The sequence below is a fragment of the Lupinus angustifolius genome, chromosome LG14, assembly GCF_001865875.1.
Source record: "Lupinus angustifolius cultivar Tanjil chromosome LG14, LupAngTanjil_v1.0, whole genome shotgun sequence".
NCBI classification, from domain to species: domain Eukaryota; kingdom Viridiplantae; phylum Streptophyta; class Magnoliopsida; order Fabales; family Fabaceae; genus Lupinus; species Lupinus angustifolius.
This window is the reverse complement of record NC_032022.1, coordinates 7658274-7802452: the sequence shown is the minus strand read 5'-3', so window position 1 is coordinate 7802452 and position 144179 is coordinate 7658274. Positions and strand designations below refer to the sequence as shown.

Genomic DNA, 144179 nt, shown 5'->3' with positions numbered 1-144179 from the left:
AACTATTATAATTCAAGGAATAACTTCAGTAATAAAAAATAATATTCAGAATATTGTTCGTGACAATATTCCAGAACAAAATCTGAAATACTTAGAGAGCAAATTCAACAAACTCAAGAAGTGAAAGTGACATTAAGAAGATCCACTGGATATGGGATAAATGCAATCCTTGATAATTATATTGGATTTCTTCAAGAGCATGAGAAATACATTGGTTAAATAGAGGTTGATCCTCCACTTAACTTCTGTCAAACTATGAAAAGATCTAACTCTCGGAAGTGAATTGATATCATGAAAGATGAGATAAAGTCTATACTTGATAATGATATTTGGGATCTTGTGGAATTATCTGAATGTGCAAAACATGTTAGTTACAAATGAATATTTAAAACCAATAAAATATAAAGCTCATCTAGTTGTTAAAGATTACACTTAGAAATAAGGTATTGACAATAAAGAAACTTCTCTCCTATATTTTTGAAATATTCTTTTAGAATAGTATCGGAACTAGTAGCTTATTTTAATTTAGAGTTGTATTATATGGACATTAAGAATGTGTTTCTAAATGTTGATATTGAAGAAACGATCTATATGTGCAATCAAAACTTTTTGTATAAAATGAATCAAAGTCTATGATATGTTTATTAAATAAATTCATTTATGGCCTTAAACAAGTTTTTTCTTAATGATATCAAAGTTCCACCAAGTTATTACCTCGTATATTTTTTAGAAAAATAAAGTTGATGATTATATATATATCACCAGTTTAGTTGAAGAAAATGTATATTATTGGTTATATATATATATACACGTATATCGTATTCTTAGTGATATGTGATTACTATTGGGTACCCTAACTCCTATCGAGATAGCGAACGCTCCAAATCTTGATATATTATTATGTTTGTTGGAAATGTTATCTCTTGAAAGTCTATTAAACATACACTCAAAGCTCCTTCAACCATGGCCACAGAAATCATGACTTATTTTGAGACATCAAACAATGAGATATGGTTGCATAATTTTGCCATTCGCTTACGTGTGGCCTATAATATTAAAATACCATTGAAAATTTATTGTGGTAATAAGAATGTAGTTCTTTACTCCAATAACAATAAGAGTTCTACAAACTCAAAATTTATTAACATCAAGTTTCTAGTTGTTAAAGAAAGTTTTCAAAATAAATTTTTTTCCATAAAACATATGTGGACAAGTTTTATACTATCTAATCTGTTACTAAGGGTTTGGTACTAAGGTATTTTATGAGTATATTGTATGTATCAGTGGTGTTCCTTAGGATACTTTAGTTCAATGAGAGTCTATATATATTATGGTCTACTTTGGATATCTTATAATAGTTTTATGCATAATAAAGTTGATAATTTATTGTTATATTTTGAACTTATGTAGTTTTTGTATGTAATTATTATGTAACAATTAAATATTCTCGATTGATCTTATTAAAGATTAAAGTAGGACTACTTAGAAATAGACATGTTTGATTTCATATTGTATGAAATTTTTATGTCATACATCCATATTTGATATATATCATTAAGTATGTTAATATGATTATCATCGTAGTCGAGTCATGTTTGATTGTTATGAAGGTCGTGGTGGTTCCATAGTTTATATATAAGATTGACCAGGTTGTATTAAGGAAAAATATAAATATAAATAGCATACAAATGCCCACTTAAAGAATATGGACATAATTGTTTCACGAAAAAATATGTGTCCCAAATGGAAGATTGTTAGAAATTTATAATTTTTATTTAATGTTTGGACAACATATGTTTAGTACACTTATATAGACTATTTAATTAAGGGATTTTACAATAAATGGTCTAATATTTGGTCTAATATTGAACAATTTGTATCACTTAGACTTAATGAGTGGATAGACAAGTTGGTTCAAACAAGATAATGAGAATCATATATGTTAATGTATAAGGAATGGTTATCAGTGACGATTCTAGGATCTAGAGGAAGAGTGTGCAACATAGGTTAAAATTAAAATAATAAATATTATCAATTAAAAAATGAAAATATAGATATCAAAATTACAAAATTTAAATATATTTATTCAAATAAAATATGTATTTCATAACTAATCTCTATGTGATTTCATATTTTGTAACTGTTGAAAATATTTACTTCGTTGTCAATGTTGTTGAACACTTCTCACCAATTATAAGTCACGAGATAGTTATTCATTCATGCATCTTCCATTCGATTACACAATCTATTTTACAATTTTCATAGTTAAAAAACTCATTTTAAAATTGTATTATTAACTTCAAAAGAAGATAAATTAATGGGAAACAATGTGTCTTCCTCCTCCAACCAACTTATCTTAAGATTATTTATTCATTTCAAATAAGTAAATTCCATAGTATTATGCATATCAATGTTGTAAGTCTCAAGTTCATTATCAAACATCATAAAATCAGTCGACAAAAACTCGTGTAGATAAAACTTTACAGATTTAATCAGTTTTGTCATATCAAAACTAGAGAATAAGTCAGCTAGACTCTAACAAGACATACACAGAAGCAGCTGAGTATTTATCTTGGATATTCGATTATGAAGTTCCTCGAGTTGCATATCTGTAATATTATAAAATAATTCAATACAATAATGATTATTAATTTTTCACGAAGCATGTCATGTCATTTACAGAAGAATAAATTTTGGGCTTGTAGAATTATAAGTAAGGGTGTAATATATATACATTGCCTAAATATGTATATATAGTCACTAGATAATCTACCATTTATTTGGATTACTTTTATTTTAACAGTGAATAATGATTAAATATAGATAATGGATGATGCAATAACAACGTATAAACTCTTACGCTCTCAATATATATTTTTTTTCTCTATAAATAATATAGATTTTTTTTCAAAAAGTTCCAGGCTGTGCATGCACACCCTCAGCCCCACATAGTATCGTCACTGATGGTTATGGTTTCTAATACACTAAATTACTAATAGTTTTCTTTCTCCCCATTAGAGAGAAAATAAAAGTTCCCTTGAGAAATTCCATAATTTGTTTGAGGAAAATCATCTTATCACCAATAATGAGAAGGGTACCAAAAAAAATATCTAAGAATATAGATAGAAGTATGTGTTTTTATTCGTGTTTATTATGTGAGATCACTAAATTCATGATACTTAGATAATTTATAATTCAGCAATCAGTAATGAAATATAACAGAAAATTCCTCATAGATATTTAACCTCCCGAGCCTCATCAAATTCGTGTAAGTTGTTTTCTTATTTATAAACTGATTTTGTTATATAAAATAAACTCCCATTGAAAAATTAAGTTAATCATTTCTTATGTATTACATCTATTATTTTTCATTTATAAAAACTATCCATTAAGTTTCATTATAAATTTACTATCATGTATTAAGATAATAAAATCATATACCAACATGAAAATATGATTTAAGCAAATTTATTTAAGTAAAATTCCAATTTAGTTCTAAAACAATCACTCAACCCAATTTAGTATAATAAAGTCTCATATTAAACATAACAGGTCGACCAATATAATTTTATTATATATTTATATTAATTGTTTTATAAACAAAATTATGTAACTACATTAGCACCTAAGCATTTAGTTGTTTACTACTTGGGCATTTGGTTGTTGAGACTTGGGATAAATTATTTCATAACCAGTATCCGGAATCACCCATCTAAGTACGTAAGAATTTAAACTGAAATTGTAAGTGGGAGTGGCTAACCCTAAATGCCTAAATCCTATTCGAAAATAAACTCATGTTGTTGAACTACTTCACACTCCCTGTCGTCCACTCAAAACTGGGCAAAAGTATGTATTTCAGATTGTGTGGTTGTTAGGTGTGAAAATTATTTTATTTCATAAGAATGATTAAACACTTTTTGACTCTAAAGTAAAATTAATGTCATTCATAAATTGCATCTAGGAATAGATTATAAGAGACTTTGACTAACTAATTTAATCCTAAAAACTAGGAATAGATGTCGTCAAATCATAGCTGAAATCAAGCTATTCTAATGGTCTTTGATAGCTTGAATAACTACCAGATTATGTGGAGGATTTGTTGGAGAATCACTGCATTGATCGTGGTTATCTATTATGCCCCCTTAAGATGGTGTCACCATCAGCGACAACGAGCTTGACATGTAGAGGAACAAATCGTGATATGGACAATGACTTAGTGAGTATATCAGCAAGTTGATCCTTTGTTAAAATGTGAGAGACTCGGATTTTGCCGAGTTGCACCAGCTGGCGAACAAAGTGGTAACCTAGTGCAATATGTTTCATACATGAATGAAACACTGGATTTGAACTCAAATAAGTAGCACCAATGTTGTCACAAAAAAAAGTAGGTGTTGGAGGTGAAACACCAAGTTCCCCAAGTAAGTGCAGCTACCACATGATCTCTACTGAAATATTGGCAATAGATCTGTATTCAGCTTCAGTAGAGGATCGAGCTACTGTCCTTTGTCTCTTTAACAACCAAGACACTAGATTCCCGCCAAAATAAATAACAAATGCAGACGTGAAAGTCTTGTCATCCAAATTGCCACCCCAATCTGCATCACTAAAGGCATGTAAATGCATATGAGTTGGTTTTTTTAGCTGTAAGCCAAAGTTGAACATAAGCTTTAGATATCTAAGGATACGTTTCAATTGCCGAAAATGCACTTGAGTGGGTTGATGCATGAATTGGGACAACTTGTTAATGGCAAACGAGAGATCAAGATGGGTAAGAGTCAAATACTACAATGCTTCTATGATGCCACGAAACATTTTTGCATCAGCCGGGGCTGATCCATCAAGCAGCTTGAGAGGAGTGGTTGTGCATAACGGGGTGCTATTGGGCTTGGCTCTAGACATATTGTATCTGTACAAAATATCACGAATGTAACCATGTTGAGTGGGGAACAAATCGCCTTTAACCTGTATAAGTTCAATTCCCAAAATATAGTGAGGAAATCCTTGATATTTGAGAGAAAATGAGGTGGATAGTTTTGCCATGAATTGTTCCATGAATTGAGACTTGTTGCCTGTTAATAAGAGATCATCAACATACACCAGAAGAAACGTGTGGACACCATTTTCGTTGTAGATGAATATGGAGGTGTCACTAAGACTTGTGGTAAAACCATAGGTTAGAACAAACGCCTTGAGTGAATCATGCCATGCACGAGGTGCCTATCTCAAGCCATAGATAGCTTTCTATAACTTGCACACATGGGTAGGGAAGCACCTTGTAAAAATGCATTATTAACATCCAGTTGATGCATAAACCAAGCATGACTTAAAGCAATAGTAAGAACAACTTTGATTGTTTGTGGTTTGACCATGGGGGAGAATGTTTATTTGAAATCAAATCCAGGTGTTTGAGTGAATCCTTTGGCAACCAACCATGCCTTATATCTGTCAATGCTACCATCCAAATGTCTCTTGATCCAAAAAAGCCATTTACAACCAACTACATTTTTGGCTTCTCCTGTAGCAGTCCATTAACCAGCAAAACCATAACACAAACCAGATAATCATTGGACCTAACCATTCTACCAACCAAGAACCACTTGATTCAGGTACTCATTATACTTTATCATGTATAAGCAAACCAAAGTATTGGATTCTTGACACTAGAGCCACTGATCATGTTTGTTATTCTTTACTAGAGTTTCAATCCTTTAAGAAAATAAGTCTTGTACCTATCAAATTACCAGATGGAACTCAAGTCTTAGCCCATTTCTCAGGCACTGTTGTGTTTTCTTCTTCTCTTTATCTCACTGATGTGTTATATATCCCAAGCTTCAATTTCAATCTTATATCAGTTTCAAAACTCACTTCCTCTCTAGCCTACAAAATGATATTTTCAAATGTTACTTTTCACATTCAGGACCTACAATCATTGAAGATGATTGGTGCAACTAAGCTCAAAGCAGGCTTATATGCAATGGTTTCCTATAGTCAGAGTTGAATAAACCACATAGTGTCAATGTTTTCTCAAGGTATAATGATTATAATCTTTGGCATTCTAGATTAGGACATTTACCTCATGCCAAAATGCTTGTTATACGGTCTCAATTTCCTGCCATTCAATGTAATAAAACAAATACTCCTTCTAAAGTTTGCCATTTAGAAAAACAAAAAAGATTACCCTATCCTAATAGCAATTCCATCTCTGTTTGTAGTTTTGATTTAGTTCATATGGATATATGGGGACCAACTTCTATTCCATCTACTCTAGGTCACAAATATTTTCTCACAATTGTTGATAACAAGTCTAGATACACCTAGATTTTTCTTATCAGATCAAAGTCTGAAGCAAGTCATAATATCAAAACCTTTGTCTCAAATATTGATGCTCAATTTGGATCCTCAATTAAATTTATTAGGAGTGATAATGGGAAGTAGTTTCTTCTCTATGAGTATTATGCTTCTAAAGGAATTCAACATCAAACTTCTTGTGTTGAATCTCCTCAACAAAATGGAATTGTTGAAAGAAAACATCAACATCTTCTTGCTGTAATAAGAGCCCTTATGTTCCAATCCAATTTGCCTACATATTTCTGGAATTATGCTTTAGCTCATGCCATCCAGTTAATCAATAGACAACCAACACATTACTTGTCCAATAAATCCCCTTTTGAAGCCTTGTATAATTCTATGCCAGATATCTCAAACTTGAAAGTATTTTATGTATCTACTTTGGTTTCACATAGAAAGAAATTGGATCCTAAGTCAAGGAGATGTGTCTTTCTTGGTTTCAAAAGTGGAACAAAAGATTTTGTGGTTCTTGATTGGAAATCTAATGAGATATTTGTGTATAGGAACGTAATATTCTGTGAACATGTATTCCCCTTTGCCAATTCCATATCTCCTACAAACACTATGTCTGAAGTTCCTATTCTGCCCATCATTGACCATGATCTTTTTCTTTATTCCATTAATGACAATAATAACACTCATAATCCTAGCTTTGCCCAAGACAGACACACATCTCAAACTGAGCCACACCCTACCTCATTAGAATCCTCATCTATAGCATATAATCCTCCTACATTTGTTAGACATTCTCTTATACATCAAAGCCACCAAGTTATTTGGAAGACTATCATTGTAATTTAGCTTCTAGTATGCCTACATCATGTTCCTCTTTTGTCAAGTATCCTATCTCTAATCAACTTTCTTATGAGTCATTATCCCCACCTTCAAAACACTTTTCTTTAGCCATTTACACATCTCAAACACCTATACACTATAAGGATGTTGTGGTTCAATATATTGCCATTAAAACTGAGTTATCTGCTTTAGAGAGGAACAATACTTGGATTTTGACTGATATCCCAACCAACAAAAAAGCAATTGGATGTAAATGGGTATTCAAGATCAAACATAAGCTAATGGTTCAATTGAAAGATATAAAGCAAGGCTTATGGCAAAAGGTTACACTCAAACTAAAGGAGTGGATTATATGGATACCTTTAGTCTAGTGGTGAAAATGACTACAATCAGATTCTTACTCTCCTTGGCTTCCACATATAATTGGTTCTTACATCAATTGGATGTTAATGCAACTTTTCTACATGGCGATTTGAATGAAGAGGTTTATATGAAGGTTCCCCCTGGCTTAAAAACTCCTCCAAATGTTGTATGCAAACTACAAAAATCCTTGTATGGTCTCAAACAGGTAAGCAGGCAATGGCATGATAAGGTAACGAAAGTATTGTTAGCTTTAGGATACATTAAATCCAATTCTGATCACTCACTCTTTACTAAGTCAAAGGGTTCTGGTTTAACAGCTATATTAGTTTATGTAGATGATCTTGTTCTAGCAAGGAATGATCTTGTTGAAATTGAAAACACCAAACATCTACTTGATGAAAATTTTAGTAACAAGGATCTAGGCAATCTGAATTTTTTTCTCGGAATGGAGATTGCTCGATCAAATGAAGGAATAACACTTTATCAGAGAAAATATGTCCTATATTTACTTCTACACAATGAAATGCTAGGATCTAAACTCTTATCTACTCCCATGGAATACAATTGTAAATTGCATAGCACCTCTGGTACTCCATTATCATATGCAACCCCTTATAGAAGGCTGCATGGCAAATTGCTATACCTTCTTCATACCAGACCTGACATAAGTTTTGCCATTGGGCACCTTATCCAGTTTCTTGCATCACCCACTGATCAACATCAATGTGTTGCACATAGAGTTCTTAGAGTTCTTAGATATCTTAAACAATCACCAGGGCAAGGCATTTTCTTCCCTAGCCAGAATAGTGCAAAATTAAAGGGATTTTCATATTCAAATTGGGGATCATGTTTAGGTACAAGACGATCAATAATAGGTTGGTGTTTTTTTAGGTTCTTCTCTCATATCTTGGAAAAGCAAAAGACAATCAACAGTCTCTAGATCATCCATTGAAGCAGAATACAAGGCATTGGCCATGACCCCTTGTGATGCACAATGGTTGCAATTTTTTATCCAAGACTTTGGTATCAAACATTCTGAGCCTATTAGCCTATATTGTGATAATAAATCAGCTCTTCATATTGCTGCAAACCTAGTGTTCCATGAAAGAACAAAATATATTGAAATTGATTGTCATGTAGTTAGAGAAAGGGTACAAAATGGAATGATTCACTTGTTGCCTATCTCTACCTATTCTCAAGTTGAAGATATCTTTACCAAGCCTTTAGCCCCTCTTCCATTTCACAAGTAAATTTCCAATGAAGGTTTATTAAGCATGCTCATAACATGCACACCAGAAAATAATTCATTTATTTGTGTTAAAATATGCATACACTATAATAAGTAGACAAAAATATTTGTAAAAATACCTCCAGAGACTGCGATGGGTTTCGAAAAAGTTCACCGTCAAAAGTATGAAGGTCCTACACGCGTATCCATACTGAGACCAATCTTTGTTGTATCAACACTTCATACGTAGAGCAAAAATTCAACTCAAATAAAACCAAAATGAAAGGATTGAAATAAAGCAATATGATTATTTGTATATTGCATATGTTACTTTCTACCATGAAGGTTACGTGAGTTTTGGTTTATATAAAACCAAAACATTCTTCAATTCATTTAGTGTCAATTAACAAACCATTAATTTAGCATAAATTTTGGTTTTTCGTTTTCAATATTGACTATCAGTTTTAAGCCTTTGAAATATTACAATTAAGTCTCACTTAATTATATTAAAGATGACTGAATAATATTATTCGTATTTTTGGTACTAGCAAAAAATATAATAATATTCCACTAAAAGTAAATATATAAAATTAAACTATTTAATTTAGATGTTTTCTCGTCCAACAAAAATCAGAACACTTAGTAGTGTATGACCTCGTAGGTTCATTACTAAACCGGTAGTAAATTAACTCATTAATTTACTAATCAAGGTTAGCATCTAGCAACACTCCTTAACAACGAGATAGAAATGAAGTAATATCTTTTACTTAACCATTAGAAGATTAATATAATATTTCATTTCATCTTTACAACTCAATGTTAACTCTAGAATATGGTATAATTGTCAAATTCTAATTAGTTAACTCATAGTGAATGACTTAAGAAACTCGTTTCTTCATTCATTCAATTCCCCTTAGTCAATGTCTTTATTTCTATAAAGCTCAAACTCATTATCATTAGTTGATGGATTCTTTCTTGATTAATCATTAATTCTACAAGGATTTAATTATACTCATAATCATTCAACTAATATCACAAGACATTAGGTGTCCGATATCAAAATATAATAAATAACTTGTTAATTACTATGGTAATCTCAAGTCTAAGAAAAATATATATTTCTTTATAAGAAAATCATATTGACAATTCAAAGGGAATATACTAACCATTAGGAATTCTCATTTGAGTCAATTCAATGGTCATATCTCTATATGCATCATTTATATGTGTAATTTAATAAATGAAATCTCTTAATCTTTATCTAATAAAGACCATTACACGTATATTGATCTATCTGGATTAATAGTGTCTTAAGCTCAATAATCATATGATCAATAACAATTGAGATTAAAATTATAAAATATTTATTTCTCATTATTATAATCTCTATTATAATAATAAGTCTCTAATTTTAATCAAGGACCTTTCATATTAGTTATTTTGACAAACAATAAATATGATATTAAGATAATAATACATTTAACTTTATTATTATAAACATGACAAATTGGTTCTTGGGCATACATTATATCCCAACAATCTCTCACTTGCACTAGAGCCAATCAGTCGTGTACCTCATTCCCATCTCCCACTTGTGCTTATCAAACTCTTTTATGTCAAGTGTTTTTGTGAATGGATCTGCAACATTCTTTTTGCCATCAACCTTTTGTAGCTTAACATCATCACATCCAATGATTTCTCTAATTAGCTGATATTTTCGCAAGACATGCTTATTCTTTTGGTGCGATCTAGGCTCATGTCCTTGAGCAATAGCTCCATTGTTGTCACACAATAACGTAATTGGTTCATCCATCGAAGGAACTACACCGAGTTCAATTAGGAAGTTCTTTATCCAAACAACTTCTTTAGCAACTTCACTTGTTGCTATATACTCTGCTTCAGTAGTTGAATCAGCTATTGTCATATGTTTGAAACTTTTCCAAATTATTGCGCCTCCATTCAAGGTGAAGACATAACCAGAAACTGATTTGACATCATCTTTATCTGATTGAAAACTTGCATCAGCATAACCCTTTAACTTGAGTTCGGACTCTCCATATACAAGGAATTGGTCTTTAGTTCTTCTTAAGTACTTAAGAATGGTCTTAACCACTTCCCAATGTTCATCACCTGGATGTGCTTGATATCCACTAGTTACACCCAATGCATATGTGATATCAGGTCGTGTACAAGTCATGGTGTACATGATAGCTCCCACTGCACTAGCATATGGTACTCTATTTATGTGTTCTCTTTCCTCGGCAATCTTAGAACAATCCTGCCTACTGAGAGTAACTCCAGACCCTATAGGTAAATGGCCTATTTTGGAGTTGTACATGTTATACCTTTTCAAGATTGTATCAATATACAAGGATTGGGAGAGTCCAAGCGTTCTTCTAGATCTATCTCCATAGATCTTTATTCCTAGAATAAAAGCTGCTTCTCCTAGATCCTTCATGGAGAACTGATTTTATAACCAAGTGTTTGTAGATTGCAATACCGAAATATCATTTCCTATGAGTAATATGTCATCAACATATAGCAATAGGAAGATGATCATGCTCCCACTGACCTTTTTGTAAATACAAGGTTCATCTTCCCATCTTACAAAACCAAACATTTTGATTGTGTTGTTAAAGTGAATATTCCAACTTCTAGAAGCTTGCTTTAATCCATAAATGGATCATTGTAGCTTAAAAACTTTATTATGATCATACATAGGTATGAATCCTTCGGGTTGTGTCATATACACATCCTATTTGAACTCTCCATTAAGAAAAGTTGTTTTCACATTCATCTTCCATATTTCATAATCATGGTATGTTGCTATAGCAAGTAGATCTGGTGCATGATATGATCTCATAGATCTTCTAAGAGACACTTGTGCATTTGAATCCCCTTATTCTGGATTCATTGGTTGTTCCATTTGTTCCTGAACTGGTTCAGTAACCTGTTCCTGAACTGCAACCTGGTATTGAACCGCAACATTTGACGGTAGCAACCTTTATGTTGGACCTAAAACATCTAAGCAAGGTTGCTCAAGTTCCATATCATGTTCTTGAGCATTAAATGTTTCATTGGTTTGTTGATCTTCATCAAGCATTATTTCATTACACTGAATTCCTTTTGCAAGAAGTTCTTCCTCTTGCCACAAACACTTTATGGTCAGAAGGGTGGTAGAAATAATATCTCATTGTTTCCTTAGGATACCCAATAAATCTACACTTGTCAGACATTGCTTCAAGTTTATTGGTTTGAAATCTCTTAACATAGGTTGGACATCCCCAAACTTTAATGTGCTTAAGGCTTGGTTTGCGCCCTTTCCATATATCATATGGCGTTGTAGAGACAGATTTTGTGGGAACTTTATTTAACAAATAATTTATCGCTTCCAAAGCATATCCCCATAAGCTTATTGGAAGATCAGTGAACTCCATCATGGATCTAACCATATCTAATAAGTTTTGATTCCTTCTTTCAGATACACCATTATATTGTGGCATACTTGGAGGTGTCCATTGTAAGAGAATTCCATTCTCTTTCAAATAATCAAGAAAATCAGCATTAAGATATTCTCGTTCTCTATCAGACCTTAGCATCTTGATACTTTTACCAGTTTTCTTTTCCACTTCACTTTGAAACCTTTTGAACATTTCAAACGATTCAGATTTATGTTTCATGAGATATAAAAAATCATATCGCGAAACATCATCAGTGAATGTAATAAAATAAGAATATCCTCATTTATCTTGAATTCTCAAGGGCCTATAAACATCAGTATGAATTAGTCCCAACAATTCAAAGGCTCTTTCTCCATTTCCAATAAATGGAGATTTGGTCATTTTGCCTTTGAGTCAAGATTCACAAGTCATGTATGATTCATAATCATAATTGTCAAGGTAACCTTCCTTGTTCAGCTTGTTAATTCTTTTCTTACTAATATGAACCGAGTCTACAATGTCAAGGATATGTTTTGTTTACTTGATTATCTCTTTTTCTTTTAAGACTAGAAATATGCATAATTGAATTAAAACGCACTTGAGGTATGACATAAATGATGTGTTGGATATCCTCATTCGCATAAAAGATATCATTATTATAAATTGAACAAACATCTTTATTAAAAACAAAGCGATAACCATGAATATCCAACATCGAAATTCAAATAATTTTCGAAACAAAATTAGGAACATAGTAGCAATTTTCTAAGACTAGTACATTAGTCAGCATTATTAATGAGACTATTCATATAGCCTTGGTTGCAACCCTTGCACCATTCCCCACTTGGAGATTGATTTCTCCCTTCTTCAACCATCTAGTTATTTGTTAGTCCCTGCAACGAATTGCAGATGTTAAAACTACTACTAGTATCTAATACCCATATTGAAGAATCTGTAACAGTTAAGGAAATTATGAAAACATTTTTCATTAATGTCTCACTTTGTTTCTTTTCTTTTAAAGAATCAAGATATTTGCGGCAATTCCTCTTCCAGTGTCCCTTCTCCTTAAAGAAGAAACATTCAACATTGCTTTGGTCAACACCACCTTTCTTGTCCCTAGGTTTGGTCACACCACCTTTAGGCACGAAATGCTTCTTTCTGGACTTGTTATTCCATTTTCCTTTTTTCTTGTTGGACTTTCCAACTACCAAGACAGATCCTTGGTTTTTTCTAGAGTCAATCTAATTCTGATAGTCAATTAACATATTCAGCATCTCATGCAAGTCACAATCCATCTTATTCGTGTTAAAATTAACAATGAATGGTGAGAACGAATCAGAAAGTGACTGTAGAATCAAATCTTGGTATAACTGCTTCCCAAGTTTGCAGCCCTACTTCTCAAGTTGTTCCATAAGATTAATCATCTTTAGAACATGAGTTCCTACCTGAGCATTCACATTCAACGTGGATCTAAATAGAGTCTTAGACAACTGGTATCTAGCTGTCCTACTTTGTGCACCATACATCTTCTTAAGATGTGCAATGATATCAGTTGGGTCCATGTCCTCATGCTGCCTCTAGAGTTCAGGACTCATTGATGCTAAGATGAGGCATTTTGTACTCATCAAGTCCTCTAAGAAATTCTTATAAGCAAAAACTGCCTCAACATCATCTTTATTGATTGGTTCAGACATAGCAGGCTTATCGATCGTATCGATAAGTTTCTCGTGCATGAGAACGATTCTCAAAGTTTGGTATCAGTCATGAAAGTTGTTTCCAACCAACTTTCCATCAGCAAGTATTGAACATAATGATAAATAAGACATGTAGAGATATCTACATACATTTAAACAAATATGTGAGAACATATTAATGTAAAGAGATATATCACAAATAAAATACTCCAACTTACTATAATAGCAATTTAAGAAATAAAAATTTCTTCTAGTGGAAATATAAAATAAATGCTTTTAAAATTGTGAACAAATATTTGGTTGTCAAGTCATTTCTAATGCACATTTTAAGACAAATGTATCACATACAATTTTATTCAAAATAATAAATAACAAATAGCTACATGTTTGTCAGGTCATTTCTATAAGTATAATTGAATTAATCTTTACGCTCTCTAGGTAGTCTAGGCGATTAGTGATAAAATTAATTTTAATAATTGATTGATATCACATACTATGTTAATCATCTTAATTACAAGTCATCTGGTAGTCAGATCGTCTCATGAAATTAAATAATTAACACACTCTTAAAAAATGTATCTTATACAAAATAAATTTAAATACATTAAAATATTTTTTCCATCACATGAAACTTATGATTAATATATATACAAATATATATATTCTGGAATTTGTAACTGTGATATATAAATCTAATTTATATATTAGTATACTAATTAATCATTATTAATTAATAACTATTAAATCATATATTGTAAACTAATATATTCTTGTAAATATTTATTCATATGTCTCTGACTCATATAACCAACTCACCCATGTTTATTTTTTATTAGTGTGACAATCAACACGTTAACAAAAACCAATTCACTCACTGTGAATTAAAACCCAATCATTGAGTGAAAAAACGCAAACAACGAAAGCCAATATATTCAGTATGTCACAATATTCTAATTATATCATTAAACACATTCATATATAACTATTATATATTAACAAAAACACATATTGATTTCTACACTCTTGTAGATGCAATATTTAAAATATTAATAACATAACTCAATAAATATATTTGCTAGATACAAACTTTTATATAGGATTGTTTAGTTTTTCATAAAACTCTACACAATCCAACACATTCAAGTCATGTGATGAATGTAAAAGTCAATGACTATGTGATCAAATCAACAAAATAATCAGTGTGTGAATAAAAATTAAGAACATTCAACACATTGAATAAAAAAGTCACAGTCCACCAATTTGCATTTTACACTCAATAAAGTTTAAGGGATTGAATAATTTTAAGAATTGTTCATATCTCAGTCTCAATAATTAATGCAATCACCATGTCATGAAATAAAAAAAATATTCACAACCCAAAACGTTCAAGTCATCATTGTCTCAATAATTTAATGAGTTTTAAAAAAACCAATTAACATTGCAGCATAAATTAAAACACAGTAATATTAAGCGTGTTCAAAACATGCACAGTGGAAAATAATTCATATATTTGTATTCAAAATATGCATACACTATAATAAGTAGACAAAAATATTTGAAAAAATACCTCGCGAGATTGCGATAGCTTTAGAAAAAGTTCTCCTTCAAAAGTATGAAAGTCATACACGCGTATTCACACGAGATCAATCCTTGTTGTATCAACACTTCATACGTGGAGCAAAAATTCAATTCAAATAAAACCAAATTGAAAGGATTGAAAGAAAACAATATGATTCTTTGTATATTGCCTATGTTAGTTTCTACAATGAAGGTTACGTGACTTTTGGTTTATATAAAACCAAAACATCCTTCAGTCCATTTAGTGCCAACTAACAACTTATTTATTTATCATGAATTTTGGTTTATCTATACTATTAATAAAGCTAAAACAAGTAATAACCACCATGCATGGTATAATTTCTAAATTCCATTTTTAATCTTTTTAACTTCTCTCCTTAATAAATGGAAACCTCCACATTTTGCTTTCATTTTTTCATCAATATATTATTACTTATCTAAACATTCTTTTTTATCTTCTCTCTTTCTCAACCCAAAAATAAAACAGTAGCACATGAAAAAATATATCCAAAAACTCAATAATGATTATTAAATGCACGAGAAATTTACATTTTCTATTGAATTTATATATTTCATTTTTTATACTTATACACTTATATAAAAAAAATAAGAATGCGGGTCGACATGCTAGTAAATATAAAACAAAAACCTCATTCAATCCATTTAGATTCAATTAACAACACATTAATTTAGCATAAATTTTGGTTTTTGGTTTTCAAAATTGACTATCAGTTTTAAACCTTTGAAATATTATAATTAAGTCTCACATAATTATATTAAAGATAACTGAATAATATTTTTGTATTTTTTGTGCTAGCAAAAAATACAATAATATTTCACTTAAAAGTAAATATACAAAATTAAACTATTCAATTTAAATATTTTCTCGCCCAACAAAAATCAGAACACTTGTTAGTATGTGACCTCGTAGGTTCATTAGTAAACTGGTAGTAAATTAACTCATTAATTTACTAATCAAGGTTGACATCTAGAAACACTCCTTAACGACCAGATAGTAATGAACTAATATCTTTTACTTTAGAACCATTAGAAGATTAATATAATATGTTCTTCCATCTTTACAACTCTCTATTAACTCTAGAATATGGTATAATTGTCAAATTCTAATAAGTTAACTCGTAGTGAATGACTGAAGAAACTCATTTCTTCATTCATTCAATTACCCTTGGTCAAAGTCTTTATTTCTATAGAGCTCAAACTCATTACCATGAGTAATGGATTCTTTCTTGATTAATCATTAATTCTACAAGGATTTAATTATACTCATAACAATTCAACTAATATCATAAGACATTAGGTGTCCGATATCAAAATATAATAAATAACTTGTTAGTTACTATGGTAATCTCAAGTCTAAGGAAAATATATATTTCTTCATAAGAAAATCCTATTGACAATTCAAAGATAATATATTAACCATTAAGAATTCTCCTTTGAGTCAGTTCAATGGTCATATCTCTATATGCACCATTTATATGTGTAATTTAACAAATGAAATCTATTAATCTTTATCTAATAAAGATCATTACACATATATTGATCTATCTGGATCAATAGTGTCTGAAGCTCAATAATCCTATGATCAAGAACAATTTAGATTAAAATTATAAAATATTTATTTCTCATTATTATAATCTCTATCCAAACTTGGTTTTTGGGCATAAATTATATCCTAATATAAGGACTATAGATGAATTTAGCCACAAAACTGATCTAGAAACAGAGGAAGTTGGATAACTTATAATTATTGTGGGAGCAGTATTTTGTTCTAGTGTTGACAATTTTAGTTTTAGACTTTTGGCTCCAATTGCAGTTGGAATTTAGACCGAGAAGTTTATTAAGCAGTTATAGTATTACAAGTCTATATAAGTTAAAAGTTCATTGTACTTTCATCAATCAATTAATTCATTCAATATACATTCAAGTTGCATTCTTTTCAGTCTTTATTTGAGTTTATGTTATGCTATCGTGAAACAATTTCTAACAATATCCTCTAATTATAAGAAACTACTACCTTCACATGAAAGTAATGTAGTAGAGAATGCAATTTGTGGGTGGAACCGCCATTATATTGAGAAGCAGCTAAACAGAATTTGCAACAAAGTTAACCCTCACAAAACTATACATTTTGTTTTTATCGAAAATTATTAGTATGTTAGTTGTTAGTGGATAAGATTTCACCATCAATCTCCTACACTCTACTATCTATCCACCTTATAACTCCCATTTTTGTTGATAGTAGGACTCGAACTCACAACCTCCTGAACTCCATTCCTTAAGACCACTCTCTCTTCACCATCAGACCACCTTATGACTCTCCAAAACTATACATTATACATAATCAACATACATACAGGCATATCATTGCATCATAATTCTGAATTCTTCAAAGCTAAGCACTCCATCCCCATTCAAATCAAATTGATTGATCATCACTTTGCATTCATCAATGGACTTGGATTCCCCCATTCTTCTAAGCATCTTCTTCAAGCTCTTGGGTGTTATAAATCCACAATTTTCAGTGTCATACATTTCAAAAGCATCTCTCAAATCCTTCAACTTCTCTTCCTCTCCACCTGATTCCATCAACACAATCAAATCCTCCAAACTCAGAAACCCATCACCATCTGAATCCAAAGCCTCAATTGCCATTTCTGCTTCTTTCAGCAAAAGCTCCCCTCCCATCATACTTAGCTTGTGCCTAAGCTCAGAAGGTGAAACCTTGCCATCCCCATCTTCATCAAAATATCTAAGTACACGCTCAAATTGTGTGTCACTCCTCATCTTCCTAGACATATAATAGCACAAATCTCAAAGAAAAAATGATGCCACAATACACAAGCACTTGCTTTGAACTAAAAGGTAGAATTTTCAATAACTAACTTGTAATATGGGAATTGTAATATATGGGGTGGTAAGGTATTTAGGTTATTGAATTGTATGAGACATTTGATAACGTGATAGTGGTATTTTATAGACAGAAGATGAGATGGTAATTGGCGCGTTGAGGTTGTTTCCTTGTTGTGTTGAAGATGTACTATGTTTAATATGAAATTGCCGGGAATGTTCCGAAGAGATAAGAACCACGTACCATGATTGTGTCACACTGACCCAATATAATACTCATTTCCATATCATAAAAATATATATACTAACAATATTAATTCTATATATAGTTATTATATCATATATTATTAATTTTAATTATTATTGATTTTTTGAAAAATATAATATAAATGAATTATAATTAATATATTGAATACATATAAATTTTTACCTAGAATAATATGCACCTTTTTTAGTTATTGCTTCATTATCATTATTAATTTCCATAATAACATTCATTATTATTATTTATATTCTTGTTTTCAAGGAAAGAACAGGTACTGTCAAGAGAAAAATTGAAAATGATATATAATAAGAAAATAATACCACTTTAATCTGGTGTTATGATAATTGGACTAGACTGGATGGTCAAATCGGTTTTACTATTAACCGGACTTGAAAATCGTTATGTTTTGTAATCTTAACCGAATGAAAGGTTGGACCATTTTGAATAAAAGAAATTTCAGTCTCACCATGTTAAATTTGGTTGAACAAGAAAACCTTGGGAAGTTAATCGGACAGTTCACTTAAATTTAAAAAAATAATAGAACACTAGTCTAATATTTTGGTTTACTTCAGTCCAAAAGAAGATGGAAATATGTTATTTCAATATGATTATTAATTATAGTATTTTGTATATAACTATATATTCATAGATAAAAATGATAAATTATATATGAAATCACTCATTCCGACTGGATGGTTTAACCGTTTAAACATAATACAAGATATTTTCTGATTTAATATCTGGCTCGCGTTTCCCAAAAAGATTATTATAATAAAAAATAAACCTTATTGATTCCATTGATTTATATGCAGAATATTTATGAAATAACAAGGATATGGAAAGGAATCTTAACAAAATTGACATTTGTTTTGCTGAATACGGATGGAAAATCTGTTATCTTAAAACATATCTCAAAGTCTGTCCCAAATTAATTATAATATACCACATCAGATAAAAAATTAAACTTTCATAATTTTTTGTATTTTTGTGATTGGTTTGAATAGGCTTGGGGACATATATGGGAATAATAAATTCTCATTCCAAAACGACCAATACCGGTCAACTGCTAGCGAATTGTTTGTTGCATTCCTAGCGGTGTGGGGATAGAGTTTGGACCGTGACCTAATAATTATGTTATGGATAGGAGAAAACACTTTTGTATAGACACATCATCACGGATAAAGATTTCTTGGTCCAAACTCTAAAACATGTTATCAACTAAATCATTATCGATCAAAATATATCATGTTAGTTAAAAAATTAAATATTTATTATTTTTTCTATTTTTATATTATTGTCATTGGGTTGGGATAGACTTTAAAATATGTTTTGAGAGAATATCTTTATCCTATTCAATACATCATATTTAGAGGTAAATGTTTTTGTGTTATTAGATTAAATTTGAATAAGAATTAAACTTTAATATATTGTTAAAATTTTATTAATTGTCTCTACATAGGTACGTCTTCAAACAATTATTTTTTGTATAAAATATCAAATATTGATAAACTTTGTAGTGCTAGATGAGAATTGTGATACATGAGAAAAACAATTTTAATGTCTATAATTTTAAGTTATTTTTAGATAAAAAGTTAAAATTAAAAAAATTATCTTTCTCCTCTTATTCTAGTGTAGGAGAGAAGTTGTACTCAAATTGACAATAGTATATAATGAAAAATGTATATATAAAGAAAATAAGAAAAAAAAAAGTAACAGTGAGATATACATAAATTTGAATGATTTCAAAATTTTGATGCTCAAATTCAAATAAAAGAAGTTTAATATTTATACTCCAAAAAGAGACTTTTATATAGTATAACATCTGATTATGTATGAATCATAAAGGAATCATTATGCTATTATGCTATAAACACTTACTATACACTATGTCATAATAGCAAAGCAACAATGCTTAAAATTGTCATTTAATAGTGTTTTTGTGACACTTTCTGTGGAACGTATTAGTACATAAGGTTATATTCAATAGCGTTTTTGTAATGTCGTAGAAAGTAGATATTTAACAGCGGTCACTGAAGCAAGCACTGGTAAATGTCTATTTTATAAATAGGACAATGTATCTCTCACACATTCAATCAAATACATGACAAACATGTCCAACTCCACCATATTTATAATAGATTTGTTAAATCACCAACGACTCCAGCTTCATTCAACCTTAACAGATTCCAATTTTATATAATAACATACGAGTAATGAGATCTTATGCATATTGTTCATTCTTTCTCCTCCAATGTGCATGTCCTTACAAAGTGTTCTTGTATTCCTCAATGATCAATGTAAGCTGTAAGTACAAATAAAAAAATGACATCTCTAAATAAATTGCAAAAGTTATGAAAAAATACAAAATTAGTAACAATTGAAAAAGAAAATTTATCATTATACTCAAACCATGTCTTCTAAACTAGTGAAATATAGCCAAAAACCTAGAACACCGTAGCTGTATAACTTCACAACAAATAAAGATCACACTATTAGTGAAGAGAGAAATAAATGAGCTAAAATAAGATAACGATTTCTCTTATGTTTGAAGAGAAAAAACCAGAAATCAATAACTTGCTTGAAGAGAGAAACTAAAAACAAGAGGAAAAAAAACTGTAACTTGTGGAGAAGAAGAAAAATAAGAGAAATAATAAACTGAGTTATATATGTATTATTGTGTGAGGTTTTGTTTTTAAATTTGAAAAGATTTTCGCTCACTAAAACAAGCGTTTATTGAAGAAGTGTTGTTAAATATATGAAGACCTTTAACAACACTTTCTTCAATAAGTGTTGTTAAAGATAATACATTTAACCGCGCTTATTGAAAAAATGTTGTTAAATATATGAAGTATGACATTTAACAACTCTTTCTTCAATAAACGATGTTAACGATAACACATATAACAACGTTTTTTTCAACAAACATTTTTAAACATAACACATTTAACGATGCTTATTGAAGAAGTGTTGTTAAATATATGAAATATGACATTTAATAATGTTTTCTTCAATAAGCGCTGCTAAAGATAATACATTTAACAAAGCTTTCTTCGTAAATATATGAAGTATGACTTTAACAGCGTTTGCTTCAATAAGCGTTCTTAATTCTCTTCTGTCTTACATTTTATAGCGTTCAACACACAAGTATTGTTAAAGGAACGTTGTTAAATGAACGTTGTTAAATGAACGTTGTTAAATGAGCGATGTTAAATACAATTCTCACGTAGTGGTTAAAGGATTTTGTTGTGTATTGATGTATTTTGAAGAAGTAGAATGTTTTCTTGGTTGAAGAACTAAAGCAATGACCATACTCTTATATCAGTTGGCCTTGCTTGGAAGGAAAGCAACAGAAAAACTGAATGCAACTACTTCTTAACAAACTAATTGAAGCACTTTTAACATGTGCTTAAAAACAGAGATACTCTGCCACTAAAGCCAATCCTAAGGAAGAAATAATGTGCTATCAACCAAGGCTTGATCACGAACCAACCAAAGCTAGGAAGCTTGCCCAAGCATCTGCAATCTGCAATGCAAACAAACAAAGAAAGAATTGCCTCATGTTTTAAACCATGGGCCAAGTGTTAGTAGACAAAAGCAAGGCAATATTTAATACCCCCCCCCCCCTTCAAGCTGGAAGATGTATATTAATCACTCCCAGCTTGCTTAAGTTGTTTTTGAAGAGAGTAGGTTCCAATGGTTTGGTCATAATGTCTGCTACTTGAGCAGAAGTGGAGATTGGTAATAAATGAAGGAGTTTGTTGTTTAGTCTTTCTCTAATAACATGGCAATCAATCTCAACATGTTTAGTACATTCATGAAAAACAGCATTGGCAGCAATGTACCTTGCCGAATTGTTATCACAATATAATAAAGCAGGGTGTTTGTAAAGAACTTGAAAATCATTGAGGAGATATATTAGCCACTGAATTTCACAAGATGCAATGGCAAGGGCACGGTACTCTGCCTCAGAAGATGATCTAGAAACAGTATTCTGTTTCTTGGATTTCCAGGAAACAAGTGAGTCTCCTAGGAACATGGAATAACCAGAAATGGATTTCCTAGTGTCAGGACATGTGGCCCAATCAGAGTCAGAAAACCCTTTGATTTGGATGGTGGATGTAGGAGAATATAGGAGGCCCTGTCCAGGTGTTCCCTTTATGTATCTAAGAACACGAGTCATGGCTTTATGGTGTAAGACAGTGGGGACAACCATGAATTGCATAAGTTGTTGCACAACAAAAGTAATATCAAGACGGGTGTTAGTCAAGTAAAGAAGCCTACCTACAAGTTGTCTGTAGGATACAGGGTCATGATAAAGCTCACTGTCATTTTGGTGCAAATGATTGGTTTTAACCATGGGTGTTGGAGTAGGTTTAGAAGTGAGAAAGCCAGTGTCATGTAATAAATCCAAGGCATATTACCGTTGGCATAATGTGATGCCAAGCTTAGAACGAGCCACTTCAAGGCCTAGGAAATATTTCAAGTGTCCTAAGTCCTTGATTTTGAATTGTGAGTCAAGATGATCTTTGACAGATTGGATTTCACTTGTGTCATTTCCAGCCAATATTAGATCATCAACGTAGATCAACAGGGAAGTGAAGTAATTGGCATTGTTTTTGGTAAAGAGAGAGTGGTCATGTTGGGATTGTTTGTATCCCAAAGAAAGAATAGAGGACGATAACTTGGCAAACCATTGCCTACTAGCCTGCTTCAAGCCATAAAGGAATTTATGTAATTGACAAACTTGATTTGGCTTGGGGCTATGCACACCATGGGGTAAGGTCATATACACAACCTCATCAAGGTCCCCATGAAGGAAGGCGTTATTGACATCAAGCTGGTGTAAAGTCCAGCCTTGTGTTGTAGCCAAAGCCAACAGTAATCTAATGGTGGTGAGCTTGATGACAGGAGCAAAAGTCTCATTGTAGTCCAATCCTTCGGTTTGATTGTACCCTTTGGCAACAAGGCGTGCTTTATGTCTCTCAATGCTGCCATCAACATTGTATTTGAGTTTGTAGACCCACTTGCATCCAATGGCTCTTTTATTGGGTGGAAGGGTAACAAGGGTCCAAGTATTATTGAGCTGTAAAGCAGCAAGCTCATTGTTCATGGCCTTAACCCAATCAGTGGATTTTGTGGCTTGATTATAGGTTTTTGGCTCAATATGGGAAGTGATGGACAAAGTGAAATTTAACTGTTTGGTGGATATGGTGTTATAGGATAGGACATGTTCAAGAGGGTGTTTAATGTTCTGATGTTGTGAAGTGGGGACAGAGTTCAAGTAGTTACAATGGTAGTCTTGGAGGTACCTAGGTGGGTGTATGGACCCGAGGGACCTTCTGGTGGGAGCTTCAACAGTATGAGGAATATGTGAGGTTGGAGGAGTAGGAGTATGGTTGAAAGAGTCAATGCAAGGTATACTGGTTTGGCTGATAATGGTGTCATCATGAAAGGGAAGGTTGGGGGAAGGTGATGGTGTTGTAGGCAAGGATAGGATACCTTCAATCTTGGCAGACTCATGATCAGAATTGGATATGACTTGGTAAGGAAAGATATGCTCATGGAAGATGACATTGCGAGACAAGAAGATATTCCTGATGTGCAAGTTGTATAAAAGGTACCCTTTAGTCCTAATGGCATGACCAAGGAGGAGGCATCTGGTTGCTCTAGGATCAAGCTTGGTTCTATTATTGGTTAGGGTGGAAGCGTAAGCAAGGCATCCAAACACACGTAAGTAACTAAGATCAGGTTGCTTGTTGAACAAGACTTCATATGGTGACTTAGAATTAAGAACAGGGGTGGGCAACCTGTTGATCAGATGAATAGAGTGGAGGACAGCATAACCCCAAAAAGCTTTAGGCATGTTAGATTGGAAGAGGAGGGAATGAGTGATGTTTAGGATGTGCCTGTGTTTTCTTTCAACAACAGAGTTCTGTTGTGGTGTTTCAACGCAGGATTTTTTATGAATGACCCCAAGTTGATCATAGAAATTGGGTTGAATAAATTCCAAGCCATTGTCGGTCCTAATGACCTTGATCTTCTTATTGTGTTGGGTGTTGGCTAGCTGGAAAAAGTTATGCACCAAGTTTCTTGCCTCAGATTTATTTGTCATAAGATAAACCCATGTATACCTACTAAAATCATCCACAATGGTCAAGAAGTACCTATGACCATGGAGAGTAGGGATGCTAAGAGGACCCCAAATGTCCATGTGTATGAGGTCGAAAGGCTTAAGGCTGAAGGAGGAGCTCCTTGGGTATGGCAGCCTAGATTGTTTGGCAGTATGACAAGTATCACAAACAAGCTTATAATCAAATTTAACAAAAGGAAATTGCTTATTTATGTTCTGTAAAACAGATAAGGAAGGATGGCCCAATCTAAGGTGCCAAACATCAAAAACAAGAACATTATGTTTGTTTACAGATCCAACAACATGTAAGAGTTTATCAACAACTTTATGATTTCTACTTAGAATGTATAAACTGTTATAGGCTTCAGCATGCCCAATCATCTTCGAGGAAGTCGTATCCTGAATCAAACAAAAATCCTTATCAAAGACAAGCTTGCATCTTAAGGAACAAGCCAGCTTATTAATAGAAATTAGATTGTATTTGAAACTAGGCAGGTATAAACAATTATGTAGAGTAAGTGTGTGTGTGTAAAGAATGGTTCCTGAATGGTTGGCAACCATGGTAATATTGTTTGGAAACCTCACATGTATGGGTTTGATGGAGCAAATTTTTGTAAAGTTTGATGCATTGTTTGTAACATGATCAGTAGCACCACTATCTAAAATCCATGTTTCATTGTTGAGAATTGTACCTGATACTTCAGAGTGTTCCTTGTTGAGGTAATCTTGACTCACTTGATTGATTATGCTCATGCCTAATTATCTGTAGAGGTTGTTCTGTTTGTGTGTTGCATGATTCTCTATGTATTATTTCTTGTCCCTTGTCTTGATCAGTGTGAACAATGTTGACAGATCCATCTTCTTGTTTGGCCTTAAACTTGAAATTAGGGGGAAATCCATGCTTGAAATAGCATGTCTCTGCAGTGTGTCTCTCTTTGCCACAAAAGGTGCACACTTTGTTATTATTCCCTGGTCCTGAGGTTCTTGAGTAATTTGTTGTCCATGTATTTGTTTGATGCTTCTTTCTGTTATTGAAATCAGTGCTTCCTCTGCTTGAGCTCTTGTTAGGTTGATTCCTCCAAGGTTGGGTAGAGTTGATAGAATTGACTACCCTTTTGTTGTCAAATTCTTGTCCCTCATGTTGCCTCTCTTGTTGCAAGACTAATGAAAAGACCTTATTCATGGATGGCAGTGGTTCCATAAAGAGGATCTGAGCTCTTACTGTGTCAAATTGTTCACCAAGGCCTTTGAGGAAGCATATAATGTGCTCATATTCTCTGTAGGTCCTCATGATCCTAGGCATGTTGCAGCTGCACCTCACAGGGCAAGTACATACTGGTAGAGGTCTTAGGGACTCTAGTTCATCCCAAACAGTCTTCATGTATATGTGAAAGGTGGAGATGTCTCTATCACCTTGCTTCATTGAGTGAATCTCTTGAAGGAGATCAGATGTCCTAAAATGATCCCCCTTTGAGAATCGTTCCTTGAGGTCTTCCCAAAGTTCTTGTGCATTCTCTATATACACAATACTCTAAGCGACTTGCTGTGTTAATGATCTTGTGATCCAAGAGATCACCATGTTGTTACATCTCTCCCAAGAATCATATATTGGATCAGATGGGTGTGGAATTTGTATTGCTCCATTGACAAACTTGAATTTATTCTTTGAGCTGAGTGCCCTTTTCATGGATCTTGACAAAGATTCATAATTTCTTCCATCAAGAGGGGTTGATACCAAGGTAAATCCTAGATTCTCTCCAGGGTGTAAGTAGTATGGGCTTTGTGTTGCATCATAATTCTGATGTGTTTGTTGCGTTTGATCTGACTCAGTATCCATGGCCTTGATCTATGTTGGACAAGAAGATATGAGAAAGTTGTGAAGGAGATGTGAAGGAATGGCCTTAGCAGCAGAGCTCTCACTTGGAGAGCTCTGATACCATAAAAGATTCCATTGTGTATTGATGTATTTTAAAGAAGTAGAATGTTTTCTTGGTTGAAGAACTAAAGCAATGACCATACTCTTATATCAGTTGGCCTTGCTTGGAAGGAAAGCAACAGAAAAACTGAATCCAACTACTTCTTAACTTACTAATTGAAGCACTTTTAACATGTGCTTAAAAACAGAGATACTCTGCCACTAAAGCCAATCCTAAGGAAGAAATAATGTGCTATCAACCAAGGCTTGATCACGAACCAACCAAAGCTAGGAAGCTTGCCCAAGCATCTGCAATCTGCAATGCAAACAAACAAAGAGAGAATTGCCTCATGTTTTAAACCATGGGCCAAGTGTTAGTAGACAAAAGCAGGACAATATTTAATAGTGATATCATTAACCATTCATTTTTTACTTATATTTAAATAAAAATAATAAATATCAAAAGTGGATAATATATACTTATAATATCAAAAACTGTTAGCTTATCAGTATATTTCATCATATAGATAAACTTTGAATTTAAGTGTGTAGGTTGTGGTACTAGGTTTTGCATTATTAATTTAATAAATTTCGCATCTTAAAAACTTTTATAGTAATGCATGTTTCCTAATGCCATGATGTGACTTATAAGTTAATCAACTAATTTATTTGACAAAAATAAACTAGTTTATTGTGTTCGAAAAAGAGGTTTATTTATATACAAATTTATAAGTTTATATTTGATAAGTTATGACATTGTATTGATTTATGACTTATAAATGAGTGATTATTTCACTTTACTTCTATCAAGTACATTATCAACCAATTTTATTAGACAGTTCTCTTTCCCTAGTGCTTATCAACATTTGCTATATAAACTTCTAGCTACTTTTGAGTTATAAGCTTTCAACTATTTTATAAGTTAATTGTGTAGCTATGAAAACAGACCTCAGAGCGTAAATTTTACAATTTTTGCTATCTCATTTTTAATCTATCCTCTTAAAATTTCTCCAAGTAAATTTTGTCTATCAACCAAAATAATGTACAAGTCAAGTAGTCAACCCATATACAAATGTTTGAAGATGCATCACACTCCTAAGAAAGTAATCTCGACAGTGAAACAACAATTTGAGAAATAAGCAAAACAAATTCCCTATAAGTTAACACCATGGCCATGTTGGAACCTTAATAACATCTAAAAGCCCTACAACATGAAAAGGAAGTGACTTCAAGACAACCTGGTTCCTAGTTAAGCAAAGCAACTACACAAAAGTATGCCAATCTAATACGCCAAACCTGTAACAAATAGATGTAAATTAAGTGGGGTGAATTAGTTGTTAGGTGTTATGTTCAATTTTCCTGCTTACAAGATCAGAATGTGTTGTAGCGCAAATATTGCAGAAAAATTACCAAGTAAACTTGTAACAAAAAATGAAAGAGTGGAGAGAAGAGAGAAAGTACACAGATATTTATATTGGTTCACCTTCTTATCCACCGAAGGTTACATCCAATACTTTTGTAACGTAAGACATTTCTTTACTAAATATTATGAGTTATAATTACAATTTCTCTCCATGAGACTCCTTGTACATCATACACCCACTAATACCTCACACTCTTGGAAAACAATCTTTCCAAGTACTCTCTTCCCCTTCTCACCACACCCTTGTGATAAAAAGTTTTACAACAAAGTTGAAGAAAATTTCTAGGGTAAGGATTGCCTTACAAGATAAAAAAATTTAGAACTTGCAAAACTCTTGCTCTCAATACACTTAGTATAAAATGCTCTTAGAAGTGTTTAAGTTTGGAAAAACTATAGAACATACACTTAAAGCAACTTCAAAAAAATCTAAAAGTTTGGAACAAAAGTTGCATGAAAAGTGCAGAAATTAAAATTGTATATGAAAGTTGTGTGTAAATTTGCGTGTTGAAATGGGTATTCCAAGACCTTTAAATATACTTCCAATCAGCCAATATACCCTTACATGAAGTTGGGACACGATTGGAATGAAACCCTTCAGTTTGGATGAAAGTTGTTCAATTTGGTTTAAAGTTGTTCAGTTTGGATTTGGAAATATGGTTTAACAACTCTATGTAATTGGTTAGAGCTTCGTGTAATTGATTACCCAAATTTTATGTTTAGTAATAATTGGTTACTACTTTTCTGTAATCGCTTACACTATGTCACTTTTGCTGGGTAACTATTTAATCAGTCAGGTAACCTGTTACGCAGTCTCATGAACTTGTTACTCATTGTCATATAGTTCAAGTAACCTGTTATCTAGGTCAAGTAACATGTTACTCAAGTCAAGTAACCCGTTACTTAACATTTTGAAAATTGTTTTAAATTGTCGAAGAGTTTTCCAATTTCTTTCAAAAATAGTTTTAACATATTTTTAGTATTATTTACTAAACATACTTTGAGTTAAAGGATATAAGTACCTATTGAAGACTTAGATTTTATTTTCCTTGATGCTTGATAGTCTTTATCTTCAAAGTCTTCGTCCTTTTTCATATTTTTATGATCTTGGTGTCTTCATCAAAACCGTGTCAAAATTAGGAGCAAGATCTTTTTCACAATCTCCACTTTTTTTATGATGACAAACCAACATCTTTCTGAAATTGTAGTTTTTGAGATCAACATACTTCAAATGATTTTGGCATGGTTGACTTGTATGCTCCCCCTATCTTGTATTTTCCCCCTATCTTGTATTTTCCCCCTATCTTGTATTTCCCTCTATCTTGTATTCTCCCCTTTGTTTTTAAGTATGTTCTTGAAATGATTTAGAGAGAAAACACAAACTCCAACTTTTCTCCCTCTTTTGATTTCGTCAAAAAGAAGAAAAAGTCAAGGTTCCAACACAATATATACACACACATATATATATATATATATATATATATATAAACATATATCAAAAGGATAAAAAGATAAGATCATGACTTATTTCTAAGCCAGTGTCAAAATAATCAATTATGAACTCAATATTTGTAAATGCCATAAGATGATAGAATTCGTTAAGTACCATAACATTGTAAATGTTAAAGCATAGTAAGATCATACATAACATAGTGTAAATGAAAGTTAAGCAAATTATAAAGCAAAAAAACAACTTCCGACAAGTTCAATAGCAACATCATCAAAAGAGACAAACAAAGAAAATCCTAGACACAACTTTCAACACACTCATCGTCCAAATCCATATAGTTCAATAGATTTGACAATCGTTAATGTTCCACTTGGACTTTTTGATTCACAGTATCAAGGGCATCCATCCTTGTGGTGATGTAACCTCGAAGTGAGAATAGCTCATTCATGATCATTTGATTGGAAGGCATATAAGAATATGAAGATGACTCAACATGGAATGAAGAGTGTTGTTGTGTAGGATGGTGAACAGATGGATTTTTCGAAGGTACAATATGATGATCATTTCGATGCTTGTAAATCATATCGGTGGGGTCTCGAAATAATCTCATCTTGTGGATCACATCCACATTAATTTTACTATAACGAGCATCAAATGGGATCTTGGACTCCTCAATCATAGAAACACCAAAATGCTCAAGTATGGCAGTTATGATGATAGCATAAAGTAATGGTCGATGATCATCTCTAAAAGTTCACAATTGTCTCATTACAATGAAAGTTCAATTCATTGGAACATTATGTTTAATAGCATACATCATTTGTAGTTTCATATCGTTAAGTTGTGAATGATTTGAAAATTTTAGAACTATAATATAACTAAGAAAGTAATTAAACAAACAATCTTCTAGATTTAGATTATCAGCAGAGAGAATATCTCTACTTTTTATAGTTTCGCCTATGGTTCTTTGCTTATGTATTTCAATTTCCCTCTTATAATATCTACATATAGATTAATAGAAATCGTTTTTGTTATACCTTTTTAAGTCACATTGAAAGCCTAATTCTACTATTATTCATAGGAAATGTATGTTACCACAAATGGAACTCAAGGTTCTAAAGTTTACGGTAATTTTCTTCCCTTTAGCATAGGAGAAGATTTTATTCTTCTTAAATGTCAAGTTGTAGTAAAATACTCTCACAAGTTCAGGTTAGTAGGCACAATACATTTCATAGAAATCAGAAAGTTGTTGCCTAAGAAGGATGAAGAAAATGAAATCAACAGACTCGAGGGAGTGTAACTTACCAAACTTGGGAGCGAAGATGGGTCTCTATAGAAAATGCTCCATGAACACTTTGCATTTTCCTTGTTAGCAATAAGTCGTGCCAAATCCATTGGATTAGCCTCAGAGGAAGTTGGTTGCCTTTCTTGAGTCACATTGGTACGTTGCTTCTTGGTTCTTAATAAAAAAAACCATGAAAATGAAGTTTGAAAATTCTAGGTTTTGAGGCTTTTCAAGATTTTGGAGATTTTGGATTTTGAGCACTAAATACGAAATGAGGGTTGCAATGTTTTTAGGATTGAAAATATGATAGTAATAGACTCAAAAATCACTCAAAAGTTTGAAGAGGTTTGAAAAATGAGGAAGATGAAGTTTGAAAAATGAGGAAGATGAAGTTTGAAAAATGAGGAAATTTCCTTAAATACAACACAATGTAATCGGTTATTCATAAAAGAGTAATCAGTTACATCAAGTAAAATTTCTGAGTTTTCATAAATTTAATATAGAGTAGTAGATTACTCTCTAGTGTAGTCTCTATTTTTTTAAACCCCCACGCTATCTAATTCCTAGTAATCGATTAATTAAATGCAATAATCGATTATATACCCCATATGATATTTAAGCAAATTTAAATAAGTATGAGCACAAGTAGGCATAAGATAATTATATTGAAGCAAACATATAATCATATAAACATGTTTATGATAAGTAAGCTTCACCAAGTATGCCTAATTCTCGTCTAATCTTATAAAATGGTTCTTTACCATTAGACAGTTCTCTTTCCCTAGTGCTTATCAACATTTGCTATATAAACTTCTAGCTACTTTTGAGTTATAAGCTTTCAACTATTTTATAAGTTAATTGTGTAGCTATGAAAACAGACCTCAGAGCGTAAATTTTACAATTTTTGCTATCTCATTTTTAATCTATCCTCTTAAAATTTCTCCAAGTAAATTTTGTCTATCAACCAAAATAATGTACAAGTCAAGTAGTCAACCCATATACAAATGTTTGAAGATGCATCACACTCCTAAGAAAGTAATCTCGACAGTGAAACAACAATTTGAGAAATAAGCAAAACAAATTCCCTATAAGTTAACACCATGGCCATGTTGGAACCTTAATAACATCTAAAAGCCCTACAACATGAAAAGGAAGTGACTTCAAGACAACCTGGTTCCTAGTTAAGCAAAGCAACTACACAAAAGTATGCCAATCTAATACGCCAAACCTGTAACAAATAGATGTAAATTAAGTGGGGTGAATTAGTTGTTAGGTGTTATGTTCAATTTTCCTGCTTACAAGATCAGAATGTGTTGTAGCGCAAATATTGCAGAAAAATTACCAAGTAAACTTGTAACAAAAAATGAAAGAGTGGAGAGAAGAGAGAAAGTACACAGATATTTATATTGGTTCACCTTCTTATCCACCGAAGGTTACATCCAATACTTTTGTAACGTAAGACATTTCTTTACTAAATATTATGAGTTATAATTACAATTTCTCTCCATGAGACTCCTTGTACATCATACACCCACTAATACCTCACACTCTTGGAAAACAATCTTTCCAAGTACTCTCTTCCCCTTCTCACCACACCCTTGTGATAAAAAGTTTTACAACAAAGTTGAAGAAAATTTCTAGGGTAAGGATTGCCTTACAAGATAAAAAAATTTAGAACTTGCAAAACTCTTGCTCTCAATACACTTAGTATAAAATGCTCTTAGAAGTGTTTAAGTTTGGAAAAACTATAGAACATACACTTAAAGCAACTTCAAAAAAATCTAAAAGTTTGGAACAAAAGTTGCATGAAAAGTGCAGAAATTAAAATTGTATATGAAAGTTGTGTGTAAATTTGCGTGTTGAAATGGGTATTCCAAGACCTTTAAATATACTTCCAATCAGCCAATATACCCTTACATGAAGTTGGGACACGATTGGAATGAAACCCTTCAGTTTGGATGAAAGTTGTTCAATTTGGTTTAAAGTTGTTCAGTTTGGATTTGGAAATATGGTTTAACAACTCTATGTAATTGGTTAGAGCTTCGTGTAATTGATTACCCAAATTTTATGTTTAGTAATAATTGGTTACTACTTTTCTGTAATCGCTTACACTATGTCACTTTTGCTGGGTAACTATTTAATCAGTCAGGTAACCTGTTACGCAGTCTCATGAACTTGTTACTCATTGTCATATAGTTCAAGTAACCTGTTATCTAGGTCAAGTAACATGTTACTCAAGTCAAGTAACCCGTTACTTAACATTTTGAAAATTGTTTTAAATTGTCGAAGAGTTTTCCAATTTCTTTCAAAAATAGTTTTAACATATTTTTAGTATTATTTACTAAACATACTTTGAGTTAAAGGATATAAGTACCTATTGAAGACTTAGATTTTATTTTCCTTGATGCTTGATAGTCTTTATCTTCAAAGTCTTCGTCCTTTTTCATATTTTTATGATCTTGGTGTCTTCATCAAAACCGTGTCAAAATTAGGAGCAAGATCTTTTTCACAATCTCCACTTTTTTTATGATGACAAACCAACATCTTTCTGAAATTGTAGTTTTTGAGATCAACATACTTCAAATGATTTTGGCATGGTTGACTTGTATGCTCCCCCTATCTTGTATTTTCCCCCTATCTTGTATTTTCCCCCTATCTTGTATTTCCCTCTATCTTGTATTCTCCCCTTTGTTTTTAAGTATGTTCTTGAAATGATTTAGAGAGAAAACACAAACTCCAACTTTTCTCCCTCTTTTGATTTCGTCAAAAAGAAGAAAAAGTCAAGGTTCCAACACAATATATACACACACATATATATATATATATATATATATATATAAACATATATCAAAAGGATAAAAAGATAAGATCATGACTTATTTCTAAGCCAGTGTCAAAATAATCAATTATGAACTCAATATTTGTAAATGCCATAAGATGATAGAATTCGTTAAGTACCATAACATTGTAAATGTTAAAGCATAGTAAGATCATACATAACATAGTGTAAATGAAAGTTAAGCAAATTATAAAGCAAAAAAACAACTTCCGACAAGTTCAATAGCAACATCATCAAAAGAGACAAACAAAGAAAATCCTAGACACAACTTTCAACACACTCATCGTCCAAATCCATATAGTTCAATAGATTTGACAATCGTTAATGTTCCACTTGGACTTTTTGATTCACAGTATCAAGGGCATCCATCCTTGTGGTGATGTAACCTCGAAGTGAGAATAGCTCATTCATGATCATTTGATTGGAAGGCATATAAGAATATGAAGATGACTCAACATGGAATGAAGAGTGTTGTTGTGTAGGATGGTGAACAGATGGATTTTTCGAAGGTACAATATGATGATCATTTCGATGCTTGTAAATCATATCGGTGGGGTCTCGAAATAATCTCATCTTGTGGATCACATCCACATTAATTTTACTATAACGAGCATCAAATGGGATCTTGGACTCCTCAATCATAGAAACACCAAAATGCTCAAGTATGGCAGTTATGATGATAGCATAAAGTAATGGTCGATGATCATCTCTAAAAGTTCACAATTGTCTCATTACAATGAAAGTTCAATTCATTGGAACATTATGTTTAATAGCATACATCATTTGTAGTTTCATATCGTTAAGTTGTGAATGATTTGAAAATTTTAGAACTATAATATAACTAAGAAAGTAATTAAACAAACAATCTTCTAGATTTAGATTATCAGCAGAGAGAATATCTCTACTTTTTATAGTTTCGCCTATGGTTCTTTGCTTATGTATTTCAATTTCCCTCTTATAATATCTACATATAGATTAATAGAAATCGTTTTTGTTATACCTTTTTAAGTCACATTGAAAGCCTAATTCTACTATTATTCATAGGAAATGTATGTTACCACAAATGGAACTCAAGGTTCTAAAGTTTACGGTAATTTTCTTCCCTTTAGCATAGGAGAAGATTTTATTCTTCTTAAATGTCAAGTTGTAGTAAAATACTCTCACAAGTTCAGGTTAGTAGGCACAATACATTTCATAGAAATCAGAAAGTTGTTGCCTAAGAAGGATGAAGAAAATGAAATCAACAGACTCGAGGGAGTGTAACTTACCAAACTTGGGAGCGAAGATGGGTCTCTATAGAAAATGCTCCATGAACACTTTGCATTTTCCTTGTTAGCAATAAGTCGTGCCAAATCCATTGGATTAGCCTCAGAGGAAGTTGGTTGCCTTTCTTGAGTCACATTGGTACGTTGCTTCTTGGTTCTTAATAAAAAAAACCATGAAAATGAAGTTTGAAAATTCTAGGTTTTGAGGCTTTTCAAGATTTTGGAGATTTTGGATTTTGAGCACTAAATACGAAATGAGGGTTGCAATGTTTTTAGGATTGAAAATATGATAGTAATAGACTCAAAAATCACTCAAAAGTTTGAAGAGGTTTGAAAAATGAGGAAGATGAAGTTTGAAAAATGAGGAAATTTCCTTAAATACAACACAATGTAATCGGTTATTCATAAAAGAGTAATCAGTTACATCAAGTAAAATTTCTGAGTTTTCATAAATTTAATATAGAGTAGTAGATTACTCTCTAGTGTAGTCTCTATTTTTTTAAACCCCCACGCTATCTAATTCCTAGTAATCGATTAATTAAATGCAATAATCGATTATATACCCCATATGATATTTAAGCAAATTTAAATAAGTATGAGCACAAGTAGGCATAAGATAATTATATTGAAGCAAACATATAATCATATAAACATGTTTATGATAAGTAAGCTTCACCAAGTATGCCTAATTCTCGTCTAATCTTATAAAATGGTTCTTTACCCAAAGGTTTAGTGAAGATGTCTGCTAATTGGTCATGTGTATCAACAAATTCTAAGAATACATCTTTATTTTAAACTTGGTCTCTAAAGAAGTAACACCTTATATCAATATGTTTGGTTCCGGAATGCATCACTAGACTCTTTGTGCGGTTTATTGCCCTAGTATTATCACATTTAGGGGAATGCATCTTAAGTCCAAGCCATAATCTCATAATTGTTTCTTAACCCACAACACTTGAGAACAACAACTACCTACTATTATGTATTATGCCATCAAGTCACATAGACATCCTTTTGAATACCATTTCCACATTAGGTGTGCCTTTTAGATATTTCATTATTCTTTTAATGAGTGTAAGATGTGACTTTTTGGGTCTTGACTGATAACGTCCACAAATACAAACACTAAACATGATGTCAGGTATATTTACAATAAGATAAAGTAGGGAACCGATCATACCTCGATGTTCTGATATATCAATACATTTTACTGCTTCGTCAGTAACCACGTATGTTCCAGAATCCATAGGAGCGAAAATTAGTTTGCAGTCATCCATTTCAAAGCGTTTCAATAAATCTCTACAGTATTTAGATTGACTCACAAAAATATCATTCTTGAGTTGTTTGATTTGAAGTCCAAGGAACTAATTCAACTTTCCCATCATGGACATCTTAAACTCCCCTTGTAACATTTTACCAAAATCACTACACAAAAGATCATTAGTAGAACCAAAAATAATATGATCAACATAAATTTGAACAAGTAGAATATGATCATCTATTTTCTTAATAAATAATGTAGTGTCAATCTTTCCTTTAGTATAAGCTTTATCAAGTAAAAAACTTGTTAGACAGTCATACATGGCCTTAGATTTAAAGACAATAAAAACCTTACCATACCAAGGATTTTTCTTTCCATGTCCTCTACATATGTAACAAGGCCTTTGCTTCATGAAATTTATCATATAAATCTTTGAATCATCTCGTGATATGTGCCTTGAACAACTGTTGTCATGATGTCATATTTTTGCTTATGGTTTTCAAGCACTCATGCAAAACAAATTAAAAGGAATTTCTAGGTACCCAATGTGAGTAGGGTCATACGGGGTTAAAACATTTTTTAACCCATTTAAGTTGACCATTGGTTATGACATATTTTCTAATAAAATAGGTGTTAGAAGTATGTCCTATTGAATTATAATAAAAACAAGTAGGTTTATGCATTTTCCATTTAGGAACATAGAAATATTTCTTGTCATAAAATTTTCTATCAAGATCATGCTTACAAGAAATACTTGAATTTTTAAAAATGGTTTTTTTACTCTACTTATTTGTCTTTAAAAAGAGTAGCCTAATCTGTTATGAATATTTGCATGCATTTGATTACTTAACAAGTTTTCTAATTTGTGTGTACTCTTTTTAAAATTTACTATTTCTTGACTTAAAACATTTATCTTCAATTCAAGAGACGAACTTTTTTGACATTTCATGCAATCGTCATTTATTTGGATTTTAAGCTATCCAAATTCTTTTGTAAAATTTTGTTATGACTTTCAAGAAGTTCTATTCTATTTTTTTTATGCATGTTCTAGAAAGTTTAACATATTTTCATGCAATTCACAAAAAGTATTGTGTAATTCATCATATGAAAATGCATCGTTGGGTTCAAAGTTATTGACCTCACAATTGTTGTTGGATTTGTGTGAAACCATCAAGAAAATATGTGATTGATCCTTAATTTCGAGTTTAGCATTTAAACCAGCATCAACTTTTCTGTGCTTCTTGTCCTTCTTTCTTCTGAAAACATTTTTCTTTTGTAAGGTTGGACAATCATCTTGAACATGATCTGGTTTTCTACATTTAGAGCATGTGGAGTCTTGCTTTGATGTTGATGCATCACAATTTGATGTTGATATTTCACAATTTGTTGTGAACCTTTGTACTTCTTCAGTACCATGTATCCTTCTAGAGTGTCTCATATTTCTTTGGAAGATTTGCAACTTGACACTTTAAATAATTCTTTTTCTTCTAGAGTCGATGTAAGAATGTTTTTGGCTTTAACGTTGTATTGGACTCTATTTGCCTTGAAGCTTGATCTTCTTTATCTTCAAAGTCATCTTCATTTTTCTTCTTTTGTGATCTTCGTGTGTTAATCAAAAACTGTGTCAAGGTCATGAGCAATATCTTCACAAAACCTCTTTTGCTTCTTTATGTGAAAACATATTGTTGAACATCTTGTATAGGCGATTCATGTGTTCTTTGCTATGATGCTTTTGAATCCACATCACGTGTTGTAACACCTCAACCTTCACATGAACCCCTCTGGATCCATAAGTATGTCACCCTTTCAACTTAAATATATCTGCAATATTTTATTTCTTCTCAAGGGAGTCTTTCATTACTCGAGATCTCATAGCAAGATTTAATTGAGTAGGAATCTTATTTAATAGGTTAGAAAACACCAAGACCTTCCTTTGGTGGAATTGGAACTTTCCAAAGAGATAAATATAGAACTTCAAGATAAATTTTGATGGAGAACATACACTTGATTTACCAGAAGAATTTAATGAAATAGGCAATACAGGATAGTCAATGCATTATGAACTACTCCTTATGAAATAGCCTCTCACATGAAAGATTCTAAGAATTTGAATCACAACCACTCAATTCCGGAATGTTCTTTCCTTTATCCGAACAGAAAATAAGAGGAAGCAACAATGTTTCAAACTTTAACTACCCAACTAAACTGCCTAACATAAAAAAAGGAACCATAACTACTCCCTACCTTATTAACAACTACAATGCCAAACCAATCAACTGGATTCCGAACAACACTATCACAAGCCATGATTAAGGATGGAAATATGTCAGACTGCATTTCACTGGCTTATCATCTGGCCTATAACAGGCTAGGTCATGTCATACTTTTTGTGAACAGGTCAGGCTTAGGCTTTTTGAAAAGCCTATTTAATTTAAAATGCCAGGCTTTAAGCCATCCAGAAGACCTACTAAACCTAACATGCTGACCTATTTAGTTATATTCTATAATAATGTTCATATTATTCAATTTTAATATAAGTAATGCTATTATATATAAAATTTTAATATAAAAATGTATATAAAAATATAATTTAATTGTTAGGGTTATAAGAGTCCTAGTTAAAAGTATGCTACCATATTAGTCTATTTAAATATATACATGATTGCCTATTTCAAGATTATATAGTATAATATGTCTTTAAATAGACTAACATGTTATACCAGACTTTTAAACCTGTCAGGCCTAGACTTTGAAAACAAAATTAAACAAACTAACAGACCAAACCCAAGCTCTTATATGCTATATAGTCTCGGTCTGTTTAAGGCAAAGCGTTACCTAGCATGGTTTGTTTCCATCCTTAGCCATGATGAGGAATACAATCAAGAGAATAATAAGACAAAGTTTGTTAAAGCCAATGGACACATGGCAATCAGGCACTGAAAAGCAACCAAATTCTTTGCTACGTGATTTTGTGTAAAGGTAGTGAAAGCAAGAGAATATAAGGAAAAATGAGAGAAAATTGGGTATGAATGATATATAATTCCCTTATCCTTCTATTATCATTTTTTCACCTCCCTTTCTATTATAAATATTATTCTCTCACCCTTTTTCTTCTACTCTAACATTTTTTGTACCAAACATAATTTTCTTCCTACAAAATTATCATATCGTACTCATGGATCTAGTAGTATGTACTAGTTTCCTTATTACTAAATAAAAGTTGTTTCTCATACTTTCTATTATTTTTCTTTACTCCTCTCTGATTATTGTCTGCCAATTGTATTAAGTAATGTTACATTGGTGTTTTCATTCAACTATAACAATGGCTCATAATACTCGTATGAAAGAGATGAGTACAAATATTAGAGATCTAAAACAAATTCTACTTCTCTTGGAAAAAAGAGATCAAGACAACAATACTCGTTTTTAGAAGATGGAAGCTGCAATGGAGGAGCTCAAGGAGATTATCAAGCATCACAACACATGAACCTCTAATCATCAGTCCAACTCTCCAAAAGGGACTAAACCACCACTTCAAGAAAGGAATGTAAAAGTTGAATATTCGAGATTTGATGGTACTAAAGTGTTAAAATGACTATTTAAGGCTGGGCAATGTTTTGGTTTCTATGATATACATGATGACATTAACCCCTCTATGGTTGTTGAGGACATTATTCTTGACTTAATGGTTGAAGTTTAAGGCTATAATTTGTAGGTCCCTTTGTATTTATTACTTGTGCTAGATTCTAGTTTGATTATGGGAGTAGCTTAGTTAGCAACACTTGGACCTCAAGTTACTGACTATATAGTTCATTAGCTTTCAAATTCTTGTTCGATGCCAAATTTATTACTGTAAAAGGAGATAAATTAAAACTACCATATGCAACACAATTTCTTCACATCAAAAGAATGTAGCACATAATGCAATTGTGTATTGTTTTCAGTGAAATTACAAGACACGATATTAGCCAATATGACTTTTCTACAATATCACAGATCGGGAGAGTTTAATACATTCGATTGATCAAACTATTCAATCTCTAGAACCGACTTCACAAATCTCAAGGATATGACTCCAAAAATAAATATAAACCATGTAAAGAGAACATCCCTACAAATTCTCTCTTCTAATCCCGTAACATGGCTTGGTTTTCACTAACACCAACATTTTTACAAGAACTAGAAGAAGCCTTATACGCATATGGGAAATGGGCACAGCCATTAAAAATGTGAGGCAAGTGAGCAAATTATAGAGCCTTTTACACACAAGGACCAAATACTTTACTAGAAAGGAAGGTCAGTCTTTCTCTCAAAGCCAAAACCCATCCAATAAATATTGAAAGAGTATCAAAGTTTTCCTATTGATGGAAACTCAAGAATTTTCAGAACAACTTCTTCAGATAAATCTGAGTTCTATCAGCCTAATATGAAACATGATATTTAACAATTTAACAAGCAAAACACTTGATCTCACATCCTAGTGAGATTTTACAACCATTGCCTATTCCTAAACAAATTTGAGAAGATATTGCAATGGACATGATAGCATGCTTTCCTCCATCAAAAGCATACACAATGATTGTTGTGGTGATAGACTAACTCTTTAAGTATGCTCACTTCCACCCATTAAAAACTGATTATTGAAGCATGCATGTTGCTGAAATCTTCATGGCTTCTATAGTTGAGTTACATGGTATGTCAAAATCTATTATGACTCATAGAGATAAAGTTTTCACAAGTTTTGGCAACAATTGTTCAAGCTGCAAGGCACAACACTGACCATTGAGGTCATGTTGTTATGAAAGAATCTTAGTTGAATGATTCTGTATTATTGAATCAAGTATGTATGGATAATGAATAGTAAAGTCTAATCCCAACATTAGTGTGATTAAATCAAGTTTTAGATAGTAGTATAATCAAACAAATAAACCAACCTAATTGAAATAAATTAGAATAACAATATTTTGTTGAAAGACTAGTGTCAAGCAAGTCCGTGTGGATTCGAAGATCATTTTATACTTGTTTAAGACACTGATTTGATATTTTATTGACCAATTTTTCTGTTAGCAGTAGTACACAATAAGAGAATTTGGAAATTGAATCTTTCTTGAGACCTGGCATTGAAGAAACTTCTAAGGGTCCCCCTTCATCTTTCTTGAGACCAGATCATCACATAATTCTTCGAATGAAGAGTTTTGAAATTCTCCCGCATGATCACTTCTTATAGCAGCGATTTTTAGTGATTTTTCATTCTGAACTCTTTTAGCATAAATGTTAAAAGCTTTGAATGTCTTATTCTTATGAACTAAGAATATAGTCCAAGTATATCTCGAAAAGTTGTCTACTATAACAAGAGCATAGTAGTTACCACCATAACTTTTTGTCCTTGAGGGGCCAAATAAGTACATGTGTAGTAACTGCAATGGTCTATCGGAAGAAACCATATGCTTACGTTTAAAGGAAGTTTTTGTTTGTTTACCCATTTAACAAGCACTACATAGTTTGTCTTTAACAAAATTCATTTTTGGTAAACCAACAACTAAATCTTTCTTAATGAGTTTATTCAAATGGTCCATATGTATATGAGCAATTCTCCTATGCCAAAGCCATGCATCATGATTATCATTAGCAACTAAACATGTTATTGGTAAAGAGAAGTCTATGTCAATCATATATATATTATTTATCCTCTTATCAATGAGTTTTGAGAATTCTTACTTTCGATGATGCACTTATCTGGGTAGAATGCCACATGGAAGCCTTTGTCACATAATTGACTTATGCTTAGATGATTGTGCTTGAGTCCTTCAACATATAATATACCTTCTACGGTTGTTGAGGGTGGTTTTCCAATTCTACCAACTCCAAGTAATTTTTCCTTTCTATTATCACCATACGTGACATAACCTTTGTCCCTTGGAGTGAGGACAAAGAACTTGTTTCTATCCTGTCATATGTTTTGAGCAGCCACTATCCAAGTACCATAAGTTGCATGCGGCTCTCAAATTATCCTGCAAAACAATTTAAGTTTTATTAGGTACCCAATATTCTTTGGGTCCTACATAGTTAGTACCTTTCTCAACCCATCTAAAATGACCTAGAGGTATACTATATTTTCTAATTTTACAAGTATTTGGTGTATGTCCATGGTTTTGACAATATGTACATATGGGTTGATGTTTATCTATCCTAGATTTACTATTTCTATTTTTAAACTTATGGATACTTTATTTTTCAAAGTTTATCTTAGTTGAGACACTTTGTTTCTTAGAAACATGGCTTTTTGAAGAATATAGTTGAGTATTATTTACCTCTTCATGATTAGAATGATGAGATGCCATCAAGGAAAGATGTGTTTATTCTTCATTTTCTTGTTCAGATGCGAAACTGGTATCATTGTCTTCCCAAGCAATGTAGGCTCTCTGTCCAGTCCTCATTTCATTATTCCCTTTGAAGGAGTTCCTTTTCAAGTTTGCACAGTCCATCATCATATGGTCAGATTTGCCACATATGAAGCATGTGAAATTTTTATTTGAAGTGGAGGCGTCATTGTTCTTGGTGAATTTTCTCATTTGTCCAATTTTACCACTCTTGTTCATTTTAAGGAACTTGCTGAACTTCTTTACAAGAAGACTCATGTCTTTCAATTCTTCCTTCTCAGATTCATCTTCTGATGATTCATATTTGTCTACTTTCGCCTTAAGAGATATATTCTTCTTTTTTCTTTTCTTTCTCTTCATGTTGGTCAAGTTGGTTGAGCTTTAATTCATGTTCCTATAATTTTCCAAACAAAGCAGCCAAAGACATTTTCGATAAACTTTTCTTTTCAAAAATGGTTGTTACCTTAGGTTGCCATGTTCTGGTGAGTGATCTTAGAACCTTCAAGTTCAAGTCGCTGTTTGATAGTACCTTGCCCAGTGCAATAAGGTAATTTTTAAGATGAGTAAACCTCTTTTGAAGATCCAGAATTTTCTCTCTAGGTTTCATACGAAACATTTTGTATTCTTGGGAAAGAGTGTTGAGTCTTGATCTTTTTACCTCCTCTGTTCCTTCATGTGTTGTCTGTAGAGTATCCCACATTTCTTTGGCAGATTTGCAGATTGATACTCTAAAGAAGTCGTCTATGCCATGTGCTGATGTGAGGATGTTCTTTGCTTTAAGATCATATTGCACCTTCTTTTTATCTTCATCATTCCATGAAGATTTGGACTTTACTTCTCTTACGCTGTTGATTATAATGAAGGGTTCATATGGTCCTTCTTCAATTGCATTCCATATGTCCAAGTCTTGAGATTCTATGAATATCCTCATTCTGATTTTCTAAAAGTCATAGTACTCTTCAACAAAGCTTGGAGGGCGGTTGATGTTGGAACCTTCTCCTAGAAATGATCTTGAGACCATCTTCGATATAGGATTAGATTTGAAATATCTTACTCAAGAATAACTCTAGTGCCAATTGTAAGAATGAGATTGCAACTAAGAGGGGGGTGAATTAGTTGACTTAAAATTATGGTCATTTTTTCTTCAAAATCAAGAGTTAAAGTGTAGTGGAAAATATATGTAGAAATTAAAAAAATAAATAATCAAAGAGATAAGGGATAAGAGAATATACAAGGATTTTTATACTGGTTCACCTTCTTGTCCACTGAAGGCTACATCCAGTCTCTTGCAGCACAAGAGATTTCTTCTCTAAAGATTATGAGTTGCAATTATAATATCTCACCACGAGATCTTTATGTACCTTACACACTCTCTAATCCTTATTCACTTTTGGAAAAACATATTTACAAGTGATTCTAATCCCATTTCTTATCACACTCTTGTGAAAGAAATTATTCTGCAATAAAAATAAAGAATGTACAACAATGGTAGATTGCCTTTACAAGTATGAAAGTAATATAACTTCCAATCCAATCAACTATTTTGTATACTTAGTAATAATGTTCTTTATAAGTTGGTAAACTTTGATACACTTTACTTTAAGCAACTTCGGAAAAATCAGCTTTGAAAGTTTAAGAACTAATTGCCAAAAGTGCAGAAAAATAATTACAGAATGTGTGTAAGAGCTTTTGAAAATTTTATGAGTTGTGTGTTTGTGTTGTGAGATTCAATGTCTTTATGTAGACTTTTCAATCACCCATAGTGCCTCTATGAAATGGTAGGAATAGATTGGAGTGAAGACATTTCGTTTGGGATGAAAACCTTTCATTTTGAAATCTAAAATTTGATACAACAGCTCTCAGTAATCGATTACAACTAGTGGGTAATCGATTACCTAAACATTCTGTCCAATGGGCATTTAAATTCGATTTAGAGTAACCGGTTACAGGAAGTGGGTAATCGGTTATTCAACTTCATTAAAACTGGTAATTTGTTACTCAAAGATAGTAATGAATTACTCTGGTCAATTTTAATATGGATAACTCTTTTCTCACACACGTAACCTGTTACTTAGATGCAGTAACCTATTAGTTTTGAGTATATTGAAGTGTTTCAATTTTCTTTTAAAATAGTTTAAGCATTACTACTATTATATATTCAAGAGTGTAGGATAAAAGTACATATTTAGACTTAGACTAATTTGTCTTGAAGCTTTGTCTTCTTTGTCTTTATAAGTATTCTTCATTTTCTTCTTTTTGGTGATGTTAGTGTCTTTATCAAAAATCGTGTCAATGTTAGGAATAAAGATCTTCTTCACACAGTTGAATAAGAAACACATAGATAAAACATTACAATTTCAACCAACTTTGTCATATAAAAAATATATAATAAATTGGTTAGACTCAAACAAAACATACAAAGAAGCAATAAAATATTTGTATTGGAGAAACAATTATTAAGTTCCTTAAGATGCATATCCATAATATTTAAAATAATTTAACAAAATAATGATTATTTGTTTTTCATGAAACATGTCATTTACAAAAAAATTATGTTTTGTAATATACATATTTTTTCAAAAAGGCAGGGTATGCACTTGCACTCCCTAAAACATACATGGCACCGTCCATGGTTGATATTACATATGTTATGCCAATTTATAATTAATTTCACTGCACCACTATATGATGAACGTTGAATATATAAATACAAGCTATGTTAATGTCATGTAATGTTACACTATTTAATGAAGTAAGATTCTTCAACTCATATCCAATTTATGTTATTACACAACAAATGTTTTTACACAAATAATTAATAACGTTATGTATTTAAAATTTCATTGAATATAATAATGTCAATTTAAACTTTTACTTTAGCGGTTTTAGATCATCCATTATAATTGGTATCAAACTCAGTAGCATTAGGCCATTTATTGTCACTAAATTCTAACGTCAATTCAAAACAACTAGCATGTATATAGTTCCAATCTTGAATAATATATGAACATACGTTCCTCCAATCTTGCATTCCACCAGAAAACTCCTTGCTTGAAGACATGTTTTCTAGAACCTATAATCAAATAAATATATACTCATTATTTTTTCCAATAATTCTTTAAATATAGTTTCATATGTATTTAATAGATATTCTTAATTGCTATTATATAAGGTAATATAATATGATTCTTAATAATGGAGCATTCATGATGACTAGAGTAATTTTTTGCAGTCCTTTAATGAATCAGTTACTAATTTTATTCTATTCATTTACATTGCAGATTTGCTATATTATACTACAATGTAAAAGGGTAAGTACTTTTTGAGTTGATTTTTGTTCAACATATATATTATGATACAAATGTAAACATGTCACTAATATCTATATCTATATATATATATATATATATAATTTATTTCTATTTAATAACATTGAAACATATGTATATTAACTATGCGAAAGGAAAAACAATTATCTTGTGCATATGCATGAGTTACTTACTAGTTACCTCATAAAATTAACATACTTCTTTAATTATACAAGAAACTACCATGGCTATCAATTAACATCAGAGGTTTGGGGAAAGATTGAAGAAGAAGGTGATCAAAGATTTGGTTTGAAAATATAAACCAGACTTCATTTTTATTGAACAAACTAAGATTCAGAACATAGCCAGGAATGTGTGCTCTTCTCTGTGGGTGGTAATAATTTTGATTGGGCCTTTAAGCCAAGGATTTCTTCTTAGTTGAGGAAATCTTTTGTGGGACAAACTTTGTGTTGGTTAAGGATAAATGGGCATTGTATAATGAGTTTTCCACCATTATGAATGTTTATTGACCTTGTCACTTGGATGGTAAGCGAAAGTTTTGGAATGAAGCTAAGAACACAAAGCTAAGTTATCACGGTGATTTGTGGTGCATAATAGGTGATTTAAACTCAACAATTCAAATGGATGAAAGAAAAGGTATGGGGAGTTGTGATTATAGAAGGGATTGTGAGGAGTTTGTGCAATACATCCTTTACATGGAGCTTTTTGATATACCTTTCTCTAGTAAGAAGTTTACTTGGTATCTTTCCAATGGGAAGGCTATGAGTAGGATTGACAGATATCTAGTAAATGATGGTTGATTAGCCAAATGGGGTAGTTTGGTTCAGCTGGGACTTCCAAGGACTTTCTCATATCACTGTCAGATTCTTTTAAAGATTGACGCTTCAGACTGGGGACCGAAACCGTTCCGTACAAATAATTGCTGGCTCTCGAATCCGCAGTTTGGTCAGATTGTTGTTGATGAGTGGAGGAATCTAGTGATCAGTGGAAAGGGATCCTTGTGTTTAAGGAGAAATTAAAAAAAACTTAAAATGGTCTTAAAGTGTTGGAATAAAGAGCGGTTTGGTATGCTGGATAGACAAATTAATGATATGGTGTTGGATAGACAAATTAATGATATAGTGTTGGCTATCAATCTTATTGATGCTAAAGGTAGCATGAATAGCCTTACAAAAAGTGATGTCATGTCTAGACAAAAGGATAATTTTCTTTGGCAGAAAAACAGAGATAGATCTGCAAAGGCTACTCTAACTCTAAGTTCTTCCATTTATCTATAAATAAGAATTGGAGTGTCAAGGAAATCACAGGTCTTGAAATTGATGGGGAGTGGGTAGAAGATCTAGTCAAAATTAAAAACTACATTTTAGCCTACTTTAAGGATAAATTTGATGAGAATAACTAGAAAAGATCTTATTTTGATGGTATTAATTTTAATTGTCTGTCTGATGTGAATAATGCTTTCCCAACTACGAAATTTGAGAATTAAGAAATCAAGGATGTCTTTTGGAGTTGTGATGGTGATAAAAGTCTTGGACGTCATGGTTATAATTATACTTTCTTCAAAAAAATTCGGGACTGCCTTAAAGAAGATGTGTTTAATATGGTGAATAATTTCTATAGGTTTGAGATTCTTCCTAGAGGATATAATATGGTGGATAATTCGGGATTGCCTTAAGGAAGATGTGTTTAATATGGTGGATAATTTATTGTTCTTATTCTAAAGAAAAAATGTTTGCAGGGTCTCAACAAATTTTGTCCCATCTCACTCATTGGATGTATCCAAAAGATCATTTTCAAGGTGCTTGCTACTAGACTTAAAAAGGTGATCCACTTAGTAATTTATGATTGCAGATCATTTTCAAGGTGATTGCTACTAGACTTAAAAAGGTGATCCACTTAGTGATTTATGATTGTCAATATGCTTTTATCAAAGGTAGATTCATCATGGATGGTGTGGTGGTGGCAAATAAGGTGATTAACCAAGCTAGGAAGAAGAAGAGATGTGATAGCTTTATTCTTAAATTGGACTTTGAAAACGCATATGATTTAGTGAATTGGAAGTTCCTCCTTTATATGACGGAGAGATTGGGTATCTTCCACAAATAGAGGGTGTGGATCAAAATCTTACTTCAGGTAAACTCAGTGTCCATTTTGGTTAATGGCAGTCCTGCCAAAGTGTTCTCTATGGCTAGAGGGTTGAGGCAAGGTAGTCCTTTAGCACCTTTTCTTTTTCTTGTCATTGCTGAAGGTCATAGTGGCATTATGAGAGCGGTTGGGTCAAATAATATTTATTTAGGTTACAAGTTTGGTAAGGATGCGGTCCCTATTTCTCATCTTCATTATGCGAATGGTACCCTTTTGATTGAAGAGAACTCTGAACATAATATTATTGTGTTGAAAAATATTCTTAAATGCTTTGAATTGACTTCTAGGCTGAAAATTAATTTCCATAAAAGTTGTTTCATGGGTCTTAACTTGAGTTATGACTTTGTCATGAAGGTAGTGGATAAGTTGTATTGTGTTGTTAGCTCCATCCCATTCAATTTTTAGGGAATTCCAGTGGGTGCAAATCCCAAAAGGCTTTCTACTTCCTATCATTGATTCGTTCAAAAATAATCTCTCTCTTTGGAAGCTCAAGATCATCTCCTTTGGTGGTAGGATAACTCTTATTAAGTCGGTATTGTGTTCCTTTCCTATCTATTTCTTTTCTTTCTATAAAGCCCTGATTTCTTTTATAAATGTGATTGACAAAATTAAGAGATGATTCCTTTGGGGAAGGGGGAAGAGATAAAAGTGATTCACTAAGTGAGGTGGGAGAAAGTGTGCAGACCTAGAGAGGAAGGTGGTCTTGGGATTAAAACTTGGCCTTGTTAGGTAAGTGGATATGGAGAATGTTAAGTGAGGGTAATTCTCTATTGGTGAAAGTCTTAAAATAAAGGTATCAGGATGGGTTTTTAAGGTGTACAAGAGACATTGATTTAGATTTCTTTAGAAGGGGCTCTTCTTGGTGGAGAGAATTAGGGTCTCTTCGTTAGACTAAGGAAGGAATAGGTTGTGGTTGGGTTAATGTTAGTATTCACAGATCTTTAGATAGTGGCCTATATGGTCATTTATGGACTGACTTGTGGGTTGGGAGTGAAACTCTCAAAAATTCTTTTCCTAGACTGTTTCAGGTGGCTTTGGATAAAGAGGCCACTATTGTTTCCTTGGGTGTTTGGAGTAATGGCGTTTTGGTCGTGGAAATTGATATGGAGAAGGAACTTGTTCACTTGGGAAGAAGAGGAATGCGAAGAGCTTCTAAGCCACCTCCATGGCTCTACTCCTAAATAACATAGTGATGACTCATGGATTTGGATTCATGACACAACTAGATAGTACACAGTGAGTAATATTTATCAAACTCTAGAAAAGGTGGAAGGGAGCAATAAACTTGTTTTCTTCAAAAGACTTTGGGTGTGTATTGTTCCAACAAAGATGAGGTGCCTAGTATGGAAAATTGTCTTAGATGGGATACCAACTAAAGTGAATCTTGCTCATAGAGGTGGACTAAATGATCAAGACCACCTTCTTTATTCTCTTTGTGGTGAAGCGGAAGAATATACTAATCATTTGTTTTTTACATGTTTTGTATCATATCTTGTTTGGAAAAGGTTTTACTCTAGTTTTGGTTTCTCTTCTATTATTCCTAACGAAGTCAAGTCTCTTTTTTAATCCATGAAAACTTTATAAGGTTGAGGAACAATAAAAAAAAGTTGTGGGTGGCTCAATGGTTTGTCATAATTTGGACTATTTGGCACATAAGGAACAAAGTTATTTTTGATAACAAGAGATTCCATAATGATGAAGTGATGGACCTTATTTTCTTGCACTCATGGAGCCTTCTCAATTCTTGTTTTCCTTTCTTCTCTTTCTCATTTGTAGAATGGGTGAGTAACCCCTCAAGTTTACTTTCTCTTTATTAATTTTAGGGATTATGTGTATATGAGTACCACGTGTTCTCCTAATTTATTTATCTATTGATTAATAAATATTTCATTGCTGATCAAAAATATTATCAAAGTAACTTTAGACCAACCAGTCTTTCATATCTTGGATAGAAACTTATTCTAGATTCCCTAATGGACGTTTTTTTAGCGAGCGTCTGGTGGATCTAGAAGTGGAAAAATCATATTGTATTTGATAATGTGACTTGGGATATATCTTATGTTTCTCGGATTGTCCATATTGACTAGGATTGTGCACTATGGAGTCTATGATGATCGAAGAATCTATGTCGAGTGTTCATTGATGTCCTCTGAAAACTGGTATGGTTAAACTCAATGTGGATGGTAGCTGCAGTCTGTGTGATCCTCATGTCAGAGGACGCGGTGTTATTGCAATCACGATGGTCTTTGGTTAATCTGGTTTCAGTGATAATTTTGGAATTGGCTCCTCTATCCAAGCTAAACTCTTGGCGATTGAACATGGTCTTGAGTTAGCTTGAAAGTTGGGTTATCGCCATGTTATTTTGGAGAATGGACTACCTTGAAGTTATCCATATCATTACCGATAAGGTGCAAATTAGCTTGGATCTTATTGGTATTGTGCTTCAAAATATTTGTGGGTTGTTGAGGAGAAATTGGGACGTTCGATTTCAACATATCTACAAATAATAAAATATGATGGCATATTATATGTCTAAGCTAAGTTTGTGATATCTGAAGGACTTGAGAATTTGGGACTCTCCACCCCCTAAGGCTTTGCTTCGGAGTTAGAAGGGAAAGGGAAGGAGAGTGATCAAAGGGTTAGGAAGGGGGAGGAAGGGAAGGGAAAATGAAGGAAATTATCTCTCTTGTTTGGGAATATAAAATTTAGATAAAGGGTGATAAACTAATGATAATATGAGAATATTTTTTTATTTTTCCTTAAAAATGTAATTGACAATAATATATAATTATATATTATTACTAAACATATTTAGCTATTTTGATATTTATCTCAAAAAACCCTAAATTTGAGGAACTTTAAAAATAGACATATGGAGGGTTTGAGAAATCCTCTAAAACATTCCTCTCTCCTTCATCCAACTCTCAAACAAAGGGAAGACTTTCCAAAGTCATTCCTTCTCTTCTCTTCCCTTTGTTTGGGAGTATGGTTTTGGAGGACTTTCCAAAGTCATCCCTTCTCAAACCCTCCAGAACCCTTCATGTGTCTATTTTTAAAGTTCCTTCATTTGGGATTTTTTGAAAATAAAATGTCAAATTACCTAATTTTTTAGTAATATTATATAATAATATATTATTCTCAATTTCTCATTATTAATTACATTTTTAAAGGAAAAATAAAAAATATTCTTACATTATCATTAGTTTAATGTCCCCATCTAAATTTTATACTCCCAAATAAGGGAAGGGATTGTCTTCCATTTTCATTCCCTTCTTCCTCCTTTCTAACCCTTTAATCTCTCTCCCTCTCATTCCCTCATAACTCACAAACAAAGCCTAAAGTTCTAACAATTATACAGATCGACCTTTCCCATATGTTTTAGTTTTTCTTACTTAATTTCAGATGTCCAACAAAAAATAGAATGTAATTTAGGTGGAAGTGCAATTATTATTGAGAAGCAGCAAAACATAATTTACAAATCAGTCTTGCAAAGCATAAAAAGAGTTTAATTTACACGTGATTTAGAAAAGGAATCAATCAAATCCAAGTTATCCTCGCAAAATTAAACTATACCATACCCATAGTCAACATATATACAACCTTCACATCAATGCATCATAATTCTGAATTCTTCAAAGCTAAGCATACCATCCTCATTCAAATCAAACTGATTGATCATCACTTTGCATTCATCAATGGACTTGGATTCCCCCATTCTTTTAAGCATATTCTTCAAGCTCTTGGATGTTATAAATCCACACCTTCCTGTATCATACATCTCAAAAGCATCCCTCAAATTCTCCAACTTCTCTCCCTCTCCACCTGATTCCATCAACACAATCAAATCCTCCAAACTCAGAAACCCATCACCATCTGAGTCCAATGCCTCAATTGCCATTTCTGCTTCCTTCAGCAAAAGCTCCCCTCCCATCATACTCAGCCTGTGCCTAAGCTCAGAGGGTGAAACTTTGCCATCACCATCTTCATCAAAATATCCAAGTACACGCTCAAATTGTGTGTCACTCCTCATCTTGCTAGACTTACAATAGCACAAACCTTAAAAGAAACTAAGTAGAATTTATTTTGAACTATAAAGTGGAGACTGCAACAACAAACGTAATTTGTGTTATGCAAATGGAAATGGGACTTTATAATATATGTTGTGGTGTTTGGCGAATTGTATTGTATGAAACATTAGATTATGTGAGTGGTCATTATATATAGGAGATAATTTAAGTCAAGTGGGGTTGTTTATAGTTGTGTATAAGAATGGAAATATGAAGTTGCCGCGACTCTTCCTAAGAGATAAGAGCATGGAAGCCACATAATATACTTGGTTGAATGAGGACAAATGGTTCGGAGTTAATGGCTTCAAACACATCTCTACCACATGTTTATTTCAAATTAATGGTGGGTATGAAATAATTTCACCTTTCAAAAAGTGGAAAGTGGAAAGCAACCAATATCAGTAAAGAGATTGCAATTGTTTCCCTTTCCGGTGGGTAATAATTAGGGGTGTCAAAACGGGCCGCCCAGCCCGTTTAGCTCGCGCCCGCAAATGCCCGCAATAATTTAAGCGGGCGGGGCATGCCCGCAATTGGTTAACGGACAAAAAGTCATGCCCTGCCCGTTTTAAAACGGGCTAACGAGCCGCCCGCGGGCATTTTCCTGTTTACATTAAAAAAGCAACAATGGTAAATGCTAAGTTATCAAGTACATTATGCAATAAATTAATAGATTTTACATAACCACATTACACAATAATTCAAAGTCTCTATAATAATAATAATTCAAAACATGTTTCTCTAACCATATTAGATAATAATTTTCTCTAACAAGTCTGCAATAATAACTATAAAATAACCAAGCAATAATAAAGTCTTGGATTAAAATTTTAAAGTGTAGAATTTAATGCCCGCGGGCCGCCAGCGGAGCCCGTTTAAAATGCCCGCTAATAAAACGGGCAAACGGGCCGGGCAATACGGGCTAACAGGCAAAAATACCATGCCCTGCCCGCATTTTTTGCGGGCAATGCGGGCTGGCCCGCTGGCAATGCCCATATTGACACCCCTAACAATAATGTGTGAAGAAAGATTTACTCATAGTGCTCCAATGGCTCTAATATTTATACATTTTTAGTATAAAAATTTATACACACTTAAAACTTCAATTTAATAGTAGATGAGAATTAAAACTGAATGGTGAATGATATTAAATTAATCAAATCAATTTTCATAATAGATGTATTTGAGCAAACCTCTACATATATAAGTGTAATATATATGTATTACTAGTGTAAAATTTTATACATAATTATTATATCATTCACCATTAAATTAGGTTATTTTTTATTTTAAGAGAGTTCATAATGATTAAATATGAAAGATGGATGATATAATGATACTCTTTTAAACTCATTAATAGATACGTTTTTCTCTATATATTGTTATTGTTTGAAGCTATTTTATATATATATATATATATATATCGGTACTATTTGAAAGTATATTTATATATTAATTTAATCAAATATATATACATGTTAGTTCTCTGTTTATTAATCTATGTCTGAGTATATTTAATTTGAAATTATATTATAATATTAGAATTATTAATTAGGAAAGTGATCAAATCTAAAATGATGTCTTTTCAAATTGTATTAATGGATCATAAGCCTTAACTTTTTTCCTTGTCTCTTGCAATTTCCTTATTAAATTAATTAATGAGATATGTTGGTAAAGTAATTTTTATTGTTGAAATTGATTTGGTTAAAATCACATGGATGTTAGTATGATATTATTTATGTGTACTGTAATTTGTCCAAAGGAAGACTTGATTTTGTCAAATAATAAAATATTTGTGATGATAAATATGTAACAACTATAAAGATTTTCATGTGAATAATAATAAGTCCAAAGAAAGATTATTGGTGGACATAATTAATTGTTCTTATTTGATTATTGTTCATTTATGAATTAATTTCTATATCCAAATATTATAAATTGATGTAGTATATGGTATTTTGTTATAGGTCTATTATATGAGCATGTTTTGTTATATATACTATATGACTTGTTATATGTGAACATGTTTTGTTACATGACTTGCTTATTTATATGTGAAGATGTTATCAACTTTATTTTGTTCTTCTAGATTAAATATTTGTTCTAGTACTGCAAATGTTTCTACTTAAGTTATCAATATCCAATGGTACATGAGACAAATTTGTGAAGAAGATCTGGCTCCTGACCTTGACACAGTTTTGATGAAGACACCAATATCACATAAAAGAATAAAAGGAAGAATACTTATGAAGACAATTAAGACAAAGCTTCAAGAATTTAGAATCTAAGTTTTTAGGTACTTCTATCCTTATACTCTAAACTATACACTTAATGCTCAAAAGTATTTTCTTAAAAATTGATAAACACGAGTATAAATAAAAACAATTTTCAAAATACTGTGTAGCGGGTTACTAGATCTAAGTAACATGTTACTGTGACTAAGTAAGTAGGTTACTAGATCTAAGTAACATGTTATTGTGACTAAGTAAGCAGGTTACTAGATCTAAGAAACAGGTTACTCATTTGCATGTATTTGGCTATAAATGATTTGTTTTAATAATGGTAAAGATAAATTAGACAAGTTTGATGCAAAAGTTGATGAAGGACTCTGCCTAGGCTACTCTCTTACGAGTAAAGCTTATAGAATCTTCATAAAAGAACTCTAGCCATGGAAGAATTTGTTCATGTATCTTTTGATTAAACCAATCCTATTATAAAGGATGGGTTAAATCTTGATGAAGAGGACTTGCCAAGTTCCCCTTTAAAGGAACAACAACCAATATTGAGCACTTGAAAATGGATGATACTCTATCTTCTCAAGAAGAGTATTATCATTCTGATTTACCTAAAGAATTGAGAACTCATCGAGACCATCCTATTGACAATATCATTGGCGATATAAGTAAGGGTGTCACTACTCATTTAAAGCTAAATGATGATTGTTTAAACATGACTTTCGTTTATCAAATAGAACCTTCCAAGATTGATGATGCAATTGAAGTTTGCTATGCAAGAAGAGTTGAACCAGTTTGAGAGAAATGAAGTTTGGGAACTTGTTCCTAGACGAGAAAATTGGCATGTTATAGGAACTCGTTGGGTATTCCGTAATAAATTAGATGAAAATGGAATTATTGTTAGAAATAAAGTCAGACTGGTAGCACAACAATACAATCAGGAAGAAGGAATAGATTTTGATGAAACTTTTGATCATGTTGCTAGACTTGAAGTCATTTGGTTGCTACTTGCATATGCTTGCTCTTTAAATTTTCAGTTATATCAAATGGACGTAAAGAGTGTTTTTCTAAATGGTTATATACAAGAAGTTTTTGTAGAACAACCTCCAGGTTTTGAAACTACAAACATCATTCTCATGTGTATAAACTAAAGAAATTTTTTTACGGATTAAAGTAAGCTCCTCGTGCTTGGTAAGATCATCTAACAAACTTTCTTATTGAAAAAGGTTTTACCAAAGGAAAGGTCGATACTACACTTTTTATTAAGAAAATAAATTATCATACTCTTTTTGTTCAAATATATATAGATGATATTATTTTTTGTTCTACTAATGAGATTTTGTGTAGTGATTTTAGCAAAATGATGCAAGGAGAGTTTGAAATGTCTATGACGGGAATGCTAAATTACTTCCTTGGATTAGAAATAAAACAACTCAAGGAATGTATTTTTGTGAGTCAATCCAAATACTATAGAGATTTGTTGAAAAGATTTGAAATGGATGACTGCAAGCCAATTACTGCTCCTATGGGTTCTCGTACATACATTGATACAAATGAAGCTGGAAAATGCATTGATATATCAAAGTATCGAGGTATGATTGGATCCCTAATTTATTTAACTACCAAGCAGACCTGATATAATGTTAAGTGTTTTTTTTTTGTGTTCGATGTCAATCTAAACCAAAAGAGTCACATTTAGTTGTTGTCAAGAGAATCATTAAATATCTAAAAGGCACAACTGACATTAGAATATGGTATCCAAAAGGAAGTGTATGTGATTTGGTTGGATATTCATACTCAGATTTTCCTGGATGCAAAACTGAGATAAAAAGTACAAGTGGTACTTGTCATATATTAGGAAATGTACAGGTCTCGTGGTCATGCAAGAAACAAGCATGTGTTGTCCTAAGTACTGTTGAGGCAAAATACATAACAGCAGGTAGTTGTTGTGCCCAAGTGTTATGGCTTAAACAACAATTACGAGATTATGGCTTAGACTTAGGATGCACTCCCCTAAAATGTGAAAATAATGGTGCTATATATCTCCCAAAGAATCCAGTAATGTATTCTAGAACCAAACACATATACATATGACACCTTTTCCTTAGGGACCATGTCCAAAAGAAAGATGTATCTGTAGAATTTGTTGATACTCATGACCAACTAGCACATATATTCACTAAACCCTTGGTAAAAGAACTTTCTATAAAATTAGACGTGAATTAAGCATACTTGATGAAGCTTACTTATCTTAAATGCTTATTCATGGTTATATGTTTGCTTCATTATGCTTATAATATATCTACTTGTATTTAAAATTGCTTAAATCTTTTCAAAATTTTCAAATACATGGGTATGTCATCGATTACATATGTTTAGTAACCGATTACCATGCATCAGTATGCCTGAAAATCCAAAATTTTGTGTCCAGTAACCGATTACTCTAGAGAGTAACTGATTACAACATTGAGCAGGCTTCAGTAATCGATTACCCACCTGCGTAACCGATTACCTAAGATGTTTGTTTGAAATCTGGGAATTGTTTTATGTTAAGTAATTCATTACTCACTGTGAGTAACCAATTACTCTGGGCATTATTTAAGTTTCCCTCCTCATTTTTTCAAACACTTCTTCTTCCTCCTCAAACCCTCATTATCGTGTTTACCCTAGAGTTTCCCTAAAATCTTCATTTTTGATCCCATTTGTGTGATTTTTGAGTTGTTTCATATCATATTTTGAATTCTAAACATTTATTTTCCATAGATTTTGTGTTTAATGGCCCCAATCAAAAATCCCTAAATCTCTCAAATCTCGAAACCTAACTTTTCAAAAACTGCAATCAATGGCCTCATCGTCAAAAGCTCAGAAGTAAGATACTGATGTGCCTCAAAGAAAGTAAGAAGCTTCATCTTCTGAGGCTAACCCTTGGGATTTGGCACGTCTTCTTGCAAATGATGTTCAACACAAAACATTCTTAAAACATTTTCTTGGACGCTCCATCATTGCTCCTAAGTATGGTAATATCAGTAACTTTGAGTTTGAAGATTTTCATTTCCCTACTCTTCTTAGGCAACAAGATCTCTTTGATTTCTGTGAGGAATCAAAAGCCTACTATCCTGAACTTTTTAAAGTATTTTATTGTAACTTGAACTTTAGGAAAAATCGTCTAACATCCTATGTGAAAGGAAAAGAAAGTTTTTTGGATATTAAGACTTTCAGTTCAATTTGCTGTAACATACCTTCTCAAGATAGCATAAAAGATTTTGGTCTTGCATGCGATTAAGATAATTATGATAGAAAAGAGTTCTACTACTCTATGTAACAATTATAAATATTTTAATGTGAATAATAGTAAGTCGAAAGAAAGATTATTGGTTGACATAATTAATTATTCATATTTGATCATTGCATTGAGAGTTTCATTTATGAATTAATTTCTTTATCCAAAGATTATAAAGTGATGTAGTATTTGGTATCTTGTTATGGGTCTATTATATGAACATGTTTTGTTATATATACTACATGACTTGTTATATGTGAACATGTTTTGTTATATACACTACATGACTTGCTTGTTTATATGTGAACATGTTATTAATTTTATTTTGTTCTTCTAGATTCTAAGTCTTTAGGTACTTCTATCCTTATACTCTAAACTCTACACTTAGTAGTAATGATCAAAAGTATTTTTTTTAAAATTGATAAACATAAGTATAAATGAAAACAATTTTCAAAATATTGTGTAGCAGGTTACTAGATCTAAGTAACAGGTTACTATGACTAAGTAAGCAGGTTACTAGATCTAAGTAAAAGGTTACTGTGACTAAGTAAAAGGTTACTGTGACTAAGTAAGCAGGTTACTAGATCTAAGTAACAGATTACTGTGAATAAATAACAGGTTACATGAGTAAGAAACGAGTTATCCAACAAAAGTTGATCAGGGTAATCGATTACACCATGTGGGTAACCGATTACACAATAAGGTAAATAGTTACCCAGTTGGACAGAGCAATTGGGTAATCGATTACACCTTTTCAGTAATCGATTACTGCATGTAAAAATAAATTTCTCAATTGGACAAACTACTTGGGTAATCGATTACATCGATAAAGTAATCGATTACTGAGAGCTGTTACACAACTTTTAACCCAAACGAAATGGTTTCATTCCAAACAATTTCTACCTTTTCATAGAGGTATTCTGGTTCATTGGAAATTCTATATAAAGGCATTGAAACTAATTTCATATACAACATGAAAAACAAAGATATAACTTACTATACTTTTTCTGAAATACTTGTTCTACACTAGTGCAACTTGTTCATAACTTTCAGGACTTGTTTTTTAAACTTGTCTTAAGTGTTATTGCAAGTTATTCAAACCTTATGAGCATTAGTACTAAATTATACCAAGAGTTATTGGATTGCAAGAGTTTATAACTTCAAAATCTTGTAAAGGCAATCCATTGCCAAAGTTAAACATTTTCTTCATTCAAAGTATTGAATTACTTTCTTTCACAAGGTTGTGATAAGAAAGGGGATAGATTCACTTGGAAAGGGTGTTTTCCAAAAAGTGATATAGGTATTAGAGAGTGATAAAGTTACAAGGAAATCTCAGGGTGAGAAATTATAATCTCGGGGTGAATAAATCTCTTGTGCTGCAAGAGTACTAGACGTAGCCTTCGATGGACAAGAAGATGAACCAGTATAAAATACATGTGTACTCTCTTCTCCTTCATCTCTTTACATTTACTTGCTTATTTTTTTGCATAACTTTTTCTTTGATGTTAACTCTTGAAATTTGCAGAAAAATCTATCATAGTTTTTAACAACTAATTCACCCCCCTCTTAGTTGTCATCTCAATCTTAGGACAAACTTTAGATCAGTCACTTGATATGATAAAACTCATTTCTACTGTACATAATCGCAATGAGTTTAAAGTTGAGAAGTATGAATGCTCTATCCGAACATGCCTAATGATCATGAAACACTTCATTCCAAAAGTGTTTCAGGACTCTATTTTTAGGATCAAAGTACAAGGAAGTTCCTTGAAAAAATTGGACAATACTTTTCCAAAAATGAAAAGATGGAGACAGCTAACCTTTTGGCTAAACTCATCTCCATGAAGTATAATGATAAATGGAACATAGAGGATTATATCTTGAAGATGTCTAATATCTCATCAAAAATCAAGTCACTTAAGTTAGAGCATTGCGATGAGTGGCTCGTGCACTTAATTTTCATCTCGCTTCCTACACATTTTGGGCATCTCAAAATGAGTTATAACACTCAGAATGACAAATAGTCTTTTAATAAGCTTATATTTCACTGTGTAAGAGATAGAGTGCAAAGAGATAAGATTGGAAATGCTCACTTGACTATGAGCTCTAAAATTAAGAAAAGAAAGAATAATAAAGGTGTTGCATATGGCCTTCTTAGCAAAAGATACTATAGAGTGATGAGGAATTTATATGATACCTCTGTAAGAAGCAATGGCACATTAAGAAAGAGTGTCCTAAATATGCCATATGGCATATTAAAAATTGTAAATTTCTCACTCTAGTTTGTTCTAAAGTTAATTTAGCTTTTGTACCTAATGATACATTGTGTGTAGCCTCTGGTGCTACTACTCCAATAAGTAGCACTATGTACAGTTGCATGTGGAGGCGACATCAAAGTGATTATAAAAGATTAATCTTTGTAGGCGATGGCAAAAGAGTTGTAGCTTAGGCTACTGGAACTTTTAGAATACGTTTAAGATCTAGATTTTATTTGGATTTATTTGAAACCTTTATTGTGCTTTGTATAGATTATGTTTTTAGTTCCAATTTATAAATTGTTGGATTATAATATGTTTATTATGAGTACCTTAGCTAAAAACTGAATATAAACTAATCTGTTTTATTTGGGTAAGGTAAACAGCTTATTTTTTGATAGTAAATTACAGAAAATGGTATGAGGTTATTTGTTTATGTTATAATTTTTTTGGTTGTTTTTACATTATTTTTTAAATATACATTTTTTTAATATTTATCATCAGATATATTTTCACTATAAAAATTTTAATTTTTAATATTGCATAACAAAGGCTATTTATTTATAGCGTAAATTACATAAAATAATAAGAGGTTATTTTTCTTATGTGGTCATTATTTTGGTTATTTTTTACATTTTTTTTAAATATACATTTTTATATTTATCATTATATATGTACTTTACTCAAAGACATGCATTTGTTAAATATACATTTTTTATATCATCGTAATAGTTGTAACTTTTATTACTTCATTGCAAAGGCTAAAAAATTAAAATAGAAGATAATATAAAAATCAATAACAATATCTAAAAATAACATTACACATATTTAAAATATGTAGTATGGTGGAAGAGTAAATGAGAGGGGAGCTAACCTTGAAAATAAGGGTAAAATGAGAATTGATATTTTAATAGGAAAAATAAGTTAACTTGAAATAAACAATCCATGGTGGAGAAGCTTCCATTTTCTGCTTCTTTTCCTACAAAAATAAGTTGGGTTATTAATTTAGATAAGTTACCAAACCTACTTATGTTGCAACTTTAAGCTTACTTTTTAAAAAAAATCAAAAACTACTAACTTTCATCTATACCAAACATGCACTTATTGTACCGTCATTTAGGCGAAATTTAATTAATATTTTTAGGTTGAAAATTTTCGTTTTTCTTGTTAATTAGCAAATAATAAAGTTAGTTTCTACTAAATTATTAATTTATATAATAGTTACATGTTCATTGTTCTTAGTTCCAATAATAAAATACTACAAACAAATTAATATGCTACAAATCATAAGTTAAATGAGAATTCAATCAGCTTATCACATAAGATTTTAAATCATATATCGAAATAAAGAATTCAGAGACTTGTATCGGATAAAATTCTACACCCTTTGAATTTATAAGACTTTGAAGTTTGTGTTGAATTCATAAAGGGAAATCAAACAAGGAAAACGAAATTAGATGTTGAAAGAGCTAAAGATGTCTTAAAAGTAATACATGTTAGGTATCAGTGGCAGAATACACCAAGAAGGGGGTTGAATAGGTGTCGCAGTTCCCAAATACCGCTTTTCGCACCAAAGCCCTATTCTGAAAAATGTTCAATTAATCGATTAACTCACTGGCTTAATCAATTAAATCGCACAAAATAGATAGTGTTGAATGGCTTGATTGCACATCCACTCACTGATATTACAGAAATGATATAGCAGATATATTTGAACATAATTAATCACTATATAGTAGAATCACAATATTCAAATTATCAGCTAAAATAGGCAATTAAAACAACATGAAAAAGTAAAGAGATAAGAGTAAGAAGCAGCCTGCAACAAGGATTTTATACTGGTTCGTTTTTTAGTCCACTGCAAAACTACATCCAGTCCTCCCCTTTAGGAGATTTCTTCACTAAAATTGAAACCAATGTATATTACATACACACTTCCAATTACAAGACCTTAGATGCTACCTTCTTGAATTCCTAGAACCCCTACATTGGTTTGACTACTCTAATCGCCTAGGAAAACCTTTCTTACGATCTAGCCCCAGCCAAGAGTATGCTCTAAACTCAAGACCTCTAAGTCTTAGTGAAGACTCACAAAATCTCGTTGGTGGTAAGACACCAAGAGACGACTTTATTTATCACAAAAACAACATAAAATCATAGTATTATGAAGCACAATATGGCTCAATTATTACAACTAAAGACCAACTTTAAACCCTATACAAATCTAAAAAATGATCAACAATATGTATAAGATCAGAATCATGCAGAAACGTGTAATTTCTACCCTAAGAAATCTCTAAAAGAAATGAAAGAATCATGCAAGAAAAGATAGAATGATGAACACATTTAATCACGTGCAATTGGATGATATTTTAATCTCTAAGCATGATATTATCTCACATGTAATTCTCTCTGCCTATATGACATACAATGAGCACGAAAATATGCAACTTAGCAATTCTAAAAATGAAAGAATGAATGTATTAAGCATGGTGTAAAAACACAGTTTATATAGAAAAGTTGGTAGACGTCTAGTTAATCGATTAAGTGCTCTTTTAATCGATTAACGGGCTGTTGAGAATAACTGAATTCTGTTTTTCAGTTATTTGTTAAAACTGATTTCATGTTAATCGATTAGCGCCAATCAATTAACACCTTGCTTAATCGATTAACTAACATAGTTTTATCTAAGAGATTAAAAGGTAAACTACCTATATGTCATGCTTATCAACTATACATATTTTACCATTATGTGATGCTTAAGATGCACAAATAACATGTATGAAAAAAATAATAATCTAGATGACATGTCTCATGTAAATGATATGATAGTTTTTAGGACTTGTGAGCTTTGCATCTAGGTTTACCTAACCTAGACTCACTAACTAAGACACATATCTAACACTACTAATGAATACTCTATTTATGACTCTAGTCTATACATGAAGCTCTTGAGTCTTTGGCATGTTGATTTGTTGAGTTATCTTTAAGCTTTCACTAAATCCTTGTCTTCATCAAAAGATAGGCAAGCTAATAGTGCTATCTTGACACTTTGCACTTTCAATACATACATATATATATATATGATCCTTTCTCTATGACTTCTTGGAATGAACAATATTATTTTATTACGTTCATAGACGATTACTCAGTATAGTTACCTATATCTTATCATGAGAAATCTCAATATTTGGACCTTTTCAAGTCTTTTAAGGTTGAACTTGAACTGCAACTAGGAAAGAAAATTAAAGTTATTAAATATGATAGTGGTGGTGAATATTATGGTATGTATGACAGATGAAGAGAACAATGTTGAGGACAACCTAGCATCAATGGTATTAGGTAGAAATATGATTAGTCATTCCTCCTTACCATAGTCTCTTTGGGGAGAAGTCTTAAGGACCGTATTTTATATCCTTAATAGGGTGTCAATCAAAGCAGTTAACAAAATCCCCAATGAGCATTAGACTAGTAAAAGACCAAACAGTAAACACTTGCACATTGGGGCACGACTTTATCGACCATATGAAATAAACATGGATTAATAAAATTTAGTTGTAATTTTGTTGACTATGCAAAATCTTTCAGGGCTATAAATTTTATGATCTCACTTCAAGACTTTTCTTTGATATGGGAATGTGAGGTTTCTTGTGGAAGTTGAGTTTGGGAAGGAAGAGAATAAGAAATGTTGTCTTTGATGATGAACATGCTACTAACTTTGAACAATTTCTTGTACTTATAATCATCCAAGGAACAACTTCGGTAATAGAAAATAATATTGTTTCTGACCATATTCTAAAACAAGACAACAAAGATGTTATCCCTGAAGTACTATAAAGAAAGTTCAACAACCACAAGAAGTGGAAGTGTCACTAAAGATATATACTAGAGATAGGAGAAATACAATCCTTGTATTTGTTCAAGTACATGAGGAAAACATTGGTTTAATATAGGATGATCCACTCAAAGTTTATCAAGCTAGCTATGAAATATTTTAACTCTCAAAATGAATTGATATCATGAAAGATGAGATGAAGTCTATGCATGATAATGACATTTAGGATCTTGTCTAATTGTCGGAAGGTGTGAAACTTATTGGTTACAAATGGATATTCAAAATCAAGAAGGATTTGAAGGTTAATATTGATATATATAAAGCTTGTCTAGTTGCTAAAAGCTACTATTAGAAAGAATGTATTGACTATACAGAAACCTTCTTTCTAGTATCTTCGAAAGATTCTTTTTAGAACAATATTGACACTAGTAGCTTATTTCTATTTGGAGCACCATCATATGGATATCAAGATTATGTTTCTAAATGGTGACATTGAAGAAACAATCTATATGGTACAATCAAAAAGTTGTGTCAATTGACTCAAAGTCTATGGTATATAAATTAAAGATTTTTATTTATGGCCTTAAAGAAGATTATTGTCAATGGTATCACAAGTTCCATCAATTTATTACCTCGAATAGGTTTTATGTAAATGAGCTTAATGATTGTGTGTACCATAAGTTCAATATAAACAAATGATATCGGACTATTATATTAGACCAATAGATTTATAATGAAGAATTTTGAAATCAAAGATCTCGAGGAAGCTTCTTCTGTGTTAGGTACTCAGATACTAAGAGTCCACTCTCAAGGTGTGTTAAGGTTTCCACAGAAGATCTATAGTGATAGAGTCCTAAATAGATTTGGCATAAAAGATAGTAAGCAGTAGATATCCTCATAGCCAAGCGAGAGTAGTTTAGTCTCAAACAATGGTTCAAAAATGACCTTGAAAGATATGAGATACAAAATATTCGTTATGCATATGTATTAGGATGTCTAATTTATGCTCAATTTTTCATATTGCCTAACATAGTGTTTGTCGCAGAAGTTTTGGAAAGATATTTGAGCAATCCTGGAATGCATCACTTGAAGGCAGTCAAACGTGTGATGCATTACTTGAAGAGGACAAAGGAGTACATGCTCACTAATTGTAAGTTTGAAAATTTAGAGATCATTAGATACTCTGACTCCAATTTTGATGGATGTCAAGACCGCAAACGCTCCACATTTGGATATGCCTTTATGTTGGTTGAAGGTGTTATCTCTTGGAAGTCAACTGAACAGATACCCATAGCTCCTTCAATCATGATTGTGGAGTTCATGACTTATTTTGAGATATCAAACCATATGATATGGTTGTGGAATTTTGTCATTGGCTTACGTGTGTCAATGGCATTGAAAGACCATAAAAACTTCTTGTGACAACAAGTACACAGTTTTGTACTCCGATAACAATAGGAGTTCTATAATGTCAAGATTTTTAGTCTACTTCGGACATCTTGTATTTGTTTTAAGCATAATAAAATTGGCGGTTTATTGTTCTATTTTGAACTTATATATTTTCTATGTAACTATTGTATTAGAATTAAAGATCTTGGATTGATCTCACTAAAGGCTAAAGTAAGACTAGTTTGAGATAGACATGTTTGACTTCATATTGTATGAAATTTCCATGTTATCCATCCATAGTTGGTCTATATCATTAAGTATGTTAATATGGTGATCATCATGACAAATCATGCTTGATTATGATGTGAATCTGGTTGTTCCATAGTTGATATATAAGATTGGCTAGATTATATTACGGGAAAGTCTAAATATAAATAGCATATAGATGTTCACCTAAATAATATATGATATAATTATTTCAAGAAAAATATTAAGCCCGAGTTAGAGATTGTTAGAAATTTATAATTTCTATTTAATGTTTAGGAATTGTAAATTTAATACAACTATATTAATTATGTATTTAAAGGATTATAAAATAAGCGGTATAATGATAAACAACATGTATGACTTATAAAACTCATATGAGTTTAATAAGTGGATACCTAAGTTGATACATTAGGGATAATGAGAATCTTATATTTTAACTTATTAGAAATGATTATGGATTCTAACACATCAAATCACAAATAGTTTGTTTTTCTCCTCATCGGAGACAAAACAAAAGGTCCCTTAAGGAATTTCAGGATTTGGTTGAGGAAGATCATCATACTACCAATACTTTTATGATATACCAAAAGAAAATATCTATAAATGTGGATCCAAGTATGTGTTTGTAATCTTCTTTTATTTTGTGAGATCATGAAATTTGAGGTCCTTGAAGGATTGGTAATTCACCAATCAATAAAAAAATCTAACACAAAATTTCTCATAGATATTTCTGAAAGTATTAAATCTATTATTTTATTTATATAAAAAATACCCTTTATTTTTCAATATAAATTTACCATCGTTTATTAAGATACTAAAATTATATAGCAGCATTAAAATTTGATTTTAGCATATTTATGAGTAAAAATTCAATTTAGATTCGAAAAAATCATTCAACCGAATTTGGTATTATAAAGTTTTCTAATATTACATCCGTAGTGTTTCTCTCACATAAGCTTGTTTGGCTCAAAATTATGCCTATGTGTAATGGTAGAAATAGGTTAGGCCATATATTAGGGTCTAGTACATTGTCTATGATATATTAGGTATGACATTTTTAGTAAATACACTAGACAAAGATTTTCAAAAAATTATTTAACTTAAATAGATTAGGTCAAATTTCTTAAAAAGTTTATTAAACTTAACATGTTGACCTATTTAATTTTAATATATATTTATATTAATTGTTTTATATAACATATGTGAAGGGGGAAAGTTATGTAAGGCATTCAGTTGTTTGTTATTATTACTTGGACATTTGGTTATTGTAACAAGGGCTAAAGTACATAACGAATACTCGAAACCCATGTAAGTATGTAAGTTTGTAAATTAAGTGTGTAACCTGAAATTTTAAGTAGGAGTGGCCAACCCAAAAGACTTAAATCCATGTTGGCGCTAAACTAATGTTGGTGAATTGCCTCATTCAGAAATGGGCAAATGTAGGTATTTTCAGGCTATGTGGTACACCATCAGAGGAGTATTGGAAAAACTGAATCTTTTTACAACTTTTAGATCTCCAAAATCTTATAGACCTAGCATTATAGAAAGTTTCAAGGATCTCGCGTCATATTCTTTGGTCTTTTATACACCTTGCTTGCTTTGAAGCCTGCATTATGTGGTTGTGTGTCTAAAACTCTTAAAAATCATGTGAGTGATGAATACTCTATATTTAGTTCTCACTCCAACTAGTTAAACTAAACACTACAAATAATCAGGTTCTATAAGAACTTGTTTGGGAGTTGGATTTTGGAGAGAAATGGAAGGTTTGAGAGTCATGAAATACACTTGTAAGATGACTTACAAGCCTTCTCTTTCCATTTTTTCCCCTCCAAAATTCAACTCCCAAACTAGCCCTAAGGAAGTTTACATATTAAGTTATGAATGCTAATATTATTTAAAGGGTATCCCCTCACCTTTTTAGGTAAGGACTAATCCTTTTCAAGATTTATTATTGTCTCTCTCAATAAATATCACTACAGAAATCGAAATCGAAGCCAGTATTATGAATACATTATATAGATATTTTAAAGCATACCAATTTTGGAATGGGCTATAAGGTAGGTGTATTTATCTTTTCTGCTTTTGTATACACTAAATTAATATGTATGCTTAATTTGGCCTAAAATGAAGTTGTATAAATGAATTTACATAATATGCTAGGTGTTTAATTAGATGCACCCTTTAGAGGAAGTTGTACGAATGAATGAATAAATGAATGAGCCCAATAAGTTGTCTAATTATGTAATATATGCACCATAATTCCTAATATGCTATCTGCTTAGTCTTTGCATACTTTTGCGTGTATTAAAATTTGATTCCCATACCAATACAAATTTATCTGTTCTTATCATTATTATTGAAACTACAACAGAAAATTCAAATCAACAACATCATAATATATAAATGATTTCGTCGAAGTGGATTGTGAAAGAAGACTAAAATATCACCAGTTTCAAATGACTTCGATGAAATTGAATTTCTAGAAAGCGCAAATCTCAATACAAATACTACCCAGAGAAAATAAGTACTAATAAGAAAAGGTTAATAAGTTAATAATTAAGATAACAATTTCTTATAGTATTAAATCTATTATTTTCATTTATAAAAAATATCCATTATTTTTCAATATAAATTTACTATCATTTATTAAGATATTAAATCAGATAGTGTCACAAAAATTTGGTTTAAGCAGATTTATTTGAGTAAAAATCCATTTTACTTTCTAAAAAATCAATCAACCAAATTTCTATTATAAAATTTCCTAATATTATGTCCATAGGATGTTAGTGTTTCTCGTTTGACTCAAATTTAAACCAATTTATAAGGGTGGAAATAGTTAAGCTACTTATTAGGGCTTAATACTTAATCTATAAATGATTAACTCAGGCCTTTTTAGTAAACAATCAGACATAAACTTCTCAAAAAGTCTATTTAAGTTAAATAGATTAGGTTGAGACTTACTAAAATTTATCATATCCTATATAATTTTATTATATATTTATATTAATTATTTTATATAATATATAAAAAGGGGAAAAAAGTTATATAAATGATTAGCAGGCATTGAGATGTTTGTTATTGTTACCTGGGCATTTGGTTGTTGTAGCTTGGGCTAAAGTACATAATCAATACATGAAATCATTCATGCAAGTATTTAACTTTATAAACTAAGTTTGTAACCTGAAATTGTAAATGGGAGTGGCTAACCCTAAAGGCTTAAATCCTTGTTGGTGCTAAACTTGTATTATTGGACTGCTTTCCACTCCCTGTTGCCCACTCAAAAATGGGGAAAGGTAGGTATTTACAGACTATGTGATACACCATCAAAGGAGTACTGCAAAATTTTGAATCTTTCTACATCTTTTAGACCTCCAAAATCTTATAAGCCTAGCATTGTTGAAACTTTCAGGGATCTTACTTCATCTTTTTTGGGTCTTTTATGTACCTTGCTTTGAATCATGCGAGAGTGTGTCTCAAGCTCTTAAAATGCAAGTGAGTGGTGGCTATTCTGTACTTGGTTCTGACTCCAACTTCTTAAGTAAACACCACAAATAATTAGGTCTTTATAAGGTAGTTTACATGTTAGTTTATGAATACCAATATTATTAATACATTATGATATTTTAAATCAAACTAAGTCTCAAATGGGCTATAAGCTATATGTATTATCTTTTTATGCTTAACTTGGCCTAAAATGATGTTATATAAATGAATTTGCATTATATGTTAGGTTTTCAATTAGATGAACCTTTTAAAGGAAGTTGTATGAATGAATTAGCCTATTAAAAAGTTGTCTAGTTATGTACTATATGCACCATGAGATAAGACAGCTAAGAAATAAGAAAGTGATCATGAAAGGGGTGAGTGAAATAATAGATGGAGCCGTATAATGAGTTATATATACATATATACTAAATAATCATGTCTTTATAAGGTAGTTTACATGCTAATTACTAATACTAGTAGAGAAAAAGATGTATAAACTGATAGTGTAAGAGTTCTTTACATTGTTACTGTATCATCCGACATTTATTTTCAATCATCATTGACATTTTAGAAAAAAGTAATCCAAATGAATGGTAAATGATGCACTAATTTTGTATACATCTTTACACTCTAAGTATATAGATTTAATACTCGTACTAGTATTATTAATGCATTATATATATATATATTATATATATATATATATATATATATATATACTAAATACTTTACACGGTAATTACTAATACTGTAGTATTATTAATACATTATATGTATATGTATATCAGCAGTGGCGGATCTTGATCTAAATTTTAGGAGGGGCAATAATATTTAGTTACTATTTACAATTAAAACTAATTTAGTAATGAAATTTTTTAAAAACACACATAACTGAACTAGAGTAAAAAATTCAAATATTTCATTTTCATGTAAATCGTATGTTGTATTCAAGAAATTCATTTGTTATTTTACTACGTAATTTTATTTAAAGGTCTTCATTATTAAAAAATATATTTATATAGTAGCTGAATCTCAATAGTCAAGAGAAAACATATAACTTAATAAAACACTATATGACTAACAATGATTTAGAAATTTTCAAAATGACTAATGACTCCAAGAAAAAATGTTCAAATTGACATTTTAAACTAATTTTTTGTTGCTCATTAAAATTCATAAGATAAAAATTTTGGACAAAAAAATACATATATTATCAACATTAAATGACATATAAGCATCCTTAGAATAATATATTACGAATACATACATAATCTTTTTATCAAGTGTAAATCATTAGGCACTCAAATCAAGCATATTACTATAAGCAATATCATCATCTGTATGTTAAGAGCTTGATTTATCACGTATAATTTTTAGAATAACCATACAAGTTACACAAAATTTATTTATCAAGCTACAAATTAGAGAAATATTTAAATTTCAAAGAGTTTTTGTATAAAGACATCATTTAGGTATAGATATAGAGAATATATTTCTTATTCCAAAAACGGTGTCACTCTGTGTATCATCTTTTATAATTTAAAAGTTTGTAGGACACTTAAAGTGACACTTAGGGTGTCACTCTATGGTCAACCACAACAAATGACACTTAAAGTAACATACTTTGTAGGACAACAAATATATTTCATAAGATAAGAAGGTAAAAAAACATTTTAAAAAACTCAGGGGGCAGCTGCCCCCACCTGCCCCTTAAATCATCTGCCTGTGTATATGTATATGTATATGTATATTATAGCAAATCAATTCTAAAATGTGCTATAAGGTAGTTATAGTTATCTTTTCTGTTTTTATGTAAACCATATTTATGCTTCAAGCCTAAGAGGAAGTTGTACGAAGAATTCGCATTATATGTTCCTAGTGTGTAGGTAGTCATTTTGAATATTTAACTTTTAACTTACAAAAATATAAAAATGAATTGTGATATTATTAAAAAATACATTGGCAATTTGATATATCTAGTGGATGTAATTTCCTCTAACCTTCATTTATATTTTTTATTGTATGGAAAAATATTGTAATAATTATTAATTATAAGGGCAAAATAGGTAAGTGAAAATTATGTCATGTAGGTAGTTATAATATGTTTTGACTTTATATAGTACTAGCGTGTTGACATGCACTGTCGTGCCTGTCAACCCGCTTTCCTATCGTTTGTAATATATAGTTTGTATTTTATAAATTCAAATATAATTTTTTGCTCTAAATTTACGGTTGAATTTATTCAATTGGTCTAATATTCAATTTTTTAAATACACTTTTAAAATAAGAAGATAATAAGGATAAAATAAGAAAATAATATTATATGGTTTTTAGGTAGAAATAAAAAGATATTGAAGGCAAAATAGGAAAACACAAATTACACCATGATGGATGGTTATTTTGTGTTTTCCCTTTATTAATAGTATAGATAGAATTATAGATATATATAGTATAGATATAGATGTTGTTAATTAGATACACTTTTTTACTAGAAGTTCTAGGAATTAATTAGCTTAATAAGAAGTTCTCTAGTTACATGATACTAGTGCGTACAGGTACTTCGTGTCTACCGGTTAATATTGTGTGTTATTACATACTTATTTTATATATATTTGATTTTTTATAATTAGAATATATTTGTTGTATTCGGTGTACTTTATATTCTAATTTGTTGGTTTATGATAACATTTAGTTTAAGGTGAGAGATGTGGTTAATTAATAGGTCGGTGGTGGTTAATTATGATTATATGGTTTTTTGTAAAAATTAAATAATGTCAAGGATAAAATAGGAAGTGAAAATCACACCATGGTAGAAGTTACACCATGTTTTATATTTATATATAGTATATAGAGATACATTGATATATAAATATACACCTTGATTCCTAATTTTCTATTTGTTAATCCTTTACATACTTTCAGAGGTAACAAAATGTCTACTCCATTTGAGGGTAGAGATTCATATCCTCTAACCTTGTTATCAAAACTACAACAGAAAATTCAAAATAAAAAACAACAAAATGTAGAAAATGTTTCAGCCAATTCAAATCGGCAAGTGAATTATCCCATTAAGGGCAAGAGAATTAAAAATTACCATTGTGAAATGAATGAACGAAATTAAATTTTCAAGAGGCATTAAGAAAGCTCAATACAAATTTTACAAAGAAAAAGTAAGTATTAATGGAAAAGGTTGGAACAATGAACACATGTTGCAGCATATGGAAACTTGGCAATAAAAAAGGATACAATTGGATACTCAAAAAAACAACCAATTATTACATTTAGGCTTAATTCAGTTAATCCATTTCTCACTCCTGAAGCTAGGTACTCTGCTGACAAGATATGAGAATCACTTGCCATGACAATTACGATGCATGAAGTTCCTTTTAATATTATTAATGCTCTAAAATATGATTTGCGCATACCAATATAGATTCCAAAATTTATGAAATAGGACAATCAATAACAAGCTTCATATCTTTCAAGTATTTATGTTCAACCCCGTCACAAAAGTTCTTTAACCTCAAATCATTGTGGCTGGTCTTATTAAGGACATCTTGCATTAATAGATTCAATATATGTACAACTTTTAGCATGTAACATGACACCATCAAGGACTAACTCTGAGTTATATGATAGATTTTGTTTAAGACTCTTCAAGCACAAGTCTTTATAAATAGCATTATCAACCCAAACTTTAATCCATCGTGTTTTTGAACACTTGAAAATAACATGAGCAACATCAACCCCACACCTTGGAGCATGCACTTTCACTAAACTCCTTTTCGAAGCTTCCACCATGTGTGAATGATGTGACCAACAAAAATGATGTGCTCAACTGGTTAATGATTTGTAGTCAACTTGATATTGCTCACACATTTCAATAATGCTTTTTAAGTGTTTCTTTTTTACTTCATATATTGATATGCAATCATTTCTTAATATTTTAGGAGGCATCTTGGTATGCTCAGATCATACATTCAGCATCAATAGTATTAAAATGAAGTTAATCCATCATAATCTACATGCAGTTGATTCTCGCATCTTTTCAGAAGAGTATTTAGCTCTAGGAGTCAGAAATGGATTAGTTGAATTAAGCCAAAATGGAATAATTGGTTGTTTTTTTAGTTATGCATCCTTTCTTTGGCAAGTTTCCATATGTCAACATGTTACGGGTGCTTCAACCTTTTCTATTAATACTTAGTTTCTCTTTGCATTATCTGCATTGAGATTTTTAATGCCTCCTGGAATTTCAATTTCATCCAAGTCATTCCATGTTGATCATGTTTGAGTCCTCTTACTTTTAATGGGACAATCCACCTAATGACTTGAATCAGCCGATGCATCTTCTGCATTATATTGTGGTTGATTTGAATTTTTTTGTTGTTGTTTCAATAATAATGATGACAATATATAGATTTGTATTGTATTGCATCTAAAATTATGCAAAGGACTAGGAAATAGCAAATTAGGAATTAAGGTGTATATATTACATAAGTAGACAACTTCTTATTAGGCTAATTCATTCAGACAACTTCCAGTAAAACGTACATCTAATTGAACAATAACATATGGATGCAAATTCATTCATACAACTTCCTATTAGGCCAAGTTAAGCATTAACATAAATGTGGAGCAGAAAAGATAAATATACTAACCTTATAGCCCATTTTAGAATTGATTTGCTTTAAAATATTATTAATAGTATTAGCATTAATAAGTTAACATGTAAACTGCCTTACAAAAGCATGGTTATCATTGTAACTTCATCTTTCATTTCACTCACCACTTTCTTGATCACTTTCTAGTTGTATTGTTCCTAAATCTGTTTTTACATAGAGCGTGCTTTATAGAATTCCTTTTCAAATTAACGATGCCATGGACACTTGCCCCACCACCATAACTTTTACCCTCTCCACTAATTTAAAAAGTTTTAAATACCAACAAAAGTCTTTATCCCATTAAAAAGGTCAACTACATACATCAAACAACACCATAATATTCTATAATATTCATTGACAAAATATTAATCTCCAAAAAGAAGTTTTAAATAACAAAATATTGCCATTAAATCTAATGATGTTGATCACTACTAATGATGTTGATCACTTCTATTTAAAATTAAGAATATACCATTTACAAAAGAAAACAAAATAAAAGCAAAAAACTCAACCTACTTACAATTAGAATGGTTGTTTGTCTTTTCAGTCATATAATCATCTCATATAACCAAATGTTAATATCATATTATCTAGTCTTTATCTCCACTTTTCTTCTCTCCTTATAAGTTATAACTCTCCAATTTAACATCCAGCAACATGTCCGACTAACAATTATGAAATGTACCAAAACCACAGAAGAAATGAGAATAAATTATAATACATACACAAATAAAATAACGAGGGGCAGGTATTTGAGGTAGGAAATAGATCGTAGTCTAATCCATAATATTGCCCCTCAAGAGCTTGTGTTAGTATAAATGCCAAAATCCCTTTATGCCTCTATCCCTCGTCCCTCAGAAAACTATGGATGTTCAATGCCATGAGTACATGATTATATAAATAATCGTGTTGCAAAAGATGGATTATCTTCCCAGTCACCTTTCTCAGACTTTTTATCAATCTTAGTGTAGAGAGTTCTGGCTCTCTTCAATATTCTCATATTGTCCACATTTCCAATTATTTTGTTGCCAGTGCATCATTATTAGACATAATCCTTTCCATGTCCTCAAAATATTGCCAATTTTTCGTGCTACCCTTCTCATTCTTCAGCTCCTGCTTAAAAATAAACAAGTTATTTTCCCAAATAGTAGATATTTTATAGAATTGCATTTAATAACTTCTTTAGTCTACCAACGCATTTCTACATTAGGGTGATGATTAGGTAAATATAATCCTACCCCACCAGCGGAGAAGTGGTTTACAGGATTGAACAGAGAGCACATCATTAACAACAAATAACATCAATATAAATAGAGAGAAAGGGTTGTGCATTGATGGTTACGTCGTGAGCACATCAATCACCTTTTATGTTTATGACTTTTACTTAAATGTCAATGAATGGAGGATGATCTAATAACGATGTGCACAACACACACCCATTAATCTCATAAATCTATTATCACGCTTTGCAAAAGATTATTTGTTTGCCAAAAAGTCTTATCACTCATATCTAATCATAAGAAAAATATACATTTTAAAGAATGTAGAGCATTGGGACAGCACAGGCAACCCGAATCATAACCCCGAACCCAACGCGAGAACACACTAAGTCTAATTTATAAAAACTCGAACCCGTCAAAACAAGCTTTGGGTCGGGGAAGATTAGTGGGATGGGACAGGTTTTGCAGACCCCTATCCATGACCTTTTCACCTACGTTTTTACTCTACCAAAAGTGACCATTAAACATAAAGCAGTCTACCAAGAATTTTGAATGGTTAATTTAAACCATTGTACAATTTTCTTTATAATAATGATGTCAACTTGCTTAAAGGAAGAAGAAACAAACCTCATATTTTAGTGCCAAAGATGTCCATAGAGATTTGCACTGTCCAGGACTTCTGCTGATCCCATCAGCAGACAAGTTCTGAGATATCTCCTGCCAAAGAGCCATCCTTCCCTTAACAATTTGAAATCTGTCATGTAATTCCTCGCGCATACCAATCACCTTCTTAATTTCCTCAGGTTTCCATTTATTTCTCTTCACTGATTTTGAAGACTTGAGTTCAGAATTAGATGTCTCTTCAGACTTGGGTTCGGAATTAGACTTCTCTTCAGACTTGGGTTCAGAAGTAGACTTCTCTTCAGACTTGGGTTCAGAATTAGACTTCTCTTCAGAATAATCTTCCTTCAGATTAGACTCATGCTCCTTTCGTGAAACATAACCGTTGTTAGCTTTATCTGACTGTTCAACTGGTGAGGAAGCAAGGAATGTTTTCAAAAAGTCCTCTGAAACCTCTGAATCGAATAAACCATCATCAGCTCTACTTGATGTAGTAGCATCCTTCCCTTCAGCTCTACTTGATGTAGTAGCATCCTTCCCTTCGACATCAATGCCATCATCTACACTAATCAATAGACAAGGGTGAGAATGGGCACAAGATACAGTCATGAAAAATATTACACCACAAAAAAACTATGTTAAAAGTGACAAGTTTCTGCACCCACCTGCTATAGTATAAAATAGTCACATTAGGCATGCACCTTAGAGTTCCATTGCACTCTAATAGCATTTTAGTACATAAACAAGTAAATTATCTGATTTATAAAGAAATTAATCTCTTGTCTATTTAAGAACAAGCATAATCCATGACACTCATATTGTCAATTAATTGACCTACAATAATTCCTGTGACATTTATTAATAAATGCATATGAAACCCTTTTGATCCACCGTTTCAAGATTCACAAGGGACCCTACTTCAAATCAATCAAAATGGGAAACTAAACTAACTTTCGACAATCAATTGGTTTGAGATGGGAACTATAATCAGCTTGGTTTACATAAAAACTAGTTTAATTTTCACAAATAGTTGACCAATTGAATGGGAATGTCACGTGCCAATAAAAAATAAAAAATATTTAAGCCATGGGAACACTTCAGCCTTGAGGAGAGATGTTTCCGTGCTTCCGTAGCCAGGTGAGCAACAGTCATCTAGAGGGAGATCAAGACCACCCAACCCAGTATGAAAGCAATCTAATAGGATCTTACAAACATACACTTGACATCACGTATTCAATAAAGGCTCTGTTTGGCATAACTAAGCTAGTTGAAAGCTTATAAGTCAGTTGGGAGCTTAAAAGTGGATAGAAGCTTATAAGCTAGGAGCTGATAATCTAGGTCATGAAACATAAATGTTTGGGAAGATCAGCTGGTAAGCTAGTTGATAAGTGTAAAATGAAACAAGCACCTAATTTAAAAGTCATAAACCACCTCCAAATGACTTATCAAATATGGTTGGTAAGCTAGTTGATAAGTATAAGTCACTTCATCAACTAATAAGCCCCTTTTGTCAAACATAACCAAACACAGTGCAAATACAAGCAGAAAGGCAAAACCAACCAGACCTCAACAATTCTATAAGTCTCCTCAAATTTACTCATGTTACCTCTTATTTGCATTGTGGTAGACTGATTTGACTTCCCATGTCCATCCACTGCTTTTCTTAATGTTGATATACCAGGACCCACATGGAACTTGCCAGACAATTTTGTGTTTATCTCGTCTGCAAGAACAGCTGCAGGATTTTCTATGGCAACAGCAATAACTTCTGGTCTTTTACCACTGTACTTCCTCACCATCTTCCTCAACATCTCAGACACAATTCTTTCCATGTGAGTCAGTGGACAATTTACAGGGCAACTTGAAAGAGCTGCATGAGCAGCTTTATGGAGTGCATCCAACAACTTCCCTTTGTCAAGCCATAAGCATCTAGTGGTAATTCTTATCTTTCCTTTCAAGGTGTTTTCAGCAAAACTATCTAAATTTTGTGGGCGAAATATTTCCATGCTGTAAAAGATAAATGGTAGGATGTTACCAAACATGTTATGCATTGCTTCTCTTTTACTAACTTTAAAAGTTGAAAGATCTACCTAACCACAATGATGCCATCTAATGCAACTCTCAATCTTTCATCAATGCAGAGTTCACTTGATGTACCAAATGCTCTGTCGCCATCACTATATTTCAACTGCATGAAGAAGAAAAGAAAAGAAAAAATAATAAATCTCATGCATTGTAAAATAAATATTGAAAGAGTAAAATTTTGATGCATTGCAAATGTAAAATTTTATGCTGTCAACCAATTATATGTATATGTGCCTTATAAGATAGTTATTGTGAAAGTCAAAATTTTTAATGATGTGGCAACACATGATTGGATGGCAGTGTAAAAAACTTTTACGCCAACCGTGCATCACAAGTAAATACATTTTAAAAAGGGAATAACAATATACTTTGACGGCCACCAACCTGAAAATTCTCTTTTCCAAGGGAAATGAAACCATTAGAGAGGACTCTTCTATTTCTCAAGTGTGAAACACCAAGCATCTCTCCATTCTTAATAACCTGGTGCATAAGTCGCATTAGTTTCTTCAGACATATGATTCATATGATATTGTTTAGGTTTCTTCTCAAAACCAATTAACAATGAAAGGATTAGTCCAACACGTATTTAAACCATTCTCAAGATAATAAAGGAGGCGAATTGAGACTTACTTCCCAACATGCCCCCTCCACACAAGCGTGTCGGACCAGGCAAAGGGTTATCTTTGACCCATAATTAAAGGACATCTTTTGGTGCATGACAATAGAAGAGAAGTTGGGCTTTAGCTCTAATATCATGTTAAAGTTTCTTCTCAAAACCAATTGTGCATGAGAAGAGTAGCTCAACAAGTATTTAAACCATTCCAGAGATAATGATGTAAGTGAAGTGAGACTTACTTCCTAACATATACAAACCTCGTTCTTATAGCACACTAAGTAATCTTTTCTCCATATGATGTTGTCATGTTAATAAAACGCAAAATCTGATAAAAGGAGAAATGACTCACAGCAGTGTGCCGAATACCAGTTGACTTTCCAAGTAATTCATGCTCCTTCAAGAACAAGAGTTCTCCATGTATAGGAAGAAAATGCTGTGGCTTCACTATTCTGAGTACTTCCTCCTGCAGAATGCCATATCAAAGACAGAAAACATCAGAACAAGATAACTAGCTTGAAAGATCCCAATAACCCATGTGAAATCCCACTATTTGGAAATCTACTCAGCAAGAAAAGACTAACATAACTGTTCTTCCCCCGAATATAACTAGAACACCAAATACTTTGGAAAGTGAAAATTACAATTCAACCATGTTCACTTTCTTTCAACATTAATGACCAACGATATTTTAAACTCTTATTGGTTAATAAGTAGTACAATAATAATTATTTGATAATTTCTGTATATCTTGCTGAAGTATTGAACAGACAAGAAATGGAAAATTAATAAATGATAAAATGAATAAAATAGGAAGAAAGAAACACTGGCATGCAATAAAAACAAACTTACCAATTCTCCACGATATGCATGACCAGATGTGTGCAGACCTTCGTTTTTTCCCATAACTATAGTTGATCCAATCTCTGATATGCGGTTTAGCATTTGCATCACACGAGACTCATTTCCAGGGATAACCTAACAGTGTGATTTTAAAGCAGGGGACAAATTGGACAAGCACAATTTAGTATGTAGTAAAATATTATAAATTATCTCATACAAAAAGTTCCATCAATAAACATAAGGCCATGCAGAAAAATCCAGTCATTGGAATAGGCTGAAAGTAAAAATAGTATATTGTAAATTCCTATACTGATAGTAGTTAATTAGCAACAAGTTCATTTAGTTATACTAAACAAATATACTTTAGACTTTAGATAAATCATACCTTCGCTGAATACAAAAGAACATCTTCCTTGGATAGTTTGAAAGCATGGCTACTTCCGTAGGATGCAAGATTCAAAGCAGCACGTGGCTCTGCCTGACACAATAGTAATACAGGTTTTGTCATATGCCTTATACTTGTCCAATGTTTGTAATTCATGGGAGATTAGGCAGCCTCTAAGAGAAAGAAACTTACTTGAGAGCCTGTTGTTACAATTAGCAGATCCTTTGGAGCATAAGCATCAATGTCCTCTGCTTTTACCTATGTAAATTAGAAATAATGAAAAGTAGGGCAACAGACATTAGAGCACAAGACTTTCAAACGCTATTACAAATACATGATAATGATGAATAGTTGATGTTACAAATACATGATAATGGTGCAAAAGATACTGAATCAATCAAGTATTTATCTAAATAGTTAGACAAATAATTATTGGACCACAGGTTATCAAAGCCATGACTAAATATAGCCTGTAAATTCTGACAAAGATGTCACTGAAATCACTTGACTCAAAGTTCAAGCAGGTAAACAAGGCCCAAGAATAATATTATTTGTAGTGCACATCACCACCTAACATCAAAGTCTACTAGTTTTGAAAGCATATGCTTAACTCTAGCTTGAGCTACAAGTCCAAAGTGCATCTTTGAATGGTAATTAAGGAATAAAAGTTAACAAGGTCATAGAGAAGACAACAATACTGTAATTAAAGAACCATAAAAGACCTCTTAAAAAGTCTAATAAAAGGTTATGAAGGAAGTGCGAGAAGGGGCTCCCAAGTTAAAATAAACAGGCAAAACTCATCACTGTTTATTTATGTACTTTCAATGAATTTCCTGACAACCAAATTAATAAATTAAGCTTACCAGAACTACTAACCCCAGAAAATAATTAGAAAAAAATCATAACAGGTGATTTGCTCATTTGTACAGAACTCCTATAACAACAACCTAGTAAATACAACAACCTTATCAGCACTAGACTTCTCTAACATCCAGATGTCAATGTCTTAACATGAATTGTATATAATAAACTGTCAAAAAACAATATATAAGGTAAAGAAAAAAGTCCAGCCACCAAACACAACAAAATAGGCAAAATGCTGGAGCAAAGTTTCCAAATGTATTACCAGAGTGGATGGATCAATGGGAGCCTTTCCATCCTTCCAAGCTGCTTCTAAATATGTCCTTAAGGACATGCCAACAAATACCTGATATAATAATCATAAAACTACAATCACTAAACAGTAATCATTATTTTTCATTTTAAACAAGAAAAACATTCTCAATTGAATTGAGAGGTATATTAGCCAGGGAGAACATTACCAACTTTCTGCCAGTTAAATCAGCAGCAGCTTTCACACTTCCAAGCCGATGTATATTTGATGCAAACTGGGTTGTTATAATCCTTCCTTTAGAAGCAGAAATATGCCTCAATAATGCTTCGGCCACAGAAGATTCACTGGTTGTCCTTCCAGGTGAAAGTATATTTGTTGAGTCACTCATCATCTGAAAAGTAAGGCCCAAAGCAATTTTTGCTTCTCTCTTTTGTCAATGTTTAAGAAAAAAGAAGGAAAAGATACATACAGCACGAATAACAACGAAGCCTTTTCCCACTAAAGAAACAATATATATATATATTATTGTCTTTTTAATAAATAAAAGTATATTTGATAATGTTAAATTCTAAACATGTGTGCAGCCAGCATCTAAGACTAACCTTATTTAAATCTCACAGAAAGATTCATTTAAGCAGAGGAAAACAACTAGAAAAAAATTCTTACTACAGATACTAAGACAGGGGAAGCCAAACCGAAGAGGATATCCACTAACTAAAGTAGAGATTGCAATTTAAAATGAATGTTGCCAAAGAAAAACAATACAACTTGTACTTCAGAAAAATTGGGATGTGCTATCTTTCGAGCAGTGCATGAGAATAAGACTGCCCATGATGAAAGCCATCTACCTTAAAAGGAACCAGTTAAATAATGTACCACTCACAGAATATCACCAACAACAAGCAAGCCTTAATCCAACTAGGTGGGGTCAGCTACTCACAGAATGCCACCATAATTAAGGAAATTGTTCATCTCTAACCTATGAAACCCTCATGGTATTCAGATCAATTATTGAAGACCTATAATAAGTATCAGAAATGTGACTTACCAGTGTTACTCCTTCTTTAGAGAGTTCTTCCAAAGCCTCACGATCAAAAACATTCCCATCTAGTGGTGACTCGTCAATCTATTGAATCAACTTCTTCAGCAATAGGATATTCAAGGTAAATGGAAGTGAGAATGCACTTAGAAATAAAAACAATTCAGACCTTCCAATCCCCAGTGTGAAGAATAGTGCCATCAGAACAGCGAAGAACTAATCCACTGCAATCAGGAATAGAATGGGTCACCCGGATAGGTTCTATCTCAAATGGACCAGCTGTAAACTTCTTCCTTGTTCTAAATATTTTCAATCTAGATGGAATAAAAATACCATGCTCCTTCAAACGTTTTTTTATAAGCTGTCAAAATGAAAATTTGCACCTTATTTAGACTGCAATGAACAAAATAAGCAATACAAATACTAGATCTTTGAGGACAAAAGTGTGCCACAAATTTGAAGTAATAATAGATATTAATACAGTGACACAAAAAGAAGAATTCAGGAGTTAGTTTGTCAACTTGAAGATATGTTGACACTGACATCTAACTTGAATCACTTCCTATGGAACACTGTTGTCGATACACATGGCAATTGAAAAACTGAAAAATAGCATTCATAAAGAAATCTTCATGCCAAATACCTCCATAGTAAAGGAAGATGCAAAAATTGGTGTATTTGAATCCAATGCAGGGATGACCTAATGAACCAAGTGAAAATTAAGTTAAGAGCAGATATAAAGAAAGAACAAATGTGTTGTTAATGATAATCAATTAGAACAAATATAAACCGGAAAAGTAGAGTATTTTATGGCATCAAGAGAAAAATACTTTCATGTAAAAGAACAACTCATTATATACACTGTGTTTGAGTGTTCGCGCATGTGTGTGGACTGAAGCAATCGTATTCTTCAGAAGATTTATAGGCATGAGTATGACTGGTTGAAGACTCGATCAATATGTCTAAGCACCCTCCCAAAACAAGCTTAATTTCAACTCTAAATGCAGCACATTAATTTAGTTTACTACACAAGTGTTGCAAGTATTTTGTGATCAACCAATTTCATACTCATAATACGAAAATGGACATCTAGAACCTATCTCTTTTATGTGTGTTTGAGTGTCTAAAAAGAGGAATTCATTGAGAGAAGAGAAAAGTTCAAAAGCAAGAGGATAAGAAATACTCAAGAACTACAAAGAAAAAATGCAACCCAGTGTATAAGGAGAAACAAAAAAAAAGTCTAACAACACAAAACATGCAATCGATCTGCAAATTTCTCTGCAGGTTTGTCAGAAAAGGGCTGCGAGCAGAATACCATAAAGAAGCAAGAAAAACTAATCTATCCCAAAAGAACTCGAAAGATAACCAATGTGTTGTAAAGATTCTAGCATCATTTCCAACCAAATGAATAAAAGAACCACAAAGCAGGAACATTGACAAAGCTTTTTAGCATCTTCCCTAAATCCCTAGACACAGACCCCCAAAACGTAATACTCATAAACTGCTATAAATCCATGGGGAAACCTATAATTCATCAAAGACACAAAATTAATTGTTCCAGAGAGATGAAACTGCTGAGCAATGCAAAAAAAATGAGAATGCAATAGCTCTGGCAAAACTCAGAACCAGAACCTGTCTTATTTCAATGATAAAACAAACACCTTAGAAAGTAAAACATATATCACAAAAGCTTGTCACTTGTCAGTAAATTTAACAAATGTCAATAACCAACAAGCCTAAAAAATCTACTAGATGAAGGTACTTGAATGGGCTTAAGTCTCCGACGATATTCAAGCCCACCTACATAGTGCTGAAAAAATCAACCTTCTATTTAAAATATTGTGGGTGGTAAGGGTGGGACTCTTGATCAGTTGGTCGTAGAAGCTTTGATACCGATGCCAAAAACTTAAGCCGTTAGGATTTAGGACAAGGCACATGAATAACTTTTCATCTCTACTGACAAGAATAACTAAGTATATCTTGACAAAGCAGCCTTCTGAAATCTAGGAGGAGATATTATCAATCACTTAAAAGGGATTTGCAATGATATAACAAAATAGATACATCTTTCCACAACTTGCCAAGTCCACAAGTGATACAAACAACAAACAAGTGATATTACTTTGTAAATACATAGCAGTCCCAAAAGAAGGAAAACAGCAATAAATAGAAAAGGGAACCGAGGAAGTACCCTCCTCAACCATTAAATTAGACATATGACAAAGCTTGTACAAAAGAATGCACCAGAAGCAGCCAGAAAAATGTACACATGAACCCCACTCCTTAAACATATGCTGAACTCCAAAAACTACCAATTAGAGAATTAAGCTATTTGGTGGCTGTAATTCCAAATCTTCCTTGAAGCCCGATACCATTACATTATCATAGCATTGAAGGATCCAAATATGGATTGCTTCACCAAACTTTGAGTGCTTCTAAGTTCAAAAAATAAGTTTCATGGAGAAGGAAGCATTACCCAGGGCAAAGCACCAATATGGTCTTCGTGACCATGTGTTATAATAAGTGCTTCAATTTTGTGGCTCCATTTCCTTATAAATGTTGTATCAGGTATGATCTTTTGAACTCCAAGTTCATCAAAGCTGAAATATGTGTACCATGTACTAATCAAGATCATATATGTAATAAAGTAAAGGAAAGCATAGCAAACAACAATTTTCCAGCAGCAATTGGATGATAATGACTTCAAAGTGCATTTAGGATTTTAAAATTTCAAATGTGTTATTCATATAGAAAAGATAATATGATCTTAAATGTAGGACGCAATCTCAACTTTATAATAAAGTATTTCATGGGATATTGCCTATATAACAGTCCTGGGCTTCATGCTAATTTATTAGGCTAAGTATGACTGACAACTGCTTAGAAGGAGGCAAGGGAATTCTGGAGCTATAACACCTACTCTGGAAACATGACACCAGCATCAATGAGGATATAGCGGTCATGGTTACCAACAAGCATGCAATTCATTCCAATTTCACCCAACCCCCCGATAGGAAGAACACGGAGGGGTGGTCCATCTGATCCTTCATAAAACTGCTCCATCTTGCGCTGAACAGAGTCTTCCATGCTTTTTCGAGGGCCTTCTATTTTTCTAATTCTTTTGCGGGGAACTTTAGAATTAGATCCATCAGTACCTACATGAAACAAGCAGTGACGTAAACACAACAAACAACAGAATATACATCCGTTCAGTTTGGATGAGAGGAAAACAGAATCTAGTAGAGGAAAAATTATTCTCACTACGGTGAAAGGAAAAGGAAAACAAAATAAAAAAACACAGAATCTGTGGAATATTATCTATATATGGTATATACTGACACCGTATAGAGTGACGCAAGCAGTAAAATTAGTTCTTTAAGTAACAGCATCAACTACGTCTATACCTCATTCCTATTCCTACATTCTAAACATAAAAAATATAATATCACAACTTTGATTAAGAAAAAGTAAAAACCTTTTCAAAAGTGCTACAAAAACAAAACAAGTACCTTCACTTTTTTCATTTAGGAAATTAGAAAATAGAAAGAAGAAAAAAGTTAAAATATACTCTGGGGCTATAAATTCAACTACTACATTATTCATACAACTATATTTGAGATACCAATTGACACCGCCCCCATATCTGCATATGGTACGTCCACTCCACATTGAAATACGGAATATCTTGAAATCCAGCCACACTCACATTGGTGTCTACACTAGGTGTCTAACCCCAATTGTACAAAAAAAGACATTTTCCTAAATTGAATTCTTGAATTCTTACCATTTATTTGAACTTTGTCACAAACAAACACCGCTTTTAAAAATAAAAATATCCCATAACACTCATGTGTTTAGTTTTTAATAAAAAACAGGGCCATAACATAAAAAATGAAATTCAAAATTTATGGGAAGCTATAGTTTCTAGCTTCTCTAAACCTAAAATAACTTTTCAAATTAAAAAAATACTTTTTATTATCGTATCCGTACACAAAATAGTTTCTGCTTTACCTGTATAGCAAAATAAACACATTTTTTATTATTTAAACAAATATTAGTAAGCTTAAACAACAAGTCCTAAATCTTGGTCCAAACACCAAATCTCAAATTGAAATTTACTCAGAAGAAACAGGACATGCAAAACATTACACATTTACATAATCAAACTTTACTAAAAACACAACACAGTTAACAAGTAACAAAGCATAAATGCGAAATGGTAGAACACGGTAAACGGTTATTCACTCACCTCGAAGCGGAGAAGAAGCAACGGAGCAAGAAACGGGAAGCCTAGTTAGCTTCGGTCGGAAACAGAGACTATAAGAACAAAGAGAGATGGAAGTATAAGCAGACATTTCAGTGTGACAATAATCGCTTAGAAGGTGTTTGATGAAAAGCCTCAGAGAGTGGAACTGTGAAAAATGAAAAGGTGAAACCCTATCTATATGGTAATGAGGCTAATGTTGGAGGTGGTAGCGGGAAATAGAGATTGGTTAAGCTTCAGAAATATCTTTCTTATCAATTTCTGAATTTATATAGAGAGACACGAGTTGGAACGTGCGTGGCAAAATATGTGTTTTCAGTCACACATGTGTGGGAGATAGTTATGTCATTTCCATTTCATCAAATGGATAAATTCGACCTTTGCCTATGTGACATTAAATTTTTAAACATATTTATATATAGTCAAGACATTATTTATTATTTATTGTTATTATTTTTAAAATAGTCAATAATGAATAAAAATGAATAGTGAATGATGAATTAAAAGTATATAAAACTTTTTCTTAATTGAATTACTTGGGAAAATTCACGATTCTCCATTTTTTGAATTTTTAAACCTTGACGTCTTATTTATTTTTTAAATGCTTAATCAGGTGAAAATTTTAATCAAATGAATTTAAAATGGGAATGATTTGTTTATATCGATAGAAATAGTTTTTTTGTTACAATCAAAATAACAAACAAAAAATAAATAGGATGGCACAAGAGAGTCCAAACATAGTAAAGGAATTACTTTGAACAGGAAACTTCAATTGAAGTTTGAAATAGTGTTTCCTTCCATTTTATATCATTGATGTTATTTTTAATTCACAGTTAAGTTACTAAAGTTAAAATAAGAATCATTGTTAGATAATAACTAGAATGACTGAGATATCAAATATATCCCTCAGATAAAGACAATGTTAATTTGTCAGGCAAATAACTCAATAATTAAATATTTAAAGAATAAGTTATTATCATGTTCATTGTCTTGTTGGACTTTATCTCATATGTTAGACCATATCTTCATATCCATCATAGATATCCTTCATGATTGATTGAGAAATGCCACAAGGATGTGTATTTTTTATTGATTTGGAAAATACATATGATAAGGTGTCTAAACAAATATTATGGAAAGCTTTATTGAAGAAAGGAGGTCAAATTTCCTACATTCAAGAAATCATAATTATATATATATATATATATATATATATATATAATTAGGTCAAGATGAGTATCAAACATAAGATGAGGTCTCAGAAGATTTCCTACTAATAAAATATTACACTAAGGGTTAACCCCTACCTGTTTACGTTCGTCTTGAATGTACTTACTAAGCATGTCTAAGACTATATCACAATGTATCTTTTTGAGGATAATATTGTCCTAATTAGAGAATTGCGAAACGAATTAAACGTGAAATTAGAATTTGGATACAAACTTTACATGAAGCAAGAGGAGATATAAGTTTAGTAAGTTATGTAGAGTAAAGTTTGAAGATCATATGATACCATGACTCACTAGATTTATGTATTTGTATCAATCATACACGACATGAAATTTGATAGATAAAAATCATATGATTCAAGCATTGTGGATGAAATGTCAAACTTAAGGAGAAATTTTATTGTATAAATATAAGACCTGCAATGTTACATTGCACTGAATGTTGGACGATATTTGACACCTAAAGGCTTAACATATAACATGTCATTTAGTGTAGCATAGTTGAGAAGGTTGCGTCTCATGAATGAATACACTAAATAAGATACTATCATGTCAGTAGTTTGGACTCATGTGAAGGAGATCATTAAATGCCCTATTAAAGAGAGAATATCAAATGGAGGTTATTTCATTTTCAAGAGGGAAAATGCACCAAGAAATACCATATGTGAAATGATTACGAAAAAATTGGACATTAATAATTTATAAATAAACATCATTTTTTTTATATAACATGACAACATTTAATCTATATAAAATGTATGTATACATCTTATATATGTCATAGAAGTCAGGTTAAATTTTATGTGCATGAAAAAAGTGATCATTTTCCGCCAAATTATTTATGTATATGCTCTGATATGTAATGGATTTGGTGACCCAATCTTCATTGAAGAAAAAGAAACAAAATTACTTATTAGTTCTCATGACAACTCAATTATGAGTATTGTGCAACTACTTTAAAAATAGTAACAGTCCAAATTTGACCATCTCCGTATAATATTCATTTTAACAAAACTTTTTTTTCTAATTTTAAAAGAAATTAAAGAGGGCTAATGCATAAATCTCTCACCTAGTAGAATCTTAAAAGGATTTATATACAAAGTCTTACTCCACAAGTGGAGAAGTTGTTTTCAGTATTTGAACTCATTACCTTTTAGTCATTAAGCAATAATCTTACATTCCATCGAGTCTGCACTCTTATAAAAAGGTATCCCTTACTGCAAACTCACTTTTAATCAAAACCAGTTCATCAAAACTTTACTTTCAACAAACTACACATAATCCAAAAACACTGGATCGCTGATGTTCACTACTCCATGGTGCAAAATCACTACAAACACAATATTGTCCTTTGTTTTGTTCGGATTCTCCATATAACAATCAACATTTGGATCTCAACCTTTCCATTTTGTGGGTTCGATTCATCTAAACTCTTATGTTTGATTGGTATGTCCTGAAAACCAAGCTAATCCTGCTTGAGGACACTGTTTAGCATCCGAGATCGGAACAATAGGTCCCAGAAAGATGCGCCACAAATCGAGTAATATTGTAACCAGCATAGCAGCACCCAAAGCATCAATAGCCACTCTGGCCAAATCCCATTTATCGTGAGATTTCTCATCGATCCTGCATATTCACATGAACAAAGTGGAAGTAAATTAGAAAATGCAAAGTGGGTTACTAATCCAGTAGTGTAGCATCAAGAATCACTTCTTGTTATATGAAAAGTTGTGCACTATCTAGCATTTACCACTTAGTTACTTCAAATTCGGAACTATATATTATGTACTATAGTGGAGCAATTATGTGAGATATTCTATAAGTGTTCATAGCTCATGTGTAAATAGGAGAATCCACTCTAATATAAAGTGCACTAAGTGATAGAAATTCTCATCTTCCTAACACAGAATATGTCCCTTTCAGGTTTTGCAAGTACTTCTTTCCGAAGAAACAGAAAGGTAGTTATTGAAATCGATGCAAACACAGAATGAGGCAACTCAATTAATTGCTAGTTGAAAGCTTACCTTATAAACATCGGGAAGCTTACGATAAAGTAGATGGCGTAAAACAAAGATCCAACTTTGTACATAGAATCCCGATCCACAAATTCATAATAAGGGAACTGCATACATTCAAAACATATTATCATTCTTATAAATATGCATTTTTCATATTGAAGGTAAACTGCAATGGCAAGAATAAAATTTAGCATTTCATTGAGGCTATTTTGCACAAAGGATAAGAACGCCAAATTTCGCGATAAAACAAAAAGCAACATAAATTCCAATCAAAACAGGCTTACATATAATTAAAAAAAAAGTTACGAAAACAACAAAACAGTGGGGACTGAAGACCAAAAAATGACTTAAGATTAAGGTTTAGATATCTGTTGGTGCATCAAGAATTATGCACCTCACATGACCAAAATATAAGCATCAACCTTAAGTATGTGCATCTGTCATCCAAGATGTCATGCTTAGTAATATTGAATTTCGTGTTATCGAAAAGTAAGAGCTTAAATGTTTAAGAAATATGACAAAGTGTGCATCATCTTGAAGGTAGGAATAGTTTCACTGAATATGGGAAGATAAATCAAGATATCCACTTTAATACCGAAAATTTCAATTAAAACAGTAATAGTAAAAGAGATGGAGGCTCAATAGCACAAAAAATCAAGAGAAATTTAGGCAGCATATATATTACAGAAAGAAACAACAACGAAGAAAGAAGGAATTGAGGTAATAGACCAATAAAGACAACTAATTGGAAAGTAAACCAATGCCTTTGTTAAGCACAGAGTGAAACCCTCAAACTAGAATAGCCAAAGCAACTAATGTGGATTCCACAAAACTGTATTTACAAATGACCAAAGTCAAAATGAAGGTTAGGCTTTGGGATTATTTTATGGTAAATGAAACCTCAAATGAACTAGAAGAGCAAGGAATAAGGAACATCTGAATGCTATATACCTTCAAACTAATACAAATTTAAAATCAATATGAATGTTTAGTGCAAGTAATGAATCATAAAAGAAAAGACATCCCGATGCATGATGCTCCTACCTAGTAAGGTTTGTGGAGCACAATGCACTTAGCCTTACCCCACCGAGCGAAGAGGTTTTTTCAGGATTTGAACCTGTGACCACCAAGACACAAGGCAACAATCTCAGCATTGCACATAGGCTTGCCCTCTTATAATTAATGACCCATGACAAAAAAAATATCTTGAGCTATTAAAAAAAGATAAAATTGTGTAACAAATGTAGGAAATCATGTGCTATAACAATTCAAGAGGTTTAAAAGAGGATTGGGATATAAATTAGAGAATAGAGAAAATTTCAATTAAAAATAAAATAATATAGGATAATTGTATATGATATTGCCTAACACAATGCAGAGATATGATGAGATACGAAGCAAGAAATTTTGAACATCAAATGGAAATTTCCTGAATTATACAAATGCATTGAAACTCAATGTCATGTTAGGCTTTAGGATTATATATTTTATAAATAAAATCATACGTAAACTTTAATAAAAAAAGGATAAGGAATATATAAATGGATTGATACCTCAATATCATGAATTGCAATTAATGAAACTATTAAAAAAAAGCAGGACTAAAACAAAGATTTTAATAATCAAAGACCGGCAGAATGGTTTGTTGTAACATACACTGGAAATAGCTAATGTCTCCAGGTATGCTACAAAATAAGACAGTGCAAGAATCCATGCAGCTTCAGCAGCCCATTGAACTTTTTCTGGCATATCAGCAATAAAATATCGTAATCGGCGCAGTGTCATGTTCGATGCAACATGATAAAAGAGGAAGCAAACATGAGCTAACAGGAATGTTGTGTGTGGAACCTGCCACCACCAAATAGAGCGATTCAGTAAAGAGTATGTGGCCTCAGAAGTGATAGTTTATAGGTACTGAGCTTACATTGTTCATTCTCCATGACGGAAAGGTATATGATGCACCCAGAACTGTGAAAAAATAGTGAGTCCAGAAATAATTCCCAACATAACTGAAGATCATTATCCAGAGACTGGCCTGTCACAGCATTAGAAATGTACATGTTAGGCTGAGTAGGTCGAGCAATAAAAGAGAATAAGTTATGTAATTATATTGACCCAATGGATCCATAATAAGAATGAGCAGTTAGTACCATTCTTTCTTTCAGGATAACACAAAAAATTAATACAAAAAAATACATATATAAGCATTAAAATCCATTCTAGGATGCATGACTTCCTTTTCTTGTACTATTGAGATTATAAAGGGCATTTCACACCAAAGCCTACCTTTTCACTTTATTATTAAGGATTCAAACTGGTTTTCTTAATTTATTAAGGTTAAGAAGCGAATACAACAAGAACGACAAGAAGAAAATGAAATGTTATTTAAAGATTACCTAACTTGTGACAACTTGAATGGCTAATTCTAGTTCCAGAGAGGCCCTTATTTGACCTAAGGAAATAAGTGGAATGGGATTCAGGGGATTGACTCATCCCCCATCCCCTCACTCACCCATAGACACATAAACAAAAGCAAGCTCGGCACAGCTGGTAATGTTCAGTTCTAGTATGTCCAATAAAACCAAATTATTTAAAAACACATAAGTATTCGTTAATCAAAGTATGAAGTACAGTTAAAGGTAAAATGTAATACATAAAATAAATTCCGATATAACTTCAAGTATTTTTTAGGTTCACAGTCTCACTACATGATGTGCTAATAGAGAGTTGTGTGGGATTTCCTTTGGTTGGGGACAGGAGATCCTAAGTTCCTTGTTAGTCGAGACGTCTGTTGTAAACTAAAGAAGGATGGGATTGGGCCTTGATAATTTGGTGTTTTAGAGCAGGGAATTGACAGCTAAGTGTCTTTGACGACTTCATCTACAACCGTCCTCATTATGGCATCAAGTCATTCAAAGTACATTGGTTTGCATCCGAATGGTTAAGATTATGCTAGTCCTTGAAACTTTAATCCTCAAGGTTTACCTCATTTTAACTCTCTCTTGCCCTTACAGTTGGCTAATCACTCTCGCATTAAATTTTGGGAAGATAGGTCGGTATTGTTTGTCTTCTTGAGTATTTTGAAGTTTTATTGTTTATATTCCTTGCATAATGCTCTAGTGGGTCAATTACTCTGGACAACTCCTCTTGGAACCTTAATATTTTCGAGAAACTTGCACTATAGATGGGTTTGTGAGTTAAGGTCTCTTCCTTTTTTAATTGACTTTATTCATCTTTCTTCTATTCTTAACTCAAGAACTTGGGTCCTTGGTTCTTGTGGGGAGAGTTCGCTTGTAAATATTTTTTTCACTTCTGGACTCTTAGAGTACAAATAGTTTTCTATTGGATAAACTAATTTAAGTCTAAAGCTCCCTCAAAGGTTAAAAGCTTTTGTCTGCACCAGTGTTCTCAATAGGATTAAAACTAATGACATGCTCTAAAAGCACAGACCTAACTGCTTTGTTTCCTGATATGTACACAATGTGTGGTTCAGATTCAAAAATTCGGCCCCATCTTTTTTTGCATTGTTAGGTGGTGAAGTTCCTTTGGAATAGGTTGTTTAGGATCTTTGAAGAGTCTTGGTCCAGCCCTATGGATTTGCAACATTTTATCCTTACTTAAGAGGTTTTGACTTTAGTACAGAAACCGAAATGCTGAGGCGGTGTTTTATTTTTGCTGTTCTTGGATGCTAATGCTTCTTTACCTCTAGTTTTCTTTTATATATGGTTACTCTGTTGGCATCCCTTTGGTGTTTCGCCTGTGTGCTTTTTAGTGGCGTTTAGGACATGTGGAGGGATTGACTTGCTTTGTTGCATGACTTTGTGACTTAAGCTTTAGTCATTTCTTCCTTAGTACTTTTCTCCTCTCACATATTCCTTTCATTATTGAAAATATCATACAGTAACGACAAAGATATGGAAAATTATATCCATAAAAACACTTGCCTTGACCCAATAACGATCCTTCCAAGGTATGACTCTATCCGCCTGCAAAATTTTGTAAAATAAAGAAGATTAATTAGACCAATCTCCTATCACATCAATAACATAAATCAAGAAGATAAATTATTTTGAGGGAGCAAATATTATTGATGTATTGCCTACATTCATACAATGCATCAATATTATTTCAAACATTTGTGCAATTATGTATGATGGGATCATGACTATTGACTAATATCATAACACAAAGTGGGGTCACAAGATTTTCCTATAATTATAAGGTTGCACCAAGGGTCAGCTATGGACCACTGTCTTTTTACATTAGTTTTTAATGTCCTTACTAGGCATTATGACGTTATTTGATCCATGTAGCCGACTCCACCTAGTGAGGTTAAAGCTCGGTTGTTGTTGTTGTTGTCCTTACTAAGCATATCCAAAAATTGGTGACATGGATGTTTTTTGCCAAAATATTGCCCTAGTTGGAGATTTGAAATAGGAAATAAATCGGAAGCTAGAAATGTAAATACAAGCTTTGAAAGTACGTAACTTTCATTTAAGTCAAAGTAAGACAAAGTACATAGATTGTAAGTTTAGCAAGATATGCATAAACCCAACCTTAGAGGAGAAAATTGGAGATCATACTATACCACAAGGCACAAGATTTAAGTATCTTGGGACAATGGCACAAAATAATGGGGAATTAGAGAAATGTAAACCATAGGATTCAAGTGGGTGGTTGAAATGGAGGAGCGTTTTGAGTGTTATATGTGATAGAAATGTGTCTCTCAAGCTTAAGGGCGAATTTCATCGCACATTTACAAGACCTACAATGTTGTATGGAGTGAATATTGGGTGGTACTCAACTAGAAAATAAACTCCATGTATCAAATTTAAGAATGTTGTGTTGGATTAGTTGGCCACACTAGAGAAGATAGAACTAGGAATGAATGCATAAGAATAAAATTGGGGTAGCATCTATTGTAGAAAAGATGGTAAATCTCACCCCAAGTGATTTGGGCATGACTGGAGATGACCTACTGAGGCCTCCATAAGGAAAGTAGATCAAGTAAATGGTAGTATAATTACTAGAGGTAGAGAACGACCAACAAAAGACTATGGGGAAACTATTAAGAAGGATTTAGATATCAATGATTTGACAATGGAGATGATTAGTTATAGAGCATTACAACGTTGTTTGATTCATGTAGTCAACTTTGCCTAATGAAAATGAGGTTTGGTTGTTGCTCTTTGAGCAAATACTACTGTTATTATACCACACTAATACATTAGTTCATAAAATAAAAAACATTAGTTCCTGACAAATTTTAAAAAATAAAAAACAAAAGCTAACACAAGAAAGTGTAGCAGAACAAGAGAAGCAGGTAATATGTTTAGAAACCTTCAAATCACAAATTACAGTAAAAGCGATCGGAGATGTCAAGTAGCAAGTAATGAAAACCAATTAGGATGCATAGACTCAAACACCTTCCATTTTAGGGAGAACATTTCATTTTTCTTATAGGAAAGAGGAAAGATTCTTGCACAAGGCATTTGGGCATACCTTTCCAACAAACAGTATTGGTATCAATACAGAAGGAACAGCCGAGATCAATCCAATGAGCAAATATTCCAATTCTGTGAATTTCTGCCAAGTGTAATGATATTGTTTTCAGCATCAGAGAAACACAAAAGAAAAAGCACAATTCTATTATTGACAAAACTATAATCGTATTATCTAGGTGCTTGTGGTGCTTTTCAAATGATAACATGTGTAATAGCTCATCAATGAAAATATGTTTTTGGTCCTGAAAGATCACTTGATTTTAGTTTTGAGTCTCTAAACCATGTTTTTAACTGGCTTTCCTACTTAAATGTTTCAAATTTTTGGGTTTTATTCATCACTGCCAATTAAATGATGACATGGCTAGCACCATTGCCACAAGTTCTACTGAAATGGCAGCAGATACTAAAATTAAACTTTTATAACATTTAAGAAAGCAGTTAAAAAAGTTCCATGAAATAGAACCAAAATTGAGCCAACTTCCATAGACCAAAAACATAATTGAATGATAACAGTGTAACATGTTGCATTGAAAAGCGAAAACAACAACAACACCCAAATAACTCACCGAGTTTTATGCTTTTAGAATCTGTTTGCGGAGTTTTGTTTTGGAGGGGAAGAAGGGAAAGGAAGGCGTGAGTGTAATTTATGGCTCTCAAATCTTTTTCTTCCCTCCATTGCCCCAAAAAAATCAACTCGCAAACAGCCTTAATATTCATAGTTGATATTAAATTGCACAAATAGAGAGATACAAGTTTTAAATTATAATTGCTTTTACTGAAATCCTGGGAAAAGCAGCGGCAATTATGGTTGCAATGCTGTTACGGAAATCAACACAATATCGCAGCCACAATTGCAGTTGTGAAGTGCAATTTAAAACACTTAACATATATGATATGAAAAAATGGGATGTGAGTAACCTCATAGAGATTAAAAGGAATAACAATGCCAAGGCAAAGGGTGAGCCAGAAAGGAGTATAGAGAAGGAAGAAGATTTCCCCCCATCGTTTACTGAGATTTGAAGCAAACCACAAGTTCTTAGAAGCAGAAGCAGAATCAGAAGAAACTTGTTTTGATTTTGAACCTTGGGATTTCCAAAACACAAAGAAACAATAAGCAATTAATAGATTAGAAAAAGAAATAGCTTTTGCCATACCCTTTTGAATTTAGGATCTGAGAACACAAAAAAGTTGAGAAATTTAAGGTACCTTTCATAGTAAATTTCGGATCTGGTATGAGAGAGAGAGAGAGAGGGAGAGAGGGAGAGAGAGAGAGAGAGAGCTCAGCGATTTGACTCAGACTATAAACTTCACTCTTGTCACACTCACCCTTGTGAGTCAATGATGGAGAATCTGGATTTGATCTACTACTCTTGTAAAATCTCATTTTCATCCTTATATTAATCTTCATTTGGTAAGTTTGGGACCCTTTGTTAAAGGACACAATGGGTATAGTATAATTGGTATAAATAAATAACATTGTTTATGATCAATGTTATTAAGTGTAACCTTAGTTAATGATTATCTTTAATTTTAGTTTTTTCTTAGAAAAGTTGATTGATTGTCTTTAACCTTATAAAGTTGAAAGAAGTGATATATTAGTGTGTAAAAAATATTAATGTATTATGCATTTTATTCATAAGTGAATCTAAAATAAGAAGTAAAATATGTGTTACAAATTTTGAAATTTTTTCTTATATACAACATTTGTTGTTGTCGTTAGGATTTTACCATCATTATCATGTATTAATATCTTCAATAATTTATTGTTTTATAATCTTGAAATTGCCACATATAATTGATTGGGACTAAAGACTGGTCTAGACAAGTATAATCCAATATTGACCTTGAGATTTGTTGATTATCATGGCATGTGAAATAATCATAGAAAATTGTCTCCTCGTAAACTCAAAATGCCAAGGAGATTAGGATAGAGAATTTGACATTTGAGGAATATATATATATATATATATGTGATATTTCCAATGTTCTTTCTATACATAATCTTTGTTTTGATGACATGATTTATCAATTTAGTAATAATCAATCTTGTACTATTACATAATCCTTCAGACTGATCTCAATTTCTTAGCAACATTAATTCGACCTCATGCTAAAGCAATTCAAATGCATAAGGTGTGAGTATAGTTGTGATATGTTTCTCAATGAGAAAACATGATCTAATTTGAGGATTATAGTACTTTTGACGTATTTTTGTTTCTTCTCCAACTTGATCTCTCTTGACCACAACTCCAACCTACAAAAAATTTCATTACACACTTATTAGTTGATTAATTTTAATGTAATATACATTATAGAAATGAAGCAAAGCAAGTTCATACCTGATTTACAAAATTAATCAAGCTCGTCTTAGCATCCAACAATCTTTTACTATATGCATTCATACATTCTGAACGTCAAGTTGTTGTAATCCTAATAACAAAAAAGAATTCCTTTAAATATGACAGGGCCCAAAACTAACAATGTTGATACAATAGTTCAATGTGATTATCCGTAGATAAATAGATTAAACCGTTTAACCATTAATTTCCAATGTTCTTCAAATTATTTGCACACTCTAAATTGTATAGCATATGAAACTCAAATTTGAAGTCATTATATTGTACACCCAAATGTAAAGAAAACCAAGTTGGTATCTTTGCCACAATATGCCATATGAAAAATGCATGTTTTGTATTCGGTAATTCCATCAAAATAGCTTCTTTTAATGCAAGGTCTTAATCAATAAGAAATGTCGATGGATATTTTCTTTTGACAAAATATAAAAAACTCATGGAAAAATATAATACATAAATCAATTTGAATGTAGGTAACAATAATAAAACATACCCAAAAGAAAATTGAATTTCTATAATAGAGATTTACCTTCAAAGCATATGTAAATGATGGTATCTTCTCATCTCGTAATAAAACACAACCAAAGAAAATTGAATTTTCATGATTATCAACTCATACTCATAGTCCAAGAGGCATATTAGAATGATTTATTCGGTAAGTTGTATCAAAGACACCCACATCTCCAAAAGTTTCATATGATCTTACTAAGTTATCAAAAGCCCAAATAATATGCTCTAATTTATTAATTTCGTCTAATGTGAAATCATACTGAAAGTCATAATCTCTATCTTTCTAGCTTTTGCATAACTAGAGGAATTCTAAAGCACCATTCTCTTTCCCAATACTACTATTCAATTGAATAAAATTCCTAATATCTTTTTCCAAATATGGTAGATGACCTGGATATATACCTTTCTCTAACTAACATACTCTCATTATGAGACTTACAATAGCACCAACTTTTGATAACAACAATATTTCACTTGGATCATTGATTGGAATATCATGATTAACACAAAGATACCAAACTTCTTTATCATCCAATAATTCATGGTTATGAGAATTACTAAAATGTGCAACTATCCATTTTTCATAAAATTCAATTTATCTTTTACTAAACAACAATCTTGCGGTATACTTATACACTGAACTTTTTTGTTTAACCTTTGTCTTTATAACTCGGTAACTTTTTGTTGCTTAAGAACACCTGCACAATGGCAAACAAACTCTCTTATGTAAATATCCAATGAATCTTCTTTACTCTGTTTTTTGCCATGTCAATAAACATGACCTCGTCTAAAAGAAAATTCATATTTTTTTTCCAAACAAATAATAAAAGTAATAAGTATTTTCATTGTAGTTAAATCTTCGTACTTCGTATGGAATGCAATCATCAATATTTTCAGCATGATATAAACCAATTTGTTGTTCATCACAAGTAAAAACCATAATCTTTAGATAAATCCAATAGCCAATCACCAACACCATTTGATTGTTCATATGTCACTACAGGAATTTACTAAAATTGCAAACAAAATCCTGCACTTGCAAAATTCTGCAGGAACTGTAGAATAAAATCTTGCACTTCCAAATCAACACTTGAGGGTTATTTAGGTCTCTATGAATTAGTGTTATTGGGTCTATTTGGGGTTGCTAGAGGTGATGGCGATGTTGTTGGGTCTAGCGAATCTACTTGGGTCTGGCAGGTGGGGCGTGATGCTGGCTATTAGGGGTCTGACAGGTCTGCTAGTGCAGCCTACTAGAGGTGGATTTAAGGGTGAGCATATGTCAGGTTGGGCAGGGTAAAGCTTGTTCCTTACCCGACCTTGAATGTTTATCGAATTATTTTTTTGAACCCAGTTCTAGTTTAGAATGCTAACCCAACCCCAAATGTCAATTGTCAAGCTTTTAAGATTAAACTAAGAACTGATTAAATATAATGCATACCTATTTTAGATAAAGTATTTTCAAAATTATTTATTATTATGAACATCTAATTTGACATATAAAATATTTTATATGTAGATATTTTGTTAACCATTTATATGTATGTACATATGATGAAAAATTAGAGAATGAATGATATTTTAAGCCAAATAGATGTCATTATTATGTACGCAATTGAATATATACATACAAACATGATGAATGGGTAATCATGAGACGGGTTGGGACAAGTCATGTTTGTCCCTTACCCGACCCTAAATATTGACTGAGTCTAATTTTTGAACTCAGACTCAGCCTTATACCCGGTGAGATCTGGTCATATTCATGTCTGATCATGATTGAGCCAAACCGAGTGAGTGAGTAGGACCAGGTCCAACTCACCTCTACCTGGGTATGGCGATTATAGTGGGTGCGACAATTCGGCGTTGTTGACGTTCACGACAATGGCATGTTCTGTTGGAGAATATCTCCATCCGAAATCCATAAATGAAACACGGAAGTCCTTACGACCATGACTTTGTTCCCATAACCTAATGTTTATGCCCATACCAAATGGAACATCCATGGTCCAGACCGAAGAAACCCCAAATGAGTTCATGGTGAAGATGAAGAACATACCTTGTTGAGTCATTTTCGTAATATCGAAGGTATGAGGGTGCGATAATCTTCCAGATGATAGAGCGCCGAATGGTTTTCCTTAGTTTCTCTCTAGAGGGGAATGAGAGAATCCTTAGCTTAAGAGTGTGTTGTCTTGAGGTTGTGTGGAGAAACCTTATCCTTATGCCTTATGAGCCTTATGGATGAGTGAATAGTGTTATCCCATAATAGATAATGCTATTCTCATCCTACCTTATTCTCCTTCACCTTTACACTTGAAAACTTGTTGCTCTACAAATGGAGACCATAACCCATAAAAGTAACCCGTAGTGGTTACTACTTTAGTTGCAATAATTCTGATCCAGTCCCTTCATCAAATCAGAAATTGCCTGAAGGTATCTACACTTATTATTATTTCATGACACATATGCCCTTAGCCACCAAATTAATTACTTAAGATCATTTTATATTTTGGTTAATTACATAATGGCCATAACACAATTATAGAATTATATTTGTGACTCATAAATTGTCAGAAATTCTAACATGTTCATCGTGGAGATCTTGCTGTTTTTAGGTTTTGTTGTTTTAAGATGGTTGACTAGTTTCAGATTCGAGTGGTTTATTTTTTTGTAAACTGGAAACTATACAAATACCCTTATTGCTAATCTTATTACAACTAAAATAGAAGAGTTAATTTTATCCAAAAGTCTTGCTGCATAATCCTAACCTCTTCCAGCTAAAAGTTCTCTTTACCTAGGTTAGCAAATCCTATCAAAATAAATATAAAGGATTTTATAAAAATATTTTAAACGTATCTTGTAATAAGATAAAGTAAAGTACTACTATTACATAAATATAACACAAATAAACTTATTAATCTTATTGTTTTACATTATAAATCACCTGAAGTTCTAGACTAAAGATCCATTTTGATCTCTAAAAATATTATTTATACAAATTTGATCCGTAAAAAATTAGAAAACTTCAAATATTCCTCAAAGTTCTCAAAGGCTGGTCCTAACATTTATGTGACTAGTTTTTGGAACACATTAAGGGATGTTTGTTGTAACTTATACATTTATAATACTCGGAATCACATTCCTATGAATACTATTACCAGGAATGTCATTTCTGAGTATACTAAAATATATGTTTGGTTGACATTTATATTTCTTGTGAATTTTTTTTTATGTTCATGTAGAAGTGTCAAAATGGGCGGGCTTAGGCAGACCGACCAACCAAAGCCAAAAAATTTACAGGGTTTGTGTATCATATTTAATACTTTTTATTGAATCTGTGTTGAGTTTATCAAAGCGGGTTCGGGCTACCCGTTTTTCCCTATTTTTTTTATCTTTTTTGGGAATGGTTTGGTAATAAGCATTAGGCAAAAAATTATAAAACAACTTATAATAAAAAATAGCTAATAAATATTTTGTTATGAACTTTGAATAAAAAATAGAGTAATGTCTAAATATAAATATTTATGAATTACAATTATGTTATAAAGTTGAGCATTATATTACTTTTTCCTATTTTGTAGAATATTATTTTAAGCTTAGTAACAAAATAACGTATCAAATCAAATGAGAATACATTAAACCATATATATTTCAATTTTCATTTATTAATTGTGTATTTAATTAGATTTAACTTCTACAACAAAGACGTAATAAAGAAAATAAAGTTTACAACAAAACTAAAACACAACATAATTGTTCACCATAGAGAATTCCACACAACCAAATTTAATATAGTAGTTCACCATGAAAGTGTTCATAAAGAGCATACAAAATATAATATTTTTTATAGTGTTGTTGAAAGCATTCTTAGTGTTTTTATTTTAGTTGGGAGTTTTCCTCTCTCAACAAATCGTCCTGACATCAGTACCAATTTGTTGAAAGATTAATACTCTCATTTTCATTATGTTCTTTTTGTAAGTAAGAGAACTTGGTTTTATTCTTTGTTCGCCATCTCGACTTTGTTGAAACAAATTCCAACGCCGGTATAATGGTTTCAAGAATATTCCAGTTTCAACTTACTTTCTTAATGATCATGTAAATAAGTCATTCATTCTTTACCCCATCTGGGCTTTGTTAGAATAAATTCTAACGTCGGTATAATGATATCGAAACAATTACCTATTACATAATTATTAAGCACCTTTCAATACCATCTCGATTTTGTGGAATAAATTCCAACATCGGTTTAATGGTATTCTAATATATAAAAGTGATGAATAATTAGTTGTTAGATACAAGTAAATAAATAAAGAATAAAAGAATAATAAATTTAGTGACCTTTTATTTATTTACTCCCAGATTCATTTTATTAACAAATCAAACTTCTTCCTTAAGGAAGGTTGGTATTAAAGAATAAATAAAACGAGGGAAGTAAATACCAATAAAGAAAAGTTAGTAGTTAGTTTCATCACTTTTGTATATTGAAAGGTGTTTTCAACAAATAAATTTATTGATAACATTTTACTATTTTACAATTTACACATCTTTCAAGATTCAATTGTAGTATAGTATAAGGTTATGTCGAACCACAATGAATTGCCTAGTAAAATAAATCATGTAAACATGTCAAAGCACAAATAATGGTTTAAACATATTTTGGTGATTTTTCGGTTTTATTTGCACATAAATAAATCAACAAGAAAAATAAACTAAGTATTCAAAAATTCTTAAGGAGACAAAATCTTTTTGAATAAGGAAAATAAATTTCTCAACTTCTTGTGAGTTTGAACTACTTAGACAAGTTCTTATGTTTTACCGTGGTTAACCCCAAACACCAAGGTCGGAAATCCTCCTTTTAGTGTATATCCTAAAATGGTAGAATCATAAACACTTATATTCATCACTTAAACAATACTACGACCATAAAAGAGATTAGGTTGTCACGCCCTAACCATTGGTGACTCTAATATTGAATGAGTGATGAACGTAAGATCTTAATAAAAACATGCTTAACTTGGCAAATAAACTAAGTAGTACAACTACTCCAAAGTTTATTTGTTAAGTGTTTGAAACAAGTAGTTTTTTTGACTTGAAATCATTTTTTAGGTGATCAATCTAAAAAGAGCATTAAGTTCTTCTCAAACAAATAATATTAACCAAAGCACCAACTTGAATGATTAAAATCCAAACTTTTGTAAATTAAGAAGAAGTAGAAAATACATAACCTTGTTCAAAAGAAAATGTTTAGGAGCATGAGCTATCCATCCAAGGATTGGATGCTTTTGAGTACCAAATGAGAGTACAAAATTGATTTTCGCATCTCATTTGCCATCTCCTTTTCTGCTCTTGAATTCTAAACTAAAAATTATAAAACTTACTTGAAAATTAAAACTCTAAGCTAAGAAAGAATTCCTAAATGAGACAATTCTGCCTTCCGGTGTTTTTTGAGAGAATTTAGTGAAGAAATGCTCAAATACAATCTGTTTTGCTCAAAGGAAATGACCTATATTTATAGGCTTCACATCCTGACCGCTGAGCTGCTGAGCTGGATCGCTCAGCAGCTGACCAAACCTTTCAGCATGGGTTTGGTCCTTGGCCAAGTAGCTTAGTCACCTCTTTGTGCATGACTCACCAAAGTTAGTTGTGGGCTATGAGACCAGCTATTGTAAGCTACTTCTGAAAAGCCTATGGTGGGCTACTTGAGGTGAGGTCATGGATGACTTCATGGTTTGCTTGATGGTTAAGTCAAGTCTGGTAAGCACCGCCCAGCCCACCTGCTTCACCACTGAGCTACTTGTTCAGCAGCTTCTGACCGTGTTGACTGGGACGTGGCTTGGTGCTTTCTGATTCGACCAGGAGTTTGGTTCTCCGCTGAGCAGCTTGGTTTGACCGCTGAGCAGCTTGGCTTGTGCCAAGCTCGTGTCTGACTGTGTCAAGCATATTTCTAACCGTGCCAGGCCTAGTCTGGTGCTAGGCTGAGCGGCTAAACAGGTCCGCTCAGCTGCTTGGTTGAGCAGTTTGGTCCAGGTCAGGCAAGTGGCCAAGTTAGGGAGGTGGTCAGGTCAAGCAGGTCAGCTCAGCGGGGCTTGTTCCACGCTCAGCTGCCTAATTGAGCACCTTGGTTTTCTTGACTTTTGTTGCTTTTTGACCATGAGTTCTTTTCTTCATTTTATTTCCTAAAAAATACATAGTAAGGCAATACAAACACAAATATACCAAATTGTATATTTTATACAAAAAGTATTGTTTTAAGTTGGTTTTTCTCAGTTATGCTTAAGACAAGTGCCATAAAAGTGTATGATTTTTAGGTATATTTGGCACTTATCAAGTGTCCAAATGTTTATATATGAAAGTGAAGTTACAAATTACATTGTGTTAGAGAGTAAGAGTCCAATAGGATGAAAGATTTAATAAATGAATTATATTAAAAATCATATATGTGGACTTGACATCACGTCTTAATTCAAACACAAGATATTATATCTATAAGTTTGATTGTATTGAACATAACAATTGTGTTCAAAAGTTATACATTAATATCAAATGATATATATATATTTTAAATATATTAAATATGTTAAAATTTAACTAAATATTTTTTAGTATTATGCGGCCCGTCCGTTACAACCCACAACCTGCTTAGGGCGGGTTTAGACTACAATTTGATATTATAAATTGTAATGAAACAATTGGAATTTTTTTGGAGATTGGATGCAGTTACTAATTCATGATCTGACATGTACAAAATGAAAACTTCATTCTCGATTCTACGAGATATTTATGAAAGCCTTTCATTTGCTTCTCTTCAATGAAAGTTTTATTTTCCCATAGACTTTTTAGTTCGGTCCAGTTTAGCCTGAACTCAATGTGGACTCGGCCAAACTCGTCTGAGTAGCCTGTTTTAACACCTCTACTTCATGAAAAATAATTTGAAATTATATTTGTTTATGATATATATATATTCTCAAAAGTATTATATAGAAAATAGTAAGTATATTAACATATCTAACTTAACTTGGATGTAAACGGATCTATTATCTATATATATAAAATCAAATATATATATATTTCCATATCTATATACTATATATAAAGCTAAAATATGGTGTAACCACCACCGTGGTATAATTTATATATTCTTGCCCTTCAATTTTTTTATTTTCTACAAAAAAACATATAATCATAGATAATCACCTCAAACACATCAATTATAAGTTGCATATTTTAATAAAGACAAAAAAAATACAATATAAAGTATATATAATATAAAAAGACATTCTAATTTTATAAAATAAAATATATAAAAATTAATTACTTATTACCATAAACTAAGAATGTGGATCGACATAAAGTCAAATATGAAAAGAAAATCTAGAAATCCAATTGCCAAATAAATGTATCATGTAAATTCAATGTGGGAAAAGGAGAAAAGGTGGGAAAAGGAGAAAAGGTGGGAAAGTGCATTGGGTATTTGAGAATTAGATGAAAATGTGAAGTTAGAGGAAAACATGTGTATAATTGAAAAATCATAATTTTTAAATGTGCAAATGAAACATTCTCAAACTATTTTATGATAATAAAAAAACATTAAACCATGAGAATATACCTTCCAAGAAAAGTTTTATAACAGAAAAGCTTTTACAACCTCAGCCACTTGTATATATATTATTCCTATCTACTATTCATAGGAATATTTTTTTATAAACTGAAACAAATTCACTCTAAGAATCTACTTTTACATCTCGAAATTTTAAGATATTCACCGAAAATTTAATAGAATAGAATATTAAATAAGAAAAGATCTCATTTCAATAATTCTAATATAGCTTGCTACACATTAATAAATAAAGATATATTATCCAAAGTATATCTATTTAAAAAATTAAATATTTATTATTTTTTTATATGTCAGATAAATGTGCATGTGTGATTCTAGGAATTCTTGTTCCTTCTTAATTACCATTATGTCAGTAATAATTCTTGTTCCTTCTTTATTGTTTTGGACACAAATCATTGAAAAACATCGTAAGTAACGAGTTTTTCATATAAAACTGTCGAAACAGACAAAAAGTGTGTGCACTGTGGAACAGTTTACGAGGAAAGAAAATAAAAGCTGAGTGAGTGAGTGAGTGAGGTTGAGCAATTGTGGCTGCTTTTGTAACAATGACCCAGATGAACGCAGTTCTCATACATTCATACGCCGCTATTCTTTCTCCACGACCTCATGGAAAAGGTTCATTATAGTTTTTTCCTTCAAACTCGTGTTTTTTTAATGAAAGGTTCCATTTTGAATCATGATTATGGTGAATATCAAGTAAAGTTGTAAGTTTGGAAAACCCCAAATGATGATTTTGTGAAAAAGTTAACATTTTGATAACTGGGTATGAAACAATTTGTTCATGGCTTGTTTATCCCGTTTTTTGTACTACCTCTCCAACAAGTGTCACCCACATGAATTGAACACTTATCCATTTGATCTTGGTAAACTCCACTGAAGTGTTTAATATTATTTGGGTTTGCAGAGCAGCTACAACATCACGAGTTATGCAAGCCTAGTCCATTATCATTCAAAGAGGTTGTATAATAGTCCTTCAAATTTACATGCATAGTTTTTTTTGTTGAGTTTGAGTCTCTTCTGATTCTGACATCCATGTTTTGTTTGCTGTTCTGATGGTTTTAATTTGGATTTCTGTACTTAATGTAGTTCAGGCCGAGGACAAGTGTTGGTGCCAGTAATCTTCAAGGTGATAGTGTATATTTTCTTGGCTTATGATGGCATTACCTTTATTTATTTGAAATATAAGCTATGCATGATCTTAGGTAAACACTGTCTAGTTACCTGGCTAGTAACCCCCACTTCCACTGTGCAAATTTGTATTTTCACACCCATGTTGGAACCAATATCCATTAATGGAATACGTCGGAAAAGTCAGATAAATAAGTTTCTGAAATGTTTATCCGGGGTTGTTAGGAATTTAGGATATGGGTGATTTTCGTTGACAATTGCATGAGTTAGAGATTAATGTTTAATGTTTGTAATGATGATAAAGTTTTCATGAGATGCAGTTGTAAAGGCAGTGCTCCAGACTGAAGCAAACACAGAAATTTCTGAAATCAAGAAGGGTGCTGGGAAACGTGGAAAATTAGATAAGGTTGTGCTGGCTTACAGTGGTGGCTTAGACACTTCAGTCATTGTCCCATGGCTGAGGTATAAATTCTAATTTCTCCAGCTCTACCAAAGACATGCTTACTACTAGTCACGATCCTATGTTTTTAATATTGTATGCTCCTACCTCCTTTAATATTATGGTCAGGATTCTAAAGTGTGGCACAACCGCAATATTGTGGTTTTAAGAGTCTTCGCAGTGGCATTGACATTGGCCGCATGTCCCATAATTTTCCCCAATTGCGGTAAACGCAACGCAACTGCAATTTAAAACACTGATTCTGGCTGAAAAAATACAAGAGTTGGAGATGAAGTTATCTTGAATAACTGGCTTCTCTTTAGAAATGTAAATCAGAAACATTTTTTAGATTGTATTGGTGATATGGTGAGTTTTAAGCCAAAAAGTTTGAGTTTTGGAGTAAAGAATAGGAGTCAGAGATGGGAATTCATACTTCTTAAGGAATTTAGGATATGATATGGGATAATGTCATAATGGTCAGTAAACCCTGTCATTTTACTTCTGTTATATGTTTTTAGTTGAAAAGTATCACACATATTTATCTTTTTTAATGTATACTTATAATAAGGTTTATGTGCTGCTTCGCCATATTATTGCATATAATCTCCTATTCAACCATTTTGGTTTTGCAAAGAGAACTATGGTTGTGATGTCGTTTGCTTCACTGCTGATGTTGGCCAAGTATGTTATAGTTCGTAAACTTTACTTTCTATAATATTTATAATCAGGATTATTGTTGTGTACATTGTTATTCAAAAAAGGTTTCGAGACTGTAAACTCTTGAGTAGGGAAACTAGATGTATCCAATATTATGTGCTGCATGCTTAGATTGTAACAAATGCCAAACTCCATAGGGTTTAAATGAATTGGAAGGTCTGGAACAAAAGGCCAAAACCAGTGGGGCCTCTCAGTTAGTGGTGAAGGACTTGAAGGAGGAATTTGTTAGAGATTATATATTTCCTTGCCTACGTGCTGGTGCAGTTTACGAGAGGAAGTACTTACTTGGAACCTCGATGGCTCGCCCTGTTATTGCAAAGGTACATTTCTGATTAAGTAGACATACTAGGCTAGTTTCTAAGTTAAAGTTTGCATTGTTTTCAATACATGAGATTTAATATCTCATTACCCCCGGATGCATCTCAATTCTTCCACTTCTCTTTTGACGAAGCAATTTAATCTCTCCGCTCTTACTGCATTATACACTATATTGAAAAAATCATAATGACCATCATTTTACATCATACCTTCTATTTTTATATAAATAATGTTGATTTCTAACGCGTTGATAGGCCATGGTGGATGTTGCCAAAGAAGTCAGAGCTGATGCTGTCTCTCATGGTTGTACAGGCAAAGGAAATGATCAGGCATGTATTATTATTTCTTAGGCTCGCAGCATTACATCATTCAATTATTTTCCTGACACATTTGTTTATAATTTGCTCAGGTTCGGTTTGAGCTGACTTTCTTTGCCCTAAATCCCAAGCTAAATGTCGTTGCTCCATGGAGGGAATGGGATATTACAGGGAGGGAGGATGCTATTGAGTATGCTAAGAAGCATAACGTACCCGTTCCTGTGACCAAGAAATCCATATATAGCAGGGACAGGAACCTTTGGCACCTTAGCCATGAGGTAAGGTTTTCAGGTTAACTTTATTCTTATTCTAACTCAGCTGTTGAAGTTAGCTACGTCTTCTAACTTTTTACGGTCAAAAGTTTAATAGTCCCGGATCCTCGCTTGTTATGTGGTCCTCAGGAGGAGCAATAAGGGAACAAAGTATTTTCAAAACCCGTGTTTTAATCGAGTCTGTTTCTATCTCTCTCCTAACATGAGAATATCCCAAGTTTGACAGCCAGCAATTTACTATTTGTGAAGCTTAAGCTCTTGATATGTGAATGGGTTTCACATCTAGTGTGTTCCTTTGTTTATAATTTTAATCTATCATTAAAAACACTTAATTCCTACATTTTAATATGTAACATTTCATTCGGATCCTAACCTTTCAGTTCTCAGAGTTTGCCCCATCTTTATTTGCAACGTCAAGGTTACAGCATAAAAGATCTATTCCAAGTTTTATGAAAGTAAAATGAATTATTTTCATTCAAACTTCAAACGAAACCATAGCTGGGTGTCTGGGAATATACATGTTAATTGAGATGTTGTGTTCTGGGGGATTATTGTCTAGCGTTTGACTCTATGATAGAATCAGTTGGAGCCTGAGAGAAGGTGGTTTACCCTGTGGCGGTCATACCGGTTTTTCCTATTTCTACTAGTATAAAAGACACGTGCGTCGTCAAATTGAAAGCGCGATCTCAACCCTTTGCTGTACTATCAGAAGTTGCTAAAAGTTTAAATCTTAGTTTGATATAGGTTTATGCTTTATGTGCTGTAGCTACAAAAACAATATACTGAATACTGATATGACATGTTGATGTTATTATTTGTGCAATTTGTTACATTGAAGGGTGATATTCTGGAAGACCTGTCAAATGAGCCGAAAAAGGATATGTACATGATGTCTATAGACTCAGAGGATGCTCCAAATCAAGCAGAGTAAGCATGTTCTGAACATGTCTGTTGACTTTGTTTATAGCCTCCAAGTTTCTCATTAACTCTTACTATTTCAAAAACACGCACTTATTTTATTATGCCTTGCAGATATGTGGAAATTGGGATAGATTCAGGGCTTCCTGTTTCAGTCAATGGGAAGAGCCTTTCGCCAGCGTCCTTGCTTTCTGAGCTCAATGAGATTGGTGGAAGGCATGGAATTGGCCGGATTGACATGGTTGAAAATCGGCTTGTAGGTATGAAGAGCCGTGGAGTTTATGAAACTCCAGGAGGGACAATCCTATTCGCTGCAGTGCGTGAGTTGGAGTCTTTGACACTTGACCGTGAAACAATTCAAGTGAAAGATTCCCTGGCCCTCAAATACGCAGAGTTAGTGTATGCTGGAAGGTGGTTTGATCCGCTTTGCGAGTCCATGGACGCCTTTATGCAAAAGATTACAGATACCACGACAGGATCTGTGACTTTAAAGTTGTACAAGGGTTCTGTAACTGTAACTGGTCGGAAGAGCCCTTACAGCTTGTACCGGCAGGATATTTCATCATTCGAGAGTGGGCAGATATATGATCAAGCTGATGCTGCAGGGTTCATCAGGCTTTATGGTCTTCCGATGAGGGTCAGAGCAATGCTTGAGCAAGGCATCTAAAAATTGATTTCATCCTGTCCTTCATTAAATCTGCCTTTTTTTTATTCTATTGCACTTGACAAATTTTGCCGAACCACTCCCATGCACGGCATGATTTCCTTCCTTATTTATCAATAAAGTAGAGGGAATCACATGTGTAGTGCAGAAAAAGTGGACTGTAGCTAGGGATGCCGAAATCCGAATCGAAATAAAACATATTTCCACTTGCAGAGGTATCAAATAATACATGCTAGATCAAAGTTTACAGAATAGGGGATGTAACCAATGCATTCCTACCCTTTATAAGAATTTCAAAGCTTGAAATATTGAAATAGTGGTTATCTTTTGGAGCTGCTTTGCATGAATTCAAAATTCAGTAGTCACTCATTATCTCTGATATAGAGGAGTATTAAATTCTCTGATCCCCATCAGCTGCTGCCTGGACTTGAGAAGCATACTGCAAGTTCCAGAGAACATCTTCGACCGATGGTCGTCTTCAGGAATCCGAATAAATACATTTGTGATGACAACCTCTAGGGGCTGCCCTTGATTTAAGGATCGTTTTAGCTTGATCTTAGGCTTTGTGAATGTGTGAATTCGGTTTTGTGAAATTAGGGCAATTTTAGGATGGATTTGGTTTCAGTTTGGAGGTTTAAATAGGCTAGGGTTGGTGTATGGATTATTTTATGGTCTCGGCTTGGTAGTCACAAAATAATTCATACCACAATGATCACAATCGCAATAACCACAACCATAACTACAATTGCAATTTAAAACACTAGTTGACACACAATTTCAAATGCATTCACAAACTAAATATGTGGAGACCTTAGTTTTATTTTCATCTCTCAAGGTCATAATTTATCAAGTATGTTATGTTCCAATTTGAGAGGATGTGAATGTGAGTTTAAAATAATTTAATTGATTTCAAGGCAATATTAACCATGGTGTAAGGTCATGCTAGATTATCAGGATGAACAAAAGAAATGGTTCCATTTCTGGGAGTAACACTTGTTAGGAGGGAAAGTCATACACCCAAAATGAATTAATTACTTCTAAAAAATAGGATATACCCTTGATAGTACACAAAAAAAGTCAATATTAAATTTCTAAAGTTTACCATCACATAAGCCATAATGATAATTAATAAACCAATTTTTCTAGTAGGCATCCATAAACTGGATTGTAATGCATCCCTTGGTCCAGTGCACTCTGCTACAATACAGGGACAATATTTTCATGTTTCTTGTAAACTTCTGCATCGCCTTATCAAATGATACTATTCATGTGCATTGATAGCTGAATATTTAAAATTATAAAAAAAAAGTAATTTTGGAAGAGTATCACAATAAAAATATTTCAAGATAATAATAGGTGGATCCAACAAAACGTTTTCTACATTGTTCACGGAGAGAATAACTCTACTTCAATACCCATATTTTCTAAATTGGGTATAAATATAGTGTTCTCCATTGTATCCACAAAACATGGTTGCTTCTCCAAATTATTTAGAAGAGAATGAAAAATTGAGTCCAACAATTTTACCCCCTTCCAAATGACTTGGAGTCCAAGTAACAATATATGTTTAAAATCAGGTTCCACACCTCATTCACAAATTCAATGCATTTATTCTATGTTCTTTCTATTTTTTTATTATTTGATTTCTCACTTGTTTCTAACAATGCACAACCTATTGTTTGAGGAAGGAGAAGAAAATATTTTACCATCTCAAGATTAACATACAACTAATCAGACACACACTAAAAAACTTTACCAAATTTCCTATGGATGAAAAGTGATAACAATCGGAGAATAAAGCTAGAAACTCATAAATTTGATGACATGCCCACTTATGACCATAACACCATAATAGAGTCAATTGTTCCTACCAGCATGTCTACACACTTGGAATGGCCATGAGTTCCCGAGAGACCAACGGGTCGGCTAATACACGAAGATCTAAACCTAAAATGCCAAAGTAGACCCAAAATATGAACCTACTCATTGAGGCCCAATAACGTCAAAGATACGGTCTATATGGTAACTTACAAGGGAAGAACCTTGAGAGGGCATTTAAGGGCCATCATAAGCCTACTAGACTTGCTGATTGAAAAGACTTGAATGTGATCTCAACCATGATGTTATTAGAAATTCCCCCGACGCAAGGTAAACTCATCACATTCAAGATAAACAGAGGAAATCATTCACATTTTTTCTTTTTAAAATCTCTCTACGACATTCTCTCTAGTATATACTTATCTATTTGTCCTCTATAAATACTAAGTTGAGTTATGGAGTCCCTTATTAAAATCCAATGTGGTGCAAGGTTGCCATTAGCCCGATTCAACATTGTTTTGCTCCAATATATGATGGCAAGTCCTTAACCCACTTAAATCTCAAAGAAGTTAACTCCAAGTCGGCTTCAACCCGATTCAACGGCCTAAAGACAACACTATCACATGATTACTCCATTAGACTTGAAGAACAATAGTAATAGCAAATATGAAGAAGAGCCTCAATAAAAGAAGAAAAATGTTGAACGACTTAAGGAATGAAAAACACAATTTCATAGATAAGATTCTATTTATTTCTAGTTTAGGGTCTTACCTACATAGTTAGCTTTAATTTGGTTTGCACATAAACCTATTAAAAAATGTTTTGCAAAGTTTTAAAGGGATGAAAATAGTAAGAAGGTTTCTAAAAAGGAGTTTTTAGAAAACCAAGTAATTACTTGAAACAGAGTAACGAGTTACTTGAAAGAGAGTAACAGGTTAGAGTAACATGTTACGCGATTGAGAAAAAATGTCAACAACCGATTACTGAGGAGAGTAGTCGATTACTTAGTGGACAGTAAGATCCAGTAACAGATTACCATGTTTCAATAACCGATTAATGTGTGCTGAAAGTGTTCTTTCAAATTTGAAACTCAGGCATCACATACCCACACAAACTAGGTTCTTCTCAAACATCATGAACCTCATGGAATAAAACTTGGAACTGTTCTAACCTTTATAAATACCATCCTCAACATTTGAAAATGAATAACCGATTTTTCCTCTCTCATTTCTCATGATTTCTTTAGTAAAAAAATCCTCAAAATTTTTCAAATCTTCAAGTTTTGAGTAAAATGTCTTGTGGACATTGATTATTAAACTATTGACTTTGGTATGTAAGTTGTATGTTATTTCAATATATGTACCTTGGATATTATTGCTTTTTCTTCTTCTTGATAATGTCAAAAGGGGGAGAAATGTTTGATATCTTAAAGAAAGAGGGGGATATATAAAATAGAAAGAACACACCCAAATCAAACTTTTAATATCAAAGTTATGGTTTGTCATAAAAAAAATGTGGATATTATGAAAAATAATAATCTAATTTTGACATTGATTGGGTTTTGATAAAGTCATAAACATCAATAAATAAAAACAATGATCGAAGGCTTTGAACAATGGTCAATGACATCCTCTAAATAAGGAGAGTCTTCTATGACTTTGTCAATAACATCCTTAAGAGAGTAAGGAAAATACTCTAAAAGTTTATTTGGGAGTTAGTTTTTATAGAGGGAGAAAAAAAAAATAAAAAACTTGAAAGTCATCATATAAGTATATTTTATATAACTCTCAATTATTTTTCTTCACCACCCTCCAAAATCACATTGCATACAAAATCTAAAAAAGATATTCTTCCATAATTGTGTCAATGAGTAAAGAATCACTGAACACCCTGCAGGGCAATATCAAAGTAATGATGTGTAGCTAATGTAAATTTCTTCTTTAATTTTTAATTTTACTAAAACTAATTATTAAAGTTGTATTATAGCAAAAATAATCACATGCAAATATTTATTGATTCCATCTTTTAATGGGCCTCAACTACTTCCACAAATATTGGGCTTTTACATGAACTACCCCAGCTTTTTCAACGAATTGAATCTTCATCATTACGCCGTCGTTTCATCAACCAACCACACGACGGAAACTACAAGAAAAACCAAGCAACCACCAAAAACATCATCGGTGAATTACACAGAACAATGACTACATCATCACCTAATTTGGAAGATGTTCCCACTCTCAATCTCATGTCTGAAGTTCTTCGTCGTTTGAAGTGTGATTCCAAACCCGATAAGCGTCTCATTCTCATTGGTATTCATATCTTATTCTATTCAAATACCTTTTTTTTTCAATTTTGTTAGGTTTTTTTGGATACCCATTTGTCTCTTTTTATGTTTTAGTTCATATTTTTAAATTTTGTAAGAAAAAAAATTGTTTTTTTATTTTAAATTTTTTGTGGGTACCCAATAAGCTAATCTCTTCAGTTACGAGTGGAGAAGAAAATGAAATTTAGTCTCTCGTGTGGGTTTATGAATTTCTGTTTTTTCTCCTTCCAAATGTTAATTTTGTTTTTGTTTTTGACTTTCAGACATTTATTAAGATTTTAAGATCTGTGGCATTTTATGTGACTAAGTTTTAAATGTTGGACTGAATGTAGCCGATATGAGGATGTTGCGTTTGAGGAGTGGGCTTATAAAGAGTGCATTAGAGAGAGATTTTATGTAGCACCTATTGTAGAATAGATAGTTGAATCTTATGTTTATGTGGTTTGAGCATGTGTGGATGAGAATTGTAGAAGAAGCTCCACCGGAGAGAATGTAGAGTAGATCATATGGAGGGTAACCAAATAGCTAAAGCCGAAGGTATAGGAACACTAACAAAAACTATTGGCAAAATCATTAAGGATGTTGATGTAAACGGGTTGTCTACATATATGGTCTATGGTGCGCCATTTTATGGTCTTGTTTGATTCATGTAGCCAATCCCACTTAGTGTAAAAAAGCGTAGCTGTTGCTGATTTGTTGTTGAAGTCTTTGAATATTTGATTTCAATCAATCATGTGCTAGTGTTTTTGACCCTGTAGCATTTTATCGTCACATGCTTATTATTTGATATTGGACTATAAGGCAAAGTATATGCCTACTTTTATGACACACTTCTACCTAAAAAGCCTTACTCCTTAAAGGTCCTGTCTTTTTGTGATGCTATTTTTTCTATTTGTTAGACAAAAACATGAAGCAGGAAAGCACTGCATTTTTGTTGCTTCCCTCAACGTTCAAATTGTATTAGTTTATTTAGCAAGACTTGGTATGTAAAATGCGACATACTAATGTGTTTTCTCTTTTATAAATGAAGAGTTCTTCTATTGCCTTCCTTTCTTCGTATGGTGATTTCCTTTCTAGTTTCGAATTAGGAACAGTGAAGCACAATACTAATTTCTTTATGAAGATTCAAATTGAACAAGAATGTGTTAGAGGAGTTAGCATTGTAAATCATGATGTTTCCCCCCCTCTTATAAATAGGAATTTCATATATGCATGATCATTTATGTAATGCTCATGCGCTACCTATGTAATTTGATGTGCTATTTCTTACACTTACATTCTGATTACTCTACAAGCAATTGTAGTCTTCAGGTATGGTAATTCTCCATGATCCATATTTGACTTGGTTAGCACATTTAAGGTGATTTCTTTAAGAATCCCCGATTATATGTATGCAATAGATTAAAAAATCCAAGTGGAGTATAAACTTTACAAATTGTTAATGCAGGTCCACCTGGGTCAGGAAAGGGCACTCAGTCCCCAATTATAAAGGATGAGTACTGTTTGTGTCACTTAGCTACCGGTGATATGTTAAGAGCTGCTGTGGCAGCTAAAACCCCTCTTGGCATTAAGGCTAAAGAAGCTATGGATAAGGTAGGATCTCTTGTATACTCTCTTGCTTGAGGATCTTCCTTATATTTTGTGAAATTTTCGTTAGAAATTTCTAACTTGGCATTATTTTATGCATTTTCAGGGAGAACTTGTTTCTGATGACTTAGTTGTTGGCATTATAGATGAAGCAGTGAAGAAACCATCATGTCAGAAGGGTTTCATTCTTGATGGTTTTCCGAGAACTGTGGTCCAAGCACAGAAGGTATAATGGTTGGACATTTGAGAAAATTCATAAGTTTCTTTTGTGTGAAATATTAGTTGTGTGCTTATATTATATGCACCCAAATGCTTGTTTATTTTCACTCTTCTACATGCTGCTCTTGTGTGTAATGTGAACTTGCTTTTTCTTTGCTTACAGCTTGATGAGATGCTTGATAAACAAGGAGTTAAAGTTGATAAGGTGCTCAATTTTGCAATTGATGATGCTATCCTCGAGGAGCGAATTACTGGTCGCTGGATACATCCATCAAGTGGCCGAACCTACCATACAAAATTTGCTCCTCCCAAGGTTTCCGGAGTTGATGATGTGAGTTTGTGTCTCTATAAAAATGCTATATGCCTATGCCCTAAATATGATTGATGTTACTTATAGGGACATAACACAAGTCATTTATTTAAATTTTAAAAGCTTTTATCATCATAAAGAGTAGGATGATAATTACAAATACAATAATAAGGGATGAGGCTCCTCTAAAATGAGTTTTGAGTGTATAGTGAGCGTTAATGGTGCTTTGAGCATTGATTAATAAAGACTTCAATTTTTAAAGTACACTGAGATCCAACCCACTTTAACTAATTAAGAGTGGATACGTTCTTACTCGTTCACTTTACACTCAATCTCACGTTGAAGGAGACTTTTTTCCGAAGCCACACTTCATTTCTTTTAAATTTTTTATTTTTTTATTTTTTGGGAAATTAGTTCCAAGGAAACTGCTGGTTTTAATTGCTGACCATACCTAGGAAATTGTTTTAATTACTGCTTTCTCTGTCAAGCTGGATGGATAAAATGGAGTGTGTAAAGTATTATATGTGATTAGACATTGTCACTCAAGCTTTAAGGGGAAATTTTACCGCACAATTGTAAGAGTTGCAATGTTGTATGAGACTGAATGTTGGATATAAAATGCTAACAAAAGAATAAACTCAATGTAGTAGAGATGAAAGTGTTGCATTAGATGAGCGTACATACTAGATAAGACTGAATTAGGAATGGATGTTTTAGAGAGAAAGTAGGGGTAGCTCCTATTGTAGAAAAGATGGTAGAATCTCATGTTAGGTGGTTTGGGCATATGTAGAGGAAATTGGTAGAAACCTCACTAAGGAAAGTAGATCAAATGCAGGTTAGTCCAATACATAGAGGCGGAGGGAGGCCAAGAAAAACATTATGTGAAACAATTAAGAAGGATTTGGAGATCAACACTTTGTTAATGGACATGACTTATGATAGAGCATTATGGCGTTATTTGATCCATGTAGCAGATCTCACCTAGTGAGATTAAGGTTTGGTTGTTGTTTTTCACTGTCAAATTTGTTTTTCCCCTCTAGGTTACCGGTGAACCTCTTATTCAGCGCAAGGATGACACTGCAGCTGTTCTCAAGTCAAGACTGGAGGCATTCCACAAGCAAACTGAACCGGTATGAGGATTTTGATTCTTAGGTTCAGTAAAATTTGAAACTTTGCTATAAATGCATTCAGCAACTTTTGTGTGTGTGTCTAAACCCTAAATGATGTAATAATCTAGAGGGTTAGCCTTGGTGCAATGGTAAAGGTCATGGGTTAAATCCTGGAAGTCTCACCATTTGTGGGAATAAGTTTGCGCACGTTTACCCTCCCAGATACCACCAGTTGGGAGCCTCGTGCTGTCATGCATAGGGCCACCATGATGATGTATTCTAATGTTTTGTTTATTCTAATTTTGAAGTTTATGTTAATTGTTAAGTTTTCTCTTTATGCCTCTCCTTTTCAACTTCAGATGTGTTGATATGAGTCTTCTATTCTAAATGTTGTTGGAGCAACATTTCATTTATCTAGATTTATGTACTCCTTTGACCCCTTTTCTCTCATGGTTTACATCTACAATGAAAAATTGTTTATTGGACAATGCAGGTTATTGATTACTATTCAAAGAAGAGCATTGTTGCTAACCTTCATGCTGAGAAACCTCCCAAAGAGGTGACATCTGAAGTAGAGAAGGTGCTATCTTCATAGAGTTACTCTTAGCCTCTCCAGCTTGAAATTCCAATTGTTTTGCCATGAAAAACATTGTTTGCTAGTTTGTATTTTAAAATGTTTTGAACTCTACTCAACTTTTAGCTTTTACTGATTTATCTCCGGCTGTTCGCAAACTCAAATTTGAAGAGTTGGATGAAATAAAAATTCAATTGAATCTAACTGTTACCTTTGGTTGTTGTTCATTAGTGTAGTTCTGTATGAATTCTCTTCTATTCCTAGACCATTGAGGTGGTTTAATACCCTTATTTAGGTCTTTAACGACCTCTATAAAATTGGCAGCAAGAGCTTTTGATGGGTATCTCTTGTTCTTTGGCAATATTCAACCATTCAATTCTTCCCCTCAAAATAATATTCTTAAGGGGGGATGTTCTTGTTTTAGATCCTGATTTAGATGTCTCTTGTTTTTGTCCTTGATGTAGTGCTTGAACTAGCTATGAATTTACCAACAAAAAGTTTGTCTACTAATCTAAGGTCCTACTAGATTCTCTAAAAGAGTAAAATGTTAATAGTTCGATTCTTAGGAGCGACACTTGTTGAAGAAATAATTACACATCCAGAATGGATTAGTTCCTTACCAATAAGGTAAAAGGGTACTCTTAATAGTACAAAAAAGCTATCTATGATTCTAACTTAATAGTATGTTTCTCTACTCGCCAACTGTGGGCAGATCCATGTAGCTCAAGAACATAGATAAGAACGGCAGTAGTATAATCTGATTTTTGTGTCCTCAAATTTTTTGCATTGAAAAACTCAAAATAGATATCAAATGTGGATTAATTAGTCATTTTTAGCATTTTATGACTAATCTTAAAGACTATTTTGATTTTTTTTATGTATCAAATAGTTACAGGTGTAAATTTAATGAATCTGCTGAATTTTTATTTTCTTTTACATAGTACACAGCAGTACAACATTAAGAGCAAATTTATGTTTTTTATAAAATAACCATGTCCCAAAAAAAACCATGTCCCCCTTCCCTAACCAATCATATTTCCTAAGATAATATAAAATATTAATTTATGTTTTTTATAAAAACAAATTCCAATAAAATAACCTATTTTGATTGGTTTGGTACACCATTAGGGACACCAATAAGTACAGATGATCCTCTTCCAAGAGGGATCCAAATATGAATCGAGTTATTTGTGCTGCCACCCTTAGCTTCAGAGTTTGAATTATTTACCTAAAATTTAGTTTTAATATTCACCTTTAAGTTCTATAGCTAAGTTCTCATTCTCCAAGTTAATCAAGACAATGAACCATTGTGTATATTTGTTAAAGATGCAAAAGACAAATACATGGTAAACTATATGTTTAGATGCTAGTACCTTACTGGAAGAATTCCTCAGAAGACACATGGATGAGTGAATACTGTATATGCGGAAGGAAGTAGCTAAAAGTTGAAATCCTTATTCCCATTTTAATCCTAAATGTGTAATTGTGTATCGGGTAAAGGAGGGTTGTAGGGTAATCTTTTAATTTTATTTGTAATAAAAGGTTGATAATGAAGGGAGCTAACTCGGCATTCATTTGAAACTCAACTCGTTATTTAGTTAAATAAACTTGATTTGTAAATAAAATGAGTCGAACTTGACCTAAAAGTTAGCTTGTTAAATAAACAGGTCAACTCTTAGTTAAATACTGAGAGTGCAAAGCGTCAAGCATTGCATTAACAATGCTTTGCCTATGTTTTCATGAAGACAAAAAGTTAATTAAAGCTTGAAGATGTCTCAACAATCAACATGCCGAGGGCTCAAGTGATGTCTTATTAAACTTAGGTTATAATTCTTTATTATCTTTTTAGAAGTCTAAGATGTTTGCCATTGCCATAGATATTGAGTCTAGGTTAGGTAAACCTAGGTGTGAGTCTCACAAGACTTAATAAAGTAATTAATCCACTAAAATGAGATATCATCTAGAAGTATATGATAATTAGGTTCACGCATTTTATACATTGATTTTATACATTAAATGTATTATATTTTGGAAATCATGTATTGCATGAGCATATATCATATAAGTAGTTTACCATTTAATCATGTATTAAAAATACACTGGTTAATCGATTAACCCAATGGCTTAATCGATTAACGTGAGTGTTTTTCTACTGTTTCAACAACATAACTGAAAAACCGTTTTTAAGAGGCAAAAACTATTTTGTATAAATACTAGCTAATTGCATAAACGACTATGTAGAAAAAGAGAGAGAAACACATAGAGAAAAGATATAGATCTTCATTGTTAGAATCTATTAGTGAGTGTTGAATTAGGAGAAAGATTAGATCATGTTAAGACTTTAGTTTTCATATTCATATTGCATGATTCTTTGTAAAGCTTTCTTGCATCATTCTTGTGTTTCTTGAAAAGAAAAAGATTGTTCTTTAAATATTGCATATTTTCAGAAATCTTATGCATGAACATTCATATTAGACTAGGACGTCTTATGAGTTCTTGCTTAGGTTTTTAGGCTTTGATTTGTATTGTAATATCCGAGTATTAAGTACTTATTCATAACTCAAAGCATTGTTAATTCAAGGATTGGGAAAATCCTAACTAAGGTGTTCTTCACACAAAGACTTGGAGGTCTTGGGATAAAGAGCGATACCTTGGCTGGGGCCGAATCGCGTAAGAAATGTTTTCTTGGGAGGCGGTTTTGGGAAAGGTCAAACCAAGGGTGACGAAGTTCTTTGGGTTCCAAGAAGGGAGCATTCAAGTTTTGTATTTGGAAGCGTGTATGTAACATACATTGTGTTTCATAGTGAAGAAGGAAAATATCACAAATCAGAGGGGAGGACTGGATGTAGTTTTGCAGTGGACAGCAAAACGAACTAGGATAAAATCCCTGCGCAATCTTTTCTACCATTTTCTCTTTTATATTTCAAGATGTTTTAATGCGAGTTTGGAGCTAATATTTTGCATGGTTGTACCTTGCTATATTCTTGTTAATCTTACATAAAATTATTTGTTGTATATTTGTTTGTGTTGGTTAATAACTGTGCAAGTTGTTGTTCTGATCATTCTAGTTTTGTTACTGGTTAATCGATTATGAACAGTGCTTAATCGATTAGCTGGACATTTTTCAGCAAGTGTGTAAAAACCATAAAAGTGGAACTTGAGCTCCACCACACCTATTCAACCCCCCTTCTAGGTGTTCCTAGGCCACTAATACCTAACAAGTTGTACCAGAGCTAGTATGACGTGCTAGCTCAACCGCATCCGTGTGATATGAGAGGGACTACATATGGGCTCTAATAACCCATTTGACGGTGATGGCGCATCCCTTAACCGCTCTCTCGTATTCAGTGGCGAATGTTATGCCTATTGGAAGGTTCGCATGAGAATCTATATCGAGGCAATAGACACAAACATTTGAGATTCTGTTGCCAATGGTCCATACATTCCACTTCATATGGTGGATGTCGAGTTTAAAGAAAAGCCTAAAGGCTTATGGACGAATATTGAGAAAAGAAAGGCCCAACATGACCTTAAGGCCAAGAACATTATTACTTCGACCTTATCTTATGACGTATTCTTTAGAGTCTCACAGTGTCTTTATGCAAAAGAAATGTGGGATACTTTTTGAACTTTTAAAACAATCATTTTTCACAATATTCTATAAGCACATGATGTTTAAGATTGTACATGTAAAAACTTTAACAAATACTTATAGAGTATAATATGTATGCACTATGAGCATAAAGATTTATACATAATCGCTACATCATTCACTATTCATTTGAATTACTTTTTTTTGAAGCGTCAATTATGATTGATTAAATATAAATGGTGATGATGTAGTGACAGTGTATAAAACTCATACACTGTCATTGCATACATTTTTTATCATATTTATATATGTTATGTACTTTAGAATAAACTTTTAAATTAACTACATACACATTACTTATAAATGATAAGTATTAAAAGTGAGAACGATAATAATAGATGAATTTGCTTAAATTTAATTTTGTTAAATTTTTAATGAAATTGAAAAGCCAAAAATCATTTTAAATTTTTTGTTTTTTGGATGGATTGAGTATTTATCCAAATGGATATATCTACGAATATCTATTAGATATAATGAATGAATTTGAATCCATCCATTATCAATACTATCCATTGGATTATATCCATTTGAATCCATTAGTTTTAACGGATGGATTTGGATGGATTTAATTTGGATGAATTATGAATTATGGATAATTTTGCCACTTCTAATCTTGAATATGTTTGTTTGGTCTCTAGTTGTTTTATTTTGGTGTTGCATTTGCTTTTATTGAATGTGCATTAGTATTAGTATGTGTGATTTAAGGGTATGCCAATTGTACTAGCTTAACTATTATTGAATCTGAACTAGGGCTTTCACACAATTGAAAACTTTTTTAGTTCATAGTTTTAACCATGCATCATTGTCAATTTTTCAAGATTTGGTGCAAGTTTTGATCTTATACGTCTGGACTTTGAAGAGGAGTTTATAAGTGCTAAAGAAGATTGTTGACAAATCTGAATTGTAAAGTACATGGAAGGAAATTCAGAGCAACATGATAAAAGTTAAATCTAGACAAATATGTTGTAAAATAGGAACAATCTTGTTTGTACTGTAACCAAAAAATGGATGTAAATTAAGAATAACGTAAATTGTTGTAGCATTATCTATTGTACAACCACTTATTAAATTGACATTTCAAAATGAAAAAATCTTATGCTAAAGTCTTCTTTGTGTTATTGTTACATGATTGTTGTTGGTTAACATTTCCGATCATGATCCCAAATGTGTTCTCCACGATGTAAGTCATATAAAGGAACCCATCTTCATCATATCCTTATTTTCCTCCAACATCTTAACCGTTGCATCATCATGAATGGAGAAAATTGGTATCAACAATTTACAATATATAGTAGAATATTCTTATTGTTTGGGGGTTGAGAAGTCACCGTAAATTAAACAAGATAAAATAACAACTACCAATTATTTATTAGGAGTTTAAGATGTCAATAATGTGATTTTTTCTTTTTCTTTGGACAATTTCATAGAGTAATGATTAGTTTCACCATAAATAGGAAAATGACAACGAAATGTCTTATTTGCAACTTCATGTCCTCCTTTTGGTCTTGATTCTTTTGGTCAACCTTTTGTCTTAGAAGTGACGAGATTCTGAATATCAAATTCATCATCATTTCTAACACCATGTTCCAAATCAGATGTAGGTTCTATAACCTCATCAAACATGTCTCTTACCAAATCAATGACATTCTCTAACTCTTTAGTAGCGACTTCAACTTGATCTTTTGTCTTTAAAGTTTCAAATTCTAGGCATTGCACTAAAGACAAACTCGATATATGAGTTATCATTGCAATTAATTATATGACTAGATTGTGGCATTAATGAACTTTCTCTTCTCCATCGAAAATGAACATATTGTTCTGAGAGGCAAAAAAATTCATTTTTCAACAACACTCAAATAACATGTCTACACAATATCCGAGAAAACTCAAATTCTTTACAAGAACAATTAATTGATTCTTGTTCATATATCAACCTTACTAGACGACCTCCACCAAGCTTGATATGATGTTGCACTATGTTAGAGTCGTTATTAATTTTAGTTGCTGCATATTTTGAAAACAATTAAATCTCATGTTGGAGCAACTAAAAGGCATAAGGTGTAAGTATAGTTGCATCATGTTCCTCAATAGGGAAACCAGTTATAATATGATATTATGGTATTTTTGACGCATTCTTGCCTCTTCTCCATCTTGATTTCTAATGTTGACAACAACTGCAACTAGACAAGAATAATTTAATTATGACAAATTGTTTAAGTAAAAACTAATATACACCAAATAAAGAATGAAACTAGATTCATACTTGGTTGAAAAAATCCACCAAACTCGTTTTGATATCCAAGAATTTTTTAATATATGAATTTATAGATTTTGAACGTCCATTTATTATCATTCCAGCGAAAAAGTTGTTCTTCAAATAAGCCAAAGCCCAAAATTGACAATAAGAATACAACAAGACAATATGTTGATCCTTACTTAGGTCAAGGTTGTCAACCATTATTTTTCATTGTTGTTCAAAGTTACTTGCACATTCTAAATTGTATAGCATATAAAACTCGGATTTAAAGTGATCATAGTTTGGACCCAAAGAGAAAGAAAACCATGTTGGGAACTTTGACACAATATGCCATATGCAAAATGCATGCTTTGTATTTAACAATTCCACTAAAACAACTTCTTTAAGTGCATGGTATTGATCACTAAGATTTGTTTATGAATATTTCCCTTTAAGGAAATACGTAAAACATTGAAAATGACACAAATTATAAAAAAATGATTAAACTATGGAAATTAAAACTCAAGTCACAAAAAAACTTCAAATAATAAAAATTTACCTTTAAGACCAATGTAAAGGAAGGTATCTTCTCATTTCACAATAGCACACACCTAAAAAAAATTGACTTCCCATTATTATCAACTCCAACCCATAATCCAAAAGGCATATCATAACATTTAATTCGATATGTAATATGAAACACAACCATATCTACAAAAGCTTTATATGTTCGAATAGAATCACTAAATACCCAATTAATATGCTACAATTTGTTATTTTTATCTATTGTAAAATCATATTGGAATGCATCATCTTTATCTTTTAGACTTTTGCATAATTTTAGTACATCTGAAGCATCATTATCTTTACCAACATTACTTTGAGATTAAAGAAAATTCCTAATGTCTTTTTCCAAAAAAAGTAGATGGTTCACCTCTACCACCTTCTCCAATTCAAGCACCCTCATTATAATACTTACCAAACATTCAACTTTTGATAGCGGTAATATGCAACCTTGAACATTGATACTTTATAGGTATTGTGAAAGTCATTTTTGTTCGGCCCAGGAAAGGCCAAAACCATTTTTTTCTTAAAACAATTGATTTCTCAAAAAATAATAAGCAAATGAATTTTTGGAATAAAAAATAAAAGAGATGCTAAAATAGATTAATGGGTAATTAATGGCTCAATAATAATCAAATATTATCTCATTTTCGTTTTAAAAGGATTTTATGTGACTTAATACTTACTTATTATCTTGATCATGGAATGATTCCAATTTCTAAAATAAATCATATCACAAAATCCTTCCAATTTTCGTTTTCTATTTATTTGTAAAATAAAAGTGCATTCAAAATATCCCTTTTGTGATTTTATAAAAGTCAAATGATTGATTTTTACCTATTTATAGGTAATGTGATAATTTTGGGATTTTATAGAATCAGTGTATAATTTTCTATCCAAAAATATGTTTTCGGCTACAACTATTTTAAAAATGTCAAATAATTATGTTGAGCGCACATTTGGGCAGTATAATATTTTTTGACTTTATAAAATTTATTGGACTATTTTTAGAACAAAAAATGCATTTTTTGAATGTCCTAGAACCCAAAATTACCCAATTCACATATTTTAATTTATGACTATTCTCAAATTCGAATTTTATTATTAAGGATATCATAATGTTTTGGAATATGAATTGATTATGTGAATTATGAGTTTTTGTTGTTATTTTATTTTTAAAACATGTGTTGAAATCTCTCTTTAAATAAGAGGAATCACACACTAAAAACATAACAAATCCACATACAAAAATCTAATTTATGGGTAAGAGAATATTTAACCTTAAATCTCTTCAATAACTTAATATGGAGATCCAATTTTATTTTACATGTGCAAATTCTATCACTATAAATAAAAAGGATAAGTACACATAGAAATCTCTCCAAAAAAGTCATTCCAGAAAAATCCAAAAAATACTCACTTTCCTCTCTCAAATTTTTTTTATAGTTTTACCCTCTCAATCCAAAGTAGCAAAGAAATACAAGCATAAAAATCACCAAAACCCTGAAATTATCCCAAACACAAAAAAACTCAAATAACCCAAAAATTATCCCAAAAAAATGTAGCAAAATAGATTGCAATATCCCTTTCCCCATATGATGTGTTCACCAATATTATATCAGTGATCTGTCCGTGAATTAGTGCAACACTACCAAGTTTTCTTGCTTATCGACGACTATTTACAATCAGGTAGGCTATCTCTAGTCCAACAAAGTCACATTCTATAGTTTCAACATCTGCACTAAATCTACTTAGTTTCCCCTATTGGTGTTCTCTATAGTTTTGGTTTGTTGTCGACAAATCTTATAATAAGAAGTAATAAAAAATAATCAGAATCTCACTATAATTAAAGTTATTGTTAATGAAAATTATAGTCTTTTAGAAAATACTCTCACCTAACTATATTGTTATAAATGTTTATAAAAAATATTTTTTTGGGATTAATCAAAGATGGAGGAGGTCGCAAAAATGCTTCTTTTCCTCAAATTATATTTGAATGGTTAAGTTACGACGCTTCTATTTGTAAAAATTTCCTGTCTCTTCTGTCTTTCTACTGCAATAAATTTTTGTTGTTTAGAAATATCAATACTTGACAAATATACTTTTTTTTTTAAATATCCTCAAAATTATTCTTGTTACGTTTGTAAGTGTGACATCGTCTAACTGAAAATCTACAACTCTTCCCAAATAAAAAGTAAAAATTGTAAGTAATTTCACCAGAATTGAAAATCTATCCTTTAAAAGGACTTGATTCATTGATGTTTTTGTCTTGTCATTTTTTAGCTATTGAATTTCATCATCTTCACTGAATCAGAATGTCTAAGGTGTTGTATAGGCCAACTGTCACTTTCTTTTTATGTCATCATATTCTGAAATTTTGATTGAGATATCACAATGAATTAGATTGAGGGTTTGGGAGAATGAAATTATGATGTCATTAAAGCAAACAAGTGGAGCCAAATTGTTGAGGTTTGTAAACATGAACGTAACTGTACAAATCCCTGGGATAAAGGCATCGATACAAAACTTCGTCTTTAGGATTGGAGCAAAAAAGGGTTTGTGGGTTGTGACTTTGAGAACGATGATGGTTCTTGGGGTGAAAAAAGTGATGGTTGGTGCTTAAGTTATTGGTGGTGACAGTGGTCACGATTAGATTGGGAGGGAATGATGGAAAAGTTGTAGAGGCAGACATGATAGATTATGGTTGGTGCTTAAGGAGATAACAAAGTTGGAAAGAAGATAGGGTCTTTGGCATCTGATTGTGTTCAATGAAGAATGGAGTTAGATTGCAAGGGTTTGTGGGGTGAGAGGAGTGAGAAATAACTGAAATTATTAAAATATCCTTATTGTTTAAACAAAATTTAATTAAATGGTAAGGGTAATTTTTATCCAATAGTTTTGGCAAACACTATTAACATATCATTTCATAAAAAAAGATGACTCATGTTAGCAAATCATGTATATATCTTTGTGTTTGTGTGTGTGTTAATAATCATTATTTGAGCTTATAAACTATATATCAATTGACTAATTAGTTAAGCTAAACAATTCATGAACTCTCACGAATCAAATTAATTTGAGCTGACCAGTCAAACCAAACGGTTAACAATTTTCAATTGAGTTGAATTCGAGCAAGAAACATAGCTTATTTCAAACTCAAGTCAAGTTTCGAGTCGATCAATTCCTTATCGAGCTGAATCGAGTTGAGCTCTGGTTTGACTCGTTTTGACTCATTTTCAGTCCTACATAATACAATATGTCACGAAGGTAGATATACCCGAAAAGTTATAACCCGATACGAGGCTAAGAAATGGGGTACAATTCAATCTCTTCTTTGTGTCACCAGGACAAACATTGTAATTTCCTTTTCAATTTCCTTCATTATTTCAATTCTCATTTTCTTGTATGTGTATCTTATCCTTACTTTCCTTGATTTTTTATTAAATTCTCTGAGTGATGTATATTCTTAATAGCACTTACTCAAATGATTGTGAGATCAATGGTAGAACATGTGAATATTACAAACTTATTCTTAAATTCATAACATATCTAAATATTTGTTAAAAAAATGTAGATGTGGAACCTTAATCATCACATTCTTGCAGAATGTTGCGAAGAATTAATTTTTTAAAAATTCAAAAATAAATTTTTTAAAAAGGGTGTCTTCAAAAAATTAAAAAGATCTTTTTAAAGTGGTGATTTAAAAAATAAAATGTTTTTTAAAAGTGTTTTTTTTAAAAACAATGATTTTTTAAATAAAAGTATTTGATTTTGCACAAAGTCATTTTTAAAAATGATTTTGAAAAATGATTTTATTGAAATAGTGGTTTTTAAAAGGATGATTTTGTTTTACAAAAATGACAAATGTTTTATTGAAATAGTGATTTTTAAAAAGATGATTTTTTTACAAAAAACTAGCAAGTTACCATTGCATTCGCATGAGGCGGTATTTTTTCACTGCATGATTAATAACACATATTACCTATCCATTCACATGGTTAAAAACGTACATGTTAGTCATATATTCGTATTGTTAAGAACACATATGTTACTCGTGTATTCGTATGGTTAAAATCACACATGTTAAATGTGCATTCGCATGGTTAAAAGCACATATATTATCCGTACATTCGCATTATTAAGAACACACATGTTACTCGTGTATTCGCATGGTTAAAAACACAAGTTACCTGTACATTTGTATTATAAAGAACACATGTTTCTCGTGGATTCACATTGTTAAAAACACACATATTACTTATACATTTGCGTTGTTAAGAATATACATGTTATCCGTGCATTCACATGTCGAAACATGTTCAAAGACATAAGAAAAATAAATGACAATTCCGATTTTTGTAATGAAAATAAGGAAACTGTAATGTGATACTATGTGATTTTTGAAGGTTAAAAAATTTCAATAGTATGTTGAAATTCTTAATATTCTTAAAATTAAAATTAAGAATTCTATGATCATTAATAGCAATGGGAGTGATCATGCTCCAATGAAGCCTCAACTTCAATTTTCAAACATTCATCTTTAAATAAAAATCATAAATAACAAATCAATTTGTTGGTTCAGATTTTCAATTCTAATGACAAAAAGATTAATAATAACAATAAACAAACAAATGCACAGTAAATAAATAAATGTAATATTGTAAGTGAATGTATATAATATCAATGGAGACCGGATACATAACATTGATTTTGAGGGTCTGATTATCCTTGAGAATGATACCCTTGTAAACGAGACTCCAATAAAGAGAATTTTCGGAAGACCAAATATATAAAATAATGAAATCAATGAGAACAAATCTATAAAATAAAAAAGTCAATAAAAAAGTCAATAAAAAATGTACAAAAAATCAACAAAAAAATAAAATTAGATATACAAAATAAGAACATATCTACAACATAAACAATAAAAGTGCATTTTAAAGAACAAATCCATAAAATTAGAATAAATCTATAAAATAAATATTAAAATCATTGAAAAAAAATACACTTTAAAGAGATTTGCTGAAGAGAAAGAGAAGGACAACAAGGAAGATGGAGAATAATAATGAAATAATAAAATGAAATAAAAAAGGATAGAAATAGAAAGACACAACATGTGAAAGAGAATTCAAATAAAAATTAATATGAGATTTAATATGGAAGATATCACATCTTCTGTTCCACAATATGTGTCACTTCATATGTTACGAGTTATGATTGGTCAGAAAAATATTTAATAAATATATTTTAATTTTAATGCATTTTTTCAACCAATCATAGTTCATGACATATAGAGTGATGCATATTGTGAGCAGAAGATATGCTCCAAATATGAAAAGGTATGTAGGAAAGAGAATGAACAATTTAGGAGGGAAGATTTTAATAGATATATATTGTTAGATTTACACTCAAGTGTGCATTTATTATTCATACATAATAGAAGTTGTTTTGCCTTTTGCTGGTAAAATATTTTGGGCGGAAAAAAAATATTGTGAGACATTGACACATGTCAGAGATGAGTGTTTTCTCTTATATAGTAAATATATGTTTGTATTTCGAATTAAAAAATCAAATAGATTGGATACTCATTTAATCAATTCAAATGGTTTCATGTATGAATTGAAATTATTTATTCAGTTTGAATATGAATAAATTGTATAATTTAAAAATTGATTTCATAAATTTATATGGATTAATGAATGACTTTGCGAGGGATAACAAAAATACATGTTCCCAATAATGAAAATTATCCAATTACTTAACGAGGACCTCATATATTTTAATTTATAAAAATTCATTTATATAAACTTTGGAATAATATTTAAATTTATCATTGTTGCTTTAGATGATGCCGTAACAAGGAGGACATTCTAAAACAAAGCAAAGGTTATGACTTTCGTTTTTTGTTTTCATAAAGTATTTAACTTTATTATTGATTGAAATATTTTGTTTTATTCCCACCTCCACCAATGTATCACATAGAATATGTGCCTTTTATGTACCCTTTATGTTAAGTATTTTATATATTATAAGAAGATTTTTATGTATTGATATGCTTCTTTCCTTTGAATTATGGAATATTATAATAAGGTTTTAAGATAATTATGTTTGATGCCATGAATATTGCTTGCAAGGTGAACATGAAAGTTGGTGATGTTTCCTTTGTCATTGTTCTTACTTGCATTGTTATAACTAAACTATTGTTAACTATATAAAGCTTAATATGACTCACTTTATGGCGTGTTTTAGTTTTGAAAAGTATTTTTGTGTGCATCAAGGAAGAATGTTTTGAGAAGAGTTGAGTGGAATATGCGTAAGATATGACCTCCTAGATTATTTTGTATATACAATACTGTAAACACCCTATTTTAATCGGAATAGTTTGGTTTAAAAAAAAAATAAGTTGATGAGTAAACTTTGAAATAGAGGAAAGGTGGGAAAATTTTGAAAAGGAGTTGGACTCCTTTAACCCAACCAGATTAGAGTTGGAAACCTTAATCTCACCCCCTTATAAACCTAAAATTAGCAACTCATTAAAGGACCTAATTAGAAAACAAAAGGAGTCATAAACGCTAATCCTAATAAAAGAAAGAGTGAGGCTCTCCCACTGGTAACAATATGGGTGTTGTTGTTGAGGATTCCTCCACTACCAACAAAAATCGTTTGTCTTGTTCAAATGGAACAACAATCACAACGCCTCTCAATCTTGACGTGGGTGAGCCAGTATTGTTTGAACCATATTGGAAGAAGATGGGTGACAAGTTTGGGGTGGTAAGTGAAGGATGTGACTCTATGAGTTATGGCCAACAGTGTGTGTTCACTCATGCTTGCAGAACTCAAAAATGCCATTAAGAGGATCCTTTCCTTAGTTGGTATTGTTGTGATTAATGATAAGTATATTGTGGTGGGAACAAGCTCTACACAACTCTTCAAGCTTCTTGAGGATAGTTGTTGAAAATGAACAAAGTTGTTAAAGAATGAATGGTAGAAGATTCTCTCCACACAAGTATAGGTACTGTTTTTTAGTTTCTTACTATTCCTTACGTGTTTGACAATTTTAACTAGGGTATTTCTTTTTTTTCTTACCATAATAATACATAATCAATGTCTTTCATATTCGGTTTTTGGTCTTGGCTGAGGTATAACTTGTATAAGTGATGTTTTATTTGTAATAATGCGAGACCAATTTCTGGATCAATATATATATATATAATTATTAATAATAATAGTTTTAAAATGCTAGTTAACTATATACCTTGTACCTTGTTGCGCCATTTGTTGTTAATCTTTCAAATAATTTTAAAAGCAATATGTGTAACCCACTATAAGCTTAGTACCTTGTCGCATTATCTTATGTTATTAATTCTTTTCAAATAATTTTTAGAAGCAATATAAGGTAACCCTTATAGGTCTAGTGCCTTGTCGCGTTACCTTATATTGTTAATTCTTCTTTTCAAATAATTTTTAAAAGCAATATGAGGTAACAAACTATAGGCATAGTGCCTTGTCGCGTTACCTCAAATAGACATTTCCAAAAATAATTTAATTAACTCAAGGATAGGTAGTGCACTATGAGACCCGTGCCCTGTCGCGTTACCTCAAATTGACATTTTCAAAATTAATTTAATTAAATCAAGTAGAGGTAGTGGACTATGAGACTCATGCTTTATCGCATTACCTAAAATTGACATTTTCAAAAAGTTATTTAACTAAATCAAGGAGATGTAGTGCACTATGAGACTCGTGTCATATCGCGTTACCTCAAATTGACATTTTTAAAAATAATTTAATAAAATAAAAGAGAGATTGTGCACTATGAGACTCATGCCCGCGTTATTCCCATTTTATATTTCCAAAATATTTTGATAAAGTCATGGAAGGATAATGCACTAGGGACTCGTACTTTGTCGCGCTGTCTTATACTAACATTTTAAAAATAAAAGTAAATAAAATATATCAACCAATCGACATTTTTTGTATCATTGATTTCTCTATTGCAGCTAGGGATACGTATGGGCATGTATTTCTCTGTCAGACATAAATAAAAATATTTTTGTGTCTTTTTTTGGTGTAATAATGTAAGGGTAAAATTAATGTTTTAAAATAATATTTACATGATTGTTATAGGTACCGTTTTTATAACAGAGTATGAGGTGTCTAACACCTTCCTCATCCAACTCCCAAACTCAAATTTTATCTGTCAACGAATAAATCTTATTTTCAAATTTTTGTTTTTTCATGTTTTCCCTCTAAAAAAATATCGATGGTGACTCCATTGCATTTATTTGCATCTTTGAGAGTGAGGCCTTAAAAAATTAATTATGTGGATATTTAGTTCATTATTTTAGTTTCATTTTTTTGTTGTTGTTTCTTTACTACTTATTTGTAAATAATCATTGTATATAAAATTTGTGGATTGCTGCCATATATAGTTAATGGGATTTTATGCATTGTTCTTTTTGAGGTTTGTGCACTCCCACATACACTTTACTATTCATGCATCGTTACTTCGACCGCCAACCAGACCTATTTACCTATTACTAGGGATATATTGACTTGTTGCCATTGGGCCTTCGTGCACATTTCAATATTTCGCTGATGTGTCACTCGAATTGTTACTGGGTATTTCAGATATGACTCTCATGGTGTCTCGTACATCTTCGTGTCATATTTGTGGTATCCGGATCGTCAGCTTCCACTGGTGATGGCAGTCCGGGGACCTAGAGGAAATCTAGTACCACCAAATGCTGCATATATGGGCCTTTGCGCTTCCCCTTAGGGTTGGCCCTTTTGACCCAAATGAACCTTATAGGATAAACCACCTTTGTGTAGGAGACAAGATTATACATTTTTTATTGTTATTTATTATTCATCATAAAATTGGGAAAACTTCCATCCCGCAATCATAGTGACTCAGCTTCGCATGAGCCTGAATGAATTAAGGCACCATTGCATTTTGGTATCCTTATGCCACAATGGAAGGCTCACAAAAAACATTTCATAATTCCATTCACATGCACTCATAAAAAAATATAATAACATCTATATGCATGTAAAAAAAATCATAGCATCCACATGCATATCATGCACTTATGAAAACAGTCATAATAGCATCTATATACATGTAAAAAAAAATCATATCATCCGCATGCATATCATGCACTAAATAAAAGCAAAAAAATGTCATAACCATGCGCATACCATGAACTCAAAAAAAAAATCATTTCATAGTAGCATCCATAAGCATGTCGTGTAAAAAAAAGAACAAAAACATGCATTACATACTTGCATTCATGAACCCATGTAGAACTTTTGCATACAACCAATCATTAAATTTCATGCATGTCATGTTCTAGAAAAAAACAAGAAAAGAAAAAGAGGAAATTCACACGATATTCATGTTAGTTTAACTTTCATTATATCACTTATATGAAGTGCATTCATCAAATCATACATTCATTGACTACACATGTGTGAAATGAATAACATTATCAATTTTCTAGATCTTTTATCGAATAATGTCCTATTCTATATATCATAATACCATGAATACTCAGTAGAGCAAATGCAATCATATTGTGGGGCGTGTGTGCTCTCTTTATGATTGTCGTCAACCACTACACGGTCTAGGGGGTTATAACCTAGAAAATAGTTATGGGATGGTCAACTTGTTATATGGAAAGTTCTTCGTTTGATAATAGAAATAGTTTCAATAACTTAAAGTAATTTTTTAAACCAAACTCCTTGAGAATTGCAAATTTAAAATTGGAATCATTGCGCAACCTAGGAAACACAATGCTAATCAAAGTCATATTTTCAACACCAGAGCTCGAACAACAATTAAGGCTAACAATTCACAAAATGAAGGACTCTAGGTGTCGACATAGATAACAGGAAAAAGAGAATGGTTTTGTCATTTATCCTTATCTCCACCTCTCCAGTGGTCTTCCTTGCACCCAGACCCCCACTGGTCTCGTGTTGTGCCCTTTTGACCCCCAAGTGGTCTAATGTTATTTTTGACTCAAAGTTCCTCATTATTTGTGCATTCTCGTAGTCCTCCTTGCACCCAGACCCCCTAGTGGTGTCGTGTTGTGCCTTTTGACCGCTCAATAGTCTCATTTTATTTTTTGACCCAGAGTTTCTCATTATCCGTGCGTTCCCATGATCCTCCTTGCACCCAGATCCCCTATTGGTCTCGTGTTGTGCCCTTTTGACCCCACATGGTCTCATTTTATTTTTGACCCAGAATTCCTTATTATTTGTGTGTTCACGTGGTCTTCCTTGCACTCAGACCCTCCAGTAGTCTCGTGTTGTACCCTTTTGACCCTCTAGTGGTCTCATTTATTTTTGACCCGAAGTTCCTCATTTTCTATGTGTTCTTGTGGTTCTCCAAGCATCCACACCCCATATTGGTCTCGTGTTGTTCCTTTTGACTGCTCAATGGTATTATTTTATTTTTTGACCCGGAGTTCCTCGTTATCCGTGTGTTCTTGTGGTCCTCTTTGCATTCAGCCCCTAGTGGTCTCATGTTGTGTCTTTGACCTAGAGTTCCTCGCTATATGAGTGTTCCCGTGTTCTCTCTTTGTACCTGGTCCCCCCAATGGTCTCGTGTTGTTCCTTTAACCCAGATTTCCTCACTATCCGTGCCTTTAACCCAGAGTTCCTCACTATTCGTGCCTTCACGTGGTCTCTCTTTGATCCCGACTCCCAATTGGTCTTTTTTAGTGTCTTTTGACCCCTAGTGGTCTCAAATTATGTTTGACACATAGTTCCTCATTATCCGTGCATTCTCGTGGTCTTATTTGCACCAAGCCCCCAATGGCCTCGTGTCGTATCTTTTGACCCCCCAATGGTCTCATTTTTGCACCAGGCCCCTCGGTGACCTCGTGTCATATCTTTGACCCCCTGGTGGTCTCATTTATCTTGGTATGAAGCATCATCTTTGGAACTTTTCCTACTATGTGTTGTTTCCCATTCAAAATTTGGTCTTTTTATTTTTATTTCCTTCTGACCATGATAACTTTAGTAACTTTCGTTACTTTTATTATCTAGTAAGAAAACAGTAAAGAGGGGCAATTGTAAACACCTGATTTTGACCAGGAGTAATTTAAATTTTAAAAAATAAAAATAAGTTGTTTAGTAAATAGTAATAGGTGAAGAAGATTTAAAGGGGGTGATCAGTTGGGCTTGCTGGAGCCCATTTAGATTAAATCCCAATTTATAAACCTTGTTTTTAGAAACAAGGAGAAAGATGATTCATATTTTGAAAAGAAAAGAGAGGGAGGAGATAACCCTAATTTTTAAAAAGAGGTGCACTTAGAATTGTTATAAAAAGGAGGGGAGGCAAAGACTAAAAGAAAAGGGTAAGATGAATGCAATAGCTTATAAGAACTCAACATTGTTTTCTTCATTCTTCTTCAACTCTAAAGAGGTATTACACTCACTTGTCTTCTTTTTTCTTTCGTTATTATAATGTGCTTTCAATGTTGAATTATGGTGATAGAAAACTAAAAATCACCATTGTTGACGTCACCATCAATGCGGGCACCACATGGGTTGTCCCCTTTGGAAACCCTAACTCTAAACCCCAATTTCACTTTACCCCAAAACCTTTATTTGCAATTTAATTTCAACCTAAAATCCCAAATTGATTTTAAAACTTAAACCCCAAATTTATTTTAACCCAAAACCCTCCAAATTAATTTTACCCCTAACACTAAATCCCAAATTAATTTAACCATAAATCTCAAATTAATTTAAAAATCTAAACCCCCTAATTGATTTTAAAATATAATCCCAAATTAATTTTTAAACTTAAGCCCCAAATTGATTTGTAACCCTAAACCCTCATTAAATCCTTTTATTATTTACCCATTTTCTATCCTTTTATTTTAATTAAATTCTTTTTTTATTTTTACTTTATTTTATTTATTTTCCTTACTGTTTGTTTTATTTTGTTTTATGTTTATTTATTTACTTAATATTGTTTAATTAGTTAATAATGCATGTATATATGTGTGTAAAATGCAATAATAAATATTTTTAAAAGTAATATAAAGTAGTTCTACTATAAGCCGGGTGTCTTGTTGCGCTACTTCATATCGTCTATAATGAGCCAAGGTAACCTCATTATATGCCTTGTGCCTTGTCGTGTTACCTTATCTTGTAAAATAAATTTTCAAATGATTTTTTAAAAGTGACGTATAGTAATTCCACTATAGGCCGAGCGCATTGTCGCACTACTTTATAACGTATAAAATGAGGTGAGGTAACCCCACTATAGGCGTTGTGTCTTGTCGTGTTACTTTATCTTGTTGAATAATTTTCAAATAATTTTAAAAGTAATGTAAAGTAGTTCCACTATAGATTAAGTGTCTTGTCACACTATTTTATGCCGTCTTGGAAAAGGTGAAAAGGTTCCACTATAGGACTAGTACTTTGTCGTACTATCTTGACTTGTTAATTTTATACGAATAAAATAAAAAATAAATTTACTAATCAACCTTTATTCCAAGAGAATTATGTAGCCTTGATTTCTATACGTATGAGCGGGTATTCCCTTGTCTCACACAAAAAGTAGAAAAATATTTTTTTGGTCTTTCTTTTTTGTGTAATAATATGAAGATAAAATTAATGTTTTGAACGAATATTCGCATTGTTAATCTAGGTACCATTTTTAAATGGGCTATATGAGGTGCCTAATACCTTCTTCACCTATAATCGACTATCGAACTTAATTTCTCTTTACGAGCAAACCAATCTTTTTAAAAAAATTGGGTTTTCAAGTTTTCCCTCTAAAAAACATTGATGACAACTCCATTGTATTTATTTTGCATATTTCTCGTTGTGTCCATGAAAGTGGGGTAACGTCATAGATAATATGACTCACTTTTTGGCATGGGCTTTAGTTTTGGAAAGTCTTTATGTATATCAAGGAAGAATCTTTTGAAAAGAGTTGAGTCGAATATACGTAAGATATGACCTCCTAGATTATTTGTGTATATACAATATCATAACATCTTTTGGAAAATGTAAACTAGGAAGTCATTGGAGAGTTATAACTGATAAATAAAGTAACTTAGATAATCTCAAACATTCTTGAAATTGTATAACTATGTTTGAGATTATACAATTATCCATGGAGTAATTTATAGTTCCATGTTTTCCACTGACCATTTTTTATTTTCTACCAAAAAACTGTATAATTCAATGTCTCTATCCACCCACTCCATTTTCCATGTTATTTTTTTTTAACTGTGTCTTCCTACTTATTTTGTAATTGCGACAATTTTTTCTTTTGAAGAGAATGTGGAACATACAGTTTAAAATATTTATTTTGTCCCTATTTTGTGTTAATATCCACTCATGTTCCATCCCAGTCAAATGAATCCCATTGATTGGACTAGATTACTTGAAGCAGGCAAAGCTCACGTACTTGGCGAAACCCTAAGTTATCTATACACATCATACCAACCAACTAGCTAGGCTTGCAGAGGAAGCTACATTGTCACTCGGGTACTACCTCAAGTCAGTACAAGGTAAAGCCTCTACAACCCACCTAACGTGCTGGCAACTCTTGCTACACGCCGCCTGCAACTCTCACCTAACCCTCTACTCTACGACAAATATAGGTCTAGACTGTGGCTATCACAACCTACTACATATTGTAAGTCAACTATGCACAAAGTACGAACTTACTAAGCATTACCAAACTCAAGGTTAGTAACTTTTAAGTTTACCAGCACGTCCAACTTCCGACCATACAAATAGACTGGGGGCAACTATTCAATCTCGGTCAAACGACATCCCATTAACCGAACTGGATTACTTGAAGTCAGCCAAGCTCAACACTTAGGAAAACACTAAGTTAACAGGACACATCGTACTAACCGACCAACTAGGCTAGTTGGGGAAGCTACATTGTTACATTTGTACTACCTCAAGTCAGCACTAAGGACACGCCTCTACAAACCACCTGACACACTGCCAATGCCCGCTACACGCTGCCCACAACTCTCTCCTAATCCTCTGCTCTATGATAAATGTAGGCCTAGACTGTGGCTATTACAACTTATCATAGGCTATAAGTCAACTATACACAGAGTACAGCTTCACCAAGCCGCCTGACATACATAAAGCAGCCCCCTGCTCTCCCAAAGATAGGCCAATATTTATAAATAGAGGCTCTTCCCCTCATATGCAATGAGTGATTGATATATACGTAGCATACAAGAGGCTTGTAGAAAGCATATACACATGACACATTTGGGCATTGGTTACCCCACTCTCTAACCCTACTCTCTACCTTCTTAAGTATTATGCACTCTAATGTCAACCTCTTTGTGAGTTGCCTTTACTTGAAGGATCATTTCTTGTGAAAGTCCTCTTTGATTGATGCTTGATTTCATTTGTGTTTATTTGAACAATTTTGAAGCACTTTGCCTTGGGATGTCTCAGTTTTGATTTGTATTAATTTGGGGTTTAAGAATGGAATTCAGTTTTGTTGGAATTTGCTTAGAAAGCTCACGGTTTGATATTAAGAAATTGTGGATTGATTTGTAAGATATTAAGAAGATGGAAGGGGGATTTGAGGTGGAATAGTGTCACAAACAAAAGCGTTGTTTGATAAGCCTTGTGAAGTTCGCCACAAGAGAAAGGAACTCTTGATAAGAACGGGGTTAAATCCAAAATAAAATTTAACGCACTTTATTCATGAACTAGGAACGACCATATAAAGATGTTTAACTTAGGCTTAATCAACCATAACAAAAAGATGAAAAGATAATGTCTAATCCTAACAACTTCGTAATCTAATCTTTGAATTGGCCAATTCGGTTGTGAGGAGTTTGTTGGCCGAGATCTATTCCTTGCTGGTTGAAGTCTTCTAGGTGAATTTGTTGGTCAACTTGGTCTTGGTTTGATGCATTTGAAATAGAAGATAAGATTGAGTTGATCTTCACGGTCGGATTGAGGTCTTTGTAACATGATGGCCCATTGTAATTTTGGTGCCTTAATCTTCATATTATCTTTAAGTTTTCCAAGCCTTGGTTGTGTGCTCCTTATCCTAGATTATAGTTTTGTGGCTTTAAGCTCCTATCTTCATCTCCTTATTTCTAACCGTGTGGATTTTGGTAGATTGAAACTCCTTGATTCGTGCCAACTCCTTGCTTTCGCCCTTGATTCATCTATTCCTCCCTTTGATGTGTAACAGTGTTTCCTTCATTTAAAAAACATAACATTAGTTAAGTAAATGCATTTAATGAAAACAAATTAAAACAAGGTAAACATGATAGCTAAAATTCCTAGACTAGTGTGGGTTAAGACAACTTCCCACTTATTTAGGGTCCTAACTACTTGTGTAATAACTAATGAGGTCAATATGGTTCCTCCACCAAACTGTGGCCTCCCTCAAGCTCTTCCACATGTCTTATGTAATTTAAAACCATATCATCTTGCTTGGTTCCATGAGCACTTGTTTCCATGATGCTAATTATGAGTTGTTGAAGTGCATCTTGGGCCTTCTTGCCCTTGGCTCTAGTCATTGGTCCTCCCAAGTCATGTAAAGGTTCTTCAATGATGTTGGACTCCAGTGGGTTTACATCATTCCCTCCTTCTTCGAAAGAATTCGACTTTGAATGAGCATTTTCATCACTTGTATCAAAGAATGTCAAGTCAGCCACATCGAAAGTAACACTAATATTACCATACTCACTAGGCAGGTCCAACTTGTATGCATTAATGTTGATCCTGTCCGATACTTGGAATGGTCTGTCTCCTCTAGGTTGGAGCTTTGATTTCCTTTGAGGTGGAAACCTTTCTTTTCTCATGTGAATCCAATCTTCTGGTTCAAAGATGATTTCTTTACTTTCCTTGTTGGCTGATCTTGCATAGCTCTCGGTCCTCTTTTCAATTTGTTCTTTCACCTTTTCATTTAGTTTCTTCACATAACTGCCTTGACCTTACCATCCTTGTGTTTCAACAATGATGTACCTGGAAAGGGCAATAAATCAAGGGGAGTTAATGGATTGAAACCATAAACAATTTCAAAAGGTGAATACTTTGTGGCACTATGAGTTGCCCTATTGTAGGCAAAATCCACATGGGGAAGGCACTCTTCCCATGCCATTAGGTTCTTTTTTAGGACAACCCTCAACAAGATAAAGAGTGTCCTATTGACCAATTCAGTTTGCCCATCCGTTTGGGGTGGCATGTGGTAGAGAAGAGAAGCTTTGTGCCAAGCTTCCCCCAAAGGGTTCTCCAAAAGCGACTTAGGAACTTGGTGTCCCTATTACTTACTATGCTCCTTGGTAGGCCATGCAGTCGTACCACTTCTTTAATGAACAACCCCACGATGTGACAAGCATCATCAATTTTCTTGCAGGGTATAACATGGGCCATCTTTGAGAATTGGCCCACTATAACAAAAACTGAATATTTGCCACTCTGAGTTCGTGGTAAAGCAACCACGAAGTCCATGGAAATTTCTATCCACGGTGAGTCAGGGACGGGCAATAGAGTGTAGAGTCCATGAGGCATAGCCTTGGACTTAGTCCATTTGCAAGTAATGCACTTTTCATAAATTTTTTGAACATCACGCCTCATATGAGGCCAATAAAAATGATCATGCAAGATATCAAGGATATTTTGAGACCCGAAATGACCCATCAACCCCCTTCATGGGCTTCCCTAAAAAGCAAGTCCCTAATGGAGCTTTTAGGCACACAAAGCCTTTTGTTCTTAAAAAGGAACTCTTCGTGCCTATAATAGCCCTCATGGGCCAACATCATGTATTTGGAATAGGGTTCAGCAAAGTCAGGGTAATGTTCATACAAACCCTTCACGCGTTCGAGACCCATTAGTTTGGTCTTTAAAGTAGCAATTAGGGCATACCTTCTAGATAAGGCATCAGCCACCACATTAGCCTTTCCCTTTTTGTGTTTAACCACATAGGAAAATTGCTCTAGAAATTCTACCCACTTAGTATGTCTCTTGTTGAGCTTGCCTTGCCCCTTTAAATACTTAAGTGACTCATGGTCACTATGAATAACGAATTCTTTGGGCAAAAGATAATGTTGCCAAGTTTGCAAGACCCTCACTAATGCATATAACTGTTTATCATAAGCGGAATAGTTAAGGGCAGCTCCCCCCAACTTCTCAATAAAATAGGAAATAAGATATCCATCTTGCATTAGAACAACCCCAATTCCCACGTTGGAAGCATCACACTCAATTTCAAAAGAATTTTCAAAATTTGGTAATCTAAGTATTGGTGCGTGTGTGAGCTTTTCTTTTAGCCTTTTGAACGCTTCTTCTTATTTATCATCCCAATGGAATCCCACATTCATTTTGACAACTTCATTTAGAGGTGTGGCCAATGTACTTAAATCCTTGACAAACCTCCTATAAAAACTAGTCAGGCCGTGAAAGCTTCTCACGTCCGTAGTACTCTTTGGGGTGAGCCATTCTTGGATAGCCTTTATCTTTTTAGGATCTACGTGAACTCCATTGAAACTTATTATGAATCCAAGGAGTATACATGGTCAACAAAGGAGCTGCACTTCTCAAGGTTAGCGTATCACTTCTCTTTCCTTAATATAAGCAAAACACTTTTTAAGTGTTCATAATGTTCATCATGACTCTTGCTATATATAACGATGTCATCGAAGTATACTACAACAAATTTCCTAAGGAAATCTCTTAGAACGTGGTTCATCAGCCTCATAAATGTGCTTGACATATTGGTTAAGCCAAAAGGCATTACCAACCACTCGTACAAGCCATATTTTGTTTTGAATGTTGTTTTCCACTCATCTCCTTCCCTAATCCGAATTTGATGGAACCCACTCTTTAGATCAACTTTTGAAATTATGAAGGCCCCATGTAATTCTTCCAAGAGATCATCTAATCTAGGAATGAGATGTCTATATTTGACCGTGATGTTATTCACGATCCTACAATCAGCGCACATCCTTCAGGCTCCATTTTTCTTTGGGACTAGGATGATTGGGACAACACAAGGACTTGACTTTCTTGAAACCATCCTTTGTGTATAAATTCCTCGACTTGTTTTTGTATTTCATTAGTCTCTTAGGGATTGCTCCTATAGGCAGGCCTATTGGGCAATGAAACACCAGGAATTAGGTCAATATGTTGTTCTATGCCCCTCAAAGGTGGAAGACCACTAGGGACTTCTTCATGGAGCACATCAATGAACTCATTCAAGAAGTCTTTCAAGAATTGAGGCATATTAGCCTTCTTAGCATCCATACTGTTCAAACAAAAGCTTTTTCACAAAAGTAAGTACATGGGCTGCTTTGTAAACAAAGCATGTTTTACTCCACTTTTTGTGACAAAATAACTCTTTTTAGGATCCTTTCTATCATTCTTTTTGACTTGGCTAGAGTATATGGTTTCAGTCGTGGCCTCTTTCTTTTCTTTATCCATCTTTTCTTTCAGCCTACATTGATCATCACACACTTGTTTTGGAGACAAAGGTGATATGCCTATTTTGTGGGTGTGATGCATAAAAGTGTACTTATTAGAATAACCATCATGGATGGCTTTCTTATTGTACTTCCATGGTCTACCCAAAAGCATATGGCCGGCCTCCATGTTGACCACATCACAAAGAACCACATCCTCATATTTTCCAATAGAAAAAGGCACTTCAGCCTGTTGGTTAACGACCATCTCCCCAGCCTCACTAAGCCATTGCAGCCTGTATGGTGTTGGGTGTGCCTTGGTGCTAAGTTTTAACTTAGTCCCGAATCTTGTACTAACCACGTTAGCACAACTTCCTCCATCAATGATGAGGGTACAAACATTACCTTGCACAAGGAAGCAAGAGTGGAATATGTTTTCTCTTTGGTTCTCCTCATGATCTCGAACTTCACTCATAAGGAGCCTTCTAACCATGAGTAAATCACCCTCATGCATAAAAAGATCACCATCACTATCATGTGCCTCATCACTAGATACCTCAGATTGAGACTCAATATTACCATTTAGGACCATTATAGTTCTCCTTGTAGGGCATTGAGAAGCAATATGGCCACAACCCAAGCATTTGAAGCACTTGATGTCACAACTTCTTTGATTAGGATCCATGAGTTGTTTGCCTTGGGACTTGGCTGCCCCTACTACCTCCTTAGTATTAGGGCCATTCTCCTTTGTTGTATTGCCCTCCTTCTTAGATTTGTCCTTCCAAGCATTAGAAGAATACTTGGATGCTAAGTTAGAAGAGTACTTAGACTTCATCCTCTTTAATTGTTGTTCTACCTTGATGGCCTTTTAAACAAGGTCATCTAACTCAACATATGGCTGCAACTCAACAATGTCCTAGATCTCAGGGTTAAACCCATGTAGGAACCGAGCCATTGTAGCTTCTCGGTCCTCATGCAAGTTGGACCTTAGTAGGGCCAGCTCCATCTCTTTCAAATACTCATCAACTGATTTGCCTCCTCCAGTTAGCCTTTGCAATTTGTTATGCACATCCCTCTGGTAAGAACTAGAGACAAATCTCCTCCTCATCACTCCCTTCATCTCTCCCCAAGTGTCTACTACATCATCACCATACCTCATTCTCTCCTTTTAGATTTGGTCCCACCACACCATAGCATGCTCCTTAAATTCTAGGGAAGCCATCTTCACCTTTTTCTCCTCAGTATAATGGTGACATTCAAACATTGCTCAATCTTCAACTCCCACTCAAGATAAGCCTCTAGGTTATTTTGTCCTAAAAATGTAGGGACTTGTATTTTTACCACCTCTAGCCTATCCTCCCTCCTCCTTTCACCATGACCTACTCCCTCATACCCATCCTCCTCACGCCTCCCTCTCCTTCCCTCATACTCATCCTCCTCACACCCTCCTCTCCTATTTCTCCTCTTCCTCATAGGTTCTACATCACTACTAAAATCACCATCTTGCCTCCTATCAACATGAATTCGCATTTGCTCCATTTGTCTTTGTAAGGTCTGAAATTGGGTGTTCATCATATAATGTAAACGGTTGTCCTTGGTGACAATGGTGAACCACTATCTTCTAGACTAGCCATAATATCACTCGCCTCACTATTCTCTCAAGTGTTTAAGTATTTGCACTCCCTCACTTCTCTCAAAGTGTTTAA

At 32.5% G+C, this 144179-nt stretch overlaps 8 protein-coding genes across 11 annotated transcripts; 2 read left to right on the top strand and 6 right to left on the bottom strand.

Annotated features, from left to right (window-relative positions):
- LOC109326346 (uncharacterized mitochondrial protein AtMg00810-like) lies at nucleotides 4783-5369 on the bottom strand. The gene is made up of 2 exons (XM_019559037.1): nucleotides 5273-5369; nucleotides 4783-5069 (listed from the first exon to the last, which is right to left on the bottom strand). Exons 1-2 carry the CDS (start codon nucleotides 5367-5369, stop codon nucleotides 4783-4785), a joined length of 384 nt encoding a protein of 127 aa, XP_019414582.1.
- On the bottom strand, nucleotides 17515-18384 carry LOC109326486 (putative calcium-binding protein CML19). Its single transcript, XM_019559186.1, has one exon. It carries the CDS (start codon nucleotides 18261-18263, stop codon nucleotides 17829-17831), a length of 435 nt encoding a protein of 144 aa, XP_019414731.1. The 5' UTR covers nucleotides 18264-18384; the 3' UTR covers nucleotides 17515-17828.
- Nucleotides 22205-22936, bottom strand: LOC109326345 (uncharacterized mitochondrial protein AtMg00810-like). Its single transcript, XM_019559036.1, has one exon. It carries the CDS (start codon nucleotides 22934-22936, stop codon nucleotides 22205-22207), a length of 732 nt encoding a protein of 243 aa, XP_019414581.1.
- On the bottom strand, nucleotides 41673-52289 carry LOC109326280 (calcium-binding protein CML37-like). Its single transcript, XM_019558983.1, has 2 exons — nucleotides 51596-52289; nucleotides 41673-41683 (listed from the first exon to the last, which is right to left on the bottom strand). Exon 1 carries the CDS (start codon nucleotides 52026-52028, stop codon nucleotides 51606-51608), a length of 423 nt encoding a protein of 140 aa, XP_019414528.1. The 5' UTR covers nucleotides 52029-52289; the 3' UTR covers nucleotides 41673-41683; nucleotides 51596-51605.
- LOC109326906 (ribonuclease J-like) lies at nucleotides 74012-85904 on the bottom strand. 3 transcript variants are annotated; one of them, XM_019559802.1, is made up of 18 exons: nucleotides 85639-85904; nucleotides 84310-84544; nucleotides 83866-83989; nucleotides 82033-82089; nucleotides 81559-81750; nucleotides 81399-81476; nucleotides 80559-80741; nucleotides 80363-80443; nucleotides 79429-79494; nucleotides 79237-79329; nucleotides 78861-78986; nucleotides 78361-78474; nucleotides 77780-77875; nucleotides 77401-77498; nucleotides 76917-77317; nucleotides 75317-75870; nucleotides 74486-74582; nucleotides 74012-74446 (listed from the first exon to the last, which is right to left on the bottom strand). In XM_019559802.1, the coding sequence occupies exons 1-17, from the start codon at nucleotides 85742-85744 to the stop codon at nucleotides 74487-74489; spliced, it is 2700 nt and encodes an 899-aa protein (XP_019415347.1). In that variant the 5' UTR covers nucleotides 85745-85904; the 3' UTR covers nucleotides 74012-74446; nucleotide 74486. The 3 variants fall into 3 exon arrangements, with proteins under 3 accessions (XP_019415347.1, XP_019415348.1, XP_019415346.1); XM_019559803.1 differs by having other exon boundaries at nucleotides 74012-74582; nucleotides 75317-75800; nucleotides 75834-75870; nucleotides 85639-85903; XM_019559801.1 differs by having other exon boundaries at nucleotides 74012-74582; nucleotides 85639-85903.
- LOC109326998 (cycloeucalenol cycloisomerase) lies at nucleotides 88097-95803 on the bottom strand. Its single transcript, XM_019559956.1, has 9 exons — nucleotides 95685-95803; nucleotides 95611-95654; nucleotides 95323-95486; nucleotides 94403-94486; nucleotides 92845-92886; nucleotides 90825-90935; nucleotides 90557-90748; nucleotides 88907-89004; nucleotides 88097-88508 (listed from the first exon to the last, which is right to left on the bottom strand). The coding sequence occupies exons 1-9, from the start codon at nucleotides 95792-95794 to the stop codon at nucleotides 88316-88318; spliced, it is 1038 nt and encodes a 345-aa protein (XP_019415501.1). The 5' UTR covers nucleotides 95795-95803; the 3' UTR covers nucleotides 88097-88315.
- LOC109326288 (argininosuccinate synthase, chloroplastic-like) lies at nucleotides 105357-109891 on the top strand. 2 transcript variants are annotated; one of them, XM_019558991.1, is made up of 10 exons: nucleotides 105357-105498; nucleotides 105788-105840; nucleotides 105970-105991; nucleotides 106326-106473; nucleotides 107083-107131; nucleotides 107305-107487; nucleotides 107740-107814; nucleotides 107895-108080; nucleotides 108913-109001; nucleotides 109107-109891. In XM_019558991.1, the coding sequence occupies exons 1-10, from the start codon at nucleotides 105429-105431 to the stop codon at nucleotides 109657-109659; spliced, it is 1428 nt and encodes a 475-aa protein (XP_019414536.1). In that variant the 5' UTR covers nucleotides 105357-105428; the 3' UTR covers nucleotides 109660-109891. The 2 variants fall into 2 exon arrangements, with proteins under 2 accessions (XP_019414536.1, XP_019414535.1); XM_019558990.1 differs by having other exon boundaries at nucleotides 105970-106009; nucleotides 106332-106473.
- LOC109327162 (adenylate kinase 4) lies at nucleotides 113561-117856 on the top strand. Its single transcript, XM_019560225.1, has 6 exons — nucleotides 113561-113786; nucleotides 115248-115393; nucleotides 115494-115613; nucleotides 115770-115937; nucleotides 116957-117046; nucleotides 117519-117856. The coding sequence occupies exons 1-6, from the start codon at nucleotides 113675-113677 to the stop codon at nucleotides 117618-117620; spliced, it is 738 nt and encodes a 245-aa protein (XP_019415770.1). The 5' UTR covers nucleotides 113561-113674; the 3' UTR covers nucleotides 117621-117856.

Coding starts and splice junctions, on each gene's coding strand:
- LOC109326280 (XM_019558983.1), bottom strand. CDS start 52,028: ATGAGGAGTGACACACAATTTGAGCGTGTACTTGGATATTTTGATGAA.
- LOC109326346 (XM_019559037.1), bottom strand. CDS start 5,369: ATGGTCAAACCACAAACAATCAAAGTTGTTCTTACTATTGCTTTAAGT. Junction 5,070..5,272: donor TAATAATGCATTTTTACAAG/GTGCTTCCCTAC, acceptor TCTTATTAACAG/GCAACAAGTCTCAATTCATG.
- LOC109326486 (XM_019559186.1), bottom strand. CDS start 18,263: ATGTCTAGGAAGATGAGGAGTGACACACAATTTGAGCGTGTACTTAGA.
- LOC109327162 (XM_019560225.1), top strand. CDS start 113,675: ATGACTACATCATCACCTAATTTGGAAGATGTTCCCACTCTCAATCTC. Junction 115,938..116,956: donor AGGTTTCCGGAGTTGATGAT/GTGAGTTTGTGT, acceptor TTTCCCCTCTAG/GTTACCGGTGAACCTCTTAT. Junction 117,047..117,518: donor TCCACAAGCAAACTGAACCG/GTATGAGGATTT, acceptor TGGACAATGCAG/GTTATTGATTACTATTCAAA.
- LOC109326906 (XM_019559802.1), bottom strand. CDS start 85,744: ATGTCTGCTTATACTTCCATCTCTCTTTGTTCTTATAGTCTCTGTTTC. Junction 81,477..81,558: donor TTCACACTGGGGATTGGAAG/GTCTGAATTGTT, acceptor TTGATTCAATAG/ATTGACGAGTCACCACTAGA. Junction 75,871..76,916: donor TACCACAATGCAAATAAGAG/GTAACATGAGTA, acceptor TGATTAGTGTAG/ATGATGGCATTGATGTCGAA.
- LOC109326288 (XM_019558990.1), top strand. CDS start 105,429: ATGACCCAGATGAACGCAGTTCTCATACATTCATACGCCGCTATTCTT. Junction 107,488..107,739: donor CTCGCCCTGTTATTGCAAAG/GTACATTTCTGA, acceptor ACGCGTTGATAG/GCCATGGTGGATGTTGCCAA. Junction 107,815..107,894: donor CAGGCAAAGGAAATGATCAG/GCATGTATTATT, acceptor TAATTTGCTCAG/GTTCGGTTTGAGCTGACTTT.
- LOC109326998 (XM_019559956.1), bottom strand. CDS start 95,794: ATGAAAATGAGATTTTACAAGAGTAGTAGATCAAATCCAGATTCTCCA. Junction 95,487..95,610: donor TCCGAAATTTACTATGAAAG/GTACCTTAAATT, acceptor GGAAATCCCAAG/GTTCAAAATCAAAACAAGTT. Junction 89,005..90,556: donor AGACATTAGCTATTTCCAGT/GTATGTTACAAC, acceptor GAATGTATGCAG/TTCCCTTATTATGAATTTGT.
- LOC109326345 (XM_019559036.1), bottom strand. CDS start 22,936: ATGGTTAAAACCAATCATTTGCACCAAAATGACAGTGAGCTTTATCAT.